Consider the following 143,019-nt stretch of genomic DNA (forward strand, 5'->3'; position numbering starts at 1 on the left):
ATGGGCTTTCTGGGTCACATTGTTTCTGCAGAGGGGGTTTCTGTGGATCCAGAGAAGATTCAGGCTATCAGAGATTGGCCTAGACCGCAGAATGCCACAGAGATCAGGAGTTTCCTTGGATTGGCAGGTTACTACAGGAGATTTGTGCAGGGGTTTGCAAGCAGAGCACGTCCTATGACTAAGTTGACAGGGAAGGATGTTCCTTTTGTCTGATCAGAAGAGTGTGAGGAAGGCTTTGCAAGCCTGAAGGAGATGTTGACTACTGCGCCAGTGTTGGCTTTGCTTGAGCAGGGAGAACTCTATGTGGTTTATACAGATGCATCTAGAGTTGGTTTGGGTTGTGTTCTGATGCAGCATGGGAAGGTGATTGCCTATGCTTCGCGGCAGTTGCGGGTGCATGAAGGCAACTATCCTACTCATGATTTGGAGATGGGTGTTGTAGTTTTTGCCCTGAAGATTTGGAGATCTTATCTTTATGGTGCAAAGGTACAGGTGTTTACAGATCATAAGAGCCTGAAGTATATATTCACTCAGCCTGAGCTGAATTTGAGACAGAGGCGGTGGATGGAACTTGTGGCGGATTATGATTTGGAGATAGCCTATCATCCTGGTAAGGCTAATATGGTTGCAGATGCTCTGAGTCGGAAGAGGGTGGCTTCGGCTCAGGAGCAGGAGATGGAGTCTCTGGTAGGGGAGATCAGTGCTTTGAGCTTATGTGATGTTTCAAAGGAACCGTTGGGTTTGGAAGCAGTAGATAGAGCAGATCTTCTGAGTAGGGTGCGGTTGGCTCAGGAGAAGGATTTGGGGCTGGTGAATGCCTCTAAGGATGTGGATTCAGAGTATCAGGTCTCAGATAATGGTACTATCTTGGTGCACGGTCGGGTTTGTGTGCCCAAGGATGAGGAGTTGAGGCAGGAGATTCTGAGAGAGGCTCATGCGAGCAAGTTATCCATTCATCCAGGAGCGACTAAGATGTACCGTGACCTCAAGAGGTACTATCATTGGGTCGGGATGAAGAAGGACGTGGCTAGTTGGGTTTCGAGGTGCGATGTGTGTCAGCTAGTGAAGGCTGAGCATCAGGTTCCTGGCGGGTTACTGAAGAGTCTACCCATTCCTGAGTGGAAGTGGGATATGATCATTATGGACTTTGTGGTAGGATTGCCAGTGTCACGGACTTTTGATGATATTTGGGTCATTGTGGACCGGTTGACTAAGTCAGCACATTTTCTAGCCATTAAGAAGACTGATAGAGCAGCGGTCTAGGCTAAGAAGTATGTGAGAGAGATAGTCAGATTGCATGGGGTGCCAGCGAGCATTGTGTCTAACAGAGATTCTAAGTTCACTTCGATGTTCTGGAAGGCATTTCAGGCAGAGATGGGCACTAAGGTGCATATGAGTACAGCTTATCATTCCCAGACAGATGGACAGTCTGAGAGGACGATCCAGACGCTGGAGGATTTGCCGAGGATGTGTGTGTTGGATTGGGGTGGCCATTGGGCAGATCACCTGAACCTGGTAGAGTTTGCTTACAATAACATTTATCAGGCGAGTATTAAGATGGCTCCTTATGAGGCTTTGTATGGGAGGCCATGTCGTACACCATTATGCTGGACTCAGGTGGGGGAGAGGAGCATGTTTGGTGCTAGTTTTGTTCAGGAGACCTCAGAGAAGATTCGGTTTCTCAAGCTAAACATGAAGGAGGCTTAGGATAGGCAGAGGAGTTATGCTGATAGGAGGAGGAGAGATCTTGAGTTTCAGGTGGGAGACAGAGTGTACCTCAAGATGGCCATGTTGCGGGGTCCAAACAGGTCATTGTCAGAGACTAAGTTGAGTCCGAGGTATATGGGTCCATTCAGAGTGATTGAGCGGGTTGGACCAGTAGCATATAGATTGGAGTTACCTGAGGTGATGCGTGCATTCCATAAGGTTTTCCATGTGTCTATGTTGCGGAAGTGTCTCCGTGAGGGTGAGCAGGTGTTGGCTAAGATTCCTGAGGATCTTCAGCCTAACATGACTTTGGAGGCGAGACCAGTGAGGGTTCTCGAGGGGAGGATCAAGGAACTTCGGAAGAAGAAGATTCCTTTGATGAGAGTCTTGTGGGACTGTGATGGTGTTGAGGAGCAGACTTGGGAGCCTGAGGCAAAAATGAAGGCAAGGTTCAAGAAGTGGTATGAGAAGCAAGCCGCGACTTGAGCTTGTTTAGCCGGGTCCCATCTGTAATCAGTGGCTGGAGCGGGAATGGAGTATTCCAGCCCATCTCTCTTGTTACTCGGTCGCTTGGGGTGGTTGGTTGTGCGACTCAGTAACAAGATGAGGTGGTGTTCGGGGTACAAAGTTTCCGTGAGGCGGGGTTTTGGAGGAAAGTTTCTTGAATTAAAAGTTTCCAAAAGTGGAAAGTGCTAAATATGGAAAGTTTTATGGGAGTTAGAATTTGTCCATTTTAGCTGTAGAGAGCCTTGGAGAGGGCTTGTGTGCGGCCTTAGTGGCGGACTTTTGAGTCAGTGTGCCGTGCGTGGCGGTCTTTTTCGACATTGTGTGGTCTTTGAGACGGGCTTTTTAGTTAGAGTGTCTTTGTGACGGTCCTCTTTAGGACATTTGTTTGGTCTTGGTGGCGGTCCTCTTTAGGACATTTGTTTGGCCTTGGTGGCGGTCCTCTTTAGGACATTTGTTTGGCCTTTGTGGCAGGCTGTTTAGCCAGAGTGTCTTTGTGACGGTCCTTCGGAACAGATGGTCTTTGTGACGGTTCTTCGGGACAGATGATCTTTGTGACGGTCCTTCGGGACAGATGGTCTTTGTGACGGGCTTTTTAGCCAGAGTGTCTTTGTGACGGTCCTCTTTAGGACATTTGTTTGGCCTTGGTGGCGGTCCTCTTTAGGACATTTGTTTGGCCTTGGTGGCGGTCCTCTTTAGGACATTTGTTTGGCCTTGTTGGCGGTCCTCTTTAGGACATTTGTTTGGCCTTTGTGGCGGCCCTTGTGGCATGTATATGATCCTTGTGTGGTCATGTGGTATTCCAATGAGGGGATATGTGGTTGGTAGGACATTGAGATGTTTTACGCGAGCCACGGGAAGGAAACCTGGATAGGGATAGGGCTCAGACGTGTTCAGAATCATTTGCTCGCGACTCTTGGAGGACTTAGTTTCTCCTAGTACTGCCATATTCAGAGACTTTGTGACTTGGGAATATGGTTGGTATATCGACTTCGGATGACGATCCGGGGGCGCGCTGTAGGGTGGCAACCCGAGAGACGAGTTGGATTTTCCTTATATATTATGGCATGCGGGTCTAGGTCCGATGAGGAGCCAACATTATGGCATGCAGACTTAGGTCTGATGAGGAGCCAATTAAAAAAATACTCAAGGTTTAGGCCTATGAGTAAAGGAAAGTCCAAAAGTCGAGAGCAAATGACGCTTGGAGCGTGAGTCTATCGCCTAGAGGTGACCTTCTGTAGATCGGTCAGAGGAGTGCGGGCCGTGGAGACGGCTGCACATGAGTCCTTGGCTGATGGTTGTTCGAGATTCGAGGACGAATCTAGATTGGTGGGGGAGAATTGTAACATCCGCGAACCAAAAATTGGTTTTGGGGATGGGTGTCGATGGACACCAAGGTGGTGTCCGTCGACACCACTTATTTCCGGTTCGACCAGATTGGATTTTTGATCGATTTGGTTCGGTTTGGTTTAAGGAAACCATTGGACCGAGGTTTAAAAGAAAGAAAACGACGTAGGGTCGTGTTTTTAGTTGTCTTGCGCCGTTTGAGAGAAAAAGAAAGGAAAAAAACAGTTCCTAAGGTTCTTGAGAGAGTTTGTGAGATTTCAAGGCGTTTTTGGTGAGATCTTGCTATGGGATTGAAGATCCAAGGCTAGGAACGTGTTGGAGGGTTGCTGGGAGTGTTGGATTTGTTTCTTTTGGTCTAAATCTTCCTTCAAAGAGGTGAGTGCATGACCATGGCTAATCTAAGCCTTTGATTCCCTTGTTCTTGCTTGTTGTTGCTTGTTTGTGTGTTTTCTTGCTGGGAATTGGTTGACACAGGTTCCTACGGAGGTATAAGGCTTGGGTTCTGAGTATTGGACGATTTGGAGGAGATTGGGAGCGAGATTCGACTCTCGACTTCGCTAGGATCGCAGTTGCAGAGGGAGTGTCGATCGACACCACTTGGTGTCGGTCGACACCACTTAGTGTCGGTCGATACCAGCAAGTCAGGCATCGATCGACACTGTGGGGTAGTGTCGGTTGACACCATTGAGCCAGTGTTGGTCGACACTAGGCTGGTGTCGGTCGACACCTCCCTTCCAGCGAGACGATGTTTGATTTCCTAGTTTGTGTGTTTGTTTGTTGCTTGTTTTGGAACTTTGGAATCATTGTTGCTTGTGTATAGCCCAGTAGATGGGATGATTGCCTCACTAATTATTTGTGATAATACTTACGCATCTCAATTGTTATTTGTGGTGTGCAGGTAAAGGCAAAGTGTGATCGTGGAATCAAAGGCAATGAAGAGGAGGATGTTCTAGGGTCTCGATTGGATGTTGTCTGGCATTGCTAGGTTGCTAGAGTTGAGTCATTAGAAACATTGTTAGGTTGCTGGTTCCTTGTTTTTTGTTGTTTGGTATTTGATTATTGTTTCTGCTATGATATTGGATTATTATTGGTTTATTATTGGATATTGGTTTTTGTTATTCCGCTGTGATTGTAAATGTGGTTAGGTGATTAGTGGGTATGGGACCACTAGTTTTAGTTTATTCATATATATATATTAATTATTATTTAAAAAAATAAAAAAATCGGTCGTTTCACATACAGTTCAATATGAGATGTCTTTTTTGTCAATAAAATATGCACTATTGTTTGTTCCTAACTTCCTATGTACATTGATCTCTTTTTGTGACAAAAAATTAACACCTAGAGTAGAGGTGTCAAGCGGGCTCCATGCCCGCGGGCCTAACCCAAATAGTACCTCTGCTGGGCGGGTATGGACACTAAATATTAGGCCCATTAAAAAGCGGGCGTTGCGGGCCTAGCCCAAACGGATTACGGGTTATAGTGGGTTATGTCCGCGGGTTGGCGGGTCGGCCCGCGGTTTTCAGTTATTAAATAAAAATAAATATTTAATATAGATATATAACTATTTTTATATTATTTTAAACATATATCTTTTAAAATTATGTGACAATACAACTAAATTTAATATAAAAAAATTAAAACATCTATAAATAATTAATATAAACATTAATTTTATTTAAAATTATTTTTAAAATTATAATTTATTAATTTTATTTTATTTTGATAATATATTATTTAGGCCCGCGGGCTGGCCCGTTAACTCGCTGGGTTTAGCGGGGCGGGCTTAAACATAACTTTTATGTCCGCGGGCTTAGCGGGCCGGCCCGTCGCGGTCCAAAAAATTGAAACTGCCCACCGCAGACGGCCCAGATGAACGCGGGCCAGCCCGTTTAACACCTCTAACCTAGAGTTACTAGTTACTACTAAATCAGATTTATGTTTTATTATTCATATAGCACACATGTCGATGTACCTCAACCAATAATTTTTAATTATTTGCAAGAGATTAGTGTGTCCCCAATTCCACCATATACCTTAACGTAGAAATTAAAAGGAACAAACAAAAAGGAAAAAAAAAATTCTAATCTTGACAAAAAAAAAAAAAAGAAAGAATGAATGAAAGGAGATCTCTGCCAAACTACTAGAAAAATCCAAATCCAAAATCAATATGAACGCCAAATTGATGTGATTAATACCAAATTACGTATTAATCTCAATCAAAAACAAAAGAACAAACTACAAAACTTTCCATTCATTATATGACTTTTATTTAGCATTTTGGAAGCTCTATTAAAGAGAAAATAACAAGATTCAATAATCTATATATCTGGTGTAAACAAGTATATACAAAAATTCACATTTGTTAAATTTGTCGTCAGACTGAACATGTAATAATTTTAAAAGTCAATTCTTTTGATTTTTTTTTTTGTTTGCTTTTTAAATGAAGGAGTAAAACTTATGTAAACATAAAGTTGGATAAAAGTCATTTGACTTTATTAATTTGTTGTTTCTGTATTAATGTTTCTATTGTGGAATTTCACTGGCTCCACCGATTCATTAGACAAATAAGATGGTGGTATATACTTTTTCCTCTCTAGCAAGTTCAGCCATTAATCTTCCCAATTCAGGTGAAATAAATTACCATTTAGAAATAACGTCATTTTTCAGTTATCGTAAAGAAAATATTATATCAGTTCCACTATAACAAAGTTACCACCTAATAACCATTCATGTTTTTCGCCTTATAGTAAACCAAAAATCTAAAATGAGAGTTATAGGCCTTGATTGTTACAAGACTTTTAAAACTTTTAAAAAAATTAAAGCCTTAATAGTCATTTATTTGTCAATCATACTTTTTTGACTTTTATTTTTTTTAAGTTTTGTAAGCAACTTTTTTATTTTCTTCTTTGTTTTGTCATATTTTTTAAAGCATCAAAACCAGGTTTTAAAATTAAACAAATATAAAATTTTATTTTTTTTCTCTCCCCATTATACTTAAAAGCTCTCCAAAAGTTTATATATAAATTTTACAGAAATTATTTTTACATATTAATTATTCTTATTTTTTTTCTCCTTCATTTAAAATTCATTTCAATAATAATTTTTTTTTTCATTATCATCATTTTAATATATTTTAATGATGAAAGTAACAGCTTCAGTTTTAAAAATGTTTGTTACCAATTAAATTTTAACAGTTAAAGTTTCTACAGTCAAAATATATACAGCCAAATTCTCTACAGCTAAAATTTTAAAATTAAAGTCTTTATAGCTATAAATAACGGTCGTTACCAATCGAGACCATAGCAGTTAAACTCATGAATTACACTGAGTTTAAGTTGATACTTTGATTTGGTAGTACGTTAGAGTAAAAATGTGGAAATACACAAGTTAAAGAGAGAAAAAATAGAAAATGTGAAAGTGGTACAAATATTTTCACTTCAGATGAAAAATGTATTCTATTTTTGTTCCAACATAATTACTTAATTAGGCTGAATTTTTTTTTTGTTTGATTCTGATTGATAAAAGAAATGTATAAAAAGTGTTAAAAGGATAAATGGGCAATGATCCAGTGTTTAGCACCTATAACACTTAATCAGAGTCTTCTATTTTACGTAGACATCTACAATTTACAACATAAAATATTATGTATATGATATTATAGTTAAAATTATATAAAATATATGTTAAAGAAGTAAAAAGTAATAATTCACAAACAAAAATTAGTCAAAATATTAATTTAACAATTTATATCAAACAACATATGAATGTTTTATAACTATATATATTTAAATTTACATAGTTGAAAATCAGAAATATATATTAAAACAAAACTTATGCTATTTTTAGATGATTGAAGTAGTTGTTTAGACATTGCTTGAGCGTCTAATGTCTAAACTACTACCTAAACTCTTTTTAAAAATACTAGTCTAATAATTTTTTTCAGCTAATTTTATTTTACTGAGCATGCATTTATTTGTTAACTCTATCAATGATTCTATTATTATTATTATTAGTTTGACATCCCTCTATCAGTTCATATATACCAGCAGACACCTTTTGGTAAAAAGAAGAAAGATTCCCAATATTTCTTAAACGTCATGTATGGTTTGATGACGTATACACAGTATTTTTATGCAAATATGTGTACACATTTTGATGATTCAAGGCGGACCAAAATTCAAACTTGCAGTTAGAAACAGAGGCAGGAATGTTGTAAAACCAATATGCTACCTCCTTGCTATATATGTATATATATATATATATTTATATACCAATGTTCACGTGACAAAGCTCATATTCAAAATAAAAAAATGACTGATCAGAACAAAAAATGGCCGGGAAAATTATAAATATTAACTGGACGACGACGATAATCTCGATTGAATCAATTTTTCTTTTAATATTTTCTTATATCGATACTTCATCGATATTGTGCACGACGACGATAACTCACTGTGCTAGTGTTAATTAATACTAATATAGGTGTAACCAATTAATTAAAAGTGATTGGTTATATATCACACATCACATTTCCATATATAGGTTTATTTTCTCAAAACTTCTTTTTTTATTCACATGCAAATGACAGTGGCGTGTGTCTCTTAGCGAGTTAATGTAAAAATTCTATATGAAAAATATATATATATATTGTAAGAACATACACGTGAACTTCTTGTAAGTTCTTTTAAGGAATAAATTGAACAAAAAGGTTTTAAAGATGATTTTAAGTTTTTTTTTTCTTTCTTATAATGCTTTTGGTTTAAATGTACTTTTTTGTTTGGGTGGTGGTGCCCATGTGCCCATCCTCATCTCTTACCCAAGTACTCCTCCTCCATTTCTTCCTTTCCTTTTCTTCTCATTTTATTAAAAACATTTTTTATTACTAATGGATAATTTAATTTATTTTATTTTATTTTATTTTAATAAACGTTACTTTTGTGATACCATCATTTTACTTAATAACCCTATTACCAATGGCGAACCTACATAGAAAATAGGTGGGTCAGTTGATCTGGATAAGTTATAGAAATAGGTATTTTTGTATGTAAATTGTTGAAGTATTTGCAGCCAAGTTGGTTTTTCCCTATAAGTGTGACCCTCTAAACCCGAGCTCGATTCCCCAACATTACACTAATCAGTTTTTTTTTCCATTTCATCTGTTTAAAAAAAATTATTGACCTCCTTAAAAAAAATTCCTGGATCGGCCACTGCCTACTACACTGTAGTATCATAAACATACCCTTTAGGCTTTTAATCTAATCGATTATTGGATACCAAAATCTTTAAAGTGTAGGGATAAAGTTTTTAATACAGAATTTGAGAGTATATTTATTTGAATATACAAAATATTACAATTTGATTCTAAAGTTTTTATGCAGATACAGATATTGGAGTCGGTGCATAAGATATAACTTATAAAATCTGACCTATAATTCAAATGTCAAGTTAAATAACAATTATCGATTTTAAATTTGAGTTTTACCAAAAAAATCAAATTAGGAAAAAATAAAATTACTTTGATTTTGGAGACGGTTTTGATTAAACTAGGATTTAATAGGAAATGGATTTCGTGGATCATGTGGTGTATTTCTTCACTGTTGTATCAAGTTCTTATGAATGGTCGGCCTCGGGGTTCTATTATACTACAGAGGGGCTTACGTTAGGGGGATCCTTTGTCCCCGTATTTATTCATACTTTACACAGAGATTTTGATAGTAAATATTAAAAAAGCCTAACGGGAGAAGAAATTAACGTGTATCACAACCGCTCGTGATAGTCCTACTGTTTCGCATTTTCTGTTCGCTGATGATAGTCTATTTTTTTGTAAAGCAGAGGCGACTGAATGTAGGAAGGTAATGGAAATAATAGGTACATATGGTAAAACCTCAGGGCAGGATGTTAATCTGGAGAAATCTTTTATCAAATTTGGTAGGAAGGTTCCTTATGATATAAGATCTCAGTTAAAATCAGTTATTGGTATATCTAAAGAGGGCGGTATGGGTTCTTATTTGGGTATTCCTGAATCAAGGTTCGAAAACTAAGGTTTTTAGCTATGTTAAGGATCAATTGGATGACCGAGTAAATTGTTGGTCTGCAAAGTATTTATCGAAAGGTAGCAAGGAAATTATGATTCAATCGGTGGCGTTGGCACTTCCTACCATTGTTATGTCATGTTATAAATTGCCGCAGGAATTGACGTCTAAACTAACGAGTGCTATGTCTACCTTTTGGTGGAAGTCTAATGATAAGGCTCGAGCCTCGAGGTATGCACTGGGTCACTTGGGATAAAATATACAAAGATAAATGTGAAGGGGGACTAGGCTTCCGAGCTCTGGAACAATTTAACGATGCCATGCTGGCTAAACATTTTTGGCGGTTAATTTATTATCCGACATCTTTGATGGCTCGGGTGATGAGAGGTCGATATTTTAGGAACAAACATCCTCATATGGCCAAAAAACCAAATGATCCTTCTCTTTACATGGAGGAGTATTTACTCAGCTAAGGAATTGGTGGAACATGGAGCACGGTGGGCAGTAGGCTGTGGCTGTTCTATTTTGGTTTGGCGAGACCCGTGGTTACCGGATATTCGGCCCAGACCAGCGAATGGTCGGGGGAGATTGTTGCTCCCGAGCTTGATGGTTAACCATTTAATTAATCCAATTATGAAGGACTGGTATTTGCCTATCCTTGTTTCTGGATCCGGTGGATATACCGCTTATTCGGAGTATGGCGTTCAGTAAAACTCATAAACCGGATCGATTATTATGGCATTTTACTAAGTCATGGAAGTATTCGGTAAAATTAGGATATCGGTTAGCCCGAGAATTAATTACGGAAGTTGGATACGGGCCGACGTGAATGACCCTTCGGGCTCAGTCGTGGAAATTTGAAGTTCCCCCGAAGGTTCAACACTTCTTCTGGCAGATTGTCTCGGGTATTCTCCTAGTGTTGGAACGGCTTGCGCATCGGGGTGTACGATGTGATACTCTGTGCAAACAGTTCAACACTTCTTCTGGCAGATTGTCTCGGGTATTCTCCTAGTGTTGGAACGGCTTGCGCATCGGGGTGTACGATGTGATACTCTGTGCAAACAGTGTGCTTCTACGACAAAGACTATAAATCGTGTTCTCTCTGAGTGTCCTCGTTAGCGAAGTATTTGGGAGATGTTTCCAGTATTGTTAGATCCTGAAGGCTTTCCATATGCCTCAATATATGCGAATTTAAATTTTATATTCTGGCGGGCGGCTTCCCAATCGGGGGTTTCTGATATAGCTTACCGTCTTCCCTGGATTCTATGGTCACTTTGGAAAGATATGAATAAAAAGATTTTGCAGGGAATAGAGGCAGAGCCAGTTGATATTTTAAATCAGGCGACTAATGATATTGTGGGAGGAGGCCAAATTTTTTTTGGGGAGATATCTGCATCGTTCGCCAATAATGGAGGACAAGGACTCTTTTCCCGTTGTTAGGTTAATGGTTCATGGAAAGGCTCGGACCCCTTTCAGGGTCTTGGTTGGTGGTGTTGTAATGGTGAAGATTCGACGCTTCTCCTGGGAGCACAGAGTCATAGACGCGGCCCTACACCCTTACACGCGGAGTTACAAGCTCTGATCTGAGCTATGGAGTCACGTTGGCGGCTGCAGTTGTTTGTCAAGCCTATGAGACGGATTGTGCAGAGTTAGTTGCAATGATGCAGATGCCTGATGATTGGTCCGCTTTTTCGAACATGCTGGAGGATTTTTCTTGGCTAAAAACATCTTTCCCTTCTTTCACCCTGACCAGGATCCCATGAGAGTCCAACGTAAGGGCAGATTTTCTTGTCCGTTCTTCAAGATCTTTAATTTCTGAAACTTTTTTTGTAAACTCTTACTCTCCTGTTTGGGCAACTAATCTTGGAGTTCTCTTTTAATTTATTTAATGTTGGTTAAAAAAAATTACTTGACTCCCTAATATACTTTAACATAATTTGTCATTCTCTTTGAATAAAATTCATTAAAAAAATTGATTAGCATCTAAGAGAATTTTTTTTTTTGGCTAATATTTAAATAAATGAGTACGGATAGAAAATTTTAGACCACAAATTTTTGTTTATAAAAAGAATGATCATCTTCGTTGATTAATTATATTATTTGGTTATCATTTAAAGTTACCGTGGTATACAAACCGAAGGTACATAATACCTATATCTTTTTATCATCCCAATTATGTTGAAATCATTAATGTGTTTATTTATAACAAAACCCATAAAGATGCAACCATAAAGTTATAAACTTTAATTTGACCTGAAAAGAAGAATCTTCCCTCACCCACTACCAAACAAGCATTCATGTTTGAGATCTTGAAGAATGAGTTGGTGGTTTAAGTTTTAGTCTGTCTACATCCCTTTTCCTTAATCATAAAAGACTGTCGTAATTTTTAATTATTACCTTTTATATATTCATTTAAAAAGTTCCAAAACTGCTGCGGTTTCGTAATTGACCTCTTATGAATCTTATAACGTATTTAAAAACATAATTAGATAACAAAACTGACGCAAAATAGCAAACTTACGATTTCAAAATTCAAAAACATGAACAAATGGTATATCTTTTACTCCTTTTTGGAGATTTTGGGCTCAAAACTTAAGTGGGTGCAAAATATTTCCAGAATGTTCAAGCCATTGAACCCCTTAACTCAAGTATTCGGTGAATGCATTATTAACAATTTTGCCACTATAAATTTCTATGAAATAACCCCTTAATCCCTAATCTTCAAAACTAAGATACAATTAATATATATATATATATATAATAACCAAGCAGAAAATATTTCCAAATAAACAAGTCACTTTTCCTATTTATTTTTTAAAATTAATAAACTTAACAGAAATTCTTCAAAATTTTGAAAAATGCTCTTAAACCAAACTAATATACTCCCTCCGTTTCATAATATAGGATGTTTGGAGAAGTTTTTTTGTTTCATAATATATGATGTTTTCAAGTTTCTATGTAACTTTTAGATTAGTTTAATACTTTATATTATGCTGTCTTGTTTGTGATTGATTAAACTTTTTAAAGTGGTCATTTCTTAATCTACGTGTTTTACTCAAAACATCTTATATTTTGAAACGGAGGAAGTATATGTTAGTTATATACTTATATACAATATCTATGTATATATTTATTTAAATTTAAGTTAATTATGAGATAAAGACTTATTTGAGTGGCATTTATAGATTGTCATTATCTTAAAATTATTTCAAATTTGCCATTTTCTTATATTTAAAAATAGAACGCCCCAACTGCCACATTTTAGTGGGTCTCCTGTCCAAGCCCAGTCCATGGGCTCACATTTTTCAATGGATCTCACGTCTTCTCATTAAACCTTTGAGCCATCTATATCTGACGGTCACTTTGCTACGTCCGGGAGGCTTTAAAGATTTGTTTATATTCCCTACAAATCACCACACGATATTTCTCTGTGTTTTGTCCTCACTCGCACAGTTTCGACAGTTATTTCCTAGAAGTTTACCCATTCTGAAACTATTCCAGCTCAAATACGCTTAACTCTGGAGTTCTCTCAGGACCATTGACCGAAAAGATAAGTGCACTTTAGTGACATAGGTGATAAAATTAATTCTTTTTAAACCTCTCAGCATGTTTCTGAAACCGGGATGTCACAAAAAACATATTTTTACACATTATGTTTGGGTTGATTGGGTACCATTTTTTTTTAGGGTATAGTTTTTGTTATTAATTAAGTATGTATTTTATGAAATAAAATTTCCAAATTTTAAGTTTTTAAGGTGAAAATAGTAAAAAAAAAATGGCAAATATAAAAGATTTTAAGAAAAATGACAAATTTAAAAAATGGTTAGGCAAAAATGGCATTTTAGACAATCGTCCCTTTAAATTTCCACATAATAGTGTACCTTTTTCTTATCAATTCATATTAAAGATATTTTTGAAATATACAATTGCCGTCAATTTTTGCATATGTTCTCTTGGACAGTCCAAGACTTGGACCATAATAACAGTTGTTACGTATCATAATGAAATTAGAAATATGCATCCAATCAGTTTGACCACATCTATTTATGTGTTAATAAGAAGAAAAAAAGTTGAAACGATTCTTTGCTATGTTAATATTTAATGTTCTTATGTAAGTGGCTATGAAAAAATTATCAGGTTAAAACATTAGAAAAATTATATAGTATATCCTGAAATTTTAATATACTAGTGTATATTTATTGTTGGGTTTTAGTGCATATATATGTGTATATGTATATATATATATAATTTTCATTACCGTAATTTATTTCATATTTCTTATTGTTTATAAGAAATCTGATTCTTATATTTAGACTTATTAATAATAGTTGGACACAAAATTAAAAGAAAGACACTAAGCTTAATTAACTTAAAAACAATTACTGAAGTTGACTATTTCAAAATAAAAACAATAATAAGTATTTGTAAATAAATTTATCATAATTAATAACATGATTATTATTTGAAAATTATTCATAAAGTTATACAACAAATAACTATATATAAAAAGTATAAGAACTCATTAGAGAACATGAGATGTCTACATGTGTTCTAACTTCTAACACAGTTAACATAAAATAGATTCAAATATGAATTATTTAAAATAAATTTAAATATGAATTATTTAAAATAAATTTATCTTTATATTAGTCAAAGATTTCAATGACCGTATACAGTACTGTTTTGAGAACAGCATAAGCAAATTATGGAAACTTATGAATCTAACAGAGTTGGTTAAAAATTAAAAACCCTTTTTCCTCTCTTTGACTCTTCCTATATAGTAAATAATCTGTCATCTCTCTCTCTCTCTCTCTCTCTCTCTCATAAGCATGTTTGCACCTTTAGGTTCCTATATAAACAATGTCACACACACCCATTTAGTCCCAAACCATAGACTCTTAACCATCTCTCTCTCTCTCTCTCTCTCTCTCTCTCTCTCTCTCTCTCTCTCTCTCTCTCTCTCTCTCTCTCTCTCTCTCTCTCTCTCTCTCTCTCTCTCTCCTTCTCTTTCTCTGTTTTGAAAACAGAGCACCAAAGAAAAAGAAAAACATAGGAAAATTAAAAAAAAATGGGCATGATGATGATGATTTTGGGTCTTCTTGTGATCATTGTTTGCATCTGTTCTGCTCTTCTCCGATGGAACCAGATGCGATATTCCAAGAAAGGTCTTCCTCCTGGTACCATGGGCTGGCCAATTTTTGGTGAAACCACTGAGTTTCTCAAACAAGGTCCAGATTTCATGAAAAACCAAAGACTAAGGTATAAAAAGTATCATTAATTTTTTAAACAAAATCAATCGAAGAGTTCTGAGCCGAGACCCGTAACATTTCTTTCAGATATGGTAGTTTCTTCAAATCTCACATTCTTGGTTGCCCAACAATAGTCTCAATGGACGCAGAGCTAAACAGATACATTCTAATGAATGAATCAAAAGGACTAGTCGCTGGTTATCCACAATCTATGCTCGATATCCTTGGGACATGCAACATAGCCGCGGTTCATGGCCCGAGCCACCGGCTCATGAGAGGGTCGTTGCTCTCTCTAATAAGCCCGGCTATGATGAAAGACCATCTCTTGCCTAAGATTGATGATTTCATGAGAAACTATCTTTGTGGTTGGGATGACCTCGAGGCAGTTGATATCCAAGAAAAGACCAAACATGTACGTTTTTTAAGCTTCTTCTCTCTCTCTTTCTTTCTTTCTTTGTTTTTTTTTAGACATTGAATCTGAATCTCGTGTCTATATCCTTTATTGGGGATTTAACGTTTTTAATATGTCAGAGCAATTTATTACTTTTGATAAAAGAACTTTAATTACTATCATTCTTTTGTTAGTAATCCCTTTAATAAATAATGTTGGTCTTAACATTTTCCTCACATATTAAAAGATAATATATATGTATATTTGAGTATTTTCATATGCCTCTATTTACTCATTTTTATTACATTTATGTGTAAGGTTAATTAGGTATGTATCATTCTTAAAGATACCCCTAATTGTTTATGTCTGACTCAAGTTTTTGTATTGTGCAGATGGCATTTTTATCATCGTTGTTACAAATAGCTGAGACTTTGAAAAAACCAGAGGTTGAAGAATATCGAACAGAGTTTTTCAAGCTTGCTGTAGGAACACTATCGGTACCGATTGATCTCCCGGGAACGAATTACCGCTGCGGAATCCAAGTAAGTACTCGAATACCGACATCAAGAAAACGAAAATGCACAAAAGTGAAAATAATCTGACATTTTTCTGGTTGCTTTTCAGGCAAGAAACAACATAGATAGGTTATTGACAGAGCTTATGCAAAAACGAAGAGAGTCTGGAGAGACTTTCACAGATATGTTGGGTTACTTGATGAAGAAGGAAGATAACCGATACTTGTTAACTGATAAGGAGATAAGAGATCAAGTGGTAACGATCTTGTATTCGGGTTATGAGACTGTCTCTACAACCTCCATGATGGCTCTTAAGTATCTCCATGATCATCCAAAAGCTCTTGATGAACTCAGGGTATGTTCTTAAGAAATAATCACTAAACCGGCTTCATTGATCTGGTCCGGTTATTGACCTTTTTGTTTGGTTATGGATTTTGCAGAGAGAACATTTGGCTATAAGAGAGAGAAAACGACCTGACGAACCGCTCACTCTCGACGATATTAAATCGATGAAATTCACACGAGCTGTGAGTATTTTCGTACACAAATTAAATTATTTATATTGATTTGTTTCTTGATTTTGACATTGTGTTTGGACCATTTTTGTTTAATAGGTCATCTTTGAGACATCAAGATTGGCAACGATTGTTAACGGTGTCTTGAGGAAAACTACTCATGACTTGGAACTCAACGGTAAGAAATTATTTTCATTTTGATTGTTATATTTGTAAGGAATTTTTGTTATTATTACTAGTTTTTGTTTAATATACTTCAAAAGAGAAAAATAAATTTGGCATGTGGACCTTACATTACATCAATTATTTACAAATTATACCAACCAATCCAGCGAAGCAATCATCTCCCCGTGACCCTCTATGGTTTTATTTCAATTATTTTTGACAGAGGAGAAGATCATTAACCCTTTTTAGTTTTAACTTTGCAATCATATAGAGACCAATCATTTATCTGTATTAAATAGTGGTTATGTTTTTATATAATTACAGGTTATTTAATCCCAAAAGGTTGGAGAATTTATGTATACACTAGAGAGATTAACTATGATACATCTCTGTATGAAGATCCAATGATCTTTAACCCATGGAGATGGATGGTTAGTGTTTTTTTTTTTTCTTTCTCTTTTTTATGTGCCAATGTGTTTTGTTGTTTGAAACCTTGTGGCTCACAAAGAGGGTTTCTTTATGCAGGAAAAGAGTTTAGAATCAAAGAGCTATTTTTTACTCTTTGGAGGTGGAGCAAGACTTTGCCCTGGCAAAGAACTTGGAATCTCTGAAGTGTCAAGCTTTCTTCACTACTTTGTTACAAAATACAGGTATGTTCTTTATTAGGCTTAGATCATATTTTGATATTGTTCTTGTGATTAATGTTTTTGAGGTCTCTAATGTTTTTTTTTTTGGATTTGTGAAGATGGGAGGAGAAAGGAGGAGAGAAACTAATGGTCTTTCCAAGAGTTTCTGCACCAAAAGGATACCATCTTAAGTGCTCGCCTTACTGACTAGTTTTGTCCTAATATTGAAATATGTGTATATAAATCAATTAAAGGTCTTTTTGTTAGGGTTAATTAACCTATTTGATCTTTTAATTCTCTCAAGATCTTAGAGGAGATATGGATAATGTACAAAGAGAGATGAAAATGGAATATAGAAAATATAAAATATTTGAAATCTTGAGCTCAGTCTCTTGTCTTGTAAATTTGTAAACCATAATTCTTGCATTTCATAATTATTGTCTTCGATCGTTTGTAGTTTAGAATAATGACCATCTTTGTTCCAAATACAACATACTAGGGAGGTACCCGCACTTAAAGCGCGGTAATAAGATTTTAATAACAACTGTTTTTTAACTTCATGATATGTTACTTTTCTAATTTAATATGTAATAATTGACATATTTAAATATATTGTTTTATCTTTTGAAAAAGTTTAAAATGTTTTATTGGATTGTCAAGAAATTTTTGTATTTGCATATATACCGAAAGATTTATCGTAAATTTTATCCTTTGCCAGTATGGTTTTTACAAATAAAGATATACAACAATTATTTGAGTTGTCTTATATGTATATTTTCTATTAAATATGTGTAACTGACCAAACTATATTAATTATGATCTTTAGATTTAATTGGACGTTTGGTGCTTGTTGAAAGCTCCGGATACCTTTCGGCTAACAACATGCACACTGATTTTTTTTTTTCGAAATTGAAAATGAAAAGTAAGTTTTCCTATTATGAAACTTTCTTACATATTTATCGTCTTAAATTTAACAAATTCCAAAAATTTGAAGATATACACGATTAATCCGTCATTCATTAATGTATAATTTATTAATCTATTATAGAATAAATTAGAACTTTATGAGAAACATTTATAAATAAATATTTTCATAAATCCAAGCTTTATTAAAAATAAAGATTCTATTATACAATAAGTCATAAATTAAATAATTCTATTGTTAATAAATTAAATAAGCTTTAATGTTACAAATAAAAAAATAGATTATATTAAAGAAACAAATATTATAGGAATATTGTAGGGTAAAAAAATTGTCTTCTCTTTGATCTTGGCTTCCACATCATGTCAAACGGATGAGTTTGAAATTTTAGCATAAGCGATTTCTTTGGCTTGAGGAGCTTGTGTATCTTATATAATAAGAGAAGGTTTCTTCTAAACTTTGTTTGAGGCGATGACATTTGGCGCTTTATATAGTTGACACTTGTCCATTGCTAATTAAATATTGCCACAACTGTCAACTTAATCCTTTGGTAATTAAAAAATTTGTCTTAACAAACAAACAAATAGGATCTGAATACGCAGCACCTGTGTTTCTCTTCCTCCCATACGGTATTTAAATTGAAGCTCGAATTTAGTTTTAGTTTTGCATTCTGCTTTTGAAAACGTAACGTCTTGCCATCAAAGTAAATTAAGTCATTTGATAATTGCTTTCTTATTTATTTCCAATTAAATATTAGTAATCTGTTTTCCATAAAATTATAATCTAATAGAATTCAATTTCTGATTACTTTTATTATTATTATAATCGCTCTCTCTCAATCTATTGGGAATCAACACCCCACCCCATACACTAATTACGCTTTTAAAAATGTTACAACCTAAAAATTTTTCTCTCTACTCTACTCTAGAATTACTCTCTAACGATGACCACCAGTAAAAATATGATTGTTTTTGGGAAGCTCCATACTTTAGAAGAAACAATCTCTTACTCAGCTTTAAATGTCTCTTTCTAGACGAAAATGTAAATAACCTACCTAATCCACAACACACCTATCTCACATACTGTATATTAAAAACTTCCTCTCTAACTACTTTTTTACTTGCTTTCAGACATGCAACTCGCCTATCTAAGTTCGAAGATTTGTTGATTCGGGGAAAGCAGTGTCTCTCTTTGGGAAAAACTTGCCATTGAAACACATGCCAAACTTCTTACACTCTGGGCAGACTATTTATATTTAAATGCAACATCGTCAACCCAATGTTTTTTGAACTCCAACAATTCCGCAAATGATATTATATTTCATATACATCTGATTAATTCTGTATTTGTGTTTTTTCCCATTCTCCAACATGTAATATATATTGCTTCCAATTAAATCAGTTTTTGTCTTACTTTTCACATCAGTTTTTCCCAATATTCGTACAATAATCTTTTTAAATGAACAACAATCTTATAGTCTTTAATATTTTTCCCAATAACTATTTCAAGGCAAGTCATGTCCCGTCAATTTTAGTTGCCAAAATTTATTAAGACCCAAAAGATTTGTACATGATTGAACAAATAGAGACTTACGTCAAATAACAAGGATGGAGGCCAGGTAATATGACCAATTTATATTTTATTTTTACTACTATTACTTAAAACATCGTCTTGATATTTTTAAGGAACATTTGTTTTTGGTGTTAAGCGAAAGTGGTTGAAGTTGTGTATTGCACAATAGGTGACACTACATTTCATGCACTAACTGTAATTTGAAAATGAAAAACTCTGGTTTGACCTTGACACGTTACACTTTCTCTCCATTCGAAGCTGTGGGAATACTCCGGTGTGTTGTTTTCAATGAGTCCGTAGTGTGGCAATCCGTTGTTTCATAGTTCTTTTCATATGTTTTTTTATTTTATTTTGTGTACTAACTATTTGAAGGTACTATTCAAACTAAAATTGCCAACCTAAGTCACTTTTTTATTCTTAGGCCAACTTAGATGAATTGGACGACGAGGTGGCTTACCTCATCAAAGACTTAATAGGGAAGACATTCTATTCCAATGTCAAAGAGTCTACATACAATTTCACGGCTCTATGTACCAGAGTTTCACTGTCAGTCTGTCACATCTATCAAAGATGATCAACACCACTTACCCTTAGAACTTGAGACACACATGTGGAAAAAATTTCAACAAGGAATCATAAACCATTTACGCTTGAATTTTAACATTTTCAATTTTACATTTTTCTCTTAGTTATTTTAATTTAACAGATAATTACTGATGATAGAAACCAAAGCTTAAAACCGAGGTTGAAGTTTCTCCAAGATTTTGCAAGGGATAAAGGCATTGATTGGGGTTTTAACATTACTGGTCTATTGTTGACAGAAAATACAATAACAAAAGTAAAACAACTTCGGATGTTGGGAGAAACCAGCAGGAAAAGGGAATAAAATCACTTGTCGTTTCATCTGCGAAGCAAAAACAAATACAAGCCACATAAAAAGAAGACAGTACAAATTTCAAATTTCACCGTATATATATTAAAAATTGGTAGCATCCCAAAACAACACATTCTAATTGTAAAACAGAGAGATATTTTAATCTTTTATACATTTTGTTATTTAATAAATTAAACGAAGACTAATAAATTAAATTATACATCAAGGTTTGTTTTTAGTAATGGAGTGTCGGTTAGGGTTGGGTATGGATAAATTATTATTTATGCTATAGATTGTTCAAATCTCCTTGTGATGATAATGTCAAATATCGACAATTAGCCGATCTTTTCATCACAATTGAATGATTTTAGGTTTTTAGAAATTGATATGTTGAATTTGTATTAGACATATCTCTTAAGGATAATATATGTACCAAGTGAAATTTACAAGAACAGGAGGTTTCTATTTTTCTCACTTAAGCTTGTGGGTAACTCTCTTTTGAAGAGAGAAAGAGTCTTTTTCAATAATTTAATATATGAGGTTTGATTGTAAAATAAAAGTAAAATTAAATCCGTGCGTGAAAGGACCGACCCTTTTTTTTTTTTAATAAATAATAATAATAATAATAAATAGAACTACAACTAGTGGTCCCATATCCACTAGCCACCTAACCACAATCACAAACATCAGCGGAAATAACAACACCAACATAATATCCAATAATGCTCCAATAACAACCAATAACCATAATCATCAACAATAATCAATCCAAACAACAAGAAACAAGGAACCAGCAACCTAGCAATGTTTCTAATGACCCAACTCTAGCAACCTAGCAATGCCAGACAACATCCAATCGAGTCCCTAGAACATCCTCCTCTTCATTGCCTTGATTCCACGATCACTTTGCCTTTACCTGCACCACAAACACAAATTGAGATGCATGAGTATTTGATAAACACTCAGTGAGGCAATCCTCCCATCTACTGGGCTATACACACAAGCAATAAGATCTCTACATGCCACAAACAACAACCAATAAAACAAACCAGGCAATATACAAAGCATGCGACGTCCATCGTAACTGAACAAGGGGTGTCGACCGACACCAGATGGTGTCGATCGATACTGAACATCTGGTGTCGACCGACACCAAACTGGTGTCGACCGACACCCTGCCCGACACTCCCGGAAACCATAGTTTGCATCGACCGACACCTCCACATGGCATCGTTCGACACTCGCTAAAGTCCCGAGCCGTCCTCGCGTTGGTGTCAACCGTCTCCACGGCCCGCACTCCTCCGACTGATCTACAGAAGGTCACCTCTAGGCGATAGACTCACGCTCCAGGCGTCATTTGCTCTTGACTTTTTGGACTTTCCTTTACTCATAGGCCTAGACCTTGAGTTCATCGGCTCATCATCAGACCTAAGTCTGCATGCCAATGTTGGCTCCTCATCAGGCCTAAGCCCGCATGCCATAATATATAAGGAAAAGCCCAACTCGTCTCTCGGGTTGCCACCCTACAGCGCGCCCCCGGATCGTCATCCGAAGTCGATATACCAACCATACTCCCGAGCCACAAAGTCTCTGAATATAGCAGTACTAGGAGAACCTAAGTCCCCCAAGAGTCGCGAGCAAACGATTCTGAACACGTCTGAGTCCTATCCATACCCAGGTTTCCTTCCCGTGGCTCGCGTAGAAACATCTCAATGTCCTACCAACCACATATCCCCTCACCGGGATACCTCATGACCACACAAGGATCATACACACGCCACAAGGGCCGCCACAAAGGCCATCAAAATGTCCTAACGAGGACCGCCACCAAGGCCAAAACAATGTCCTAAAGAGGACCGCCACCAAGGCCACTTGTCCCGAAGGACCGTCACAAAGACCATCTGTCCCGAAGGACCGTCACAAAGACCGTCTGTCCCGAAGGACCGTCACAAAGACCATCTGTCCCGAAGGACCGTCACAAAGACCAACTGTCCCGAAGGACCGTCACAAAGACCATCTGTCCCGAAGGACCGTCACAAAGACCATCTGTCCCGAAGGACCGTCACAAGGACACTCTGGCTAAACAGCCCGCCACAAAGGCCAACAATTGGCTAAAAGCCCGCCACAAAGGCCACACAATTGGCTAAAAGCCCGCCACTAAGGCCACACACACTGTCTAAAAAGACCGCCACACACATGCACCCTGACTCAAAAGTCCGCCACAAAGGCCACAAAGCCCCTCCGAGGCTTCCCACCGCTAAAATGGACAAATTCTAACTCCCGTAAAACTTTCCATATTTAGCACCTTCCACTTTTGGAAACTTCCCACTTTTGGAAACTTCTTTTTCAGGAAACTTAACTTCGCAACCCCGCCTCGCGGAAACTTTGTACCCCAACACCACCTCATCTTGTTACTGAGTCGCACAACCAACCACCCCAAGCGACCGAGTAACAAGAGAGATGGGCTGGAATACTCCATTCCCGCTCCAGCCACGGATTACAGATGGGACCAGGCAAAACAAGCTCAAGTCGCGGCTTGCTTCTCATACCACTTCTTGAACCTTGCCTTCATCCTTGCCTCAGGCTCCCAAGTCTGCTCCTCAACACCATCACAGTCCCACAGGACTCTCATCAAAGGAATCTTCTTCTTCCGAAGTTCCTTGATCCTCCTCTCGAGAACCCTCACTGGTCTCGCCTCCAAAGTCATGTTAGGCTGAAGATCCTCAGGGATCTTAGCCAACACCTCCTCTCCCTCACGGAGACACTTCCGCAACATAGACACATGGAAAACCTTATGGAATGCACGCATCACCTCAGGTAACTCCAATCTATATGCCACTGGTCCAACCCGCTCAATCACTCTGAATGGACCCATATACCTCGGACTCAACTTAGTCTCTGACAATGACCTGTTCGGACCCCGCAACAAGGCCATCTTGAGGTACACTCTGTCTCCTACCTGAAACTCAAGATCTCTCCTCCTCTTATCAGCATAACTCCTCTGCCTATCCTGAGCCTCCTTCATGTTCAGCTTGAGAACTCGAATCTTCTCTGAGGTCTCCTGAACAAAACTAGCACCAAACATGCTCCTCTCCCCCACCTGAGTCCAGCATAATGGTGTACGACATGGTCTCCCATACAAAGCCTCATAAGGAGCCATCTTAATACTCCCCTGATAACTGTTGTTGTAAGCAAACTCTACCAGGTTCAGGTGATCTGCCCAATGGCCACCCCAATCCAACACACACATTCTCAGCAAATCCTCCAGCGTCTGGATCGTCCTCTCAGACTGTCCATCTGTCTGGGGATGATAAGCTGTACTCATATGCACCTTAGTGCCCATCTCTGCCTGAAATGCCTTCCAGAACACCGAAGTGAACTTAGAATCCCTATCAGACACAATGCTCGCTGGCACCCCATGCAACCTGACAATCTCCCTCACATACTTCTTAGCCAAGACCGCTGCTCCATCAGTCTTCTTAATGGCCAGAAAATGTGCTGACTTAGTCAACCGGTCCACAATGACCCAAATAGCATCAAAGGTCCGTGACACTGGCAAACCCACCACAAAATCCATGGTGATCATATCCCACTTCCACTCAGGAATGGGTAAACTCTTCAGCAACCCGCCAGGAACCTGATGCTCAGCCTTCACTAGCTGACACAAATCACACCTCGAAACCCAACTAGCCACATCCTTCTTCATCCCGACCCAATGATAGTACCTCTTGAGATCACGGTACATCTTAGTCGCTCCTGGATGAATGGATAACTTGCTCGCATGAGCCTCTCTCAGAATCTCCTGTCTCAACTCCTCATCCTTGGGCACACACACACGACCGTGCACCAAGATAGTACCATTATCTGAGACCTGATACTCTGAATCCACATCCTTAGAGGCATTCACCAGCCCCAAATCCTTCTCCTGAGCCAACCGCACTCTACTCAGAAGATCTGCTCTATCTACTGCTTCCAAACCCAACGGTTCCTGTGAAACAGCACACAAGCTCAAAGCACTGATCTCCCCTACCAGTGACTCCATCTCCTGCTCCTGAGCCGAAGCTACCCTCTTCTGACTCAGAGCATCTGCAACCGTGTTAGCCTTACCAGGATGATAGGCTATCTCCAAATCATAATCCGCCACAAGCTCCATCCACCGCCTCTGCCTCAAATTCAACTCAGGCTGAGTGAATATATACTTCAGGCTCTTATGATCTGTGAACACCTGCACCTTTGCACCATAAAGATAAGATCTCCAAATCTTCAGGGCAAAAACTACAGCACCCATCTCCAAATCATGAGTAGGATAGTTGCCTTCATGCACCCGCAACTGCCGCGAAGCATAGGCAATCACCTTCCCATGCTGCATCAGAACACAACCCAACCCAACTCTAGATGCATCTGTATAAACCACATAGGGTTCTCCCTGCTCAGGCAAAGCCAACACTGGCGCAGTAGTCAACATCTCCTTCAGGCTTGCAAAGCCTTCCTCACACTCTTCTGACCAGACAAAAGGAACATCCTTCCCTGTCAACTTAGTCATAGGACGTGCTCTGCTTGCAAACCCCTGCACAAATCTCCTGTAATAACCTGCCAACCCAAGAAAACTTCTGATCTCTGTGGCATTCTGCGGTCTAGGCCAATCTCTGATAGCCTGAATCTTCTCTGGATCTACAGAAACCCCCTCTGCAGAAACAATGTGACCCAGAAAGCCCATCTCACGCTGCCAGAAACTACACTTGCTCAACTTGGCAAACAACTTCTGCTCCCGCAGCTTCTCCATAACCGCCCTCAAATGCACTGCATGCTCTTCAGGATTCTTAGAATAAACCAGGATATCGTCGATGAAAATGATGACAGATACATCCACAAACTCCTGAAACACACTGTTCATCAATCTCATAAACGCTGCTGGCGCGTTAGTCAATCCGAAGGGCATCACCACAAACTCATAGTGCCCATATCTCGTCCTGAAAGCAGTCTTCCTCACATCTGCCTCATCTATCGGTATCTGATGATAACCCGACGCCAGATCTACCTTGGAGAACCAAGTAGCACCCCTCAACTGATCCAACAACTCATCGATCCTAGGAAGAGGATACTTGTTCTTCACAGTGACCCGGTTCAAACCCCGATAATCAATACACAACCTGAAACTCCCATCCTTCTTCTTCACAAACAACACCGGCGCTCCCCACGGTGATACACTAGGACGGATGAATCCCTTACTCAACAAATCTTCTAGCTGCTTCTTCAGCTCTGCCATCTCTGCTGGAGCCATTCTGTAAGGGGCCTTGGATAACGGTGTCGTCCCCGGTTCCAGTTCAATGGTAAAAGGATCCGACCGAGATGGTGGTAATCCCTGCAAAGACTGAAACACATCCTCAAACTCTTCCACTACTGGAATACCGCTAACCGTAGACTTCCCCACTGACTCTGGCATAGATATAGTAACCAGATAAGCCTCACGGCCCTTCTCGATCATCTTCCCAGCCTGAATGGCTGAGATCACGAGACTCCCCGAAGTCGGTCTAATACCCTGAAAACCAACTTCCCTCCTGGACGCTCAAACTCCACTCTACCCCGATAGCAATCCAAATGCACCATATGCCGATGCATCCAATCCATCCCGAGAATAACATCATACAACTCCACTGGACTGATAAGCAAATCTGCTGGCCACGACTCTCCTGCGATCTGAATATCAATTCCTCTAGCTCGACCAATCACTCTCAGGAACTCGCCTCCCGCAACTCTGACAACTCCTGCACGCTCACCAGGATCCCCGCTGATCCCCGCGCACTCTGCACACTCTGGAGTAATGAAGCTATGCGAAGCTCCAGAATCAAACATAACGTGGGACTTAAACCCGCCCACCAACAAGGTCCCTACACAAACCTCATGTGTTGAGAACCTAACAATTTATCACAGGAACATAAAATCTGACCCTACAAAAATTCACAAAGATTAAGTACCAGAAATTATACCTGTGATCGCCCCGGCACTGGTTCCACCAGTCTCTACTGTCGAGTAAACACGTGGCGCCTGCTCAATCCGTGCCACCTGCTGACCTCCAGGCTGCACCTGCTGCAAAGCTGCCACTGCTGCCGGCTGTAGCTTGGGACAAAAAGGCCTAATGTGCCCTGTCTCCCTACAGTGATAACATACCCGAGGCCCCGCAGTCGGAACACTCCTCTTGGGACAACTAGCAACCCTGTGATCCTTGCTCCCACACCCGAAGCAACCCGCACCACTCGGCTTCTGCGTAGCCTCCCACTTCCTCTTGGTTCCCTGAGCATGCCTACCGCCCCTGCTAGAACCACCCTGCTGCTGAGCCTTACTAGGCTGAACTGGTGGAGCAACCGGCACTGACTGTGCCCGGATATCCTCCTCAATCTCTGCTGCAGTCTCCACCAACTCTGCACGCGTAGCATAATACCTCCCTCTACAGTGAACTCTCAACTCATCACGTAGAGCTCTCATAAACCTCCTAACCTGAGCCTCCTCAGGCTCCATAGCTCGACCCCCATAACACAGAAGTCGACTGAACTCCAAGTCCAGCTCCCACACTGACCGTGTCCCCTGAGACAACTGAAGGAACTGCACCTCCAACCGATCCAATGCCTCTCTCGGAAAATACTTGCGGTTGAACTCCAAAACGAAGTCAGCCCAAGTCATCTCCCGCTGCACTCTCCTAGCAGCCACAGATCTCCACCACAACTCAGCATCTCCAGTCAAAAAGTAGACCCCTATGTCCACCCAGAACTCCTCAGGACATCTCAAGGTATGGAAGTTGCGTTCCACCCTCGTCCTCCACGCATCCGCAGCAGTAGGATCCACACCTCCCGGAAACTGCTCGGTACGTAACTTACCCATCTCTGACAACATGCTGAGATAACGAGCATGAACTCCCTCATCCGCAGCCACTGGCTGCCGCTCCTCCGCCACCACTGGTGGCACTACCTGAGCCTGAGCCGGCACCACAGGTGGTAACCGCTCCAACAACTGTGCTAGCATAGCCACAACATCAGTACCAAGGACTCCACCCGCTGGGACTCCCACACCCGGGACCCTAGCATCACCGGCCACTGGAGCATCAGCACCGCCCCCTCCTGCCACACTCACGGAATCCCCTGGAACATCCTGTGACTCGCCAACACCCTCAGCTGTCACGCTCTGGTCTTCGGTCTCACTAACCACTGGGGCTCTGCCCCTACCACGACCACGTCCGCGACCACGTCCGCGTCCACGACCTCGACCAGTCACAGCATCCTCTCTAACCATCTGCACTACCATGAACAGAAGGCTAAGCAAACAATTTCTAATATAACACAGAAACATAAACTCACCGTGGAATCACACACTCGGCTCGAAGAGGATGTTCTAGGACTCCATGCCACACACAATTGACTAACTCACATAATCAATCAAGACATGCAATCCCAAACATCTACAACAGAAACCTAGTGAACCCAAACCTAGAACCGTAAGGGCTCTGATACCAAAATGAAACGACCGACCCTTTTTTTTTTTTTTAATAAATAATAATAATAATAATAAATAGAACTACAACTAGTGGTCCCATACCCACTAGCCACCTAACCACAATCACAAACATCAGCGGAAATAACAACACCAACATAATATCCAATAATGCTCCAATAACAACCAATAACCATAATCATCAACAATAATCAATCCAAACAACAAGAAACAAGGAACCAGCAACCTAGCAATGTTTCTAATGACCCAACTCTAGCAACCTAGCAATGCCAGACAACATCCAATCGAGTCCCTAGAACATCCTCCTCTTCATTGCCTTGATTCCACGATCACACTTTGCCTTTACCTGCACCACAAACACAAATTGAGATGCATGAGTATTTGATAAACACTCAGTGAGGCAATCCTCCCATCTACTGGGCTATACACACAAGCAATAAGATCTCTACATGCCACAAACAACAACCAATAAAACAAACCAGGCAATATACAAAGCATGCGACGTCCATCGTAACTGAACAAGGGGTGTCGACCGACACCAGATGGTGTCGATCGATACTGAACATCTGGTGTCGACCGACACCAAACTGGTGTCGACCGACACCCTGCCCGACACTCCCGGAAACCCTAGTTTGCATCGACCGACACCTCCACATGGCATCGTTCGACACTCGCTAAAGTCCCGAGCCGTCCTCGCGTTGGTGTCGACCGACACCCCAACTGGTGTCGACCGACACCGATGCCGAGCAGCGATTTCCCCTCGATCAGAAACTCCAAATCTAGCCTCCAAGCTTCTCCAATCCGCTCCTTGCACTCCTAGAAGCCAAACCCAGCCCAGACAGCAACGAAATATCATAGAGAACTCAAAGAAACAACCACATAAGCACCAACACATAGAATCTAGAGATCTTAGCTTAGATAAGCCATGGTCATGCACTCACCTCTTTGCAGGAAGTTTCTGACCAATAAGGACGAATTCCCTCACTCCTAGCAAGCTTTTAACACCTTCCCAGCCTTAGATCTCCCAAGAACAGCAAGAAAATCTCACAAAAACTCCCAGGAACTCAAGAACAAAGCTTTCCTCCTCTTTCTCTCTGTTTTTGACAAAAGCGGCCAAGAGAGGAGAAAAACTCGAGCTCCCTCCTTAAAAACCCGAGCTAGGGTTTTCCCTAAACCAACTCCGCAAACCGGACAATTAAAATTGAACCGACCAAACCGGCCACAACTGGTGTCGATCGATGCCTCACTAGAAGGTGTCGATCGACACCCTTACCAAAATACCAAAAATTGGTTTGCGGGTGTTACAGTGCGTAGCACGGAATAACCCTCTAGTTGAATATAATCCAATCTGAGAATTTAATTGTTGTAGTCGTTGAAGAAATCATAACATCATCCTCATGACCATCCTCATTCTAGTATTCTTTAGGTTTAACCTGTTCAATTTTTTTTTTTAAAAAAGTAATAATCAAAACATGGAATTATTATCAATTTTCATATAACATGATTATTTAAATAATCTAAATAAAATTTAAGCTAAAGATAAAAATTAAACAATTTCGTTTCTATATTCCCAAAAATATACATAGCTATTAACGATCATTGTTTTCCTGCAAATATGGCAATCCAAGTGTAATCAAATTATGAAAAATAAATTATAAGGATTAGAAATAATTTACACGTTAATCATTCTGATTATATAAAATAATACATGATATTAATTAGAAACAAATTTATTGATCGATTCATCTGGTCCTTGAAACCTATGTAAAATAGTTATCATCTATTACATTAACAGGAAAATAAAAGAATAATAAGATCCATATGCAATATATTTTTTTAAAAAGATGGAAGATAAATATAAGAATATATTATAAATAGGGGAATTTATAATAATAGATATGTGTAAATATATAACATATATATCTTTTCTATATATTAATTTACTGATTTAAACAATACTTACTTACATCCTAATCTATCGATTATATAAAATCTAAATAAAAACCTAACCAAAATATATGTATTTCCATCTTTTTTTTTTGTCAACCTCACATTAAATAATTAAAATAAAACTCCTCGATTGGTTGCCCAAACTGGAGGAAAAGTGTTTACAAAAGACGACTCTGAAACTAAATCTCTAGAAGAACGAGCTAAGCAATCAGCCTTCACATTGGACGTCCTTGGGATCTTGATAAGGGTGAAAAAGGCATTGAAGAACTAAGCACCTGAAACTCCTCCAGAAGCGTTGAGAAGCCGGCCACTCCTCCGGAACACCATTGCTAGTAACTCTGCAGAATCCGTCTCGAATCGCCGGCAATCAATCACTCTGGACCGGATACACTCCATCGCCCATAATAATGATTCTAACTATGAATGAAGTGGGGATGTACTACGACGCTGACATTTGGCACCCATTACCAAAGTCTGATTCTCACCATCACCACACCACCAGCCTAACCCTGAATGAGGCTCTGTGGCTTTCCACGAGTCATCCACCTGACAGTGAATTGACGACTCTAGCGTAATCAGCGAATCCGTCGGAACAGAATGTATTTCCATCTTTATCATTTCAAATTTGTAAATTGTATATGAATAGTAAATTTTATCCTTTGCCTGTATGATTTTTACAAATAAAGGTATACAACAATTATTTGAGTTGCCTTATATGTATATTTTCTATTAATATGTGTAACTGACCAAATGATATTAATTATGATCTTTAGATTTAATTGGACGTCTGGTGCTTGTTGAAAGCTCCGGATACCTTTCGGCTAACAACGTGCACACTGAACTTTTTTTCGAAATTTAAAACAAAGAGTAAACTTTCCTATTATAAAACTTACATATTTATCGTCTTAAATTTACCAAAATTCAAAACTTTGAAGATATACATGATTATTCCTTCATTCATTAATGTATAATTTATGAATCTATTATATAATAAATTAGAACTTTATCAGAATCCTTTATAAATAAATATTTTCACAAATCCAAGCTTTATTAAAAATAAAGATTCTATTATACAAAAGTCATAAATTAAATAATTCAATTGTTAATAAATTAAATAAGCTTTAACGTTACCATTAAAAAATTAGATTAAATTAAAGAAACACATATTATAGGAATATTGTAGGGTGAAAAAAAATTGTCTTCTCTTTGATCTTGGCTTCCACATCATGTCAAACAGATGGGTTTGAAATTTTAGCATAAGCGATTTCTTTGGCTTGAGGAGCTTGTGAATTGAATATAATCCAATCTGAAAATTTAGTTGTTGTAGTCGTTGAAGGAATCATAACATCATCCACATGACCATCCTCATTGTAGTATTCTTTAGGTTTAACCTGTTCAATTTTTTTTAAAGAAAGTAATAATTAAAACATGGAATTATTATCAACTCTCATATAACATGATTATTTAAATAATCTAAATGAAATTTAAGCTAAAGATAAAAATTAAACAATTTCGTTTCTATATTCCCGAAAATATACATGGCTATTAACGATCATAGTTTTCCTGCAAATATGGCAATCCGAGTGTAACCAAATTATGAAAAAGAAATTATAAGGATTAGAAATAATTTAACACGTTAATCATTCCGATTATATAAAATAATACCTGATATTAATTAGAAACAAATTTATTGATCGATTTATCTGGTCCTTAAACCTATGTAAAATAGTTATCATCTATTACATTAACAGGAAAATAAAAGAATAATAAGATCCATATGCAATATATTTCTTTAAAAAGATGGAAGATAAATATAAGAATATATTATAAATATTCGTTTGAAGAATTTTTTTTTTTTTTTGAATGTTATTATAATTTTGAGAAAATAATAAAAGAATTAAATTTATAACCTCATCAAAAGAGCATAATTATTATACACTTTTTGAAAGGTTAACCAACAACAACTAAAGCTTTATGATTTATGGATCTTGCTTTCCAAGAAACCACTATACGAACAGGAAAATAAAAAGAATCAGTCGATTAATCATAAAAACAGAAAATCAGAATACAAATAATTTGTTTTGAGAACATGATTAAATAATTAAACGTAAAACCTCAACCAAAAAAGCACAATATTATACCTATTTTTGTAAGGTGAACCAACAACAACCAAAGCTTTATGATTTATTGATCTTGCTTTCCAATGAAACCCTTATACGAACATGAAAATAAAAAGAATCAGTCGATTAATCATAAAAATAGAACATCGGAATACAAATAATTTTTTTTTGCGAACATGATTAAAGAATTAAACGTAAAACCTCAACCACAAAAGCATAATATTATACCTTTTTTGTAAGGTGAACGAACAACAACCAAAGCGTTATGATTTTTGGATCTTGCTTTCCAAGAAACCACTATATGAACAGGAAAATAAATATGATCAGTCGATAGTCATAAAAAATAGCAAGATCGGAATACAAATATAAATTTGAGAACATGATGAAAGAATTATTGAAATTGGTAAAATTATTAATTTAATAGAAGAGAGTTTTTTTGAGAAGATGATTAAAGAATTAAACGTAAAACCTCAACCAAAAAGGCACAATATTATACCTTTTTGTAAGGTGAACCAACAACAACCAAAGCGTTATGATTATTGGATCTTGCTTTCCAAGAAACCACTACATGAACAGGAAAATAAATAGGATCACTCGATGAATCATAAAAAACATCAAGATCGGAATACAAATATAAATTTGAGAACATGATGAAAGAATTATTGAAATTGATAAAACTATAAATTCAAGAGAAGATAGTTTTTTTCTTTTTTCTTTGTTGAGTTATGGTGAAAGCAAACTATAGCATTGTATTTATAGTTGTAAAAGACCTATTTTTTTAGGATTTCCAGTAAGGAGGTGTATTGTCGTCGGTTTTTTTTTTCATGTAGAAGCCCATTAATTTTTAGATTAACGTCGATCTATCTATAAACAATCTAAGCCCACTAATTATCTCAAATCTGTAGAATTTCTTACTTTAATAAACGTACAGTGTTAACGATACTAGTAGTATAAAGAGCATGTGTTAGCTCTCTCTTTCTTATCTATGAATAATTTGGGTTTGTAAACTTCTAAGAACTTGTTCCTCATCGTTGAGCTGGTTTCTCTTTTCGAGATTCTTGCTGGTGAGATGACGTTGCTGCATTTTCTATTAACGTTTTATCGTTTATCATTTCTATCTTTGATTTTCTTATTGTGTTATTGATTATCGTTATCATTGGTATCAGAGCTAAGTGAATCCTTGGATATGATGGCGGTGGAAACGAGATCTCAACTTACTCGTGCTGAAGAAGTGGTGGAAACGGTTGGTATGGTGGTGCCGGTGACGGAAACTACACTGGATTCTCTGGGTTCTCAGATTGCTCAGGTACTTGATCGAACTTCAGCTTTAGAAGTTGCGCTTGTTGAACAAAATAAAAAAATTGGCGCAAACATTGCGGATATGTTTGAAATGGCAAAGATGAAGCTTGGACAACAAGCTTCGTCCAGTGGAAAACAAATCTGTGATGGTGAAGCACCAGTAGTATCGGCGACACCGGAGCACTTGGTGGAGAGTTCTGATCGTAGCTGAGGAAATGGATCGGGATATCAAAGAAGAGGTGAGGGATCGGGGAGTCAAAACAGAGGAGATGGCTCGGGATATCAAAACAGATGTGACGGATTGGGTTATCAGAATCATTACTCGGGGTTAACTCGGGTTGGAAAGGTCGATTTCCCCAGATTCAATGGAGAACGCATGTCGGAGTGGTTTTTCAAGGTGGAGGACTTCTTCTCTCTTGATTTCACCCAAGTAGATTTCAAGGTTAAGATGGCGGCGATGCATTTTGACGGTCATGCGGCGGCTTGGCATCAGTCTATGGTTCAGACGCCGTTGGGAAGGAATGTTTTGCGTGATTGGCCATCTTATAAACTGTTATTGCAGGAGCGCTTTGAGGATGTGTTGGATGATCCTATTGCAAAGCTTAAACAGTTGCAGGAAACAAATGGTATTGTTGATTACCATCAACGTTTTTGGTTGATCAGGAACAGGTTGACACTCTCGGAGGAGTACTTGATGAGAGCTTATCTGGCAGGACTTAGGTTGGACACACAAATGCATATCCGCATGTTTCAACCCCTGAAAGGACCCAACCTTTTTTGTTTTAATAATAAATATTAATAAATATAAATATAATGATAATAAATAAACTACAACTAGTGGTCCCATACCCACTAGCCACCTAACCACAATCACATACAACAACGGAATAACAAATACCAATATCCAATAATAATCCAAATAATAATTCAACATTAATTCCAAATTATAACTAATGATCCAAGCAACATAAACCAGAGAACCATCAATCCTAAACAACATTCTAGGACTCAACTCTAGCAACCTAGCAGAAGCCAGACAACCAAGCGAACCACTATAACATCCTCCTCTTCATTGCCGTGATTTCGCGATCACACTTTGCCTTTACCTGCACCACAAACACAAATTGCAATGCATGAGTATTTTATAAACACTCAGTAAGGCAATCCTCCCATCTACTGGGCTATACACACAAGCAATAGAGTCATCTCTAACCATCAAACAACAATCAACAATCAGTAATAACAAACCAGGACTCTACATCAACCGACACCAACATGCATCGACCGACACCAACTGGGGATGCATCGACCGACACAGGATTGCATCGATTGATGCTCGATGCACTTGCATCGACCGACACTCGCACTGCATCGACCGACGCATGCTCGACATCACATGAAAACCCTAGAGTTTTACGCGCCGTCCTCGCACTTGCATCGACCGACGCAATATATGCATCGACCTATGCAATGTCGAGCATCGTGTTTTCCCCAAAGCTTCTCACCGGATCTTCGTTCTTACAACCACAAAACTCGATCCCAAGCCACAAGAAAGCTTTCTAACGTCCCAATTATCAACCTAACAAGTCTAAGAACACACAATAAGCAAATTAGAGAGTTCTCTAGCTTAGATAAGCCATGGTCCTGCACTTACCTTTGCCAAGACGAATCTAAACCCCAAACAAGCAAGAACACACTTCCAGGAAGCTCCTACAACGATCCCAGCTACAGATCTCTACAGAAACTGCGTCAAATCACCCAAAATCTCCAAGAACTCTCAAGAACTTTTTCTCTCTTCTGTTTTCTCTCAAAAACGGCCAAAGGTCGACTAATGAGACAGAAGAAACGATTAAGGATTTTTCCTTCTCCCTTTGCCCAAAACGCAGCGTTTAACTTAAGTCAAAACACAGAAAACTGAACCTGCATCGACCGATGCACCTTCTGCATCGACCGATGCAATCCCCAAACCGGGATTTCGGTTCACGGATGTTACAATTCTCCTCCACCAATCTAGATTTGTCCTCAAATCTCAAACAACCATCAGCCAATGACTCCCGTGCAACCGTCTCCACGGCCCACACTCCTCCGACCGATCTACATAAGGTCATCTCTAGGCGATAGACTCACGCTCCAGGCATCATTTGCTCTCGACTTTTGGACTTTCCTTTACTCATAGGCCTAAACCTTGAGTTTTTATTGGCTCTTCATTAGACCTAAGTCTGCATGCCAAAATGCTGGCTCCTCATCGGGCCTAAACCCGCATGACATAATATATAAGGAAAATCTAATACTCTTCTCTTGGGTTGCCACCCTACAGCGCACCCCCGGATCGTCATCCGAAGTCGATATACCAACCATACTCCCAAGCCACAAAGTCTCAGAATATGGCAGTACTAGGAGAACCTAAGTCCCGCTAGAGTCGCGAGCAAACAATTCTGAACACGTCTGAGTCCTATCCCTATCCAGGTTTCCTTCCCGTGGCTCGCGTAAAAACATCTCAATGTCCTACCAACCACATATCCCCTCACTGGAATACCTCATGACCACACAATGATCATATACATGCCACAAGGGCCAAACAATCCTAAACAGGACCGCCACCAAGGCCAAACAATTTGTCCAAAACAGGACCATCACAAAGACCAAATAATCTGTCCTAAATAGGACCGCCTAAACAGGCACTCTGGCTAAACAGCCCGCCACAAAGGCCATCTGTCCCGAAGGACCATCTGTCCCGAAGGACCATCTGTCCTGAGGGACCATTTTTCCCGAGGGACCATATGTCCCGAGGGACCATCTGTCCCGAGATGCATCATCTCCTTGAGCATGGAAAAATATCGTCCATGTGCTCCTGAATCCGCAGCAATTGGCTGCCGCTCCTTCGCCACCACTGGTGGCACTACCTGAGCTTGAGCCGGTACCACTGGTGGTAACCGCTCCAACAACTGTGCTAGCATAGCCGCAAAGTCTGCACCAGGGACTTCACCCGCTGGGACTCCCACACCTGAGACCCTAGCACCACCGGCCACTGGAGCATCAACACCGCCCCCTCCGGCCACACTCACTGAATCCCCCGGAACACCCTGCGACTCGCCAACACCCTCAACTGTCAAACTCTGGTCCTCGGTCTCACTAACCTCTGAGACTCTGCCCCTACCACGACCATGTCTGCGTCCACGACCACATCTGCGTCCACGACCACGACCAGCAACAGTACCATCTCTAGCCATATGCACTACCATGAACAGAAGACTAAGCAAACAATTAATATCAAACACAGAAATATAAACTCACCGTGGAATCACAAAGTAGGTCGAAGAAGATGTTCTATGACTCCATGCCACACACAATTGACTAACTCACATAATCAATCAAAGCATACAAATCCCAAACATCTACAACACAAAGCCTAGTGAACCCAAACCTAGAACCGTAAGGGCTCTGATACCAAACTGAAAGGACCCAACTTTTTTTTTTAATAATAAATATTAATAAATATAAATATAATGATAATAAATAAACTACAACTAGTGTTCCCATATCCACTAGCCACCTAACCACAATCACATACAACAGCGGAATAACAAATACCAATATCCAATAATAATTCAACATTAATTCCAAATCATAACTAATGATCCAAACAACATAAACTAGAGAACCAACAATCCTAAACAACATTCTAGGACTCAACTCTAGCAACCTAGCAGAAGCCAGACAACCAAGCAAACCACTAGAACATCCTCCTCTTCATTGCCCTGATTCAATGATCACATTTTGCCTTTACCTGCACCACAAACACAAATTGCAATGCATGAGTATTTTATAAACACTCAGTAAGGCAATCCTCCCATCTACTGGTCTATACACACAAGCAATAGAGTCATCTCTAACCATCAAACAACAATCAACAATCAATAATAACAAACCAGGACTCTGCATCGACCGACACCAACATGCATCGACCGACACCAACTGGGGATGCATCGACCAACACAGGGTTGCATCGATTGATGCTCGATGCACTTGCATCGACCGACACTCGCACTGCATCGACCGACGCATGCTCGACATCACACGAAAACCCTAAAGTTTTACGTGCCGTCTGGTGAGGTGGAAGAGGAACCTGGTGAGGAAGAACATTTCGAGAGTCTGGTTACTACTGAGGATGAAGTAAACACGCCAAGAGTCTCAATCAATGCTGTCTCAGGGATCACTGACTATCATACTCTAAAGGTGAGGGGTACTCATGGGAAGAAGGTAATGTTCATCCTCTTAGATACGGGATCAACACACAATTTTATGGATCCTCGTGCGGCTAAAGCACTTGGAGTTACAGTTCAACTGCAGGGTTTGCCAGAGTGACGGTAGCAGATGGCAGTAAGTTGGGTGTACATGGGAGAGTTTCGCAGTTTGAGTGGTTGTTCCAAGGTAATCTTTTCAAGGATGATTTTATGCTAATTCCACTAGGAGGCTGTGATATGGTTCTTGGAGTTCAGTGGTTAGCACCATTGGGAGACATGACTTGGAATCTGCAGAAACTAGAAATGGGATTCTGGTGGAAGCGACAAAGAATTTTGCTTCATGGGATAAAACAAGGAGCTGTTAGGACAATGAAGGCTACCAAGTTTAATAAAGCTCAAGAGGAAGGAGCTCAAATTTCTATGATATGCGCTCAGGAAGTAGTCGAGCAAACTGATATGATGTTGTTTGTAATAGAGACAAGTCAAAACGAAAACGCCACTAATGAATTGATCGAGAAGTTAAAGCAGAATTACTCTGACATTTTTGAGGAACCAACAGCTCTCCCTCCTTTCAGAGAGAATCATAACCACAAGATTGTGTTGAAAGAAGGTTCTGACCCTGTTAATCAGAGACCTTGTCGTTATGTAGTCTATCAAAAGGACGAAATTGACAGGATTTTTCAAGATTTGTTGAAAGATGGTACCATTCAAATCAGTTCAAGTCCTTTCTCCTCTCCGGTAGTGTTGGTAAAGAAGAAGGATGGAACTTGGCGGTTGTGTGTGGATTACAGGGATTTAAATGGTTTGACAATCAAGAACAGATTTCCCATTCCCTTGATTGAGGATTTATTGGTTGAATTGGGAGGTTCTGCAGTCTTTTCTAAAATTGATTTGAGGGCAGGCTATCATCAGGTTCGTATGGAACCCGAGGACATTCACAAGACGGCATTCAAAACACACAGTGGACATTCTGAATATCTAGTGATGCCATTTGACTTAACTAATGCCCCTGCAACATTTCAAGCGTTGATGAATTCAGTGTTCAAGGAGTTCCTGCGCAAATTTGTCCTTGTCTTTTTTGATGACATTTTGGTCTATAGTTCGACTATGGAGGATCACATCATACATTTACAACAAGTGTTTCATACTATGAGAGGGAATCAGTTGTATGCCAAGGAGAGTAAGTGCGCGTTTGCAACAACTAAAGTTGAGTATTTGGGGCATTTTATTGGTGCTGGTGGTGTGTCTACGGACCCTGCCAAGGTCAACGCTGTTGCAGAGTGGCCAATACCAGTTAATTTGAAGCAGTTACGAGGGTTCTTGGGTTTAGCAGGGTACTACCGTCGTTTTGTCAAGAATTTTGGCACCATTGCTAGACCCCTAACTCTGCTGACAAAAAAAGATGCGTTTGTGTGGACTGCGGATGCTACAGAGGCTTTTACAAGGTTGAAAACGGCGTTAAGCCAAGCTCCTGTCTTAGCTTTACCAGTATTCGATAAGCCTTTTTTGGTGGAAACTGATGCAAGTACAAGGGGAATTAGAGCAGTACTTATGCAAGAAGGACACCCTTTGGCTTTTATTAGTCGTCACTTGAAGGGGAAACAACTGGACTTATCTATTTATGAGAAGGAGCTTTTAGTTGTGGTGTTTGCTGTGCAGAAGTGGCGTCATTACCTCCTTCCTAACCACTTTGTTATTAAAACGGACCAACGGAGCCTCAAGTATCTTCTGTAGCAACGTTTGAACACGCCAATTCAACAGCAATGGCTTCCCAAGTTGTTGGAGTTCGATTATGAGATACAATACAGGCAAGGAAAGGAAAATGTGGTTGCTGATGCGTTATCTCGAGTCGATAGAGCTGAGGTACTTCATATGGCTATGTCTGTGTTGGAATGTGACTTGCTGAAGGACATTCAAGCTCACTATGAAACATACATAGAGTTAAAGCAGCTCATTGAGGAGCTCGCTTCAAATCCAAATGCGAGGAAGCGTTACTCATGGGTACAATCGTTTTTGAGAAGGAATAGTAAGATTGTAGTGCCTAATGATCCTCAATTACGCAACACCATTTTACAGTGGATGCACTGCTCTGGTACGGGAGGTCACTCTGGTCGTGATGCAACATATCAGAAAGTTAAGGGTTTGTTTTATTGGTGAGGCATGTCCGTGGATATTCAAACTTATATTCGCAGTTGCACTGTTTGTCAGCAATGCAAATATGATACTGCGGCTTATCCAGGGTTATTACAACCACTTGACATCCCTGAAGCAGTTTGGACTGATTTATCTATGGATTTCATCGATGGTCTTCCGGAATCTGCAGGCAAAACGGTTATATTTGTGGTTGTGGACAGACTCACGAAAGCGGCACATTTTATGGCTTTGGCTTATCCATACACTACAGTGTCTGTTGCTCAAGCATTTCTGGATACTGTCTATAGGCTTCATGGTTGCCCTCGCTCTATTGTCAGTGATCGTGACACTGTGTTTCTTAGCACATTTTGGCGTGAATTGTTTACCCTACAAGGTGTTGATCTGCATTTTTCCAGTGCTTATCATCCTCAAAGTGATGGTCAGACAGAGGTCGTGAACAGGTGTTTGGAGACTTATCTCCGCTGTATGTGCAGTGACCGTCCTCAAATGTGGAGCCAATGGTTTTCGTTAGCTGAATTTTGGTATAATACTAATTTTCATACTGCAACACAGATTAGTCCGTTTGAAGCTATTTACGGACAAGCCCCTCCTCTACACCTTCCTTATTTACCTGGTGAATCTAAGGTGGCAGTGGTGGCAAGAAGTTTACAGGAAAGGGAACAAATGCTTTTGATTCTGAAGTTTCACCTCTTAAGAGATCAGCATCGCATGAAGCAGTTCGCTGATTCTCATCGCACGGAGAGGGAGTTTATTGTGGGAGATACGGTTTTTGTCAAATTGCAGCCTTATCGTCAAGGTTCTGTGGTCGTTCGTGCTAATCAGAAGCTGTCGCCAAAGTACTTTGGTCCTTATAAGGTAGTTGATCGCTGTGGTAAGGTCGCATACAAGCTATCGCTTCCGGAGGGTTCGCTTATACATCCGATGTTCCATGTGTCCCAATTAAAGGCGGTAGTAGGTAATGTGCTCACTTCGACTCAAATACCGTATGTGGTTGTTGATGTTCTTCTCAAGGAACCTGTGGTTATCTTGGATCGGAAGATGGTAAAGTGGCAAGGACGAGCTGCAACAATGCTATTGGTACAGTGGACGAATGAGACTGAAGCGGAGGCAACGTGGGAATATCTCTTTGACTTGCAGAAGAAGTTTCCAGCTTTTGAACCTTGTGGTCAAGGTTCTTCGAACATGGGAGCTTTGATATAGCATTTGGGAGCTGGCATTTGGCACGTGTGAAGAGGATAAGAAGAGATTGAAGTCACGTGCGAGTAATGGTGAGCTGTACTGTTGAGCTGTGGAGTTGAGAATGTCGGTTGCAGAAACGTCAACGTCACGGCGGTTAATAAACGTTAACTGTGTTAACGATACTAGTAGTATGAAGAGCATGTGTTAGCTCTCTCTTTCTTATCTATGAATAATTTGGGTTTGTAAACTTTTAAGAACTTGTTCCTCATCGTTTAGCTGGTTTCTCTCTTCGAGATTCTTGCTGGTGAGATGCGTTGCTGCGTTTTCTATGAACGTTGTATCGTTTATCATTTCTATCTTTGATTTTCTTCTTGTGTTATTGATTATCATTATCACAGCTTCACTATCTAAACTTTCCAGCATCAGCATAGTTCGGGGATCCTTCCATCTAGTCCTATCTTTTTCAGTTCTTCTTCGTTTAGCTTCTCTTTTCTAACCTTTTGCTCCCTTCCCCAAATTTCTTTGAAATCTCCAAATATGGGTAGCTGTTCAATCAATGGTTGGAGTTGTTTTCTGGCGAACCTCACCACCCTCTATAAGTACCCAACCCCCATGACCGCAGATCGAAAGTGCACTCAACTTTTCATACCTCAATTCGGAAGTCTGGTTTCACCTGAAATCTTCAACTTGGCTTCGGTGATGGGAGGAGATCTTCTCCTTGTACCATCAGCTGCGCCTTGTCAGGGGAAGATGTCGATGGCGCACGTTGAGGGTTTTTTCAGGGCCACGGTCTTCAATATTTTTTGGACCTCCGCTTCAGCCAAACATCATCGCCAGAGCTTGGCAGGGCCGAACCTGTTTCTTCCGGAGATGTATCATTCAATGCAAATCTCGTCAATCTCTCCTTTCAGCCGCAAAACTTTCAACTTCAAAGGGTCACCAATTGAAAACCGTAGTTTTCCTTTGTTGTGCCTAAAATTTGACAATGGCCCATTAACATATGTTCAACCTCAGCCCATCTTGCTAAACATCAAGTCCAATTCCTTTTCTCCTTTGCCAAGCCTTAGCATGTATCTAGATATAGTTCGTGGTTATACTCTCCTAGGCAGAAGACTCCTCTCGAGATTTAAACCAACTAGATCGCTAGGTTTGTGCACTCATTCTATTAGAACCCTGGTATATGCTCTTCATGTGGCAATCATTTCTGCTGTTATCTCCTTAAAGTCTCTTGGCGTTTTAGCCCTGAATTCATATTGCCAACAGTTTGATTATGGCTTTGGAAGACCCTAAGTCAACAATCACTCCTTGCCAATACTAGCTAGCGACTTTAGCCAGCATTAAGAGACCATCACTTCTATATGCAGTGTTGAAACGATCCGACATTTTTTTTTAATATAATAATTCTCTAGTGATCCCCTACTCACTAACACCCCAACCACATTCAAACCAACAGCAGAAATAACCAAACATTAAACCAATGAATTAAATAACCAATAACGAATAAATCAAATAACATCTATCCAACAATGCCCATAACATAAACCAAGTCATATAACAATAAACCAGCAACCTAAAAAACCGTTCTACACCACATTCCACTATAGCAACCGATCAGCAACATTGAACAAAACAACCGAGCCTATAGAACATCATCCTCTTCATCGGCTTGATTCCACAATCACACTTTTCCTTTACATGCACCACAACACAAATGAGATGCGTGAGTATTATCATAAATACTCTGTGAGGCGATCCTCCCATCTACTGGGCTATACACACTTGCGAAAAGACAAGCACAAACAATACACAAAGGAAGACAATTAAACCAGACAACTCTGAACACGTGCGTCGACTCTGCACACTTGCGTCGACCGACGTACACCTTGCGTTGACCGATGCACTCCTTGAATCAACCGATGCAATTACTCCAAGTCCCTAGATGCATCGACCGTTGCACTCCGATGCAACTCCTCGTGTTGCCGTCAAATTCTTAACTGCGTCGACCAATTCAACTCCTTTCATCAATCGATGTAGTCGCGCAACGCATCACCACTCACGATCTGCCCCGTCTCCTCTTGACTCCATGATGCCGAAAATGACTCTAAAGGCCACAAAAGCTCACAACAAACACTCACAAACGAGCGCATAAGGAAACAACACCCTAAAACACACAATCAAACATCTAATCGGTTAGATCAGCCATGGTCACATACTCACCTTTGAGAATGACAAAAACTGATTCTAAAATCACGAAAATAACTTCTTAGCAAGCTCCTCTCATGTTCTCCGCTTTAGATCTCAACTCCCACAGATAGATCTCTCAGAAACAGGCAAGGAACTTTTTCCGAAACTTACAGGAAAAATTCTCTGGAACTTTTAAAGCTATAGATACGAAAAGTGTCTGAAATCCTACAAGGACGTCGAGTTTACACTTAAACACCCAAGCATTAAGGTTTCCAAAACCCAAAACGCGTCAACCCGTGCATTTCACTTAAGTCATCCCGCAAAAACAGACCTTGCATCGACCGATGCACAAGCTGCATCGATCGATGCACATCCCAAACCAGGATTTTGGTTCACGGGCATTACAAGTGTCGTATTCCTGACAATCGCCAATTAACCTGAAGATCATGTATGTCTCTACTCTGCCCATGTCACGCCAACTACGAAATTTGTGTGAAAGTCTTAATCTCCATGGCCATGACTTTTATGTGAGAGAGGCTTCACCTGTTATGTTACGACTGGATACTTATTTTTAGCGTACCTTTTTAGTAGCTTTAGTGGAAAATTCTCTTACTCACAAGCATCTGAAGTCTTTTAACATGTCCCCTGCACTACTTCAAGTAGCACTTCTCGCTTTCTCGCGCCGGCGAGACACATAGCCATGATCACCTTTTCAACGTCATGTAGTCCTTGCTTGACATTGACCAATCTATCTTCTATTGATTTACTCATGGAAGACTCTTCGGCAACCACTGATCTCTCATGTGTAACATTGCTTTTAGCTGTTAGCCTCAAAGCTCTCTTTGAATCCTTGTTGATGTTTGTTATCTATCTTTGTTTCGCATTGGGGAATGCCTCCTTGTGCTTTTGCTTTAGACTTTGCATCTTTGAATCCTCCCTTTTGTAGTTGACTTAATGAGAATAAAATCAAGTGTTTGACAAAAAAAAAGATGATTCTATATTTTTAAAAAGCCCTCGTCAAAATTTTTTTGAATTTTACGTTTTACCTTTTTTAAAAAAAAACTTTTTGATAGCACAAGAAATATGCCTCCATACTAAGATATCGATAGACCTGAACGCACAATTAGAAAAGTTCAAAGACAACAACAACTCATGGTTGATCAAAGGAACCAAATAATATGCTTGGGCGTTTGGGTATTCGTTCGGTTAGAATCGGGTATTTTGGATTTTTGGGTTTTTGAATTTAGAGGTGTAAGACCCAATCACTACAAGAAAACAGCCAGTTTTCGAGTGAGAGAATCGTCGGTAGACCGTCGGAAACAGCCTTTTCTGACGAATTACCGAGAAAGAAAAGTCCTTAGAAACCGCTTGTCAGAAATTAGAAATCGTCTGAAATCCGTCGGAAATTTCCGACGAATTTCTAAGGGTGTACAATTTCCAATGGATTTCCAAGGATTCCAAATTACCGAGGAATTTTCAAGGGGACTTGTTTTCCAACGGAATTCCAAGGACAAAACTTTCCGACGTATTTCCAAGAGTCCTGATTTGCGACGGTTTTCCAAGGACAAACGCCTTTCGAGAGATTTCCAAGGGCGTCAAGTTTCCGAGGAATTTCCAAGAGACATGTTTTCCAAGGGATTTCCGAGGGTCACGTTTCCGAGGAATTTCGGACAATGACGGAGTTGCCGAGGACTTTCTTAGGGCTCTTATATATAAACGAAAATAAAAATAAAAACAAAAATATAAAATAAAAATAGAAATTCTTTAATAATAAATAAAGTATTATATATATCAAAAAGCTGAAAATAAATACATAAATGTCCTAATACAAAATATATACATACCAAACACATAATTATCCAACTAAATAACATTTTTCATAAATTTAAAATAGTTTAGAAAAAAAAAATTAGCTAGAATTAGGAAGAGGGAATTGTCCAGGAAATTGGGAGGAAATAAAACTTTGAAGTTGGGAAGTCTGGATAAATTGTTCCTTAATCTGGAGGTTTTCTTGCTTTAGTTCTTCAACCGTCGCGTCTTTTTCTTTTACGAGCCGGTTAAGATCTTGAACTTGTTAAACAAGTTCATTGTCCCGAGGAAAAACCGAAGAGACATTCCCACCTCCAGACGCAAGATTTCCTAAACCGGTTCTCCGTCCCTTGGTTAAAGGAATTTCCTAAATAAAAATAATAATTAATTAATGATTGGAAATAAATAAAAAGACAAAACAATATATTCAAATATACCTCAAGACACATTTGGTTGACTTCTGGACGAGGTATATCAACTATGGGTGAGCTATCTTCAGAGAGTTGTGTAAGCCGTTCCATCTTCCGGAGCTTAATCTTCTGAATCCGTTCTGCGATAACCATATCTTGAATTTGTCCAGTTTTCTTGCTTGTGTGGGTGGCTTCCATAACTTCTAACCAATCAGGTGCAATCCCTCCAGCCTCTATTGTCTACATTTAAAGAAAAACATAACATATTAAATCTAAACAACTTATAACTTCTTGAAAAGTAAAAGTGATTATATTAGAAAACTTACCATTTTTCTCTCATGTTTTTTAAAGGTTATAGAACCTCCATTGTGGGTAGCTGGTCCCTTTCCACCACGTCTGCTCCTACGGTTAATCGACTTTTGTGTTGAATTAGCTTGCGTCTCATCCATATTCCAATATCTGATAAACCCATTCCAAACATCATGTTTTAGACAGTTAGGTATTTTTTTGCCTTGCTTCCACTTTTGCTTCCATGAATACAAGTGATTTCCATAAGACTTTTCGCACTTTATGACAATGACCGCTTTCCCAATTATAATCTTGCCACAAACAGTGAAAAAATAAAAATTAAAATAAATCTAAACATTAAATATTAAAACTTATGAAAAAAAGAAATAACTGTTAACTTACAGCAAATGTCTTGAACCAAATCTTGTTGGTTTCTTTGTCCACATGTTCGTAAGTTTCCCATGGTTTATCCAACTGTGTCTTGAAAATATTAAGTATAGATTTTGTTATTCCATTATCTAAACCAAACCTGAAAACCATGTTTTTAATACTAATTAGTTAAGGACCAATTAATCAATTTCAAATAATTACATAAAGTGAAGTTAATTACCATGTAGCTCCGTTTTCTTCTTCCGGGTGGAGTCTCTGCATATGTTGTCGGTCTGGTTGACTAACAAACTCTTCAATGCTCATAACCGATGGAGGAGCTGAGTTCCTTGTCTCAGGGACACTAGAAGGACTTTGAGATGGTGAGCCACTTTGTGATTGCCGGATCGGGAAACGGTTAGATGACGAAGCATTAAATTCTCCATAAGACCTACACAATTTTATAAAGTAGTAATCAACAAATAAATAAACAGAATTTTTTATAAAACTATTCTAAATCCCAAAATATATAGTAATCAACAAATAAATTCTTTCTAAAATTCTTTCTAAAATTAATTCTAAATTAGTAATCAACAAATAAATAAATTGCTTTCAAAAGCCCAATTCTAAATTAAATTCTTTCTACACAAATAAATTCTTTCTAAAATTAAAATCTAAATCAATATCAAACCCCTAATTCATCAACAAATCCAATCAAGATCTAATTAAATGTATTCAAAAACCTAATTCTAACAAACAAAACTAAGAATCACAAATCAAAATCATAATAAAATATGAAATTTACATGATTTCAGATGTTTGTAGATGGTGACCGGTTGAAGGATACCACCGGCGGAGGGAAGCAGATGACCGGCGGCGGAAAAGAAGCAGATAGCCACCGGCGGAGGGGAGAAGAAGACCACCAGCGGAGGGAAGGAGAAGACCGCAGAGGGAAGAGATGGCCACCGGCGGAGGGGAGAAGAAGACCACCAGCGGAGGGAAGGAGAAGACCCCAGAAGGAAGAGATGGCCACGGTGGAGGGACCAGCGGAGGGAAGGAAAGACCAGCGGCAAGGAAACGAGCGGCGGGGAGGAGAAGACCACCGGCGGAGGGTCAACGAACGGTTTCAACAGTGGAGATGCGATTGGGGACAAAATTAAGAGGCTATGTATATATAAAAACCTTTCAGAGTGACACGAACCGTTGGAAAGCCCTATAAAACAATTAGGGTTTGCCGCGTGAATGAAATAATAGGCGGGTATTATATTTTCGCTTCACAAAACCATCGGAAATTCACTGTCCATCGGAAATTCGTCTGAAAAAATAGCTTCCCTCGGAAATCCGTCGCATAATAATTGCATGTATATTTATTGGCCAGTCAACCATTAACTAAACCAAAGAAAACACATCCGTCGGAACTTCCTCGGAAAGTCAAATCCCTTGGTAATCCATCGGTAATTGCCGAGAAGTTTCTGAGGGATATTATATTTATAACAATTTTACAAAAAATAATTAATCTTAAGAGTTGTTTAAAACTAGACTAAGACATATTGTCAACACAATTACATTTAGGATCATAATAGATAAAAAATCAAATAATTTTTATAAATACAAATAACTTTCCACTAAGTTTCAACCATATCTCTAATATCATCTTATAAACACTTAAGTGTAGATAATGTAATCTTTCAAATGTTATATTTTTTTGTGGTACAATGTATTATAATCTAATTTATTGTCAAATATGGCTTATTATAATATTAGACAACACATTAGATGTATCAAAACTATAAAATTCTTCAAATAAATGAAAATCTCTTGGAAAATCGTCAAAATTTTCCGACAGATTTCAGAGGACGCGGTTTAAGCCTCGGTAATTCATCGGAAATTTCCGAGGGTTTTCCTAGGAAACGAGTTTTTTTTCTTAATATGACTGCATTCGTCTTCCCTTGGGCATCCCTCTGAATTTTCTTACAGATTTCTGAGGACTTATCCGACGGATTTGCGAGGCCGTATTAGTTTTGTTGGTTATCCGTCTGTAATACCGAGACTGATATATATTTTATATATAAATATACAAATACATACCAAATTATATATATAAATTGCTAATTTAAATTTATGAAAATATTATATGAAAACTTCAAGATCTAAAATTTATTTCCATGTTTTGATAAATACATACATATAATTATGAAAATAGAAAATACAAAATTAATACAATTCCTCATCATCGTCATCCGATGAATATTCAGAATTGTCCGAATCAGAAGCATCCTCAAATTCTCCACTCTCTTCCTCAGAATCATCGTAAATCTCGTCATCTACAAAGTTGGTGAAATCAACGACAAGATCAATTTCTAGAGAATGCTCAACCGCTCCTATGGTACCCAATGAGTTTTTCTGCATAGGTTCATGTTCACTATCATCGGAAATCCCAACAATCCTTCCTCTAGGATTTACTGACATCACTGTGGTCCAAGGGTCATTTGCTGCAGTTGCCCGTGGATATCTAATGTAGCATATTTGATAGGCTTGTGAAGCGAGGATGAATGGATCATATTCTTGGAGTCTCTTTCTCAAATGTATTGTTGTGACACCAAATTCGTCATGTTTCACACCAGATCCAACAATTGGATTGTACCACTCACATGAGAAAACAATGCACCGTAAATTGATCATCCCCGGATAACGAACTTCTAAGATTTCGCGAAGGACACCATAGTATACAAGATAACCAGATTGTGCCGACACACCATAATCACAAGTTGGCCTAGTCTTTTTGGGTCTAAGAATCTTGAATGCGTAACCACGAGTACAATACATGGGATAAGCTTCCGCAACATATAAAGGCCCATTAGCAAACTCCAATAACCATGTAGGAAATGATTGCCCTCTAGAAGACATTGTTGTTACCTATAAAAAATATTTTTAGAAAATATTCAAACAGTAAAATAATTTTACTTTGAAATATATATACTAATAAATTTTAAATAAGAAAAACTTACGTAGAATATTATCCAACGACTAAATTCAGCCTGCTTGAGTTTTTGAACTTCATCCTCGCTCATGTCTGGATATGTAAAGCGTACTTGGTCCAAGTAAATCCTATAAATTAATTAACATGAGGATAAATATATTTGCAATTTCAAATATAATAAAAATAAATTAGCATTTCAATTGTAAATTTTTTACCTCTCATACTCCATAAGCTCTTCACAATTTGTGATTATGTACATGTGCAAGTGTTGTACCTCTTCCTCTGTTAGCCTTCGTTTCTTTGCTTTTCCACTTAATCGACCAATTTGGGAAAATATATTTGGGACTTGGACAGGGTAAAAAGGTGTCTCCCCACCGTCATCGTGTCGAGCAGGTTTTTGCATCTTTGTTTGGACGTGTTTCGGAAAATAATATTCTGAGAAGTGTGCGGTTTCTTCGTTGATGCTTTCTGCTATGATAGAACCTTCGACTCTTGCCAAGTTTTTTACTTTCTTCTTAAGAGTGCCCATGTAGCACTCAAAAGGATACATCCATCGATACTGAACAGGACCGCCAAGTGCTAACTCTCGTGGGAGATGAATTGGAAGATGTTCCATAACATCAAAAAAAGACGGTGGAAAAATCTTCTCAAGGTTACATAAGATCACCGGTATATTTTGCTCCAAGCTATGTATCCCTTCTACTGTAAGCGTCCTTGTGCATAAATCTCGAAAGAACACACTTATAGCTGCATATATTATAACATGAAATGTTAAGATATTAATAAACACTGATAATTAGGCATAAAAGTTAAATAATCTGTATGAGAAAATACCTGCAATTTCTTTGTGTACACCATGTGGTAGAAGATGCTGAAAGGCAAATGGAAGGAGGCGCGGCATAATGACATGACAATCATGGTTTTTCATTCCTTGAAACTTCCCTTCTCCCATATTCACGCAGTTACGAAGATTAGATGCATACCCATCAGGAAATTTGACATGCATCATAATCCACTCTAAAAATGCTTTCTTGGAAGATGCATCTAATCGGAATCGAGGGATTGGTGCTTTCCCATTTGGCATGACATGAAGTTTTCTTTGAGAACATATATCAGGCAAGTCCAATCTAGACTTCAAATTTTCTTTTGTCTTTCCTTGAACATTTAGTACGGTGTTCCTGAGATTATCAAAAACGTTATTTTCTGTATGCATGACATCAAGATTGTGCTTCAACAAAAGATCCTTCCAATATGGTAATTCGAAGAAGATACTAAACTTGTGCCAGTTGTGATGATCGCCATATCCATCAACGATATCATGCCCATTACCATCTCAAACCGCTGTCTTCTCAGCACCAAAATCTCTTAACTGATTCAAAATTTCTTCGCCAGAATACTCAGGAGGTGGACTATCAACGACTTGTTTGTTCTTTTTAAATAATGTGGTGCTCCAATGATAAGGATGATCTTCAGGGAGCCATCGTCTGTGACAATCAAACCAACTCGTTTTACGTCCGTGTTTCAGCTGAAATGCATCGGTGTTATCTTGACAATACGGACAAGCTAACCGTCCATGCGTTGTCCATCCAGATAACATACCATAGGCTGGAAAATCGCTTTCACACCATGTTCCCATAACATTTGTAACTCATATATCAATGGCTGCAAAAAAACATCAAGTGATTTCTTCGGATGATCTGGACCTGGATCAAGAATGGTGAGAAAAAGAAACTCCCGTTTCATACACAAAGATGGCGGCAAATTATAAGGTGTCACGATAACTGGCCACAATGAATATTGCCTCCCATGTTTCCCAAAAGGATTAAAACCATCTGTAGACAAACCAAGATAAACGTTCCTTGGCTCATACGCGAAGCCAGGATAGACTGACTGAAAATGTTTCTGTGCTTCTGCATCCGATGGGTGCGCAATTACACCGTCTGATGTATGTTCTGCATGCCATCTCATTGCTCCTACTGTACGCTCTGACTGATACAATCTTTTCAACCTCTCTGCCAACGGTAAATACCACATCCTTTTATATGGTATGGGAACTCTTCCACTTGTGTCCTGATACCGAGGTTTACGACAAAAACGACATGAAGTGCGGCCTTCGTCTTCTCTCCAATAAATCATACAATTATCACTGCACACATCTATCACCTGATATGGCAAACCAAGTCCAGCTACGAGTTTGTGCACCTCATAGTACGAAGCTGGTGAAAGATTATTCTCTGGCAAAATTTCTTTCACAAAATCAGTAATCACATCCACACAACCCTCTGATAAATTCCAATCCGTCTTTGTGCCCATCAACCTAGTTGCAGCTGATAATGGTGAATGACCCTTCTTACAACCATCATACAATGACATATTTGCTGCATCTAACATATCAAAGAACCTCCGGGCTTATAAATTTGGCTGTTCTACTCTATCTCCATCCTGAATTAATGAGGGCGCATTTTCCCTAAACGCATTGTTCACCATCTGAAATGTACCTACGTCTACTTCTATCGGTGGTTCTTCTACACTATCCGGAATATAATGTTGACTAGTACTACCATAATCTACCATTGATTCACTTTCTCCATGCGAAAACCATATCTTATAACCCGGCATAAATCCATCCCTAAACAAATGCTTCTTTACTAATGATACCTCCAGATTTTTGTAATTCCGACATTTTGGACAAGGACAAGACATAGTACCTGTTTCTCGCGTTATGCTCTGGTTTGACGCGAATAACATGAATTGTCTAAGACCTTCCTTGAACTCTTCTGTAAGTTTGCCCATCTCTTCATTGTATCTAGGTTTATCCATCCATGAAAGAAAATAAGCATAAGGATCTGAAGAAGACATTATTGTTGGTATTGTGTATATTTTCGTTTACCAAACAAGTGAATCATAACTTGAATATATATACACAAACTTTCCAAGAGATTTCCAACGGATTTCAGAGGGATTTTTAAATAGCACAACGGATATAATTGCAACGGCTATATCACAACGGATATAATCGTAACGGATATAATTACAACGGATATAATGACAAAGTTCTTAGTAATCCGTCGGAAATTTCTTAGATTATACCAACGGTCTTTGACCTCCTGGAAAACCGTCGGAATTTTTGAAAAATTTTCGAGGATTTTCGGATGACCTTATTTTCGTCAGAAATTTCCAAGCAATTTCCGACGGATTGACAAATTTCCGAGAGTTTTCCGAGAGATGTGTTTTCCTCAGAATTTCCACAGAAATTTGTCGAAAACCTCTTGGAAAACTGTCAAAAACTGTCTGAAATCAACGTGTTTTCTTGTAGTGAATGCGTTAGGTTATTTCTAGATTTCGGATTCAGATCAGGTATTACGAATTCGGATTACCCGAAGTTCTCAAAACTCAAAATTTATTATCCAAATCTATCGAAATTGTTTGAAAATACCCATACTGTCTAAAAACTTAGAGTATTTTTACCCAAAGTTACTAAAAAAATAGTTTAAATACTCAAAATATCCAAAATATTTAAAAATCTGAATATATTGGGAATTTACATTATTATAAATATAACTAACTAATATATTACTATTATATATTAATATTGTGGATATAGTTGGGTACCCGTTTGGATTCGGGTTCAGATCGGATTTGGATTTTCAGATTTAGAGATACGGAACCCGTTCGAGTATTTAAAAATTTTGGATACGGGTTTGAGTCGGGTTTTTTAGATCGTGTTCGGATCGAATCTTCGGATTCGGGTATTTTTCCTAGGTTTAGGAACCAAGACCGCAGTCTCCTTAACCTCGACCATCAACAACAAGCTCTAACCTTCGATGAGCATGGAGAACTGATTCAAGATAAAGTTGGTAACACCATCTATGCACATACCGATGAACAATTCAACCCTCTGGCTGGTCATGATCAACAAGCTCTTACCTCATGTTGCTGCTAGAAAATCTACTTACGTGCATCCTTTAAGACATGTCATGCCATACCGTACGATAGCTGATTTTGATGCTCTAAATCAATACCTTCGAGACCGAGCTGCCATACGAGTCCCTCGTCCACAAAGACGTGATAATGAAATTAAACCTCAAATCAGTCCCTTAGTGAAGAAAACTCAATTTCATGGTCTCACCACTGAACAAATGATGGATCACAACAGTCCCTTTGAAAAAATCTGTACTACAATAAAAACAAATGGAGTACCCGAAAACTATCTTAAGTGTAAAATTTTATCTTTCTCTGGCCGATAAGGCTCATAGATGGTTAAAGTCTTTATCCCCCATGATTGATTACTAATTGGGAATGGGGATTAGTAAAACCATCAAGAATCGATTGCCATGGTCTCCTAATAAGAATATGTCTAGCTTCCATCGGTAACATATCACATAAGATCTATAACATTCCAAGCCCAATTTTGGGTGGGTTTCGATCGACACCATCAAAATTGAGGTTATGCGGTTTGTTTTGAAATCGTCTGGTTTAGCTTGTTTTAAATGGCACGAGCAGCCTCTCTTTTGTGGGTATTATGTTTTGTCGCTTTTAGAGAAAGATAAAAGAGGGAGAGTTGGCTTGTGTGCTTGATTCAGAGGCTTAAAGAGGGGATTTTAAAGATTTAAGAGGATCATAAGAGGCTTGTTTTGGTGTTGTCAAGGGAAGGGGAAGCAGATCAGCAACTGTTCAAGCGTGAGAATGTCATTGTGGTGGTTGTGTGGGCTGTTCTTGTTTTAATTCTTTCTAAATCAAGGTGAGTGCGGGACCATAAATTATCTAAGCATTAAGATTGAGTGTTTATGTGTTTTTGGTGATGTGTTGTTGATTGCTTTGCTTTATGTGTGTTTGGATGTGTCTTTTGATGGCCTTGTATGGCTGTTATTGCAGGTGAGTCGTGGGAGGAATGACTGGATTAGGGTTTCGTCGAGGAGAGATCAACAAAGGCGTGTTCGTGGTTTGGTGTCGACCGATACCAGTGTCTAGCGGATACGGATTGTGTTTTCTTCATTGTTTGTTTTGCTTGTTGTGATATGGTTGCTGGTTATGTTTGTCTTAATCATTTGTCTGTATAGCTAGTAGATGGGAGGATCACTTCACTGAGTACTTCTGGTAATACTCATGCATCACATTGTGTTTGTTGTGCAGGTAAAGTGAAACGTGGAATCATGGCGATAAGGAGAAGGATGATCTAGGGTATCGATTACTTTGTTGTGGTTATGTTTTATATGTTTTTGGAACCTTGTTTAGGATTATGTATAGGTTGAGAATTTATATTGGTTATAATTGGTATGGTATTCTAATATATTGGTGTTGGTTTGATATGTCTTCCGCTGCGTATGATGGATAATTGGTGGTTTGTTGGTTGGTTATAATTAATTATTATAGACTATTTAATTACATTATATTAAAAAACAAAAAACGGGTCTGGTCGTTTCAAAATCTCATCCTCATATTTGTCCATCATAGTATTAGTGGACAAACCACTTGATTTTTAACTTTAATCTCACTACTGTCATCAAGCCACTCAAGATCATACAGATTCAGATGCTTATTTACTTTCGAACCAAGCTTCTTGACCATAGTGTGACTTGTCACATTGGTAAATCTTCCTCTATTAGTGATAAGGCTGCAAAATTTTCCTTGTAAATAACATTGCGTGTGAAAAAAGTTTTTTTCTTTGATCTTGCTCCTTGGTTTATAATTTTGGTGCGCTTGGTGCACAACGAGGACGATCAGATCAGTTACTGGGGTGACACTACAAAAAAACCTATACTAATAGCATATGAAAATTGCTCGGTTTTCTCATTTGCTATTAAAGATAAGTTTATAATTTTAGTCGTGATATGATAGCATTCAATAAACGCTAAGCCGAAAAATCTCTAAGCGGGAATCTAAAATTGCATTATCCGTCAACACTTAACCAAATAATTCACTAAAACGCCTTTTCCCTACTCAATTCTCCTAAAACTTTTTTCTCGCTCTCTCCTTCAAACCCTAATCCCCTTTCTCCATCTCCAAAGATGCAAACCCATATCTTCCTCTTGTCTTCGTCGATGACCAGCCCAGATTTTGAAGCTCAACCTCTTCTCATCGTTTCCTCTTTCTCCTTTGTCTTTCGCCGTTTGTTCCTCTCATCTTCTCTTTCTCTTCTTTTTCTTCTCGGCTCATACTTCTTATTACCATCACCATTAAACCCTAGATTTACTTTTCCTTCACTTGTACTCGGAAATTTCTCCGATTTGGTATAATTTAAGCTCAAATCGAATGATTTTATGTTTGAATTTCGATTTGGGATCATGATGATTTTACGAGGAACTATAAAAAGTTTGGTTTTCTATTTTTTTTTTCAAAATCAATGAGCAGAGTTAATTTTTCCGAAACAGGGTTTGTGGGTACCATAGTCAGAGATTGGAAGGTGAATTGATTCCATGCCCTATTGATCCATCTCAGTAAGTCAAAGCTTTTTTTTCCAAAGGTTTTAGTTTTCTATGTCTCTTGTTGTTGTAGCAAACTGTTTGATTCGAATTTTGTAGCTCTGTGTTGCAGGAGAATCTCGAAGGGCATATCAAAAGATGTCCTTTACTCAAACAAACCATACAATTGTCTGGTCAAAGGTTATATCAGAAGGGTATTAATGCTGGAAACAAAGAAGAAGAAGATAAGATGGGAGCTTGTTTTGTTGTAACTTCAGAGATGAAGAGGAATCTGCTATATAGTATGAGTGTTTCTAAGTTTCATCAGCTAATTAAGATAATTGATGATGTTCATAGCGGTATTTGTAAAGATATTGGATTCATATCTGTCACCTGAAGCTTGTAACATATGGTTCAATAAGGAGATAGATAGCTAAATTGTTAGAAAAATTTGGAGCTTTTGTTGTTGTTGGGGTTTAGTTAGTGAGATGAGAAGTTTCTGTTTTACTAATAGTTTCTGTGATTGATTTGGTTGCAGAAAATTACTGTTTGAAGAAATAAAAGTTTTGCAGCAAGGTTCGATTCTTGATAACTCTCTAATTTACATGTTTTAGACACCCTTTTTATCCATGTTTTGCATTATAAATACCCTAACCTTAGCATTTTTAGGTCTTTAACCTTAGGAATTTTGCATTTAGGCCGTTTAGGATGTTGCATTGTTGCATTTGTGCATTTTGGATGAAAACAGGTGCTTTGGAGCCCAAAAAGGGGCAAGAATGAGGTAAAACCCGAACATGTACCCGATGGAGCGATCGTGCGAGAAGAACAGTCCAAATCTTGATCCGACCAAAGAAGATCCGAGCGCTGGAAGAACAACCCGAAATCCTACCCGAGCACCCACACGACTAAAACCTCATGCATAGCTTCGAGCAGACCTTCAGGCAGAACTGAGCAGCTAGGTCAAAAGGGTTTTCATATATAAACCCCCTTCCTTTTTTTCGCCCTAGCAAGCCGCAGACACTCACGACCCCAGAGAGCGAGAGCTACTGAGAGAGAGAGAGAGAGAGAGAGCGATTTACATTTTCATACTTTTAGCGATTTACATTTTCATACTTTGTTAGGATTTGATTTTTACTTCTTTCAACTACTCTTTTAATTTCGATTCTGTATTCTATTACTTTAATATTTTTTCAATACAATGCAATTCTCATTTGTTTGTGTTTTTATGTTGTTTATCATGAGATCTGAGTAGTGAACCAAAGTTTCTGGGGATGGGTTAGGTTAGAGAGTGTTCTTAATCGATTATAATCTTTTAGGATTGATTGTTCTTGTTTAATATTCCCTTCTAGATAAGCGTTCTTAATGCTAGTTTCAGACCGAGAGGTTGAGGCCAAATCTAGGGTATTTTGCCATCGAGAGATGTTTGTTGAAGTGTCTGAATCAACTTATGCTAGAGATTTACTCACTTCGCCTAAGAGATTAGATGAGTAAGGAGTTTATTGACAAAAGTGAATTGGATTTTAATGCTTACTTGATTATGTTTCTTGATATCTTGTGTTTCTGTTGGGTTTTAAGCCTTGTTTTTGCATAGTTTTGTTGCATAATCTTGTATTTCTAGGTTGTTTTAGGAGCATATGCATCTAGTGTGCTATCTCTCAGGTTCTTGGAGTAATCTCATCACATTTGGACTTGTTTTGGTGCAAAGAAGCAAAGAAGAGTGGAGTTGGAGAAGTGACAAGAGATCAGGAGCAATAAGCGGTCAAGCCCAATCGGCCAAGCGATGGCCAATGGAGCCACGTGGATTCACCAATCGGCCAAGTGATAACCGATGCCACTCCTTGACGTCAAGATCAGGAAGCATACGCGGCCACGGCAATCGGCCAAACGGTGGCCGGTTGAAGCAATCGGTCATGGTCCAATTGGTCAATCGATGGCCGATGGAGCTCAGTTAGATGAAGATAAGGAGGTGCAATCGGCCAGTCCAATCGGCCAAGCGATGGCCGATGGAGCCACCAGACCTCATCAATCGGCCAAGACGACCCGTAGCCGCCAGACTCTACACTTGTTTTAGTTTTGATCCCGGTTTGACCCGGTTTGTTTCGGGTTGACTCTGGTTCCCTTCTACTTTCCTACAAATACTTTAACCCTATTAAGGGGAGACTTATCTTTTGCTTAGCAGCTTTTTAGAGTTCTTAAGCTTTCTTACTCTTGGTTTGTTGAAAGATTTTGAGTACTTCTAAGTTTTTAATAGCAATTTCTTTCTAAAATCTCCTAATCTACAATCTCTTTTTATGATTTAACAAAGATCAAAACCTTTCCATTGTGTGATCATGATGATGAGTGTGTAGATCCTTAGAACTTTGGGCTAGGTAGAGTAGGGAGATAGATGATTAATCCATGATGTCTAGAGCTTTATTTATGTGTTTACTATCTTGTTTAGTGTTAATATTGCTAGATAGCCTTGATCAAGCTTAAATCTAGACATTAGGATTTCTATGCCCAGAAGGTGTTTGATGAAATTCCTGAACCAAACTATTCAAAAGCTTTGCATTCCTAGCCAATGGAAATTGATGATTAGGGTGCTTAGTGGTATTTAGACTTGTTTTTAATGCATGCTTATCTTGAGATTGCCTTTGGAATTTGTTGATTATCACTTGATTAGCATAGGATCTCTATCATGGAAATGGATTGATTTGCATAAGTGTTCTTAGCCATAGGATTGTTCTTGATTGTTATTTAGACATATAAGATTGATTAGCTATCTCCTAAGTCACTTACCTTGCCCAAGGTTCACTTGTTTAATCTTGATTTAAAATCTGTTTTTAGTTGTGTCCTTGTTGCTTTGAGTTTGCATTACTTTTGAATGGTCTTGTTTTCTTTCTTTGAGTCAATTTGTTAGTTAAGATCCCTGTTTTAAAAATCCCTGCCTAGCACCGATTACACCCCGCAAAATCGCTTGGCCCATCCTCTCCGCCACGATATCCCCGCCTAGCATCGATATCCAATTTTATCTGTCTAATTTGACTATAAACCGTCTAATCCGATTACTTTCTGCTTAATTTTGTATATAATGATTATATTTAGAGTCAAATAAAAATCAAATATGTATTTTTTTGTTATTTAGACATTTAAATTAAGAGTTTATGATGTTTTACAATAACTAATGTACAATTTTTTAATGAAAATCATAAATTTTCTTTTAAAATTACGTTTTTATGTGTTTATCGTAATTTTAAAGACAATACTATAGTTTTATATTTTATTCGATTTTTTTATTTTAAAATAAACAGAACTATACATATATTTAATACTATCTATTTTTAGTTTATTACTAATTTAGTGAAATAACCCTAAAACTAGTCCCCGATTAATCCACGTTTAATATCCGATTTTCTCGCTAGGGGCTAAGCCCACTCCGACCGCCCGACTAGCGCCTAGTGATTTCTAAAACAGGGGTTAAGATTGTTACAAAAGAACCTATTCATGTTTAATTTTAGATTAAGCATCTTTGTACATTCTTAGTGAGTTGATTAATGCAAATTGTGGATTGATAATTTAATTGAATAAAAGTACTACATCAATTTGGCGCCGTTGCCCATTTGCATTCTATTTGACCATTAGGATTTCAACTTTTCTTGAGCCTATTCATTTACTTTACATTGTTACTTACTTGGTTTGCTTGAGTGTTTTGAGTTCTCTTTTGCCAGGTGTATGAACTTGAGAAGTCAAGGCCAAGCAGACCTGATTGACCGTGTAGACGACATCTACCGTTTTGAGCGAGAGAATCGTCGGTTAGCAAGACAAGCTATGGACAACAACCCTCCTCCTGCTGCTGGTCATAATGGAAATGACCAACACAATGATGATAGAGTTCCAAACCATGTACCAAGACAAGCCCCTCTCATTGGAGCTTATGATGCACCAAATGTCAATGGACACCGCACTGGTATTAGAGCTCCACCAGTTGAGAACAATCACTTTGAGATCAAAGACAGTCTTATCAACATGGTGCAGGGATCAAAATTTCATGGTTTGGAAATGGAAGATCCACTTGATCACTTGGCTCAATGTGATATGTTTTGTGGTACTGTTAAGATCAATGGTATCCTGAAGATGCCTTCAAGCTACGCCTCTTCCCATTCTCTCTTGGTGACAAAGCTCACATTTGGGAAATGATCTGCCTCACAACACCATTACCTCTTGCGATCAATGTTAGAAGACTTTTCTATCCAAATTCTTCTCTACTACAAGAACAGCAAGACTAAGGAATGAAATATCAAGTTTTGCTCAAAAGGGAAATGAGAGTTTTTGTGAAGCATGGGAAAGATTCAACGGGCATCTATCTCAATGTCCACATCATGGTTTCTCCAAAGAGTCAAAGTTGAGTACACTCTATAGAGGAGTCTTGCCTAAGTATATAATGCTTCTTGACACAGCAAGCCATGGAAACTTCTTGGGTCAAAATGCAGAACAAGGAATGTTGTTGGTTGAGAATCTTGCTCAAAGTGATGAGAACTATGGAGAGGATTATGATAGAACTCCAAGGGACTATACTGATATGAATGAGCAGCACCGCAAGGAGATCAAAGCTTTGAATGACAAGATGGATAAGATGATTAGTGCAAATCAAAAGCAAGTTCACTTTGTCAATGAATGTGAACTTTATCAAGAAGGTATGGAAGGTTGTGTTGAAGGTCAAGAATAGGTCAATTATGTAGGTGGCCAAGGGTATAACAAGTTTAATCCTAATTATCGCAACCACCCTAACCTCTCTTACCGCAGCACCAATGTCGAGAACCCACAAGATCAGACTTATTCACCACAAAAACCTCCTGGTTTTCCTTCCCAACCCAACTATCAGACTAAACCTCAAGGGAGCTACCAAGCCAAGCCTCAAACCTATTCCCAACCTCAGAAACAACTGAATGCACCACACCCTCAAGGTCAAGTAGATGACATAAATGCTCTACTAAAACAACGCCTAGAAGGACAAGGGAGAGGTGCCATTGAACTTGCCACACAAATGAAAGCAATGCACAACAAAGTTGAGAATGTATATGGTGAGTTAAATTCTAAGATTGAGAGGTTTCAAACACAGGTCCAGGGACAAGCTTCTTCCTCTTCAACAAGACAAATGGGTTCATTACCAGGAAAACCTGAACCAAACCCAAAGGAGTACATCAATGCCATCATGCTGAGAAGTGGTAAGCAACTATCTACTAATGAGCTCAATAGGGACATTGATCCTAAAGGAGGGGAGGTAGTGGTTGAGATTGAAGATGAGGATGAGTTGATAGTGAAAGATATGGGTAAAGACAAAGAAGCTGAAGAAGTTGTGGTTGACAAAGGGAAGAGTAAAGTGGTTGAGGCACCAAAGCAAGATAAGACACAAATATAGTTTCTTTGGCAACACCTTTACTTTGCTAAAAGATTGCCATTTCCTGGTAGGTTTAAGAAGCAACAAGTGGACAAGTATAGAGCTATGTTTGATGCACAAATGAAGGATGTTGCTATTACAATGCCTACCATTGATGCATTCTTGCTGAACCCATCATACAACAAGTTCCTCAAGGATGCAATTATGGAGAAGAAGAAAGCTCTACAAGGAATGGTCATCTTAACCCATGAGTGTAGTGCTATCATTCAAAACAAGGTAGTAGCAAAGAAGCTTGAAGATCCTGGTAGCTTCACTCTTCCTTGCACATTGGGACCTTAATCTTTTAGCCACTGTTTGTGTGATATGAGGTCTAGTGTGAGCTTGATGCCTCTCTCAGTTGCCAAAAAACAAGGTTTCACCCACTACAAGAAGTGTATGATCACCCTTGTTCTTGCAGATAGGTCAGTTAGAACACCAGTAGGAGCGCTTGAAGACCTACCAGTGATGATTGACCATTTTGAGATCCCAACCGACTTTGTTGTGCTGGAAATGGATGAATAACCAAAGGATCCACTCATTTTGGGGCGCCCATTTTTAAGAACTGCAAGAACAATGATTGATGTGAAGAGTGGGAAGATTCAATTGAATTTGGGAAAAGAAGCTTTGACCTTTAACATCAACAAGGTGATGAGAAAGCCTACAATCGATGGTCAAGTTTTCTACCTTGAGAAGATGGAAGCTTTAGCTGATGAGCTTTTGGAGGAATTGGCCATAGAAGATGAGCTCCAAAGCACATTGACAGTGAAACAAGGAGAGTTTGGTTTACTAAAGGAAGATAGTGAAGGGTATGAAAAGATTCTTGACTCTCACAAGCCTATTAATGATGATAGAGACTTCCTTGAGTTAAAAGAGCAAGTGGTGTGTTCAGTTGAAGTAAACTCAAATGAAGATTGGAGTGAGCTTGAAGCACCCAAGATTGAACATAAACCACTCCCTAAGGGGCTAAGGTATGCTTTTCTTGGTACAAACTCTACTTATCCTGTCATTATCAATGAAGAACTTAGTGAACAAGAAACTGATTATCTTCTCGGTGAATTAAAAAAGTATAAGAGAGCTATTGGTTATTCACTTGATGATATTAAAGGAACTTCTGAAACTCCTTGCATGCATAGGATTCATTTAGATGATGAATCAATGACTTCCATTGAACCGCAAAGAAGGTTAAATCCTTACCTAAGAGATGTGGTGAGGAAAGAGATTCTTAAGCTCCTTGATGCTGGTATCATCTATCCTATATCATATAGTACATGGGTTTCAACTGTGCATGTGGTGCCAAAGAAAGGAGGAGTTACTATTGTTAAGAATGATAAAGATGAGCTAATTCCTACTAGAACTATCACTGGACATCGCATGTGTATTGATTATAGGAGACTTAATGCTGCATCTAGAAAAAATCACTTTCCTTTACCATTTATTGATCAAATGTTAGAGAGGTTAGCTAACCATAGTCATTATTGCTTCTTGATGGATATTCTGGGTTCTTTCAAATTCCAATTCACTCCAATGACCAAGAGAAACCCACATTTACATGTCCTTATGGTACCTTCGCTTATCAGAGAATGCCGTTTGGATTATGTAATGCACCCGCAACTTTTCAGTGGTGTATGATGTCCATTTTCTCAGACCTTAATGAAAATGTTGTTGAGGTTTTCATGGATGACTTCTCTGTATATGGAGATTCTTTTTCTTCTTGTCTCTCTAACCTTTTCAGGGTCTTAAAAAGGTGTGAGGAAACAAATTTGGTCTTAAATTGGGAGAAGTGTCACTTCATGGTGAAAGAAGGAATTGTGTTGGGGCATAAGATTTCAGAGAAAGGCATTGAAGTTGATAGAGCTAAGATTGATGTGATGACCAATTTAGCACCACCAAATTCAGCCAAGGGGATAAGAAGCTTCTTAGGCCATGCTGGGTTCTATAGAAGGTTCATTAAAGACTTCTCAAAGATTGCTAGACCTCTTACAAGATTATTGTGTAAGGAAGTTGAATTTGAGTTTGATGAGGAGTGTTTTCAACCTTTCAAGAAGATAAAGGAAGAGTTAGTTAGTGCTCCAATAGTTCAAGCTCCAGAATGGAATTTGCCATTTGAAATCATGTGTGATGCTAGTGACTATGCAGTTGGAGCAGTGCTTGGTCAAAGAAAAGATAAGAAACCTCATGTTATATACTATGCAAGTAGGACCTTGGATGAAGCTCAAGTCAAGTATGCTACAACAGAGAAGGAGCTCCTTGCTATTGTTTTTGCATTTGAAAAGTTTAGGTCATACTTGGTCGGTTCAAAAGTTATTGTTCATACTGATCATGCAGCATTGAGACATCTTTTAGCAAAGAAATATGCTAAAACAAGACTTTTGAGATGGATATTGCTACTTCAAGAGTTTGATTTGGAGATTAAAGATAAGAAAGGTATTGAAAATGGAGTAGCAGATCATTTATCAAGAATGAGGATTGACAATGAGATTCCAATCAATGATGCACTTCCTGAAGAGCAACTAATGGCAATTCAACTTCTTGATAAGAGCCATGAGACTTGGAAAAAGCTTGGAGAAGTCATGAGGTTGGAAGAGAATGGTCTTTGGTATGTTGATTATGTTAACTATCTTGCTTGTGGTCTAGAGCCAGCAAATCTGGTTAGTTATGCTAGAAAAAAGTTATTCAAGGACATCAACAACTACTATTGGGATGCACCTTACCTCTACACTTTTTGTAAGGACAAGATTTATAGAAGATGTGTTGCCAAAGGTTTAGTAGAGCTTTGTCATGGAGCAGCCTATGGAGGTCATTTTGCTACATTCAAGACAGTCACAAATATTTTTCAAGCTGGTTTGTGGTGGCCAACTATGTTCAAGGATACTCAAGAGATTATTTCCAAGTGTGATTTATGTCAAAGAAAAGGAAACATCAGCAGGAGGAATGAAATGCTACAAACTCCTATTCTTGAGGCTGAAGTGTTTGATGTATGGGGTATAGACTTCATGGGACCATTTTCTTCTTCATATGGTAATAACTACAGACTTGTAGTTGTTGATTATGTCTCTAAATGGGTGGGAGCCATAGCTAGTCCTACTAATGATGCAAAGGTGGTGTTGAAGTTGTTTAAAACAATCATCTTTTCAAGGTTTGGTATCCCAAGAGTGGTCATAAGTGATGGAGGAAAACACATTATCAACAAGGTCTTTGAGAGTCTTCTTTAGAAGTATGGAGTGAAGCATAAGGTTGCTACACCTTTCCATCCCCAAACTAGTGGTCAGGTTGAGGTCTCAAACAGGGAAATCAAGTATATTCTTGAGAAAACAGTTGGTATCACAAGGAAGGATTGGGCAAAGAAGCTGGATGATGCTCTATGGGCATATAGAACTGCCAATAAGACACTAATTGGAACCAGTCCATTCAACCTTCTCTATGGGAAATCTTGTCATTTGCTAGTTAAGCTAGAATATAAGGCAATGTGGGCAGTCAAGCTTCTTAAATTTGATATGAAGAATGCTGTTGCGAAACGCTTGGTGCAATTGAATGAACTGGAAGAGATCCGCCTTGAAGCTTATGAGAGTTTAAAGATCTACAAGGAGAGGACAAAGGCATTTCATGTCAAAAGAATTCATCCAAGGGTTTTCAAGGAATGAGATTTGGTGTTGCTGTTCAATTCCCGGTTGAGACTATTCCCGAGAAAGCTCAAGTCTCGTTGGTTAGGACCATTTAAGATCAAGGGATTCGACCTTATGGAGCCTTGGTATTGCTGAACAAGGCTGGAAAATAGTTTGTGGTTAATGGTTAGAGATTGAAGCACTACTTGGCCAATGACTTCATTGAGGAGGGAACAATTGTTTCTCTCTCGAAACCTCAAGACGCCTAATCGGCGCGGTAACATCAAGCTTAGAGACGTAAAACAAGTGCACTTGGGAGGCATTCCCATGGTATCCTTATGTAAATATCTTCCAAAATTTCTTTTGTATGTTTGTTTGAAGTTTTGTGTTTTTGAGTATTGAGCATTGGAAAGTTTGGAGACTTGTGTGGTTTTGTTCTTAAACAGATGAAGTAAACAGTGTGGTGAATCGGTCAGGTGGTGCCCGCGTGATGCCATCGGCTCAAGCCTTTGGCCAAACTGTGGCCGTGTGAGGCAATGCGTTTTTGATCAGGAGATATCCGCGGTTCTGATCATCAGCCAGGTGAGAGCCGAGTGAGTTCATCGGCCTCACCAATCGCCCAAAGGATAGCCGATTGAAGTTCATACGTGCACAAGGGATTTTTGGTCAGGGACTAAAAACAGCCAAGACAATCGGCCGAATGGTGGCCAAGGGAGTACCATCGGGCGGGGACTACGGCCAAACTAGCACTGTTTGAAGGTTCATGGGAGTAACCAGATTCTTGATCAGGGACGTTGATCACTCACGAGCATCAGCCAAAATGTGGCCGAGTGAAGCCATCGGTGTGGTCAATCGGCCAATGGGTGGCCGATTGAAAATCCAAAAGCAAAAGAATTTTTCGATCAAGAGCTATGAGCGGGACGAGCCTACGGCCAAACCATGGCCGTGTGCAGCCATCAGGCACAACCATCAGCCAAAAGCCGACCGATGGAGCTCATCCGGGTAAGTCTTCCTCTCCCATTCGGTTTAATTTGGTCCAATCTTAGTAAACCAGCTTGATTTTTCAACTTTTCAAATTAATTTTGGCCGGTTTACTACATCTCTCAACCCCTAAAACCCGAAACTCTCTTCTTTCTTCTCTCTTTGTCGATTTCAAGCTCCCTAAAACCTTAGAACTTTAAAATCTTTGTATCTCTTTCATCTCTCAATCGTTTTCAAACTTTTTTGGTGTGTTGGTTACGGTTTTGCAAGCTCTTTTAATTACTTATAGCCCCATCTGCTAGTTCTGCATTACTCCTCGTCAAAAACAAGGTAAGAAATTTCACTACTGTTTCTCTCTTGTATAAGTTTGAACCCATTATGTGCTAGATTCGACTTGCCAGTTATTTATACATTGATTTTAGGTTGTTTAGCTTGATATTGATGTTAGCTGGTTCCAATTTCGTTAGAATTGCTGGGCTTGATGTTCAATTTCGAAATTTTTGATTTATGAACACTTAGGGTTCTTGAGAAATTTAAAATCAAAAATTTTGGGGAAATTTAAGTTTTATTGTTTCTTTACCTTGTCTATTGTTCAATGAAACAGTCTGGAAGAGACTAGCAGATTTGGAGACCAATTGATCATGTTTGGTGGTTTATTGAGTTCTTAAATTTTTAAGAAGAAGTAATTTTGAGTTTAATTGTGAAGTTTGTATTTAAGTTGGTTCACATTGCTCCTTGGTTTAATTTGGTTGATTTATCTCTTAGGTACTTAGCACTTGGTATTTGTGGATTCAAGTTGTAGCTCTTAGTGAGCACTACTAATAATTTTCAAGTGTGTTTGTATTCTTGATATGAACAATGGTGAAACGTCCCGACTCGTTTTTTTTAAAAAATAATAAATAATAATAATATTAATAAATACTCTACAACTAGTGGTCCCATACCCAATAGCCACCTAACCACAATCACACAACAACGTATAACGGGTCAAATAAATATCCAATAATAAATATCCAATAAATATCCAATAAATATCCAATAATAAATAACCAATATTAAAACATAGCAAATATCCAATAACCAAACAACATGAAGCATAGAACCAGCAACCTAGCAATGTTCTAATGATCCAACTCTAGCAACCTAGCAATGCCAGACAACATCCAATTGAGTCCCTAGAACATCCTCCTCTTCATTGCCTTGATTCCACGATCACACTTTCCTTAACCTACACCACAAACACAAATTTAGATGCATGAGTATTTTATAAACATTCAGTGAGGCAATCCTCCCATCTACTGGGCTATACACACCAGCAATAAGATCTCTATATTCCACAAACGACAATCAATAAAACAAACCAGACAATAAACAAAGCATTGCATCATCCGTCCTATCTGAGGAAGGGTGTCGACCGACACCATGCTCGACATTCCCGAAAATCCTAGTTTTTCTGTCGACCGACACCTCCACATGGTGTCGATCGACACTCGCCAAGTTCTCGAGCCGTCCTCGCGTTGGTGTCGACCGACACCCCAACTGGTGTCGATCGACACCGATGCCGAGCATCGAGTTCCTTCGATCAGAAACTCCGAATCTTGCCTCCAACTCCTCCAATCTGCTCCATGCATCCCCATAAGCCAAAACCCAGCCATAGCAGCCACAAATATTCATAGAGAACTCAAAGAAACAACCACATAAGCACTAAATCATAGAAAAACTAGAGATCTTAGCTTAGATAAGCCATGGTCATGCACTCACCTCTTTGAAGGAAGTTTCTGACCTACAATGACGAATCCCTCACTCCCAACAAGCTCCTAACACCTTCATAGCTTCAGATCCCTCTAGAACAGCCAAGAATCTCTCCAATCTCCTCCAAAAACTCAAGAACGCTTCTTTTCTCTCTATTCTCTCAAAAATCTATAAACAGCGACAGAAAACACATTCCAAAACCCTTCTGTCGACAATACACTTAAATAATTCGGTTCAATAGTTTTCCTTAAACCAAACCGACCCAAATCAATAATTAAATAGAACTGGTCGAACCAGAAAATAATGGTGTCGATCGACACCCATCCCAAAAATACAAATTTTGGTTCGCGGATGTTACAAATGGCAAGAACCAACCTTAGACCTGGTGAAAAACAAACTAAGACAAAGGAGGTTGTAGAAAGGGTTGTTGAGAAGAAGAATAAGAGGGCAACTCAGTCTAAGTCTTCACAAGAGAAGCAAAATGCTCCAGCAAGCAAGAGGAAGAATAAGGAGCTTGTGATTGAGGATTATGATTCAGAGGAGAGGGTTATGAGTGAGAGTGAGCCTGAATCTCCACCACCTCCAGTTGCCAAGGAAAAGCAGATTAAGCCACTCAAGAAGAAGCCTACCTACTCCCAACTGATGCAGCGCCTTAAGAAGATCAAGTTTGCTCCAACTAGATACCCAGATCATGAATTCATTCACAATGCTGGACTCCTTAAATAAATGCAAACCATCTTCACAACTTTGGGGTTAGGACAGTTCTTCAATATGGCTTTTCCCACCTATGTTGAGCCAAAAAGAGAGTTCCTTGCATCCTTTACAGTGACTTATTGTGAAGATGAGATGGTGGAGGAGACTAATGATCTTGGGCATTTTGAGTTTAAAGTTCAAGGGAAACACTACAAGATGACCTTTGGAGAGTTAGGAGCTATCTATGGTTTTCAACCAGGAACAAGGCTAGAATACAACACTAACCCAAATGAGTATGATTCTTTTTGGCAATCCATTGGTGTGGGAAATTACACAGCTAGTCAAGTGAAGAACACAAGCATCATGCATCCTACAATGAGATATGCTCACAATGTTCTCTCTCACAATCTCTTTACGCGAAGAGAGGCTGGAGCGGTTCAAGCCAATGAACTTGGTTGTCTTCTAGCAGGGCTGCAATCTTTCATAAGAACCTACAAAGAAAGGAATCCGCTACTGTCCAACGTTGAAGATACTTGTGTTGCTGCAGTCTTCCTTCACCAAATGCTTCACTACCAAAGTTGGGTATGGACAATAGCAGATAAGACTCATGTTCTCAATATGGGTGGGCTTGTCACTCCCATTTTACAAGCAAAGGGAGTTGAGCTTGGTGATTTTGACCATGGAATTGCAAGGCTTGATCCAGTCACGTCAAGAAGACTACTTATTTGGATGGCCAAACTGAGAAGGGTTTCTATGCCTACTATGGTTATATTTTCCGCAGCATGCAGAAGAAGAGGCTCCTACTCCCTCAAAAGGATATCACATCCCTTTATCTCAGGTTTGGAATAAGCTTCCACATTAAAGATGACTACCTCTACTCCTTTAAGGATGATGGACCAGTGAATCCAATAACAACTTCAAAGAAGGGGAGAAGTCAAGATGAGGACACTTCACAAGCAACTCCTCCTAGTCCAGTCTATGGTAGTGCTAGGTATGATTTCCAAACATTTGAAGAAGCCACTTCGAACAAGTCTCTTAGAGAAGCACACACCCACATCCACCTTCTCCAGCGCTTGGTTAAATGGCATGGGAATAACATCAAGAAGCTATTAAAGGGAGTGAAGCATGTGGAAGCAAAACTTGACATTGCAAGTACATCAAACCCAAATCCTGAAGTTGTTGTAGAATCAAGAGAGAACAAGCAGATGTGGTTGAGGATGAGTTGGAGAGACACTCATTCCATGGTGAAGCTAGCACTGCCATTGGTTTTTATGACCCACCAAGAGCTTCAGCCTATGAGAGAAGACAAAGGAGGAAGAGAAGAGCAGAGAGGTCTCCAACACCATGCACTAGTAACTCCTCCTACTCTCTTGACTCCTCCATGAACTATAGGTACACTCCAAGTCCTTGTACATAGAGTCTTTTCTTAATTTCATCTTTATTTTTCTTGTTAGTCTTTTTCCCGGCTTTTCTCACACCGAGACGGTGTGAATTAAGTTTGTGGGAGGGACTAACCATCTAACATTGTGTTTTGTTTTGATTTTCATTTTTAGTGTCATGTATTTGTTAATAGCTATGTTTAGAGAAAAATAAAAAAAAATTGAAAAATTTTAAAACTAAAAAAATGCATGTAGCTTTGCATATTCATTATTGTGTTTAGGATTGAGTCTAGAAGCATTTAGTATGCATTTTCATTTGGGGATAATGATGAGTTTGCCTTGTAGAAGTAGAGTCTTTTGATTGAACCCACAGCCCACATTTATAGTTCATTGGTGCTTGTTTAATCTCTGGGAATAATGAAGAGTCTAAGTTTAAAGCATTGTATCACTTGAAAGCATTTTCTTCTAGTGTAAAGCTTGCATGATTATTGCTGCATCTCTATATTATTTAGACTTTAATTTTATCTTTAAATTATCTTGCATATGGACTATGAATGCTAGCTTATAGAACTTTCATTTGGGTTAACAATCTCTATTTGCCACTCTATTTTGATTAACCCAGTCTCTTGCCATGTCTTGAACCCCAACCTTTTCTTTCAAGCCTTGTGTTGATTTGTTGAGTGAGGCCTCTTTGTTTGTGAAATCTTGCAAATGGAAAATAAACCAAGCTCAATTGGTTTAAGGGCAAGGCTTTTTTAAAAAGGTGGTTAGCAAAGGTATTTTTGGGTGGTTCACTCTCAAACAAAAAAGGAATACTAGACAGTTGTGAAACCAATCTATAGCTTGTGAAATCTTGAGAGTATTGAGAATGACAAAGAACTGGCTCTTGTTTTAGCTAGGTTTGGAATATTTAGAGCTAGCTAATAGGACTAGTTTTAAAAGAAATAGGTGGTTAGAATGCTGATTTGGGTTAAGGTTTGAGAACAAGAGGGAATAAGGGGGAAAAAGAAAGAATTACTTGGTCAAAAGAAAAGGTTTGTCTCTAAGGTTAAGTTTAGTTAAAATCTCTAAGTCTCTAAAAAAAAAGAGAAAAGAAAAGTCTAGCTGATGTTCTTAGAAAAGTTTCATAAAAAAAAGAAAAGAAAAAGAGATTGATAAAGCATAGTTTACTCAGAATGGGAGTTCATCAAAAGAAGTTCAAAGAAGTAAGAAGAAAAAAGAGAGAGCGTGAGATTAAAGTGAAGCTTTAGAGATATTTCAAAAGTTTAAGACCATAAGTAAAGAAGAGAAGGGGTTTAAGTTGAATCAAGTTGAGTTTTTGGGTTAGAAAGAAAGAAAAGAAGGATGAGAAAAAGGGTGGAAATGCTTCTAGGTGGGTAGAACATCAAGAGCTAAGCTTTGTATGCCCAAATTATTCTCTGTCTTAAGATTGGTTTCACAACTGTCTAGTATTCTTTTTTTGTTTGAGAGTGAACCACCCAAAAATACCTTTGCTAACCACCTTTTTAAAAAAGCCTTGCCCTTAAACCAATTGAGCTTGGTTTATTTTCCATTTGCAAGATCACACCAAACACTTTAATGAATGTGAAAGAGATGATCAATAGGATTGCAAGTCTTTACCAATAGATAGAAGGTGAACTAGAGTGGGGCATCATGAGAAGCTTAGAAAAATATTTGTAAGCACTTTGATTAATCTTAGCACCATTGATTTACATTTAAGGATTGTGGTTTGAATCCTTTGTTATTACTTTTTTGTTCTGAATCCCTTTTTCAAACCTCTCTCTCTCACTTTTTGTTTGGTTCTTGTTTGAGGACTAGCAAGAGATAAGCTTTGGGGAGTTGATATCTTGTGTTTTTGTTAGGCCTTGTTTTTGCATAGTTTTGTTGCATAATCTTGTCTTTCTAGGTTGTTTTAGGAGCATATGAATCTAATGTGTTATCTCTCAGGTTTTTGGAGTAATCTCATCACATTTGGAGCATTTGGACTTGTTTTGGTGCAAAGAAGCAAAGAAGAGTGGAGTTGGAGAAATGACAAGAGATCAGGAGCCATAAGCGGTCAAGCCCAATCGGCCAAGTGATAACCGATGCCACTCCTTGACGTCAAGATCAGGAAGATATGCGGCCACGGCGATCGGCCAAATGGTGGCCAGTTGAAGCAATCGGTCATGGTCCAATCAGTCAAGCAATGGCCAGTTGAGCTCAGTTAGATGAAGATCAGGAGGTGCAATCGGCCAGCCCAATGGGCCAAGCGATGGCCGATGGAGCCACGCGACCTCACCAATCGGCCAAGACGACCCCGTAGCCGCCGGAATCCACACTTGTATTAGTTTTGATCCGGGTTTGACCCGGTTTGTTTCGGGTTGACCCGGGTTCCCTTCTACTTTCCTATAAATACTTTAACCCTATTAAGGAGAGACTTATCTTTTGTTTAGCAGCTTTTTAGGGTTCTTAAATCTCCTAATCTACAATCTCTTATTATGATTTTACAAAGATCAAACCCTTTCCTTTGTGTGATCATGATGATGAGTGAGTAGATCCTTAGAACTTTGGGCTAGGTAGATTAGGGAGATAGATGATTTATCAATGATGTCTAGGGCTTTATTTATGTGTATCATATCTTGTTTAGTGTTAATATTACTAGATAGCCTTGATCAAGCTTAAATCTAGCCATTAGGGTTTCTATGCCCAGAAGGTGTTTGATGAAATTCCTGAACCAAACTATTCAAGAGCTTTGCATTCCTAGCCAATGGAAATTGATGATTAGGGTACTTAGTGGTATTTAGACTTGTTTTTAATGCATGCTTATCTTGAGATTGCCTTTGGAATTTGTTGATTATCACTTGATTAGCATAGGATCTCTATCATGGAAATGGATTGATTTGCATAAGTGTTCTTAGCCATAGGATTGTTCTTGATTGTTTCTTAGACATCTAGGATTGATTAGCTATCTCCCAAGTCACTTACCTTGCCCAAGGTTCACTTGTTTAATCTTGATTTAAAATCTGTTTTTAGTTGTGTCCTTGTTGCTTTGAGTTTGCATTGCTTTGAATTGTCTTGTTTTCTTTCTTTGAGTCAGTTTGTTAGTTAAGATTGTTACAAAAGAACCTACTCCTGTTTAAGTTTAGATTAAGCATCTTTGTGCATTCTTAGTGAGTTGATTAATGCAAATTATGGATTGATAATTTAATTGAGTAAACGTGCTATATCATTTCTCCAACGAGAGTTGGGTAAGGAAGTAGTTAAGTCTGATTGTTTCTACCACAAGAGTGGATTAGCAAGGATTAGAAATTCATTGTCTAGGGAATAGATTGCTTGAGGCTTGTAAAATGCTCTAAATCGATTAGGAATATTTATAAACCGATTACCCCATCCTTAGGAGCTTTCGTATTTGATTGTTTAGGTTTTTATCCATAACTCAACCTGTTACCCGAACTGATACTCGATCACCAGCCTCGTGTATATCTTTGAGTTGTTCATCTTTGTGTTCTTGATTTTTTTCTGTTATCCAACTACCCACTCGATCCTTTACTCGAATGTTTGCATCGTGTGCTTAGGTTGTGTGGCTCTTGTTTCATCTCCTTTTTATTTACTTTAGGTTGATTGTCAAAAGAAACACCCATACTATTGCTTGACTTGACTTGCATTGTTCTGATCATATTTTATCTACTAACATCACAACCATTTGGATTGATAACCATTTGTACTACAACTGCATAGGAAATTATTATCCTGGGTGAAAATCATGTTATCAATTTGGCGCTGTTGCCGTTTGGTTGAAAATTTTTTATTACATTTAGGATTTCAGCACTTGCTAGATCAAGTTCTTTTTATCTCAGAAGATTCGGTACTAACTTGTTTACTTTCGTGTTTGTTTTTTTGCATTTCACGTACAACCCGAGACCCCACCCGACCCGTCACTCGATCACCTGGATCGAGTAGGCCTTCGTGTACTCACTCCTTCACTCGGATAACTGATTGTGCATGTAAACATGATCCAAAGGTAGCCAACACTTGAGTCCTTTCATCGACAACATCGACAGACTAAGGTTACCCTGTCAGCAACAAGTACAGCAACCGCAACCAACAACAATTGAGGAGGTCACGAAAAATCAGAATGGTCCACAAGCTCCTCAAGAGAGGACCAACATAGGAGCTGGAGATGCTCCATCTACTCATACTCAAAGGCATGGGATTGTGCCACCCTGCTGTTCAAAACAACAATTTTGTGATCAAAAGTAGTCTCATCCAGATGATTCAGAGCAACAAGTTTCATGGACTGCCAATGGAGGACCCATTGGATTATTTGGATGAGTTTGATAGGCTCTGTAGCCTCACAAAAATCAATGGAGTTAGCGAAGATGGATTCAAGCTCCGGCTTTTCCCATTTTCTTTGCGTGATAAAGCACACGTTTGGGAGAAATCCCTTCCCAAGGAGTCTATCACCACGTGGGAAGCATGCAAAAAGGCGTTCCTCGCTAAATTCTTCTCCAACTCCAGAACTGCAAGGCTGCAGAATGACATCTCCAGCTTTGTTCAGAAGCAACGAGACGTTCAGTGAAGCCTGGGAACGTTTCAAGGGATACACCAGCCGATGCCCGCATATTCAGCAATGCTTCATTGCTTAGTTCACTTAACCGTGGCGTAGTCCCTAAGATTCGGATGTTGCTAGACACCGCCAACAATGGAAATTTTCTCAACAAGGATGTTGATGAAGGTTGGGACCTGGTGGAGAATTTAGCCCAATCTGGTGGACACTACAGTGAGGAGTATGATCGCACGATACGATCATCCGGAGAGGACGATTCAAAGTATAAGGGCGATATGAAAGCCCTCAATGAAAAATTGGGCAAACTCCTCAACCAGCCACAGCATGTCCATTCAATCTCAGAGGAAGACCAATTTCAGCAACAATTTGGGGAGAATACTCAGCTCGAGGATGTGAACTACATGAACAATCAAGGGGGTTACAATAAAGGGTATAACAACTACAAACCAAACCCGAACCTCTCCTACATAACCCTGATGTTGCTAATCCTCAAGGATCAAATCTACCCATCCGCAGTCCAAGGGAACCAAGGACAACCAAAGCCTTTTGTCCAATACAATCAAGGCTATGCTCCTAAGCAGCAGTACTCCAGCGGTTACCACCAACCAATGGCACCACCTAGATTTCCACAGCAGCAGGGATCACAAAGTCAGCATCAGGAGGCTGACCTACATGGCTTGATTCAGCAAATCATCCAAGGCCAAGCATCGAAAATGATGGACAATGCCAAACGGTTTGCCGAGATGAGCACCAAAATCGAATCTGGGTACAATGACCTCAATGCTAAGTACGACTCTCTAAATACTAAGTTGAGATACCTACAGGGTCAACCCATCATACAACCGCCTCCAAAGCATGGCCAGCTACCCGGTAAATCTGTTCAGAACCCAAAGGATTATGCTACTGCCCAAGCAATCTTTGTTGAAGATGTAGATGATTACCTCACTGAGTACAGTGACGATCAAGATGGGGAGGATATGGATCACAGTGGGATCTATGAGCACCAATACTACTTATCCGAGTATCAACCCGATCCTGCACTCGATCAGACCGATCGAGTTTGCAATCGAGCACCAGCTCGAGAATCGCTAACCGATGCATCACTCGAGGATAAAACCGATGCTTTACCCGATGATAGTGATCGGATGAGCCATCGGGCAGACGTCCAGATGACAGATTGATCTCAACTTCCTGCAGCAGGGGAAGGAGAATTGTAGGAAAGATTCAGAGCAGCTCTTGACATCCAATTAGAGGCGCTTGTAGAGCGTATGTCTAACCGGAAAGCCCCCCTCCTAAGTTTTTGTCACCACACGCTCTTAGAGAGGAAATCATCAAAGAGACGGCTCAGCGGGAGATAGAAGTGAAGGAAGCTGTTAAAGAAATTGGGAATGCAATCCTAATGAGTGGAGTATGTTTAGATCCAAAACTGAGGATCGATGAGAAACTAGGGGACCCCGGCTCTTACACTCTGCCATGTTCAATAGGCCTTCGGATCTTCACCAATTGCCAATGCGATTTAGGAGCTTCAGTTAGTATTATGGCACTTTCAGTTGCCAACAAGATGAGTTTCAGCAGTTTTAAGCCAAGTAGCCTATATTTGGTCCTAGCTGATAGGACTATTAGGCATCCGCATGGTGTCCTGGAAAACTTGCCTCTCAGGATCGGAAGAGTGGAGATTCCCACCAATTTCATGATCCTTGACATGGATAAGGAACCGGAAGATCCACTAATCCTCGGAAGACCATTCTTGGCAACAGTAGGTGCGGTGATAGATGTGAAAAAGGGACAGATCAGCATTGAGCATGGAGAGCACATCAAAATGAAATTTGACATTAATAATGGAATAAAAAGGCCATTCATCGATGGTCAGGTTTTCTCCATTCAAATGATGTCAAGGATAATCAAGCATTGCCAAGAAGTTCACACTGCCTTTTCTGTAGAGCCAGGACAAGAACCGGAGAGTCCGTTGAGTAATTCTTCTACAATGGAGAGGATTCTAAAACCTCTCCATCCCAAAAACAATGCTTGAAAAGCATGAGAAGTCAAGTTTAGTGACTTTAAACAAGCTCAGTTGGGAGGAAGTCCCAAAGGTATCCTTTAATCTCTTCTCATTTAATTTTAAGATAGTTTTACCATTTTATTTTTTGTTTCATTTGGATTTTACAATAGTTTTATATTTTCTTTAATTTTTCTTAAAAAAAAAAAGAAAAGAAAAAAAAAAGAAGAGCAAATAATAAATGGAAGTTTTGGGGAACCCGAGACTGTACCCGAATCCGTACCTGACGCGCCTGATCGAGTTCCTATTCGGGTGGCGAGTGAAGTCCGAATTCCCCAAAACCCTAACCCACTCTCGGTGGAGCCCTCGCAAATGCCTCTTCTATTTAAAGGGGCCAAAACTCCCTTCCCCCAAAATTCCAAACCGATAAGTTATCCCTCAACCCTAAAAACTCTTTAGCTTCCATCTTTCTATTTTCTCTCCAAAAGTCGAGTGTTATTAGATTTTTAGGAACTAACCGTATTTATCTCGAGTTTAGCTTTTTCTTCTTTTCAAGGATTCACCCATGGCTTCAAAGATAAGAACCTACAAAAAGAAAGGAACCACTTGTACCTCCGCCGCTGCCAGAACCAGAGAAGGAAGCGACCTTGCTCATGATCCCCAGGGACGAGATGAAGTTTTGCATACCCAAATGACGAGTGGACGTTTCCAATCCCCAACCCGATCCGCCACCCAAGGAGATACTCAAGCACCTGATAATGTGGACACCCGTGTTTGCTCACCGATCCCGTGGCGAGTGCCATCCGCATATCTCCACGATGTAGGGACCTGTCTATGTCGGAGAGAACAGTAACCGACCCAATGGAGGTTGACTCTGACACCAAAGGAGGAAGATGGGAGGAAAGCCGAACCGTCCATTCAAAGAACAGAGCTGCGGTTGCGAGGGGAAAGAGACCGGCTTCAGAAAAGGCCGAGAACGTGGCTGAAAGAGCAGCGAAGGAAGAGGAGGAGAACACCGATGGTGAGAGCCCTGACAACGAAGAAGAGAAGCGAGAATGCACCCGGATGGCATCGAGGAGGCTGAAGCAGAGGGAAGTACAGAGACCGGCGAGGCTGTTCAAGGTTCTCCGCAAGATGAGCTTTGTTGGAACTCGCTATCCTTACCGCGAGACGATGAAACAGTTGGGGATCATGAGAGATGTCGATTTCCTCTTCGACATGTGCCACCTGGGCCAGATGATGCGGGCCAACCTAGAAGCATACGAGGAGGAGACGGTTCACTTCCTAGCCACACTACAGTTACAATAATTTGAAGACCACCCGAAGCTGCTACCCGGTTGGGGGATCGGGTTCATCACCTTCTCAGTGCGCAACAAGGAATATCAGCTTACTTTTCATGAGATGGAGGAGCTGTATGATTTCAAGGCTGGTCATGGGAAAACTATGGAAGTAGACAAGGAGGAGATGAGGTCCGTATAGCTGAGTATAGGGGACAAACATCCTTACGAATCTGCTAAAATTAGGTGCCCTGTACTAAGGTATTTCCACAAGTCTTTAGCCTGCACTCTATTTGCTAGGAAAGAAAAAGGGAATGTAATTGACCATGAGCTTCAGCTTCTAGACATAGCCTTCTGTGGAATCTTGGATAATGCTAGGGATGGTAGACAGCTAGTAGGGGATGTAGCAAACACTAGCATGGTCTTTTTCTTGCTCGATCAGTTCCTGTATTTGAAGTCCTAGGCCATGAAAACTGAGAGGCGAGAAGGATCTGGAGAAATCTCCATAGGAGGGCTGGTTACGCCAATACTAGTGGCTTGCGACGTGCCTCTGAAGGGAGTGGTACACAAGCCGAGATGGCTGGATGTTGTATATCTCACATTGGCGAGATTCTTGGCTTATGAGATGCCAAATAAAAGGTTGCTCTTCAAGTTCGGTCACCCAGCAGCTGGAGCTACTCAGATGATCTTACCCAACGTCGCGACCACAAAAATTCGGCTAGGAGCGAATATAGACTTCATTCCTCCACTAGAGGTGCTGTACAACCCTGAGGGGGATTCTGGAGCTGAAGAGAGAGAGCCAAGAAGGCAAGGATAGGAAGAAGATTCAGAGGATTACGACTTTGAGGAATATGTTTGTTCCCAAAAGCAGCCAGTAGGAGTGAGAGAGGCACACAAGAGGATCGGGTGGTTAAAGAGGATGAACAAGTTCCTAGCCAGGAAAGTAAAAGATTTTACCGGCACAGTCAAGGTAATGGGAGGTCAGATCAGGGAGCTACAAGACAAGGCAAGTTGTGCCTCAGCTCCCACTCCAGCATACGCACCCACATGGATGGGGAGGAGCGGACCACTAGGAGGGATCCGAGGTTTAGCGCCTGCAGAACCTCATAGGGCGTCGTCGTACGAGACACGATCAGAGGAGGATGGCATCAGACTTGATAGGTCACAGAGAAGCCACTCAGATGCATATCCGACACCTCACCCGACGGGTTACACGATTCCCTATCCGATGCCACCATCGAGCACCCATTCGGGTGACCACTCGGGCACCTTCCCTCAGCCTTACCAGATGCCGTATCCAATGCCTTACCCGATCAACCCCTCAGATGCTGGTCCAAGCAGGTCGTCCGTACACATTACCGAGCTCTCTGATGAGCTAACCCCGACACCTGCTGAAGCCGGCGACGACCCTGGGTACACTTTGGCGAGCATGGAGGCTGCCACAACCTCCTTCTTCACCAACCCATGGGGTACTACCTTCATCTGCACCATTGTTTATACCATTGCATTTTGTTTTATTTTCTCTGTATGATTCTCACATTTCTTTTTCAGACTTTTATTTAGACAAGGGACTGTGTAATTTAAGTTTCTTATTTTAAATTTTTGCAATATAGTTTTATTCATTTGAGTCTGCATCTATTTGCATAAAAAATCCAAAAATTTTTGAAATTAAAAAAAAAAAAAAAGTGTTCATGTAGTTGCATTTGCATATTAGGATTGAGTCTAGACTGCTTCATATAGGATTGTTGCATAGGCATTTTAGGGGACAATGATTTAAACCATCTTGTTTAAAGTCCAACCTTAGGATTGAAGTTATAGCCCTTAATCACAGTTCATTGTTGCTTGATCAATCTCTGGAAAAAAATGAAGAATCTTTGTTTAAAACCTTGTGTCTTTTGAAATTTTCTTCCACTTGTGTGAAACTTGCTTGAACATTGTATCATCTCTATATTATTGGACTTAACCTGAACTTAAATTATCTTGCATATGGAATTTGAATGCTTGCTCATGGTAACTCTAAATTTCGGGTTAACACTCCATTTTTGCCAATCTTTTTGCTTAACCCAAAATTATTTTCCTCTATCCTTGAATCCAAACCTTTTCTTTCAAGCCTTGTTGTGAATTGTTGAGTGAGGCCTTTTCAGCTCTGATAGTGCTATAGGTTGTGAAACCTTTAGAGTATTGAGAACGACAAAGAACTGGCTCTTGTTTTAGCTAAGTTTAGAACCATTTGGACTAGCTAATAGACTCGGTTTTGAGAGATGGTGGTTCGCATGCTTATTTGGGGTTGGGTTAAGGATCAAAAGAGAAATAAAAGAAGAGAGTCCCTAAGCTTCAGTTTAATTAGCTCTACGTTTCTAAGTAAAAAAAAAAATAGAAAGAAAAGTCTTGCTACATCCTCCTAAAAAAAAAGAGAAAAAAAAAACGAGAAAACGAAAAAATAGGAGTATAGCAAAAAAAAAAAAAAAGAAAGAGTTGAGAGCTAACTGTTCAAAGTTAAAACCTTAGGGATTGTAAAGAAAAAAAGGGAAGTTAAAAATCAAGGTTGTAGGCGGTTTTGTTCTAGGGTGTTAGATAAAAAGAAAGTGAATGAGAAAAGGGTAGATCATCAAGAGCTAAGCTTTGTATGCCTCAATCGTTCTCAATCTTAGATATTTTTCACAACTGTCTAGCCTTCCTTCTTTTGAGAGTAAGCCACCTAAAGATATTGTATGGAACCTACCTACCAAAAAGCCTTACCCTTAAAACCGAGGGAGCTTGATTCACTTTCCATTTGCAAGAATTCGCAAAACACTTTAATGAACGTGAAAGAGATGTTATTTGGGATTGCAAGTCTTTACTGTTAGTTGGAAGATAAACTAGATCGATACATGGTGATAAGCATAGAAAAGTATTTATAAGTATGTTGATTGATCCTAGCACCATTAAACTATCTTTAAGGACTATAGCTTGAATCCTTCGCTTAGTACTTTGAGGGTATGAGTCCCCACTTTCAAACCTCATCCTCTTACTTCCTTGCTAAAGGACTCGCAAGAGATAAGTTTGGGGGTGTTGATAACTCTAATTTACATGTTTTAGAAGCCCTTTTTCATCCATGTTTTGCATTATAAATACCCTAACCTTAGCAATTTTAGGTCCTTAACCTTAGGAATTTGCATTTAGGCCGTTTAGGGTGCTGCATCGTTGCATTTGTCCATTTTGGATGAAAACATGTGCTTTGGAGCCCAAAAAGGGGCAAGAATGAGGTAAAACCCAAAAATGTACCCGATGGAGCGATTGTGCGAGAAGAATAGTCCAAATCTTGATCCGACCGAAGAAGATCCGAACACAGGAAGAACAATCCGAAACCCTACCCGAGCACCCACACGACTCGAACCTCGTTCATAGTCTCGAGCAGACCTTCGGGCAGAACTGAGCAGCTAAGTAAAAAGGGTTTCCATATATAAACCACCTTCCTTTTTCTCGCCCTAGCAAGCCGACCCCAGAGAGCGAGAGCTACTGAGAGAGAGAGAGAGCGATTTACATTTTCATACTTTGTTAGGAATTGATTCTTACTTCTTTCAACTACCCTTTCAATTTCGATTATGTATTCTATTAGTTTAATCTTTTTTCAATACAATGCAATTCTCATTTGTTTGTATTTTTATGTTGTTTATCATGAAATCTGAGTAGTGAACAAAGTTTCTATGGATAGGTTAGGTTAGTGAGTGTTCTTAATCGATTAGAATGTTTTAGGATTGATTGTTCTTGTTTAAAATTTCCTTCTAGATAAGTGTTCTTAATGCTAGTTTCAGACCAAAAGGTTGAGGCCAGATCGAGGGTATTTTGCCATCGAGAGATGTTTGTTGAAGTGCCTGAATCAACTTATGGTAGAGATTTACTCACATAGCCTAAGAGATTAGATGAGTAAGGAGTTTATTGACAAAAGTGAATTTGATTTTAATGCCTACTTGATTATGTTTCTCCAACGAGAGTTGGGTAAGGAAGTAGTTAAGTCTGATTGTTTCTACCACGAGAGTGGATTAGCAAGGATTATAAATTCATTGTCTAGGGAATAGATTGCTTGAGGCTTGTAAAATGCTCTAAATCGATTAAGAATATCGATTACCCAATCCTTAGGAGCTTTGGTATTTGATTGTTTAAGCTTTTATCCATAACTCGACCCGTTACCCGAACTAGTACTCGATCACCAGCCTCGTGTATATCTTCGAGTTGTTCATCTTTGTGTTCTTGATTTTTTCCTGTTATCCGACTACCCACTCGATCTTGTACTCGAATGCTTGCATCGTGTGCTTAGGCCGTGTGGCTCATGTTTCATCTCCTATTTATTTACTTTAGGTTGATAGTCAAAAGAAACACCCTTACTATTGCTTGGCTTGACTTGCATTGTTCTGATCATATCTTATCTACTAACATCACAACCATTTGGATTGATAACCCTTTGTACTACAACTTCATAGGGAATTGATAGGCTGAGTGAAAATCCTGTTCTCAAAAAGTTTGGTGCATTGAAGAGGTGCATCAAAAACGTGGAATGTTGCTAAACTGATGTCGAAGAAAAAAGGATAATAGTGTGTCTGCGGTTGTTGAATTTGGCGCTGGGAGAGGATACTTAACACAGATGCTAGCAGTTTGCTATGGAATCAATAAGGTGTATCTAGTCGAGAGGAAATCTTATAAGCTTAAGGTTTGTTAAGCTTGCTTTGTTTGTGTTCATTCCTTTCTTTTGAGTAATTTAGCTTATTTCTCAGTCCTCATTTATTTACCAATTCTAGGCTGATCGAATCATTGAGGCAAAAGGAGAACTTATTATTAGAGCATATGAGAATCGATAGTAAGGCTCCCTTAATCCTTGTAAGTTTCTTGTTTACTTGTCCTCGGTTATGTAGTATTGATTAAAAAATAAAATCTTGTGTGTTTATGTTTCAGGTGTTTATACCAAATCGATTTGAGACCTCTTTTTAGGACAAAAATCAATTTGGGATCTCTTTGCAGGACATATTTATGTTTAAATTTTGTTGTTGATAATCACCCATTTGTTATCTTACTGTATCAGTAACTTCAGTGCAGAAGTTTGATGTTTTCATCTATCTTGCTTTTACGTTAGGTCTTGTTGGGTCAGTGCTTGCTAAATAATATCTATGTATCCAATTTTCTTTTAAGGTAATAATATCTATGTCGCACTGCTTATCATCATCTTTCACCCACCATCTAATTTCAAAAAGTGTTCTCTTTTTCCTCTTTACGACGAAATACTGTGTGTAGAGCTTGGTGGCTTCTTGTGTGTATGATGATGTTCTTTGGAATAATAGATTAATGGTTTATACCTCTTGATAGATGGTATTTAGGCAACTGAAACAAGAATTACTTGTCTTATCTATATTTTTCTTGTAGGTTAACAGTCTTAGGTGTGAATTGCGGTTGTTGGGTTCAGGTCCTCTAGAATTTTTATGTTGAAAGTTTTGTATCCCTCTCTGCTATAATCTGCTAGTACTAATAACCCACAGCTCGAGAATCTTGTAAGTCTTCTTGCCATTTTCTGATGGTTCATGTAATCTTGCAGATGCTTATGCCTCTATTAGAACTGGGGATTGTACCATAGATAGAATAGAACATTTAGTGACTTTGTCATTTGCTTTAATCAATTTTGCAGACTTTCACCCAATTGAGTATGTATGTAAGTTTACACTAAACTGAAATCTGGACTCTTTTTATTTTGTCAACCTTGTGTTATTCTTTTGCTTTCCAAATTATGCAAAGCTACTTCAGGTTTTGTGATTGTCTTACCTATTGCTGTCTTGATGCAATTATCTTGTTAATTATTCTAGGTTTCTTTGTTTTTTTTTCTTTTTTTGGCATGTTTTTTTCTTTCTAGTTGTTGGTTTTATATTGATTTATATAGAAAGAAATCAATTCATGGTTTCAAAATTTATTAGTAAAGTTTCTGTTGCAGAATGACCAATGTTTATTTTAGTGATAGATTTTGTACATACAAGCATAAACTCTAGTATGATACTTGTAAAATTTTCAGATAAATGGGCAAAAACTTTCTTTTGGAATGATCTCAAATACTCGGAGGCTACCAAAGCAGAGGAGATTGGTTCAAGAATGTGATCACAGTATGGTGCCACAAGAGAAAGTATAGACGATGTATCAAAGGCTAAGTCTGCTAAGGATAGTATTCTTCTTTTGTATGTTCTAGAATTTTGTTTCTATTTATTGTGATGTTAGTTTTATTTTATTTAAGACTTTATGGCACTTGATGTTATGTAACACTTGATATTATGTAAGACTTCTTTTGGTTAATGTAATATTAATGTTATATATGTAGATGATTTTATGATATATATATCTAAATCTAATTAAATAAATTCTACAAAACAGGATTCAAATATACAAATTACAATATTTCTATAGTTAAAATAACATTAATTTTCTGTTACAAAAAAATGTATTATAGCATTTGATTAGTGTTATATTATAATAATGCTATCGTATGTGGGGATCTATCAAAACATGTCAAAAACGCTATCGTATGTGGGATATCTACTATAGCTGCGGATGTCACAACATTTACGATAACGCTTGTATGATAGCATTTTTTCCTCGCTAACAACATACATGTTTCTTGTAGTGTGAATTGTAACACCCTTATTGTAGAGATTTGTAGATGATGTTCATATATTTTACCTTGTTTTCCCTTAGTTTATTCACATATTTTGCATCTTTTGCTATCCATTTTGACCATTATTGCATAGCTTTAGGACCAATCATGCATTAGAGTTTAGTTGCATTGCATTTGCATATTTTCATGCATAAACAGGTGATTTTGGAGCTTAAGGAGCATGGAAGCAATGCTGAGGAGAAGTGAAGCAATCATGAGGAGAAAGCAAAGGAGTTAAGGCTGAAACAACAAGGTCCGGAGTCCAACTCAACCGCACACTCGACCAGACACTCGACCGTGTGCTGAGGAGGACTCGACCGAGTGGAGAATGCACGAGAGAAGCCAGCTCGACCTGCCACTCGACCGAGCACAGGTCGAGTTGACCGAGCCGTTGACTATTTTGTCTTTTAGTGTTTTTAGGGCTTCCACCTCCTTCCTATATAAAGCCTTGTACCTGCAGCCACCAGGGTGTGCAGCCTTTTTAGAGAGTCAGAAACCTAGTTTTTACTTTTTAAGAAATTATTCCCTTTGTCTTTTTATTTTCTTAGATTTTGTACCCTTTTTAAGAAAACTCTTAGATTCTTCAATATTGTTGGTTCCATAACTTTCAATATATTTAAAATTTGGGTTTGATTCCTTTTGCAACATTGTAGATCTTGTTCTTATCTTTCATTTGATGCAAGTTTAGAGATTTTCTGGGTTTATGACTTTGATGTTCATCATGTGTTCATGTGAGTAGTTCTTTAGGATCTTGAGAATGGGTTAGGCTGGATTGATCTTGTGGTTTGTGTGATTTGGTCAAGCTTGATTGTTGTAGATCTCTTCTAGGCTAGATGTTCTTAATGCTGATCCTGAACTGAGAGGTTAGGGTTTGATTTCAAGCATCTTAGCATCACACCAATGTTTAAGAAGCATAGATAAGGCTAGATCTAGAGCTTACCATTAGGCTTGCTAAGAGATTAGATGTCTTGTTTGGTTTGAGATGTATTGCTTAATGCCTGCTTGTGTAGATTCTTTACTGTGTGAGAACAAGTCTAGAATTGCATAGGTTTGATTGTTTCTTGCCATGAGAGTGGAAGAAACTTGTCTTAGATTTATATGTCTAGAGATTAGCTCAAAGTTTGCTTGAGATTTGTTGACCAAGTTAGATAACCACAATGATTAGTTGAGCCCATGAATCCCTCCTCAAGGCCTTCTTTGTTTATTGATTTTAAAGTCTTAATCTTGTTGCTTGCTTGTTGTTTAATTCGTTCTTGCATTGCTCTGTTTTTATTGTGTTGCTCTGTTTCCCGGATTAATCCAGCTCGACCTTGTACTCGACCTACACTCGGTCGAGTGGTTGCTCGAGTTCATCCCCAGAACTCTTGTTTATGATTTGTGATTGTCCTGTTTCATTCCTATTTGCATTTCTGTTTCATTTACTCATTGTCTTGTTCATTATTGTCTTGCATTAGGTCATCATAGTAGTTTCTATTTCTGTTCTAGCTTCATTACTGTTACAATCATTCGGTTTCATTTGCATTTAGTTCTTAGTTCTTGTAGTTTACTTTCTGCATCTTTATATTTTCATCTTAGGATTGTTAATGACAAGCAATCTTTACATTTGTCTTAACTTAGATTCATATGCACATCTTAATTGTTCACAAACACTCATTTAGGATTGATACCTCTTATACTGCAACAGCATAAGGGGAATTGAAACACCCATCCATCCATCCATTCATATCTCACCATTGCATACATTCATCATCATTCATTCATCACCCACATACAAACCTTGTTTCAATTTGGCGCCGTTGCCCATTTGAGTGTGTTTTTGTGACATTTAGGATCCATATTAGTCTAAGATTAAGTTCGTTTATACACTTGAATCTTCTGTTGCTGGGTTGAAGTTCCATTTCATGTACCACTCGACCAGTCACTCGACCACCACTCGACCGAGCAGTGATCGAGCACTTGATCGAGTCAGAAGCCGTGTACATTTGGACACCACTTCCCAGTCGACTTGACAGCCTAGACGAGCCTGAGCTTAATTGTGAACCTGTTCGAGTCTGTACTCGCATTTGTTGATGCACACAAGGTCTAAGGGGAAAGACAATCTTCAAAGGCCTATTGACAACATCCATAGGAAGCAAAAGGGTTTGGGCAATCAGAGAAGAAGGGTAGTTCAAGTTCAGCAAGAGGATCAAGTGATCATGGAGCAACCAGCTAACCATGAGCAGAGACCTAGGCACATTGGTGCTGGAGATGCACCCAACACCCACAACCAAAGGGCTGGTATTGTGCCTCCAACAGTGCCAAACAACAACTTTGAGATCAAGAGTGGATTGATCTCCATGATTCAAGCTAACAAGTTCCATGGGTTGCCAATGGAGGATCCACTAGATCACCTTGATGAGTTTGACAGAATCTGTGGTCTTACAAAGATCAATGGAGTGAGTGAAGATGGATTCAAGCTGAGGCTCTTCCCATTCTCACTTGGAGACAAGACACACCTTTGGGAGAAGACTCTTCCTACTGGAGCAATAACCACATGGGATGCTTGCAAGAAGGCTTTCTTAGCCAAATTCTTCTCCAATGCAAGGACTGCTAGATTGAGGAATGAAATTTCTGGGTTTGCTCAAAGAAACAATGAAAGCTTTTGTGAAGCATGGGAGAGGTTCAAAGGATTTCATACTCAATGTCCTCATCATGGCTTCAGCAATGAGTCACTCTTGAGTACATTGTATAGAAGAGTGCTTCCCAAGATAAGGATGCTTCTTGACACAGCTTCTAATGGAAACTTCCTCAACAAGAATGTGGAAGAAGGCTGGGAATTAGTTGAGAATCTTGCTCAGTCAGATGGCAACTATAATGAGGACTATGACAGAACCATAAGGTCATCATCAACTGATCAAGAGGACAAGTACAAGAAGGACTTGAAGATGGTCAATGAGAAGCTTGACAAGATCCTTCTTAGCCAACAAAAGTCTATTCACTTCATTGGTGAAGAAGAGATTCCAGTTCAAGAAGGGGAGACTGAATTTGCTGAGTTGTGCTACATGCAAAACCAGGGAGGATTCAAAGGCTACAACCAAGGAGGTTTCAAGAACAACAATCTCTCTTATAGGAGTACCAATGTGGCTAATCCACAAGACCAAGTCTATCCACCTCAACAGCCTCAACAGCAACAACACTATGTCCCCAAACAACAACATCCAGTGTTCCAGCCTCAGTTGTGTCCCCAACCAGGGTTTCAGACTAGCCAAGGCCAAGAACAAGACTTAAGATCAATGATGCAACAATTGTTGATTGGGCAAACACAAGGAAAGATTGAGGAAGCCAAACAGTTTGCTGAGGTGAATCAAAGGCTCACATCCCAGTATAATGATCTTAACATGAAGTTTGAAGGTCTCAGCTCTAGGGTGAAGTATATGGAGAGCAACATTGCCTCTACTTCAGCTCCTAAACCCAACCAACTCCCTCGAAAAGCTGTTCAAAATCCAAGGGAGTTCACTACAAAAGCCATCCATATCTCTGATGAGGAAGTCACTGAGGACAGTGAAGTTCAAGGTGGGGAGGATTGGTCAGTTATTGAAGCTTTGAGTGAAGTTTGTGCAGAGAAATCTGAATCCGCCATTGCACTCGACCAGGTACTCGAGCCAGCACTCGACCGAGTGCCTGATCGAGTGGTCGATCGAGCTGGAGGATCAGGAGCTGTTAAACCTGCTAAGTACATTCCTCCTGCTTACAAACCACCTCTACCATTCCCTGGGCGTTTCAAAGCACAGAAGATTAAGGAACTAAGGGAGATCATTGAGAAAAAAAGAAATGTTGGCTAAGCAACAAGAGGAAGAAAGGGTTTTGAAGGAAGAAGCTTTGGTTGAGAAAAAGGAAAAAGTGTTAGCCATACAAGAGGTCATCATAGCTTACCAAGAAGAGGAGAGAGGACCTGCCTTGGAACAGTATGAACCATATCCTCTCTATAGAGATTTTTTGCTTGATTTGTCAAAGAAGAAGGCTCAAGCTCAAGATGAGAAGGATCTTGAGAACCTTGGAGGAGTGATCATCCCACTTAAGCTTAAGGATCCAGGGCCATTCTATCTGCCTTGTACCATCAGTTACCTTCACTACAACCAATGCCTTTGTGATTTGGGAGCTTCAACAAGTGTGATGCCATACTCCATAGCTCAAAAGCTTGGGAGAACTGATTTCAAATCAACTAACTTCCATGTATGCCTAGCTGATGGGTCAAATAGAGAGGTAGTTGGAAGGTTGGAGAATGTCCCACTCAAGATAGGGAAGGCAAGGGTTCATACAGATTTTGTGGTATTGGAAATGGATAAGGAGCCTGAAGATCCAATTATCCTTGGGAGGCCATTCTTAGCCACTGTTGCAGCAGTTATTGATGTCAAGGAAGGTCTTGTGACCTTGAACATTGCTGAAGATGTAGTTATGAAGTTCAACATCTATAATCCAACCAACCTTCCTACCATTGATGACCAGCCTTTTACTATCAAGGACAAAGGTGGTCAAGGAGGCTTAAGTGATAAGGTAACTCCAAAGGCTGAGCTCCCACTTCAAGAGGATTCTGTGGAAAAGCTTAAGAGGTCATTTCAAGAGTTGACTTGTATGGTTGAGGATCTCCAAGTTAAGCTGAACAAGAGGTCTTTGAGGAAAGCAAGACCAAGGCTCAAAATCAAGAAAAAATATGGTTTGAGTGTTAAGGGTGAGGTTATCAAGGATCAACTTCACAGTGACCAAGAGGTTCCAGGGAGAATTTCATCACCTCCTTGGTATCTAGACCAAGTCTAAGAAAGGAACCAAAGTCAAGCTTAGTGACTTTAAACAAGCTCACTAGGGAGGAAGTCCCTAAGGTATCTTTTGTAAATATGCTTTAATTTCTTAGTAGTTTTGATGTGTTTTCTTTTATGTTTTTGTTGGACAGGCCTTTTCTTGAAAATGTAGATGGGTAAGGAGAGATTTGGACTTAGGCAAGGAGATTCGCAGGCCCACTCGACCATCCCACAAGAGGTACTCGACCGAGCTGGAGAAGGAGTGAGGCTCATTCAATTCCCATTCTTCTAGAATGATCGCGTGGAGGGAGAAAAGGAAGAAAAAATTTGAATTTTCAAATTTGGGTCAAGGAGCTCGACCACGTGCTGGTCGAGTGTGGGGTCGAGTGGCAGCCAAAAGTAGGTCAAAGATTCCCAATTCAAATTTGAATGGTATGGACTCTCCACCCTTGTCTCCTTGTCCCCTTAGCTTCTTTATATAGTCTTTGCACGAGATTATACTTCTCACATTCTCTCATTTGCTCAAAACAATTAAATTCAAGCTTTAAAATCTCTCTCAAAGTTCATCTCTTGCTCAAGCTTTGTTCTTTCAAGTTTTTGGGTCACTAACCTATTAACTTTGAGCTTTAAGTCTATTCCTTCCAGTTCCTTTTGAAAATGTCTTCTAAGATCACTAGGAAGTCTCAACAAACCGCTGCAAGCTGCATGGAATGTCGTGATGCTAACCTTGAATCAAAAGGTGAAGCTGGGAGAGCCACTCGACGCACCACTCAATCGACCACTTGACCGAGTGGCGGTTCGAGCAGCCGGTCGAGCCAGATGCCGTGTCCAAGGAGAGAGCCAGTTGAGGAAGATCCTGAGAGGACTGAAAGTGAGGAGGAAAGGGAGCCTACTCTCAACGAGTTTATGAGGAGACACAAGGCAAAAGGCAAGAGGCCAGCTGTTGAAGTTGAACAAGAGGAGAATGATGAGAATGAGGAAGAAAGTGAAGAAGAAGAGTTGATGGATGATGGAGAGGCTGAGTCTTGTGGGCTGTCAAAGAAGCAGCTTTATGATGCTTTCATGAGGATGGAGTTCTTGGGAACTAGGTATCCACACAAGGAGACCATGGAGAAGCTTGCCATTGATGAGGATGTGAAATATCTCTTTGAGAAGAGCAATCTCACCAAGTTTATGGGGCTTTGCATGGAGGGCTACAAAGAGGAGAGTTGTGAGTTCCTTGCCACTGTCAAGCTGACCACATATGCAAGGATAGATGCTGAATTGGGAGCTGGTCATATTGCCTTCACAATGTGTTTGGTTTTGAGGTTGGGAGCAATAGGAGTTTGATGGTTCCAAGAGAAGAGTTGTATGTTGTGTGGGAAACCATTGGGGACAACAAGCTCTACTCATCCTCCAACTCCAAGAGCTCAAGGATAAGGAGCCCAGTCCTAAGGTACTACCACAAAGCTCTTGCCAACACCTTCTTTGCAAGGAAGGAAACTGGGAACATCAATGAGGGAGAGCTAAAGATGATTGACTTGGCTCTTAATGGAGTAATCTTTCAAGCAAGGAATGGTACCATCATTCTTAGCAGCACAGTGGAGACTGACCTAGGAATGGTGCTCATTGACCACAAAATTCAATTGAGAAGTTGGGTAGGAAAGTTGGAAAACAAAGGGTCAAGAGGAGCACTTACCATTGGAGGCATCATTACTCCAATCCTTCAAGCTGCTAAGGTTCCACTTAGAGGAGAAAGGGTCTCACCAAGATGGATTGACTCAAGCTACCTCACCTCTACCCTCATCTTAGTCAAGGAGATGCATCAAGGAAATCATATTTTCAATTTTGAACTTCCAACACTTGGGAAGAAGCAACTCATCTTGCCTAACCAAGAGCTCACCACCATTCAAGAAGGAGCCAACATTGACTTTTTGCCAGCTGAGGAGCATTGGTTTGATGGGATAGTTCAACCTAGAGTTGAAGAAGCTAGGAATGCACAAATGGCTGATGGGGAGGAGCAATTCTACTTTGAAGATTATGAGCCCAACCCAAGAGATAGTAGAGGAGTGAGGGAGAATAGCAAGAGGTTGACACTTTTGCAAAGATGGGGCAAGTGGAATGGGAAGAGGTTTGATAAACTTAAGAAGAAGGTGGGCAACATGGCTAAGTCCATCAAGGGCTTAAAGAAGGAAATTGCTGAGCTAAAGAGTGGAAACTCATCTCCAAGCCATTCAAGCCCTTTAAGAAGAAGTAGCTCAACTAGAGCACTTTCAAGAGTTGCAAACCCTTTGGAACCAGCTAGGGCTTCGATGTATGAGCCAAATCAGAGGAAGAGGAGCTCAAATACCCGCGAACAACAGTTTTCGAGGCACTCGACCGGGTCACTCGAGCGCCCACTCGACCGAGCACACCCGACGTACTCGACCGAGCACCTTCCAAGATCACCCTATGGCTTCTCACCTCCAGCTGCTTATCCAGGTTATCCATTTTACCCTCCCATGCCACTTCAATACTACATGGATCCAGCTCTCTACCAGCAGTTTTGCCAGCAGCAAGGTCAACATCTTGACACTCGCGGTCCAGCTCGACCCCCCCACTCGAACACGCACTCGACCGAGTCGCGGTTGATGGCCATCGTCGAGCTGCCCCAAAGTCCTTCTCCAAGTCACCAACAAGACCCCAACTACTCTTATGACAGCATGCAGATGGATGTGGACAACTTTTTCCACAACCCCTAAGGTACCACTATCACCTTCACTTGTAAATATCATTGCATTTCATATTGTGTTTTGTAATTTTTGATCTTGAATCCTCAATCCAATTTCTTTCACACAGAGGACTGTGTGATTTAAGTTTGGGGGAGGGTTTGAGATAGCATTTGACATTGTGTTTTGTGTTCTTATTTCAAATTTTTATCATCATCATGTTAGCACTTGCATAAGCATCTAAGGCATAGAAAAACCATAAAAATTTAAAAAATTTTGAAAAAAAATCTTTATAAAAAAAAAGAGTGTTCATGTAGTTTGCATTGCATATTAGGATCTTGTTTAGCATGTTTCATGTAGGATTGTGTAATATTTGCATTAGGGATCCATGATGAGTTTGCCTTGTTAGCTTGTTTATTCAATGCCCAAGTTAATAGTACTTTGATGCTAGTTGAGTAGTTAGAAGCATAAGATTGAACCAAGCCTTGAATTCTTGCATTGCATTTGGTCTAAATTGAAGCATGTTGTGATTTGATGCCATTTCCTACTTATAAGAACCTTGTTTATTGACTTTTAATTATCAACTTGTGCATTGCTTTAAACTCATGGATACCATATACATATTTGGATCATCTTTCTCCTTTCTACCACTCTTGTTGATCCAAGTAGCTGATTAAACCATTAAAATCAGTTTCCCTACTCCTAAACCAAACCTTCTTTCAAGCCTTGTTTATTCTTGAGTGTGTGAGGCCTATTTTAAGGATTGAGCTTGGTAGAAAGTGTTAGGTTTGAACTGACAAGAGTAAGGCCTTGTGTAGTTCTAGTTTGCATTTTTCAAACTAGATAGGACTAGGTGGTTCACTTGTTGGGTTTGGGACTTGGCTGTTATGAAAAAAAAGAAAGAAAAGAGAAAGAAAAAGGGTAGAGTCTTTAAGAGGAGATTGTGTTTAAGTAAAAGTCTAGTGAAAGGATGGGAAGTATGAGATTGTTGAAGTTGGTTCTAGTTAAAGAAAAGAAAGAAAAAAAAAAAAGAAAAAAAAAAGAGTATAGCAAAATGCTTTTATGTCTTAAGCGTAAGAAGAAAAGAGAACCATAGCAAATAAGTAAGAATCCCCCATCCCACTAGAAAGATCAAATAAGAACCATCTCCTAAGACTTGAAAACCAAAAGAGAAAAGGGTGAAAGAGAAAAGAAGAAGCAAATGGTAGCACTAGGATCATTTGGGTTTAGATTGCTAGGATAAACACTTTGGGTGCATTTGGGTAGACAAGGTTTTGTTCTTGTATGTGTCTAAAGCTCAATCCATTTTCATGAGAGAAACTTGATATTGATAAGCCCTACTCTAAAAAGAGACCATCATTGTCTCAAAACCTTTATCTCCAAGCCAAATGATTTTAAGCATTGCATAGAATTGATTCATGTTCTTGATTAATGAATGTTAAAGGAAATGGTTGATTTGTATGCTTGTGGATGTCTTAGGCTCAAATCAATAAAGGTTGTGATTTGCATGTCTAAAGTCTTTAATTCCAGCTCATTCAACTTGCATCTTAGTATAAATAACTTGGACATTGATTCTAGATAGTCTATTTGCAAGCTTTAGGAGCTGAGATCCCACTTTCAAACCTCACTTACCTTCTCATGTCTTGCTTATTTGCTTGAGGGCAAGCAAAGACTAAGTTTGGGGGTGTTGATGTTCATATATTTTACCTTGTTTTCCCTTAGTTTATTCACATCTTTTGTATCTTTTGCTATCCATTTTGACCATTATTGCATAGCTTTAGGACCAATCATGCATTAGAGTTTAGTTGAACTGCATTTGCATCTTTTCATGCATAAACAGGTGATTTTGGAGCTTAAGGAGCATGGAAGCAATGCTGAGGAGAAGTGAAGCAATCATGAGGAGAAAGCAAAGGAGTTAAGGCTGAAACAACAAGGTCCGGAGTCCAACTCGACCGCACACTCGACCAGACACTCGACCGTGTGCTGAGGAGGACTCGACCGAGTGGAGAATGCACGAGAGAAGCCAGCTCGACCTGCCACTCGACCGAGCACAGGTCGAGTTGACCGCGCCGTTGACTATTTTTTCTTTTAGTGTTTTTAGGGCTTCCACCTCCTCTCCTATATAAAGCCTTGTACCTGCAGCCACTAGGGTGAGCAGCCTTTTTAGAGAGTCAGAAACCTAGTTTTTACTTTTTAAGGAATTATTCCCTTTGTCTTTTTATTTTCTTAGATTTTGTACCCTTTTTAAGAAAACTCTTAGATTCTTCAATATTGTTGGTTCCATAACTTTCAATATATTAAGAATTTGGGTTTGATTCCTTTTGCAACATTGTAGATCTTGTTCTTATCTTTCATTTGATGGAAGTTTAGAGATTTTCTGGGTTTATGACTTTGATGTTCATCATGTATTCATGTGAGTAGTTCTTTAGGATCTTGAGGATGGGTTAGGCTGGATTGATCTTGTGGTTTGTGTGATTTGGTCAAGCTTGATTGTTGTAGATCTCTTCTAGGCTAGATGTTCTTAATGATGATCCTGAACTGAGAGGTTAGGGTTTGATTTCAAGTATCTTAGCATCACACCAATGTTTAAGAAGCATAGATAAGGCTAGATCTAGAGCTTACCATTAGGCTTGCTAAGAGATTAGAGGTCTTGTTTGGTTTGAGATGTATTGCTTAATGCCTGCTTGTGTAGATTCTTTACTGTGTGAGAACAAGTCTAGAATTGCATAGGTTTGATTGTTTCTTGCCATGAGAGTGGAAGAAACTTGTCTTAGATTTATATGTCTAGAGATTAGCTCAAAGTTTGCTTGAGATTTGTTGACCAAGTTAGATAACCACAATGATTAGTTCAGCCCATGAATCCCTCCTCAAGGCCTTCTTTGTTTATTGATTTTAAAGTCTTAATCCTGTTGCTTGCTTGTTATTTAATTCGTTCTTGCATTGCTCTGTTTTTATTGTGTTGCTCTGTTTCCCGGATTAATCCAGCTTGACCTTGTACTCGACCTACACTCGGTCGAGTGCTTGCTCGAGTTCATCCCTAGAACTCTTGTTTATGATTTGTGATTGTCCTGTTTCATTCCTATTTGCATTTCTGTTTCATTTACTCATTGTCCTGTTCATTATTGTCTTGCATTAGGTCATCATAGTAGTTTCTATTTCTGTTCTAGCTTCATTACTGTTACAGTCATTCACTTTTATTTGCATTTAGTTCTTAGTTCTTGTAGTTTACTTTCTGCATCTTTACATTTTCATCTTAGGATTGTTAGTGACAAGCAATCTTTACATTTGTCTTAACTTAGATTCATATGCACATCTTAATTGTTCACAAACACTCATTTAGGATTGATACCTCTTATACTGCAACAGCATAAGGGGAATTGAAACACCCATCCATCCATCCATTCATATCTCACCATTGCATACATTCATCATCATTCATTCATCACCCACATACAAACCTTGTTTCAGTAGAGAGGTTTAAAATAATTTATTTGGTCACAAATATCACCAAAGTGCATTTATCTTTTTTGTCAAAAGTCTCGAGAGAATTCCATAGTAAAACGTGCTTATGTTGGAGTTGTTTCATGATAGGTGAAATTCTGGGAAGTGATTGTTGGAACTGTGTAACTAAAGACAAAACACAGGAAAAAATCGTGTGGTGATTTTATAGAATCGGTAAACAAATATTTAAAGCCTTCTGAATATAACAAACCGACCGTCGGATGTAGGTGGATTCATAAGAAGTGGACATGGAACCTATTGAAAAAATGATAGTCAGAGAGTTACACTTATATACACTGCATTAACTCAGTCATACCTTTTGTATTATCAAGTAGTCCAAATCTCTTTTATTTTCCAATGGTTTAATAACCTTAAGTTAAGACAAACACATACATAGGAAAGAAAACCAGTGGTTCATTTAGGAGCGACATATTATTTTCCAATACTTGTTGAAAATATTGTTGTCCATAGGATTTTAATCTCTCTAGCCCCTTTTGGTTCAAATCTAATTTGAAAAACCCTCACTTATTCTTACTACCCCCTATCATTTTTAATATTACTAAACTCCCACTTTACCCTTCTTGTATTATATTATAAATTTATATATTAAAAAAACAAATAATCAACATTCTCTCTCCTCTCTAAACTAGCTATAACAAAATTGGATGTAGAACCATATCAATTTCGGGTATCCATATCAATTTTGGATCTTAATCCCTAAATCCTTTGATCTAAAGGAAAAAACTCGAATTGCTTTGTTATTTTTTCTTTTCTTCTCGTCTTCTTCTTCTCCGACTCGAGTCGACGGACACAGAGGAGGATCAATTTTGTTTCTTATTTTTCTTCTTCTTCTTCTTCTCTCTTCGATTGATACTATTTCCTCTTCTTCTTCTCTTTTCGGTCGTCCGTCCGTCCGTCCGTCACGGAGAAATCCGCCGTGAGAAATCGAAATTCGCCGTCCATTTCTTCTCAGTTGTCGGTCATTGTAAGTCATTCTCTTTGTTTCTTTGTTTTGATCCCTCATTTTAATTTATTGTTGGGTTTATTTTTCTGAATTGTGTGAAAAAGATTTGAATTTTGTGAGTTCTAAGTTTGGGATAGTGATATGATTTCGTAAAAAACACATTTTATATCTTATAATTATGTAGATTGATAATAAGATTATGTGAGATTGTGTGAGTTTCAGTTTGTGTTTATATTTGGATTGTGTGAGTTTGTATTTGTGGTTGGATTGTGTGAGTTTATCTCTTTGCTTTAGATAATGAGATTGCTTTTGTTGTTTGATATTGAATTTGTTGTTGCAGGTACCAATCCCAATGGTTAAAAGCAGCGGAAGAGGATCTAATGCATGATGAAGTGAAAGCTCACCCTCTATTCCAAAGAAGGAGAATATGTGGTTGTGTAACATCCGTGTTCCGGGATTAGAGTTTGGGATGTGTTGAGTAAACCAAAGAGGTAGATTTTAATTGATTTTGGTTTAATTAAATCCTGGTTAAATCTAATTAAACCAAAAATCCCTAATTTCTCTCATGAAGTCACGCCTCCCCTCTTCTTTTGTGTTTTTGGTTATTGGGTGTAAAGGAGAAAGAGAAGGAGATTAAGCTTTTCCCTTAGAGTAAATAGAGAAACAGAATTGTCAGGGTTTGGGAGAAGGATGATCCGACTAGTCAAATCGTTTCGAAAGGTATTGATTTATGGTAGGATTGTGGCTAAGAGATTTTCGTACACTCTCCTTTTTACAGAAGTGAATTTAAGTTAATATTCTAGGAGATATTGGCAGTTTCGTGGGGCGTTTCTTCTCATTCGCGGATTGAGACCAGTGGGTGTTTCGGGAACGATTGCGGTTTCATATGAGATCTGATCGTGCTGAAATTTTTGTGGGAAGCTTCAGGAAGTATAGACCTTGCTTTTCGCCGGAGGGATTAGAAAGTTAATGGTTCGGTTTGATTTTGTGGTTTTACTTGTGAGGTTGTTCTTTTCTGTTTTTTTTTGCTGGCAGTTTGTTTTCAATGTTTCTTTGTTGTTGTTATTGGTTGTAGGAACGAGTTTGGTTGTTCTTGGATATTGGAGAGCCTCTCATTTGGTTGTAGTTATTTTCGTGAATCACTTGTTAAGGTGAGTACGTGACCATGAGCTTATCTAAGCGATTGGGTTGTATGACTTGTTTTGTGTTATGATGTGTAGGTGTGGTGAAAGTGATAATGGTTGTTCTGTTTGATGTTTGGTTCGTTATATTTTATTTGTAGTTGTACTCTTGATTTGCTTGTGTTTATAGCTCGTAGATGGGAGGATCGCCTCACTGGGTATTTCTGGTAATACTCACGCATCTGATTGTGTTTGTGGTGCAGGTAGAGGCAAAGTGTGACCGTGGGATCATGGAAATGAAGAGGAGGATGTTCTAGGGACTTAGTTGTTATGTTTTGATTTATGCTAGGTTGCTAGAATTGGAATGTTGGTGCTAGAACCATGGTTTAAGTTGCTAGATTTTGGTCTATGATTCTGGTTAATTATTGGTTTATTATTATTGGTATTTTCTGCTGCTTATTTGGTGATTTGAGTTCTGCATGTTTAAATAAATATTTTTTTGAGTTATTTATTTGTTTATTATTATTTGTTATTATTATTTATTATTATTTATTATTAGTTGTGATTTGTTATTTATTATTAAAAAAAAATGGGTCCGGTCGTTTCAGTTTGGTATCAAAGCCCTTACAGTTCTAGGTTTGGGTTCACTAAGCTTTGTGCTGTAGATGTTTGGGATTTGCTTGCTTTGATTGATTATGTGAGTTAGTCAATTGTGTGTGGCATGGAGTCCTAGAACATCTTCTTCGAGCCTACAGTGTGATTCCACGGTGAGTTTGTGTTTTTGTGTTATGTTAAGATTGCTTGTTAGCCTCTGTTCTTGGAAGTGCAGTGGTTAAAGGTGTTTGAGTTGCTGGTCATGGACGTGGACGTGGTCGTAGTCATGATTGGGCGGGTCCCGAGGCCAGCGAGTGTGTGGTCCAGAGTTCCACGAGGAGGTACGTCAGAGGGTCCCCAAGCGTATCAGGAGGGACCAGAGAGGGTTAGCTGGTGAGAATGCCGGGGGTGCTGGGAACCTAGGTATGGGGTTGCAGCAGGTGGAGCCCAGGGTCGAGATGATCGCTTGGCGGATCTGTTGGCGTGCTGTTGGAGCGGTTACCGTGAGGGGTACGAGTGCAGGCTCCAGTTGTACTGCATGTGGCGGGGTGCAGCCGAGGGCTGCGGATGTTGAGGAGTTTCCATCTTATGTTAAGAGGATGAGCAGTTGTAGATGACCGGTATGAGATTATTCTCAAGAGATATCGAGCCTAGAGAGGCGGATACGTGGATATATGCAGTTGGAGCAGATATTTTTGCCGCTTGGTGGTTAATCCAGTTGGATATTAGAAGTTGAGTGGGCAGGTGTAACATTGCAATGTTATACTCGGACCACAAGAGGTACTTTTTTGTCGAGAGATGTTTATAATCGTTAAGGATTGTTGCTCCTGAGGGGATGGTGATTCCCCTGAATACTGTTAGCTCGAGGGGCTGAGGGCTCCGAGAGTGGCAGAGGGGATGATGTTTTCCTGAGGGGATGAGTAGTTCCGCTGGTCTGAGAGTGATATCGGTATGGCTCGAAGGTTGCGACCTAAGGGTGGAAGAGTTGGGAGCAAGCAATGCCTAGGACGTGAGTATAAACATAATGACGGGATGTTGACTTCGAGAATTGATGGTGGTTTAATCATGAATTTTAGTTGTGTTGGCCGGTGGGCCAGGATTTTATGACCGATGCTGATGTGACCCGCGGACGCGGCTACGGATCGATGGAGGAGTGAGTCTTCGGTCAAGTTGGAATCGGAGGGACTTTCCTCAGCCAAGCTTCAAGGGTTCGAATCCAGAGAGGATTCAAACGACAGAAACGAGAGTTGAGAAGGTTCCAACGAACGGTTTGAGAAAACGGTCGTGAAGCCTTCTCGGAACGTACGGACACGGTTGAGCAGATACAGCTAATGGCAAGACTCGGTGAGAAACGGAGGCGGAAGCGTTGCGAGAAGGGACTAGGGAGTCTCGAGGAGTGATGGTAAAGAACTCGAGGCTGGCGAAGTGGAATCGATGATAGACTCGAGAGCTGGTGGAAGAGAACTCGAGGTTGGGACGGTGGGATGAAAGAGTTGGACGGTGGAATAGAGGTGGTTTGATGGGACGACACAAGAGGGCTGGCTCTCCTCTTGATACGGTCAGCTAAGAGATTACGAACCCGGTTCGAGAATCTCTTAGGGTTTCTCAAAGCCAAGTCCCGGACTTGGGCTAAGGAGAGAGGTGAGACAAGAACAAAGAATCTCTCTTTGTGAAAATTTCTATTTCTTTCAAGTCTACCTTCTACATTGAGGTTTGATGCCTTTATATAGTGAGGCTTACATAAGGAGACTCTAAAACCCTAGAGACGTGGCCATGATTTAAACCATACACATGGCCAAAAAGCAAAAGCAAAGATAAAGCAAAGCAAAGACCAATCTAACGGTCATAGAGGGATCTAGAAGAAATTCAAAAGAAAAGAAGGGAAGGGGATAGGGTGGCCACGTCATTGGCTGAACGTGGATAGGATCTTCACTTCCTTGGCTCCTAAGCATGTCAATAAGTGTTTCCAGGTCATGAGCCAAGTGGGATCGAAGTGGAGATGCACTAGAGTTTGCTGCCTCGTTAAAACCTTTTTGGTAAACCCATTGGGACAAACCCAAAGTAGGAAAAAGAGTACAACTCCTTCTAATGGCTTAGGGATGTCTTCACACTGGCGTGATGGTGAAGACAGTCAAATCAAGCTTCCCAAAGCTGGTCGCGGCTCATTGTGCCTAAGTGGCGATGCTAAACTTGGGTCCTTTCTGTGTAGGTTGAAGCTCGGCCTTAAAATACTCAAGAGGTGACTTTGTCTTGTTCCTCCAACTTGATTCTTCTTCGGTCGCCTTGCTGGAGCTCCCTTGATCGCGTTGAGGCCCTTGGGAGGGTCGCCGGTGCCTTGGCCGCGTTCGAGATAGGCGTTCTGTCCATGTCCGATGCTTCTCGGTCATGCGTCTCGGAGCCGTCCGGGACGTCTCGGGCGTCTTGGTCAGGGGTCGAACCCATGATCACATCAGGTGCGGTCATGAATGTGTGGCTGATGCGCCAGGCTCGTGTGGTCGGTGGTTCTGGAGTCCCGGGAAGGGGAGCGGCCGTAGGTATGAGCCGACAAGGGCATGGTTGCCAGGTACATAAGATTTACGAGAAGCCTATATGGCAGGATAAACTAATCGTTGCGACGAGGGTGGATGGAGTTTATTGGAGATGGATAAGGGTACGAGATTAAAGGTTTTGGTAAGATTGCTGGGGGAAAACAAGTCAAGTGGGTTGAGTCGGCGGCTTGCAAAGCATCTGACGCGGAGAATCAGAATATGCGAACGTATGGTACTTGTTTGTTTTATTACGCTTGTATTGATGATTCTCTGTGGAGGATTGCCAAGTGGAAAAGTCATTCCTGGAATAACCTATCTTGTGGAAGTTTCCCTAAGAGGCAAGTTACAAGATATTCTTGTACGAACAAGAAGGTTGATTTTCAGGTGGTGGTGAGTTGTTGTCGGCATACTTGATTATTTGCTTAATAGAGCTGAAGACGCAGCTAGAGGATTTGTTGAGCAGGGGACTCTTTTGTCTTATCACTTCACTGTGGGGAGCATCAGTGTTCGTCAAGAAGAAGGATGAGGTATGGGTTTATGAGTTTGTGGCAATGTCGTTCGGGTTGACCAACACGCCAGCAGCGTTTAAGAGGTTGATGAACATCGTGTTTCAGGAGTTTCTGGACGTGTATGTCATCATTTTCATCGTCAATATCCTGGTATTTTCTAAGAGTCCGGAGGAGCATGCAGTGCATTTGAGGGCAGTTTTGGAGAAGTTGCGGGAGCAGCAGTTGTTTGCCAAGTTAAGCAAGTGCAGTTTTTGGCAGCGTGAGATGAGTTTTCTGGGCCACATTGTTTCTGCAGAGGGAGTTTCTGTAGATCCAGAGGAGATTCAGGATATCAGGGATTGGCCTAGACCGCAGAATGCTACTGAGATCAGGAGTTTCCTTGGGTTGACAGGTTACTACAGGAGGTTTGTACAGGGTCTTGCCAGTAGAGCACGCCCTATGACTAAGTTGACAGGGAAGGATGTCCCTTTTGTGTGGTCACATGAGTGTGAGGAGGGCTTTGAAAGCCTTAAGGAGATGCTGACTACTACGCCAGCCTGAGCAGGAGATGAAGTCTCTGATAGGAGAAATCAATGCGTTGAGCTTGTGTGCGGTTTCTCAAGAACCGTTGGGTTTGGAGGCGGTTGATAGAACAGATCTTCTGAGTAGGGTGCGGTTGGCTCAGGAGAAGGATTTGGGGGCTGATGAATGCCTCAAAGGATGTGGATTCAGAGTATCAGGTCTCAGGTAATGGTACTATCTTGGTGCACAGTCGGGTTTGTGTGCCCAAGGAGGAGGAGTTGAGACAGGAGATCCTGAGAGAGGCTCATACCAGAAAGTTTTCTATTCATCCAGGAGAGACTAAGATGTACCGTGATCTCAAGAGGTAATATCACTGGGTCAGGATGAAGAAGGATGTAGCTATTTGGGTCGCGCATCTACTAAAAATTTAACTTTCAAATTAAATTTAACATGAAAGCTGCTTGATATGCTTATGTTTATAAATACTTGAAAAGGAACATCCAATAGACAATTTTTGAAAATATACTTTTTTAATGCGTTTTTTCTTAAACTGTTTTTAGTTGTTAATCTTCAAAAATAGCTTTCATTTTAATATGAAAAAGTTATAAATATATTTAAAAGTTTAGGATTAATCGATCCAACTATATTTAAAAGTTTACAAGGTATTTATAAGGTTTTTATTTACAATATATTTTAATGGTTTTACAAGGTATTTATAAAGTATTGTAAGGCATTTTATACATATTTGGATGAATCTCCAATTTTCAAATTTTTTTTGATAATTTTTATGAAATAGTTATTTTTGAAATTACTTAGTATAGATAAAGAGCATTTTTTTTATTCCTGGTAGTTTAAACCAGAAAAAACCAGATCCGGTTTTTGAATGTTGGGTTCCGATGAGTTCGGGAGACGGAAAGAGGGTCTCTCATGTTCTCCGGTGGGTAAGAGGTATCGGGGTCAGATCGGAAGTCTGATTCTGATTATCAAAGAGGATTTTCCTTTGGTTTTGGTTCATAGTCCTTTAAGAGGTGATTCAATGCAATCGGTTCCTAAAGATATCGTCTGGCAGGATCTGATGATTCGAGTTTGGGGTATTGGTTGGATCGCGATTGAGGATTTGATTTTGGCTCCAGATTGGGAATCGATGGTATTAATGTTGGAGATATCGATTCGTTTTCGGGGTAATAGATGGAACGAGTTTGGGAGTTTGATTTTGGATCCTGATTGGGATTCGATGGTATTTATGTTGGGATTTTGGATTTTGGAGATATCGATTGTGTGTTTTCAGGCAACTGACTCATTGGTTATTTTGCAAAAGAAGATATTGTTTCCATATTCGTTTGATTCAGGGAGACGGATTTGATCTCCTAACAATCTTCGGGTGTAGTTTTAGAAGTTTGTTGATTGGTATATCTCATCATTTGTGTCGAGACAGCAGGAGGGAAGTATGGGTATTTATTTGGCGTCGGGTACTAACTTGTTCTAACTGTGCTCTATTCTCTCATAGTTTCCTTTGTCTTGTCATTTGTTATTGGCGGTGTGTTGTGGTAAGAAGAGGTTGGATATTGAGGCTTGTGATTCCCTTAATGGCTCAATCAGCGCTTATCAAGGGTAAGGCTCCTCTGGTGCGTACAGAGGTTGTGAGAATTTCAAACTCGGTGGTGGCTCAGAGGATTCAGCAGTTTTCTCTCACCCTTATAGGGAGACTGATGAATCCATCGGTTCCGCGGTTTGAGTCTTTGGTGTCCACTTTGCCTAAGATTTGGAAGCTTGAAGACAAAGTGGTTTGAGCTGATTTGGGTCAAGGTAACTTTCAAGTGGTGGTGACTCTCGAGTATGAGAAACTAAAAGGTTATTGTGATAATTGTTTTCGACTTACTCATGATGAGAGAGGTTGTCTGGAACTCAACAAGGCAGTTGGGAGTCAGGCTTTTGAGAATCAATTGGACAAACGAGGAGTTCAGCAGCGACATTAAGGGAATGGGAAACAAGGGGTTTTTCACAATGATGGTGGTTGGAGAAGCCCATGAAGTTTGCTAAGAGAGCCTTGGACTTCCAAACGCATACTTCTGCTGATGGGGGGGGGGGACAGCTCCGGTTCTTATCAACAGGAACGCCACTTTGGTTCAGTATAAGATCGGAAACGACTGTATGGTGCGGTTGCGAGGGATTCAGTTGATAAGCGTGAGACTCAGAGGGTCCAAGGGGGGGTACATGGGGCAGGTTCATTCCCTTCCTCTTAATCGTAAGGGGACATGGGAAGTTTGGCTAAAGCCGTTATACAGGGCAAAGAGTGGTCATAAAGACAAGCAGATGCAAGAGGTCCTTGGTATTGGTTCTGTCGTCGATGAACAGAATGTCTCTCAACAGGATACTGAGATGGAGAGTTCTCCTCCTCATGGGTCTGGTAAGGACTCGGTTGGCTTGGATTTTGTTGAAGCCAATGATGATTTATTAGAGGAGAGTGAAGCTTCGCAAGATAACCTTCAGGAAGAGGGTGAGGTTGCGATTGGGCAGGGGAATGCGGTGTTGATAGGTATGGGGTCGGACAGTTTTGCTTCCACTGAGGATGATCTAAAAGGTATGCCTTCATCATCCCTACTGATTGGATTGGAAGTGAATGTAATACGTTCTGCTTTGCAAGAGGTCACTTTAGGTCGAAAAATGGTTGGGGTCTTAGGGAGGACCTGGTTTGATTTTAGCATCTCCCGGCAAACGTCTGCTTGCTAAAGCTTTTTCTAAACCTGCAGGTGAAGGAAACAAGCAGAAAGGGACGGGGAAACAAGGGACTAAGGCCGTGGATGGTAAACCTCCTGGAGGTGGAATGAGACCAGTTAAGAAGGGGATGGTGGCTCTCCCGAAACCACTGGCTCAAACATGAAAAACATGAAAATCATGAGTTGGAACTGTCAGGGCATTGGGGCAGATCTGACAGAGAATTACTTTGGAGATTTATGGAGGAAGCATCGTCCAGATATTTTATTTTTATCAGAACCAAAAAAGTGTTGTTCTTATTTACAAAAGTTTCAGAATAAATTTGGTTATGATAAGTTGTATTCGGTTGACCCCTGCGGATCTCGTGGTGGATTGGCTGTTTTTTATAAGGATGATATAAAACTTTCTATTTTATATGAGAGCAATCGTTTAATTGATGCTCAAGCTTATGTTGGACAGCAATTGGTTTTCTTATTCTTTGTTTATGGGGATCCGGTCCCTCAACTTAGACATAAAGTGTGGGATAAGTTAGTTGATATTGGTGCATACCAAATCGATCCATGGTTTATGATCGGTGACTTTAAAGAACTTGTTGGAAATCACGAAAAATCAGGAGGGGCTTTGAGACCAGCCTCTTCCTTTGTACCCTTTGCTTCCATGATCCGCCACTGTGGTATGCTAGAATTTCTATGCTATGGTGAGCAACTCTCGTGGCGAGGTAATAGACGGAATAATCAGGTTGTTTGATGTCATCTAGATCGGGCCTTAGGCAATGAGGACTGGCACTACTTATTTCCACATTCAAAGGTCGATTTTTTAGAGATGATTGGGTCTGACCATTTTCCTATTTTGGCAACTTGTTTTAAATCTAATTTGAGGAGGCAACGACAGTTCCGTTTTGATAAGCGCTGGCTAGAAAAGACATTATGTCTGGAGCGGTTGAGTCAGGGTTGAATCGCACAAAGAATTTCCGAATACCGGGTTTTGTGGATAAACTAAAAAATTGCCGAAATTTGATTTCTTGGTGGCGGAAGAATAGTGTGGTTACTGGGCCTTTGGTTATCTCCTCCTTGAAGATGGCCTTACAGGATGCTAAGATGGACGATTCAATTTCGCAGGAGGAAATCTGCAGTATTGAAAGGAAACTGAAGGAGGCTTAATGGGATGAGGAGGTATATTGGCAGCAGAAAAGTAGGAAGTTTTGGTTACGGGTGGGCGACGGAAATACAAAATTTTTCCACGCTTCCACGAAGCAGCGGAGGGTAAGAAATCAGATTATTGGTCTATACGGGCCCGATGATACCTGGACGGAATCGGATTCGGGCATGGAGGACATTGCATCTAAGTATTTTGCGGATCTTTTTAAACGGTCTGATGTGAGGGGTGTCTCACAGATGTTACAGGAAGTTCCTCAGTTCATAACAGAGGGTATGAATAGGTCTCTAGTCAGGGAGATCACGGAATCAGAGATTCGCAAAGCTCTATTTGCTATGCATCCTGAGAAGACCCCAGGACCTGATGGGATGACGGCATTGTTTTTTCAGAGGTTCTGGTCCTCTCTCAAAGGAGATTTGGTGGCTCTGGTAAAATAATTTTTCTCGTACTGACCGATTTGATCCTCGGTTAAATGAGATGAATATTTGTCTCATTCCTAAGACGGAAAGGCCTGAACGGATGACGGAATTTAGGCCGATTAGCCTTTGTAATGTGTGTTATAAGATCATATCTAAAGTTCTATGTTTCTGGCTTAAGCGGTTTCTCCCATCTTTGGTTTCGGAAACCCAATCATCTTTTGTTTCTGGTCATCTAATTACCGATAATATTCTGGTGGCTCAGGAAATGTTCCACGGCTTAAATACCATTCCTGATGTAAATTGGAGTTTTTGGCTTTTAAGACGAATATGAGTAAGGCATATGACCGTGTTGAGTGAGATTTTCTGGAGGCGGTTATGGTCAAGATGGGGTTTGATAAAAAATGGATTACCTGGATTATGTGGTGTGCAACATCAGTCTTGTATCAGGTTCTTATAAATGGCCAGCCTAGGGGATTTATTAAGCCACATAGAGGGCTTCGTCAGAGGGATCTTTTATCTCCTTACTTGTTCATTTTATGCACGGAGGTCTTAATCGCCAACATTAAAAAGGCAGAAAGAGAACAGAGGATCACGGGTATTAAGTTAGCTCGAGATTGCCCCACTATCTCTTATTTGTTGTTTGCTGATGATAGTTTGTTTTTCTGTAGGAAGAAGCAGCTGAATGTACTGCAGTTATGGAAATGATAGGTGATTACGGGAAAGCGTCGGGATAGGAGGTTAATTTGGAGAAGTCTTCCATTGTGTTTGGTAAAAAAGTTCCCCCTGAAATAAGGACTCAGTTACACTCTGTAATGGGTATTACCAAAGAAGGTGGTATGGGATCGTATTTGGGTATCCCTGAAAATCTTCAGGGTTCAAAAACCAAGGTTTTTCGCTACGTGAAGGAGCGTTTTGATGATCGTGTGAATGGTTGGTCTGCTAAGTATTTATCGAAAGGGGGTAAGGAAGTTATGATTAAATCAATACCTTTGGCTCTCCCAACCCATTTTATGTCTTGTTACAAATTGCCAGTGGAATTAACATCTAATTTAAAGAGTGCCATCTCAAAATTTTGGTGGAAGTCAAACGATAAGGCATGTGACTTACACTGGGTAGCTTGTGATAAATTGTGTAAGGATAAAAGTGACGGCGGTATAGGTTTTCGCGCTCTGTAACAATTCAAAGACGCAATGTTAGCCAAAATTTTTTGCCGGTTAATTCATTATCCAACATCTCTGATGGCTCGGATTATGCGAGGTAGATATTTCCGGAATAAGCACCCTCTACAGGCTAAGAAGCCTTATTCTCCTTTGTTTGCTTGGTGGAGTATTTTCTCCACTAAAGGCTTGGTGGAACATGGATCAAAATGGGCAATAGGTTCAGGATGTAATGTTTCGGTGTGGCAAGATCTGTGGATTCCGCATACTCAGCCTAGACCAGCAAATGGTTGTGGTAGGTTTTTACATCCCAATCTAATGGTCAACCATTTGATTAACCCAAATACGAAGGAGTGGCATATGCCAATTCTGGAAGATTTCATGGATCCGGCGGATATCTCAATCATTTAACGATGAAGATTAGTAGAACCTTCAATCCATATCAATTGATTTGGCACTATTCTAGATCAGGGAGGTATTCGGTCAAATCTGGCTATCGGCTAGCTCATGAATTAATTAAAGAGGTCGAATTTGGACCGACGTGTACGGCTCTTAGGGCACAGGCTTGGAATCTTGAAGTTCTCTCGAAGATACAGCATTTTTCTGGCAAATAGCCTCTGGTTCCCTTCCGGTGATGGAACATCTAGCTTATCGGGGAGTCCGGTGTGATCCTCTTTGCCAGAGATGTGGTATGGTGGTGGCGACTATTAATCATGCACTTTTTGAGTGCCCCTGCTCGCGTCGAATTTGGGAATTATTCTCACTGGATTTATGTCAGGATGGTTTCCCTTATAATTTTGTTTTCACAAATTTAGATTTTCCTTTTAAGCCAATCTTGTATGCTGTTGTCAAAAAAAAAAGAATTTAGATTTCCTTTATTGGAGGGTGCCGTCCCAGTCGGTCGCCTCGGGTTTAAATTTTACCTTACCGTGGCTTGTCTGGTCAATCTGAAAAAACAGGAATAAGAAAGTTTATCAGGGTATTGAGGCAGAGCCAGTTGATGTTATTAATCAGGCGACGGCTGATAAGGTATAATGGGAGGGGGTAAAATCCTTCAATTCGGCTTCTCTAGAACCTTCATCTTTGGAGGTTTGGGATCCTGTCCCCCGGTGTCAGGTTGATGGTTCTTGGAAATCTACAGAGCCACTGGAAGGATTAGGCTGGTGGCTTTGTGATAGTGAGGATACAACGTTGTTACTAGGAGCACGAAGCCAGCGTCGCGGTCCTTAACCCTTACACTCGGAGCTTCAGGCGTTGATTTGGGCGATGGATTCCATTTTGGAGACAAGGATAGACTGCTAGACTTTTGAGACAGATTGTGCAGAATTAGTGGCGATGGTGCAATCTCCTTAGGAATGGCCTGCATTCTCCATTTTGTTGGATGAGTTCAGCCTGCTATGTTCATCCTTCCCTTCATTCAAGATATCGAGGATTCTACGCCCAGACAATGTACGGGCAGATTGCCTTGCCCGTTCTTCGAGATCTTTACTTTCTGCTAATTCTTTTGTAAACTCTCTTCCACCGGTTTAGGCTACCAACCTTGGAATTCTCTTTTAATTTAATGTTTGGTTGACAAAAAAAAACACTTTAACAACAAAAACTTCTAATTGTTATATATTAACTTGGTAACTAAACAATATATATCTTTATATTAAGAATGTATTCTTTTTTATATATTATTTTAGTACAGTTTTCAAGTTTTATCTTGAAAATAATAGTTAACTGGTTAAAAGTTAAAACTAAAAAAAGAAGTAGATCGTTTTATCTTGGTTGAATCGGTTTAACCAATTCAAGAAAACCCTAGCATTGCCATAAATGCTGATACGTACAACCGAAAGGCCACATGCACACAAGGTGAGTCATCGATACTTTTATTGAATGGAAAGCATTTTCTTATTTTTCTATTGCCCCATTTAGAATACACTTCATTAGGCCCATTATTTCGAGCATAATTATATTTTTATATTTATAAACTAATCACGAATTACTCTTAAAGCATGCCTCTTTCTCATTATTTTATTACACAGATGTTGAGATTCTACTGGCTCATAAGTTCTTTTCAATAAAATAAAGACAACCCACTAGTAAATTAAAACTATATATTTTTAATTTTTTTTCCCAAGAACTGAATCCAGAACAAAGTTATGCCTCTGATGATGTCTATAAGAAACTTTTGAAGTGTCCGAAGACAAAACATTGTTGTTCAAGAATATATGTTTAGTGATGACGAATATATTTATTGTACGGATCTATGTATGGATTTAGTAATGGGGTACTTGTAAATTCGTAATTGGGTAAGAAAATAATGAGCTGGTTCTCATTATGGCGTCGACACTTGTTCGAAGAATAGTGGCTTCTCAAGATTGTTTCCGTGATTGAGGAACTTAAGTAAAAAAATTTATAATTTGTGAGGCTAATGATAATGCATATGCTACATAGTTAATCTAGAGTCTTTAGCTAAAGTAAATGAAATAAAATATATACAATCAAACACCTTCAAAAAGTAAGAAGTGACTGTTGTCAAGCATATATAGATTAATAGACACACATACTATTTTTATACACACACACATGTTCAAACATAGAAACATAGAAGAGCAGATTAATCACAGTCTACCACACAGACAAAACTTGTAGTATTGGTTTGTGTGTGCTAAGAGTTTGTGAGAATTGAACAGGTATGCTTGATTGGGGAGTTCAAGGCCATCATCAAAAGCATGATCATGATCCTTATCAACAACAACAGAAACAACAAGGATGTAGAAAGGGACCATGGACACTTGAAGAAGACAAGCTTCTCGCAGAGTATGTTACTACGCATGGTGAAGGAAGATGGAGCACTGTTGCTAAGTGTGCAGGTAACTATTTTGATTCAATCATAGCTTTTATATGTACATATCTGTTACGTATCGAATCTTCATCGTTGCTAGATCATAATATCGTACACATATTACTAAGGCAATCTATACTGAATGTCTAAATCATCAACAGATAGCCATCCCTCTTCCTATTTCTAACTCTTCCTAATTGTATTTTTCTATTTCTTTTCTTATTTTATATATCAATATTGTAAGTTAGATTCAAATTATGATCATCATATAATATTAATCAACACATGCTTTTATGACGATTAATAAAGATAAGTGTGAGATCATATATACTGTATAAGGGGTAGTTAACCCGATTAAGCTCTTGATTATATATTTCACTCTTGATTCTTTCATTTAAAAAAAAAAAAGAAATCTATAAGACACTTTTCACATAAAGAAAGAGGAAAATGTCATGGTGGAGAGCTTTTTAGGGTTATTTTTTTCGAAAATGAAAAGATGATCTTATGATTCCCTGTGTTAACGTTTCTGAAGTTGACTTTGATCAGTTTGGGAACATTTTACATAGATTAGACCTTTTTTTTTATTCCAGCATTTTGGTCGAGAAATGTTAAAATAGGAAAGATTCACACCATATTATATAGATAAGGATCATCAAGTTCCATTAATTTTTACATATTCATGTAATCATGTTATACGTCAAACCCATTTATAATGCCCATTTTTTTCATGGAACTGAAAAATAGGGTTGAATAGAAGTGGTAAGAGCTGTAGACTAAGGTGGGTGAACTACTTGAGGCCAGGACTTAAGAGAGGACAAATCACTCCTCAAGAAGAAGGAATCATTCTTGAACTTCATTCCCTTTGGGGTAACAAGTAAGCTCCCCTTATTTATTTATTTATTTAATTCTGAACAACATGCAAGTCTACATACTAGATTGATATTCTATAATAAAAACGCTTTTCTATAATCATAAAGAATCACAATTACCCCAAAGTTTTTACTAAAATATCGTAGTCCCTACTATTGTTCATGAGTTCATGATTTCTTTTAAGGTTTATCATCATACGTTTGCATTAGTACACGTACGTTAAGTTCTTTTGTACGTATTCAATATACTTCATGGGAATTTACATATCGTTTTCACAAAATATATGTAGGTGGTCTACAATCGCAAGATATTTACCAGGACGAACAGATAATGAGATTAAAAACTATTGGAGAACACATTACAAGAAAAAGGAAAAATCATCTTCGAAGCAAGAAAAAGTTAAAAGATCTCAATCCCGGAAAAAAGAAGTAGAACTGAAACCGCAACCACAAGCACAACCTCAAAGTCACCCCTTTCAGCTAGTGTCCCGAGACCACATGAAACTCGACAACGAACAAAACATAGCTTCCTCTTTGTATTACCCGACTAGTGTCTTCAATGACCAATTCTCTATGCCACAAAGTGTTGCAGCAACCTCATCCGACCACTCTATGATCGATGAAAGTCACCTGTGGGGCAACTTGTGGAATCTAAACGACGATGATCTGCACGGCTTCGGTGATGGCTCAGGACAGGGGATACCTGCAGATTTATCTGAGAAGTTTCCCGATGGTGGAACCGAGGCCCCGTCGTGTGGATCAAGGGATTATAGTTATACTGGCTTTTACATGGGTGGTTATATTTTTTAATTAGTCTGATCGAAGATATCAAGAAGTTGTGTCTTCGTATGATTAATAGAAATATTAAAAGACCTCATTGTGTATTTTCTGACTTTAGTAGTGATATCTCTTATTATATAGATCAGAGTGAGGCTAATAAAATGGTCTGGAATGTATGTCTCGAAAATTATACCATTGTTTGTATAAGTTTATGGAATAAATAGTCTTAACAATTTCTTTCCATTTATTGATTCAATAAACCTTAATCGGATGACTGAGCTTAAACACAGTCAAGCTAATGACTGTAAACAAGCGCTTAGTGGGAGGCAATTTACTCATAAGTTTTTCTTTTCCTCTTGAGTTTCTTCTTGCTTTGAGTCAATTTGTCTTTTGTCTTTGTTTTGGAATTTGTATGGATTTATGAAATATTTTATATCTTGTTGCATTTTATCTTTGTTTGAGTGTTTCTTAGCAGTGCTAACATCCAGAAATCGATATAGAACACAATTATTTGCAGCCAACACTCGGATTTTTGAGCTTCATGTCTGCAGATGCAGAGGGTGTCGACCGACACTACAAATGGTGTCGCTCGACACTGATCATCAAAAAAGGTGGTAGTCCGATTTTGTTCAATTTCCACACTTTTTCAATTTCTTTTTACTTTTCTTCGCTAATCCCTTACTTGATAACACTTTGCACGGTGTTGTTTATGTCTAGGGGACGCAGTTACTAACTACGTTTTTGTTTTTGAGAGTCACTCGAGAAAATAAATTATTTTATTGAGTCAAAATTTTTGTTGGGAACTATGATTTTTCTTTTTAGTGTAGTGTCTTGGTTGATTAATGCTGCAGATTGAGTCTAGAATCCGACTAATGAAAAATCCAAAGGCTGACCAGTGAACCAGAGACATCCAAATTTCCAACAGAATCCACAAAAGCCTGAGCTAATTTATATGGTCTTCATTTTACCTCATCAAGGAGACTAATGATCATTGGGCTTGACTCCTCGTTCATACCTGACAAGTAAGATTTGAAAAAAAAAAATGATATTCCTCTCCCTTATTCAAGTTTGAAAGATTATTCCTGAGAGTTTTGCTTGTGTTAAAAAAAAAGAGAATAAAAGATGAGATGATTTTGATCAGTTTAGAGGGATAGGTAAATTACCTATGACCCCATTATTCTACTATTGAGTCAAATGATCACACAAAGCTTGGAAGCGAGGGGTAGGTAAATTACCGATGACCCCACTGCCTACACCTTTGCTTAAGAAAAAAAAAAGGGATAATAAAAAATAAAGCAAAGCTCAAAGGAAGATAAGGATAGAATAAGTCTGGGGGAGAGAAAGAGTACCACATGTTGTAAATATATTGTCTTGCTTGTTATGGTATTGTAAAGGAATGAGTCTAGAAGGTTCTTGACATTGATCAAATTGATGAGTCCCAGCGATGAAGGCTAAAAGGAGGATGTTGTGAAATCTGGTTTGAATTTGGGAAGCTACAAATGTCAACGAAGAAGTACATGGTGGTTAGATTTGGATTTATCTGCAAAAGCATATGGATTATGTGGTTTGAATGATCATGACATTACTGTAAAATGAAAAATAGCTTTTCCGCGTTTTCAAACCTTTTCTTGATTTGCTTGAGGGCAAGCAAAACCTAAGTCTGGGGGAATTGATATATCATGGTTTTTGTGGTTTTTAACCATGATATAAGGAGTCTTTTTTAGAGTCTTTTGATGTGTTTCTAGGTTATTTGTGAGTCATTACATGTTTTCTAGGATTTTGGCATGGATAGAGCAGTTTGGATCATTTTGGAGTATTTTACCAAAGAAATCAATTTGGAATTAATTATGAGTGTTGGTGTCGATCGAAACCACCCTTGGTGTCGGTCGACACCCCGGTAATCCGACAGGAGAAGGCCTAAGTTTGAAGTTTTACAAATTTCCCCAAACTTTTTCATATTTGCATAATTAGTCCCTAGACGTGTTTTAGGAATATAAATAGGATTTCTAGGTCATTGTTTAGGCCTAAGCTTTATTTTCCCTGCAAGTTTTATTTTTGCAAAACCGTGAGAGATTTTTAGAGAGCTTTTAGAGAGAAGAATCAAGACTCCTTTAGAGAAGATTCAAAACTCCTTTACTTCTTCTTTTGATTTTTTAATGCAATTTATTCAGTCTATGATGTGTTCTTCATTGATTATGTCTGAGTAGATCTGCTTGTTAGGTTTAGGGTTTCTCATTAGGGATTTCATGGATTGGATTGTTAGATTGATTGATTGTTTGGATTCATTATCTTTCTTGTTCTTCATTGTAGGTTGTTCTCCTTGCTTTAAAAATCAGCCTCCGCAGCCGATTCATCGCCGGAAAAGCGCTTTCAGTGTATTCGGCTAAGAAATCGGATCTGTAAAAAACTCACTTTTTGTTAAAATTAAGTTATGAGTAGATCTTTAGGTTTTGGGTATAAATATACTGGAAATCAAACAAAAACTGAGTAAAAAAACGAAAAAAAAAATTAAACTGGCTCATGTTAAGATAAAATACCTATTCTACCCTCAGTTAAAGATGAATGATTAAAAAAACGTTGTTGTGCTTCGAACCTGAGACCTATAACTTGATTTCAATGAAATAAACGACTGCACCACTGAATTTATCTACAATTTAACTCCAAATATAAAATATACATCACTAAAATTAGATATAGTCCCTAAAACTAGTCCCCGATTAATTCCCGTATAATTTCCGATTAATAGATTAATCGCTAGGCCCACCTCCACCGCCCGACTAGCGCCTAACAATTTTTAAACATGGGTTGTTCTTAATGCTTGATCTTTGATTAGTCATTTGGATTTAGATCTTAGGATTATTGATTAATATGAGAATATTATTGATTTTTCTGACAAAAACATTTGGTGAGCAAAATTACTTTTTGCAAAGAGATTTGAATTAGTGATTTTGTGAATTTATCTGATTTTATTGCTGGTTTTTAACATGAATTTTGCAATGAGATTTGGATTTTCGGATTTAAAACTTAGATAATATTTGCAGTGAGGACTGATATATTTTACAATTGTGTTTAGAGTTCAAAAATGATGTTTAATTGTTGAATCCTGTTTGCTTAATTAATTGGTATGGTTTTCCATGATTTCCTGAGAATTTCTCTAGACCTAGCGTTTATTCCTATTGATTTACAACTCTTTTATTTTCTGTTTATTTTGCAATTTAATTAAAATATTTCTGTTTAGCATAATTAAAAGATTATTAAATCTATTGTGTGAGTCTAGAGTTCTTGTGGATTCGATCCCTAAATACTACAGTGATCTCTTAATTTGAGAGAGTAACTCTAGGATAAATTTGAGCATATCAAATTTTGGCGCCGTTGCCGGGGACTCTTAGATTTACCATTAGATTAAAGTCTTTGATTTTGTCTAAGTTTTTTATTTATTATTTTACTAACACACTTTTTGTTTCTTTTCTCTTGTGTGTTTCAGGTACATGCAAGCCTAACACAAGGAACAACAAAACTGGTCCAGTTGTGAAGCTTACAAACCAAGAGTTGGGAAAACTAGAGCGTGAGAACAGAAAAGCAGTCAAATCTTTGAAGATGGTTAATCCAATCATTCTGAGACCGGATGAGACTGGTGTTTTGAGGGATCAAGAGGGCCACTTGCGCAATGAGCAGGGCCAAAAGATTGATGTAGAAGGCAACATGATTGCTGAAATCGTTGTCGGAGATGAGTAGGTCGATGGTGTCGACTGACACCACCTGGGTGTCGATCGACACCCACCTCAAGCAGACGGACGTGGAGCTGCCAACCACGTTAACAACCTGGTTCGACGACAGGACCAAAACCAGGATTTGATCAGGATCATTGCAGACTACAACAGGTCTGATCTAATGTTAGAGAACCGGTCTGCTATTTTTCCTCCTCCATTGCAGAGGAATGATTTTGAGCTGAAGCCTGCTTACTTCCAACTAGTTGGACAGAAAACTTTCTCAAACCTGCCCAATGAGAAGCCTCTGGACCACATTGAGCACTTTGAGGAACTGGGGACCAGTATCAAGGCCAACGGTGTTACTGAAGACTACAACTACTGCAAGCTCTTCTCATACTCACTTGTAGGAGAAGCATCTCAATGGTTGAAGCAATTGCAACCCGGATCTTTGACATCTTGGCAACAAATTAAGGTGGCTTTCCTTAATTATTTTTGTGATGATGCTATGTTTGATGAGTTGAGACTCAAAATCTCTTCATTCAAGAAAAGACAAGATGAAGCTTTCAAGGCAGCTTGGGTGAGATTTAAGGCTTATCAGAGGATTGTCCACACCATGGTTTTTCAAGGGTACAACTGCTGAGTATCTTCTTCAGAGGATGTGAATGGGAGTATCAGTTATTCTTGGATGCTGCTAGTGATGGCAACTTCAAGACAAGATTTCCAGAAGAGTCTGAAAGTTTGATTGAAAATCTAGCTTCTAGCAATAGCACTAAGAGGGCCGATGGTGAGAGGAAGAGATTACATGGAGATTATGATTCAAATCAGCTAGCTTCAGTTAATGCTAAGCTGGATTCAGTGCACAACCTTCTTGTGGGTAAGAAGTCAGTCCAATTTGCTAATGAATACCTCCTGCACCTAAAGCTTATACACCACCTTGGATGATGAGACATTCCTCTCAGAGGCATTCATTGCCACGTTCTGATCCACCGGATGCCTGAGCTTAAACACAGTCAAGCTAATGACTGAAAACAAGCGCTTAGTGGGAGGCAACCCACTCATAGGATTTTCTTTTCCTTTTGAGTTTCTTCTTGCTTTGAGTCAGTTTATCTTTTGTCTTTGTTTTGGAATTTGTATGGATTTATGAATTATTTTCTATCTTGTTGCGTTTAATCTGTGTTTGAGTGTTTCTTAGCAGTGCTAACATCCGGAAATCGATATAGAACACAATTAATTGCAGCCAACACTCAGATTTTTGAGCTTCATGTCTGCAGATGCAGAGGGTGTTGATATATCATGGTTTTTGTGGTTTTTAACCATGATATAAGGAGTCTTTTAGAGTCTTTTGATGTGTTTTCTAGGATGTTTTTGAGTCTTTTCAGGTTTTCTAGGATTTTGGCATGAAAAGAGCAAAATGGAGCAATTTGGATCATTTTGGAGCATCAATTCAGAAGAAACGAACTTGGAGTCAGAACAGAGAGGGAGTGTCGATCGACACTACCTTAGCATCGATCGACACCATGTTCAGCCGATGAAGAATCACAAAGTTGGAAGTTTTACAAATTTGCCCGAAGTTTTCCATATTTGCAAGATTAGTTCCTGATGTGTTTTAGGACATATAAATAGTATTTTTAGGTTTTGAAAACCCTTAAGTTTTATTCTAGCAAGTTTTATTTTTCTGCAATACTGTGAGATTTTGAGAGCTTTGGAGAGAGAGAGGGATCTGCTTTGTAGAGAAGAATTCCTAAACTTCAACCACTTCTATGATGATGCAATGTCAGATGAGCTGAGAGTCAAGATCTCTTCATTCAAGCAAGGACATGATGAACCTTTCAAGGCAGCTTGGGTGAGATTCAAAGCTTATCAGAGGGACTGTCCACACCATGGTTTTTCAAGGGTACAACTGTTGAGTATCTTCTTTAGAGGGTGTGACTAGAAGTATCAGTTAGCTTTGGATGCTGGAAGTCATGGGAACTTCAAGACAAGATTTCCAGAAGATGCTGAAGTTTTGATTGAGAATTTGGCTTCTAGCAATAGCACTAAAAGAGCTGATGCTGAAAGAAAGAGACTGCATGGAGAGTTTGATTCAAACCAGCTAGCTTCTGTTAATGCTAAGCTGGATTCAGTACACAATCTTCTTATGGGTAAGAAGTCAGTCCAGTTTGCTGCTGAAGTTGAGACATTTGAGCCAGAGCCAGAGAATACAGAGGAGAATGTCAACTATGTGTATGGAACTGGGTATCAGGGACAGAGATTCGGTAATCAGCAAGGCAACAGACCTTACAATGGTGACCAGAAGCAGCAACAGAACAATGGCATACAAGAACCTATGGGAATTCATCTTATCAGTCTCCACCTCCAAAGACTTCTTCAGAGAGTAGAATGGAAGCAATGCTTGAGCAGCTTTTGCAAGGACAAGAGCAATTGACAGTGACATTCAATGGAAAGATTGACAATGTCTACACTGCGCTGAATGGGAAGATAGAAGCATTGAACATTCCTGTAAAGAAGCTAGAGAATCAAGTTATTCAGACTGCTGGGTCTGTTAAACGACAAGAGGGGTATCTTCCTGCGAGAACTGAGTCAACCCCAAGCATGCTTGCAATGCCATATATGTGGGAGATGAAGATGCTGTTGAAAATGTTTCTGCAAAACAAGGAGAAAAATCGGCCAATCTCTCGGTTTCAGATGATGGTGTCGATCGACACCACCTAGGTGTCGGTCGACACACATCCCAGACAGAACCCGAAACTGCAAAATCTTAGGTTCCAGCAGTTGAGAGGGTTTACAAACCTAAGGTTCCTTTTCCTAAGCCTAGGAGGTCTAAGCAGGAGCTTTAGGAAGCTAGATGCAAGGCTATGATGGACAAGGTGATGATTGAGATGCCTTTGATTGATGCATTAAAGCTTTCACCATCCCTTAGGCGCTATGTCAAGAGAATGGTATCAAATGGTTTGAGCCCTGAGGAAGGAGCACTGCTTACTAAGGATGTCAGTGCGATTCTGTTAAACCAGCCTCCACAGAGGAAGAAGGAAAAGAAGCAAGAGGTGGTTGTCTCTAAGGAAGTGAGTGCAATCATTCAATGTTGGACTGTAGAGAAGTTACCATATCTTGGAAGCTTTGTACTTGATTGCTCTATCTCTACAGGAAGATTTGCTCACTCACTTTGTGATCTTGGCTCTAGCATCAACGTGATGCCACATTCTGTTGTTGTAAGACTTGGGATGACAGAATTCAAGCCAACTCAGATTTCTCTTATCTTGGCTGATCGTTCCCGAAGAATTCCTGAAGGTGTTTTAGAGGATATTCCAATTAAGGTTGGAAACTTCATGATTCCCACTGATTTTGTGGTGCTGAAGTATCTTCGAGTAAGAGACTAAGCAGGCTTCGCTCCTTCGTTTCGTACATGTGCTGAAAGAAGAGCCTAAAGATCCTCTCATCTTAGGAAGATCTTTCTTGGCTACAGCTGGTGCCATCATTGATGTGCGGAAGGGACAGATAGCATTGAATGTGGATGGATTAAGTATGAATTTTGAGATAGATAAGCTGAGGAGAGCTCCTACCATTGATGGACAAACTTCTTTTGTTGAGGAAGTTGCTGCAACACGAGCATCAGAAGCAGTGTCGATCGACAAAACATTAGTGTCGGTCGACACCCTTCCACGACCGACACAGAACAGCTCCAAGTCAGAAACCTGTTCCCAAACAGAAAATCTCCCACTCCACACTCTAGAGTCCTCAGGTAAGGCAAAGGTACACCTCTTCTGCACCTAATCCTCCTCAAATCACTAACAAGAAATTCAAAGGTACAAAAACTGTTTTACAGTTAACCAAGCCACGAGATTATTGTAGAGCGCTTGTTGATGATTTTGCATGACATAAAAGAAGCCACTGAAATGGTGTCGGTCGACAGCCCGTGGTAACCCGAGAACAGTTCATCTTTTCATTACAATTTTTAATATATTTTTGTTTCTTTTTGCTTTCTTCTTACTTGATAGCACTGGGGACAGTGTTGTTTAAGTCTGGGGGAGGTTATTTACTAACTATGTTTTTGTTTTTGAGTTTCAGTTGTGTCAGTCAAAACCATAAAGTTTGAGTCAAATTTTTCAAAATTGTTCTTTTTGTCTTTGGGAATTATGATCTTGATTAATGACTTATCTTATTTGGCTAACACTCTAATGATTATTTATTTATGCTTGATCTCAGAACTGAAGCTTAGAAAGACTATGAGCCTTATCAACAATCCTGAAAGCCCTTATTCAATGGAAATCTGATTGATCTAACGTTGTCTCAACTTTTTTCAGGATTTTAACCGGACTTAATCTCTTACTTTGGAGTTGGAAATCAGTGGACTAGACTTCTTCTTCGGGCCATACAAGACAGTGCAATTTTTCAAAGTATGTCTCCCCTCTCTCTTCCCTTCAGTGCTTTAGAAAAAAAAAAAAGAATAAAAGATGAGATGATTTTGCACAGTTTAGAGAGGTAGGTAAATTACCTGTGACCTCATTATTCTACTCTTGAGTCAAATGATCACACAAAACTTGGAAACGAGGGGTAGGTAAATTATCAATGACCCTGGTATTCACTTACACTTTTGATTATAAAAAAAATACAATTTGGGAGTAATCAGCCCTTTGGAAGTGAGAAAAGGGAGAGGAAAGGAGATGTAAGAAGAATGTCTTGGCCTGAAGAGAGTCCATATGCCACTGATCAATATATGCAAGGTAAGAATTCACCTTATTTGTGCTTTAATATTGACTAATGAGATGACAATGGAGATTTCAGAGATTCCAAAGGATTGTGGGATTTGAGTAAGGAATGATGATGCTTATCATGGTTAAGTATAAGAAGTAAGTTCTTGAGTCGGGTAAATGAAGAGTGTGAATAAGAATCATCATGCAGTTGAGTGAGTTCCCTGTTTTCAAACCTCTTTCACAGGTCTAAGTTTATGTTTTGCTTGAGGGCAACCAAAGGCTAAGTCTAGGGGAGTTGATATATCATGGTTTTTGTGGTTTTTAATTATGATATAAGGAGTCTTTTAGAGTCTTTTGATGTGTTTTCTAGGATGTTTTTGAGTCTTTTCAGGTTTTCTAGGATTTTGGCATGAAAGGAGCAAAATAGAGCAATTTGGATCATTTTGGAGCATCAACTCATAAGAAACAAACTTGGAGTCAGAACAGAGAGGGAGTGTCGATCGACACTGCCTTACCATCGATCGACACCATGTTCAGCCGATGAAGAATCACAAATTTGGCAGTTTTATAAATTTGCCCAAAGTTTTCCATATTTGCAATATTAGTCCCTGACATGTTTTAGGACATATAAATAGTATTTTTAGGTTTTGAAAACCCTTAAGTTTTATTCTAGCAAGTTTTATTTTTTTGCAACGCTGTGAGATTTTGAGAGCTTTGGAGAGAGAGAGATCTGCTTTGTAGAGAAGAATTCCTAAACTCCTTCTTACTCTTTTAATATCTATTGCTTATTATTCAGAATTATGTTTTGTTCTTCATTGAATATGTCTGAGTAGTTTGCTTGTTAGGTTCAGGGTTTTTCATAGGGTTTTTATGAATTATTAGATCTGTTTATTTATGATTCATTATCTATCTAGATCTTCATCTTAGGTTGTTCTTCATATTAATTCTTGATTGATCACCTAGAATTAATACTTTAGGAAAATAAATTGATATGAGAATATAATTGTTTTCCTGACAAAAACCTTTTGATGAGCAAAATTATTTCTTGCAAATAGATTTGATTTAATATTTTTGTGACAATCTAAACCTGATTTTATTGCTGATTTTTAACCTAGAATTTTACAAAGAGATTTGGATTTTCTGGTTTAAAATTTAGTAATTATTTGCAATGAGAACTGAATTAATTTACAAAAGTGTTTAGAGTTCTAGATCTGTTCTTAATTGCATGAATCCTAGTTTATTGATTGATTTAATATTTCATAATTTTCTGAGAAATTCCCTAGACCTAGCTTTTTAATTCTCTGAATTTACAACAGTTTTATTTAATATTTTGCATTGCTTTTATTTTAATTCAAATTAATTTGTTTAGCTTAATTATAAAACTCTATAATTTATTGTGTAGTCTTGAGTCCTTGTGGAATTCGACCCCTAGGTACTGCAGTGATCTCTTAATTTGAGAGAGTAGCTCTAGGGTTAATTTGAGCATATCAGGTGTCGACCGACACTACCAACAGTGTCGCTCGACACTGATCATCAGAAAAGGTGGTAGTCCGATTTTGTTTTATTTCCATACTCTTTCAATTTCTTTTTATTTTCCTTCGCCAATCCCTTACTTGATCACACTGTGGACATTGTTGTTTAAGTATGGGGAAGGCATTTTACTAACAACGTTTTTGTTTTTCGAGTCACTCGAGAAAAAACAATTGTTTTATTGAGTCAAAAATTTTGTTGGGAACTATGAATTTATTTTTAGTGTACTGCCTTGGTTGATTAATGCTGGATATTGAGTCTAGAATCCGACTAATGAAAAATCCAAAGGCTGACCAGTGAACCAGAGACATCCAAATTTTCAACAAAATCTACAAAAGCCTGAGCTAATTTTTATGGTCTTCATTTTACCTCATCAAGGAGACTGATGATCATAGGGCTTGACTCATTAATACCTGACAAGTAAGATTTCAAAAAAAAAAATGGTATTCCTCTCCCTTATTCAAGTTTGAAAGACTATTCATGAGAGTTTTGCTTGTGTTAAAAAAAAATAAAAAGAGAATAAAAGATTCGATGATTTTGATCAGTTTCGAGGGATAGGTAAATGACCTATGGCCCCATTATTCTAATCTTGAGTCAAATGATCACACAAAGCTTGGAAACGAGGGTAGGTAAATTACCGATGACCCCACTATTCGCCTACACCTTTGTTTAAGAAAAAAAAGAAGAGATAATAACAAATAAAGCAAAGCTCAAAGGAAGATAAGGATAGAATAAGTCTGGGAGAGAGAAAGAGTACCACAGGTTGTAAAGATATTGTCTTGCTTGTTATGGTATTGTACGGAAATGAGTCTAGAAGGTTCTTGACATTGATCAAATTGATGAGTCCCAGCGATGAAGGCTAAAAGGAGAATGTTGTGAAATCTGGTTTGAATTTGGGAAGCAATGAATGTCTACGAAGAAGTACATGGTGGTTATATTTTGATTTATCTGCTAAAGCATATGAATTATGGTTTGAATGATAATGGCATTACCTTAAAAAAGGAGTTCCCGCGTTTTCAAACCTTTTCCACAAATTAAGTTCTTGATTTGCTTGAGGGCAAGCAAAAGCTAAGTCTGGGGGAATTGATATATCATGACTTTTGTGGTTTTTAACCATGATATAAGGAGTCTTTTTTAGAGTCTTTTGATGTGTTTCTAGGTTCTTTGTGAGTCCCTAAAAATTTGAAATAAGAAAACAGAACACAACATCAAATGTCATCTCAAACCCTCCCCCAAACTTAAATCACACAGTCCCTTGTGTAAGAGAAATTTGAAAGAGGATTTAAGAATCAAGAAACAACACAAAACAAGAAATGCAATGGTATAAACAAAGATATAGTTGGAGTATTACTTGGGATGGGCTGAGGGTGGGATTCATTTGTTGGAATATCACCAAGTGCCTAATGGACCTTCATGCTACCCGATCAACCATAAAACAAAAGAAAACAAGATCAAAATAACAAGAAACTTAAACCAATATGTACATGGATACCTTTGGGACTTCCTCCCAAGTGAGCTTGTTTAAAGTCTCTAAGCTTGACTTTGCATACTTCTTATGCTTTGGAAGGTTCATATAGAGGTGATGAAGTTCCCTCAGTTCTTAAAGATTGCATTTCTCCTCTTATTCCTGGGTCAATGCTAAAAGAGCTATGTCTGCTAATAATATTTAGACCTTCCCTTGCTTTCTTTGGAGAGGAACTTTTGACTTTACCATGGAGCTGCTTGATTTGCCCACTTATCTCCTCATCCTTAGTTGTGAATTCCCTCACTGAATCATGTAGAATGTTGATAGTTTGAAGCTCAGACAAACCATCAGAGGAGGGATTTCTTGGCTCTTGTTGTTGGTGAAGCTTGGGGATGAAGTCTAGACATTCTAGGTGACTTGGTACCACTCGGTCGAGTGACTTAAGGTGCTCGGTCGTGTGGTAGGTCGAGCAGTAGGTCGAGTGACCTAAAATCTCTGTTTCTACCCCATTCACACCCTCAAAGATTTCAGACTCAGTGTCGTGACCTTTCTCTTCAATCATGAAGATATGCCCATCAATAGTTTTCTTCTTCTGCTCAAGCTCTTTAAATTGTGCCTTATCCTTCATTTCAACATCTTCTAACAAAGGTTCATGACTCAAGACCATCATTGCTTGCTGATCAATAGAAGCCTTGTACTTTTTCAGCATTTGCTCTTTAAACCATCCTGGAAATGGCAAAGGTGGCTGATAGGGAGGAGGAATGAACCGAACCGGCTTGTTAAAATTTTGAGCAATGACTCGATCAAGCACTCGACCAGGCACTCGACCGTGTGCATGGTCGAGTGTATGGTCGAGTGGTGCCCCGCACTCAGTTTTCTTCTCATTCTGCACCTCTGGTTGGAGAAAATCCTCCCCATCTTGGTTGTCACTGTCCTCAGGGAACTTTAAAGATATTTCTTTGAGAGAGATCGCTTGGGCAGTGGCAAACTCCTTTAGATTGTTAATTGCTGTCCCATGGAGTTGTTGTCTAGAAGAAGAAGATCCACTCTTGCTCTATAGGAGAAGCATTCTGCAAGTTAAAGCTTCAATCTTGATATTAAGGTCACTGTATGTGCAGTCCACCTTGTTATTCATCTCTGTGAGCTTCTTACTTGTTTCCATGGCTCCATTAGCTTGACTTTGTAGGAGTTGCTGAAGCATATTCTTCATCTCATGATCTTGAGCAGGAGCCTTACGGGGTTGTTGTGAAGGATAAACTGGGACCATAGACTGCTCATCTTCACAAACAACATGTACCTTCTTTTGCTGGGCGTCCTCTGTTTTGTGTAGAAAGAGCTTATCTAGCTTCTCAAGCTTTTCATTCAAGGCTTGTAGTTTCTTTCTATGCCAATCCTCAGAATCAACACCTCCCCTTCAGCTTCTATCATACTCCTTACTATGATTTCCATTGCACTGAGCAAGATTCTCTACTAATTCCAAACCTCCAGCTACATCTCTATTCATAAAGCTTCCATTGGAGGCTGTGTCTAGGAGCATCCTGATCTTGGGAAGAACACCTCTATACAAAGTACACAACAAATATTCACTGCTGAATCCATGATGTGGGTATTATGTTTGATAGCCTTTGAACCTCTCCCACGCCTCACAAAAGGTCTCATTGTTCTTTTGTAGAAATCCTGAAATTTCATTCCTCAAATGTGCAGTCCTTGAGCTAGTGAAGAACTTTGCAAGGAAGACCTTCTTACATTCAACCCAAAAGGTGATTCTTCCAGGAGGTAGAGTCTTCTCCAACTGATGGGTTTTATCTCCTAGACAAAAAAAGAAACAATCTCAGCTTCAATGCATCCTCACTAACTCCATTTATATTGGTGAGGCTACAGAGCCTATCAAACTCATCAAGGTGTGCAAGTGGGTCTTCAGTAGGCAGGCCATGAAATCTGCTGCTCTTAACCATTGACATCAGACTAGTCTTGATTGTGAAGGTTGTGTTGTGGATAGGAGGAGGCACTATCCCATATCTTTGAGTATGAGTAGTGGGAGTATCACTATCACCAATCTTCCTTCTCCTTTGAGGTTCAGTCTGATCATGTGGGAGTTCCATTGCCACGTCTTCTTCTGTGTTTCTGAGACTCTGAACAGGTGCTCGACCAGGTGCTCGAACAAGCACTAGACCGTTTGCTTTGAGGTACTCGGCCGAGTGCCTGGCCGAGTGATACCTAAGAATCAAAACAGAACACCAAAACAACAAAGAGGTGAGTAATAGAATAAAAAGTAACATAGCTTAATCTTGAAACAATGAAATCTCGACTGGAACATATAAACACCCTATTGGCAACGGCGCCAATTGAAACAATTACTTTTTCAAGGTCTCTACTTATGCAATTAATGTATGAGAATATGCAAACAGAGACATAATCAGAGATGATGATGAATGGGATGCAAGGTGTTTCAATACCCTTATGATGTTGTAGCGTAAAGGATGTCAATCCATAAAGAGTGTGATATGTAAGCAGTCAAGATGTGATCAATGCATTCAAGTCAAGCCAAATATCAAGTTGATTTGTTTCTAACAACCTAATGAAAGAAATGTAAATGCAGAAGATTAAAGCAACTTAAGACAGTACTAATGCTTAATTAAACAGTAGAACAAGTGCAATAAACTATGCTAAGCAATAGAAAACTACTAACAAATGCAACTAAGAGCAAACTGAAATGAAACAAAACAATGCATAAACAAGTAAGTAAACAGGAGCTCGACCTAGCACTCGGTCGAGTGCATGGTCGAGTAGGGGGTCGAGCACTTGGCCGAGTGATGCATAAGAGAAGAACAAAAGCAAAATAAAGAGCAGAGATGCGAAATAAAGGATGAAAAACGATTAAACAGAGAAAGCAGTAATAAACAATGAGCAAATAGGTCCTAGAGATGGGGTTAATTGGTTGGTAACAAGCTAAGCTTACCCAGATTGTTTAACAAACTTCATAAAAGCTATCCTTAGACAATGATCTTCTAATACTTGCTAATCCATTCTCATGACAATAGCAATCAAGTTTAGTAACATCCTAACCATACTAAACAGGCAATAAACTCATATCATTAATGTCAAAAATCATATTAAACATCTAATCTCTTAGCATGCTTCATGATAATCTCTAATATTAGCCTTATCGAACAACTTAGACATTGGTGTGATGCTAAGAAGCTTAAGATCTCTCCTTACCCTCTCAGTATAAGAACAACATAGAGCACATCTAATCTAGAAGAGATCTATAAACAATCAAGCTTAAAAAATCTAGATAAACATAACTCTTTACCAACCTATCCCATCTCTAAGATCCTAAGCCACTCATCAAATCTAAAAATCATCATGAAGAACACAAACCCAGAAAATGATGATATAGACATGGATGGATAGATAATGATGAGATGAACAATTTAATACAAAGAAGTGAAAGAAAGTACTCAATAGATTCAAAGTTATGAAGGTTACAAATCTATGAAAATCTAGAGAAAAGATAAGAGATGATGCAATAATGTAAAAATAGCTAAAAATGGCAAAAACTAGGTTATCAGGTGTCTACAGGGTCTCCCTTTTTCAGCCACAAGTGCCAGCACATATATATAGTAAAGAGGGGGAAACCCTAGTTAGCTAGAGGACAAAACAGAGAGTTGGCTGCAAGTGCTCGACCATGCTCGGTCGAGTGCATGGTCGAGTGGTTGGTCCGTCAAGTAACTCCAGTCTTCGATCTGGAATGATATCGGTTCAGTAAAACAGTAATAACGCTTGAATGACAGCTTCAATTGACCTGCGACCACCAGCATTGGAAAGATAGATCGATTTCCGACAACTCTCAAGAAGAAGGCTGAAGCTGAATCGCAACGGAAGATCTTCATTCGAATGGATCTTTGAGAAGCTCATTATGAATCCGACCATGTACTTGACCGTATGCCTGCTCGAGTGGTATGGTCGAATACCTTCTTTTACCTTGCTGATACTTCCAATCCTCTTGTTTAGCTCTAGAAATAACACCAAGTCCTTCCTTACCCTTTTAGAGCTCCATAACACCTAATAATACTCTAAATGCACAAATGTATACAATGCATGCTTCTAAACATCCTAAGTTCATATTTCGACATAAATGGCTATAAAACCTAAGGAATCACTTCTATATGATGCAAAACATTAACTAAACAAGGCCTTAAATATAGTAAAATATAGTGACATCATGAGTCTTTACATGTTTTCTAGGATTTTGGCATGGATAGAGCAATTTAGATCATTTTGGAGTATTTAACCGAAGAAATTGACTTGGAATCAATTCTGAGTGATGGTGTCGATCGACACCACCCTTGGTGTTGGTCGACACCCTAGTAAGCCGACAGGAGAAGGGCCAAGTTTGTAGTTTTACAAATTGACCCCAAAGTTTTCTGATAACATCATTACTTTACTCATATTAGCTATAGATTTCATATGTATTTAGGTCTATTATCAAGTAGTTCAGATGTTAACAAGGTTCTACAGGTTTTATAGCAAATTGGACCAAAAGACAAGGAAAACATGTTTCAGGACAGATTCAGAGCTTTACAGTACATGCCACTTTTGAAGTAATTCCCGAACTCAAATTTTATGTGTTTGGTGTCTATGGAAAGCTGAGAGAGTCATATTTCTCCTCGAAGTGTAATCAAGTCAATCCGTCAAGCCATTTGGAAGATATGCCCAATTTACTAAGACGTGTTATAAACCAACGTAAGGAGAACCATCCAGCCGATGGGCTTTTAATGAAGGCCTGACCAGCGACCATCATGGCGGCCCAGTCCAAGCCTCCACCACGGTCCATAAGCCTCTTTCTCCATCCCTTGTCCTGCACATAAGAAGAAAATACGCTTTTACCCTCAGAAACCCTAATCCAAGACAAAACCATATAAATACTCTTTAAGACCTAGGGTTTCAAGGTGTGATTTCAAGTGCATTATCAACAGCTTTTGGAGCAGCCCTAGCCACGAGCAGAGAAGCAGCCGCAAACTCTCATCCCTCTCGAAGCCTTTGAAGATCCACCAATCTCTCTCTCTACTCTTTCTAGTTCTTTCATACTTTCATTGCTTTTGGGATCAAGTTACTTTTGTGACAACTAGAGAAGTTTCCTTTGAACCCCTTTTGTTTATTGATTCATTTTTGATGCTATTCTTTATAATATCAATGTCGTTTCTTTGCATCATGAGCGAGTAGTTTACTTTGTTGAGTTTTATGGGGTAATTCAATGGGAATTCATGGTTCGCTTCAATTAGGTTGTTTGATCTTATTTTCGGTTCTATATTAGAGTTCTTTTGGGACATCTTTATCTTAATGCATGTGCTTGGATTGATCACCAAGTGCTGATCTAGAGAAGGGGAGCATTAACCATGTTATCCTACTTCTCCAAACTAGTGTTATACCAAAACCTCGCGTCGTAACTTGTGTAAGTTGAGTTGCGGAGTTTATCGAACTTGTTTTACTAACTGGTTGACATGCGTCGTTGCCTGCGAAAGTTAAGTAATGGAGTATGAAGACTTTAAACTTTCATTCTATAAAAATAGCTTGTTAGTTCATTAGTGTTTCGTAGTTGAGAACCTAGACCGAAATTAGTATTTACTTGTTAGATTTTACACTTAATATTGCTTAGAACCATGAAAACCCTGAGATGACTCCCAAAACAGCCAACGCCTTAGTCTTATAGTTTTTAAACCGCTTTTATTTACGATTTCTTTATTTGCAATAGATATTAGGAAAACCAAAAACCCAATCTCTTATTTAGTTTTAGCCATAGTTCTTTCTCTTATAATTCAATATTTGTTAGCTATTACTCTCTGTGGGATTGATCCTAAAATACTACATTGATTAACTGTGCACTTTCAGTCGTCGTGTAGTCTTTTCAGGTTAAAGATTTGGAGTGAAATTCTACACACATCAAAGCTTTTTGGCACCGTTGCCGGGGAGTAACTAGCTGCCCATTCAATTTGATAAGAACTTTCGTCGAAGATATTTTGAAATTTTCTTTTGAATTTTTCAATTTAAATTTTTATTTTCTTGTTTTTCGATAACCCCTTTTTTCCCTTTTAGTTTCTGTTTTTGGATTTTGTTGTGCATGACTAGGAGTCAACCCTCCGGAACCATATCTCCAATTCAAGACATTGATCGACTAGAACGTGAAATCAGGAAATTTCGAAGACAACAAATCATGGCCAAAGAACCAGGACCAAGGTCCCCTTAACCTCGACCAACCGCTGATACCTCCTGCCCCCAACGAGCAAGGATAACTGATTCATGAACAAGGTGGCAACCCCATCCTTGCACCCGCTGATCCGCAACTCAACCTTTTGGTTGGCCGAGACCATCAAGAAGCTCCTCGTGATGCTAATCCTCTAGGCGTGGGAGACAACCTCGACGTTCCTCCTCTTTTCATTAATCCACCACTACCTCAAGTTAGCGGAAGACAACCTGCTTATGTGCACCCTCTAAGACATGCCGCTCCTAACTGTACCATAGCCAACTATGATGCTCCAAATCAATATCCTCAAGACCGCGCTGCTATCCGTATCACTCATCCCCCATAACGTGATTACGAGATTAAACCTCAAATTATTGGTTTGGTGAAGCAAAATCAGTTCCATGGTCTTACTACTGAACACCCGATGGACCACATTGATCTTTTTGAAGAATTCTTCTCTACAACAAGAACCAATGGAATTCCCGAAGATTACTTGAAGTGTAAGCTTTTTCCTTTCTCTCTTGCCGACATGGCTCATAGATGGTTAAAGTCTCTACCTCCTAGATCAATCACTACTTGGGAAGGATGCAAGTCAGTCTTCTCAGCCACTTCTACACTAAGTCAAGATCCAATTCTCTTCGCCACAAGCTGCAAAGTTTTCAACGTGGACCGGTCGAATCTTTTTATGAAGCATGGGAACATTTCAAGAACTATGAACGTGACTTCCCCTCATGGTTTTGCTCAAGGTAACCTCTTAAGTACCTTCTATAGAGGACTACACCCTAAGTATCAACTTTCACTCGACACGGCCAGCAATGGAGATTTTACTACGAAGACTGTAACGCTTCCGAACCGTACTATGACCACCAAGGCCATCGGACAGCCCCAAGACGCTACTTGGGAAACGTTCACCAACGATCCGGCCGTGTGCAAGAACGGATCAGGACCCATTGGCCAGTCCATCGGTGAGGTTCCCGACCACACAACACATCCTTCAGGCTTTGCAACCTTACGGATACGCCGTGCATTGAGCCAACTCGGACAAAGTCTATACCAGTATGACTCGCTCGAATAAAGGAAACCCGAATACTTTGATTTAACAAAAAAGTGTTATTACAAAAGAGTTTTTGAACAAGGCTTAGTGCCGAGTTTGTTTAAAACATACTTGTATTTTACAATAGACACAAAATAAAACTAATCCGGGTTCCTATCGTTCACCACGCCATCTAGTTCCCTCTAGGGTCACCTGCAGCGCAAAATATTATCATAAGTAATCTAAGATTACTTAGTGAGCTCAGGGTTCCTGCACAATATTAATCTCCCCAACCCCAAACATCAACAACAACAACATCCAAGCAAGCATCACAACTTCAAGCAGTCAAACAACAATCAGAGATAGCATGCGGAAGATAATGAGCAAAGCAAATTAATCTTGCAAGCAATAACATCAACATGCAATAACATGCAACAACACGCAACAACATAAACTTGAAATAAAACAAGAGTTTTAAACAAGTTCTAATTCATGGGCCCGGTATGCTTCCTCTCCCTAACCCCTCCTGAACAACCGTATCACAGCCACAAAGGCTTGCAATCGGACTTCACTCAAAGCTACAGTGTCGTGTAGACAGCCTCGGCCAGGGTAGCGAGCCCCGTAACCTCCGAGCTCTTCGTAACCAACCCTACAACACACGAACATGGGTTGCATGTCGCGGCCGCATGTGGTACGGATGGGAAGGACAACAATATCAAGTAAAATGCAACTAAATGCTCATGCAAACTGTGCACAAGATGGATGTCTTTGTTCCCCATCTAGTCCGGCAAAAATATGTGCCTGAACTCACAGAAAACCGGCGATCTCGGTAAGAGTGATCGGACTTTCTTCATGGTAACACCTTAAATCCTTCCTTGTTGAAATCGAGTTCCTTCTCGATTCAACACTTAACTGCGGTCGTGCGATAGTCTTGTCTTGCTTCCTCTTCTCTTCTCTTCTTCTTCCTTGCGGCAATACTTCTTTTTTTTTTTCTCCTCTTTCTCTCTTTCTCTCCTCTCTTTCTTTCTCTCTTCTTTACTTAAGCAATTTTTGCGAAAATAAGAGAAGATAGAGCTCCTTATATAGAGAAAGAGGTGAGCGACTTGGCCCAATGCATGTGTGTCGTGTGCCTCTCCTCTAAGCCACACAATCTTGTGGTTGTACACTTGTTAAGTGTAGACAACACTTGTCACATGGAATCTTGCATGCCTTCTCAATTCACACTTGCATGAAATATGATTCGTTGCATGGGAATCATGATGTCTTCCACTCCAAATTTTTGTTGTAGAGACTCCTTGGAATATCCTCTTGATTCCTCTCTTATCTTGCATGAATTCCCATTGGTCAAATTGTGAGAAGACAAATTCCACAAATTCCGGAAATTTGTCGGCTCGACCGGTCGTCAATCAACTGTCGACGTCACCCGGTACCTCTCGACCATTCTCTCGGCAATTCTCGGTCGACATCGGTAGCTCTCGGTCCTTCTTATCGGACGCTATCGGCAACTCTCGATTCCCTTCTCGGACTGTGTCGACAATCGTCGACACTATCGGACATCCTCGGCAACTCTCGGCTCTATCGGATATCCTTGGTAAACCTTCATATAATTTCCCTCGACTTACTCGGCAACTTCTCTCGGCCTTTACGGTACATCACGGACGACTCGGGCGGTACGTCTCGGACGACACGGACATCTCTCAATCCGTTAAAAATTCCTCGGACTTTTCTTCAGCAATCTTTTTGTTCTCCTTGCTGGCTCCCTTTCTTGACCTTTTTGCCTTGGGTTTTCATTTTGATATTTACCCCTTGGCGAGGGTCACTACATTCTCCCTTCTTAATAGAATTCGTCCCGAATTCCATAGGGTTCTGAGGGTCCTGCCTCATCTTCTTCGACAAACAACTGAGGATATTTGGCTCGAATCCTATCCTCATCTTCCCATGTGGTGACTTTACGGTTCTACTTTCCCCAGAATACTTGGATTTGAGGAATACTCCTATTCTTCAACTTCCGCGTCCTCCTTTGCCCAATTCCAAACGGTCCTTCGGGGTATGTCAGATTTGACTCTAACTCCTCGATAGGTTCGGGCACAATCATGTTAGGATCTGGCACATGCTTCCGTAGTTGTGAAACATGGAAGACTTTATGTAGCCCCATCATCTCTGGCATAGCTAGTCGGTAGGCTACTTCTCCAACTCTCTGCTCAATTGGATATGGTCCAATGAACCTTACCTCGAGCTTTCCCACTTTACCAAATCGATCCTTTCCTTCTTGCGGTGCGACCTTCAGGTACACCATATCTCCGACTTTAAACTCCACTTCCCGCCTTTTACGATATGCATACTTCTTCTGGCAGTCTTGTGCCTTCTTCATACTCTCCCGTATGAACTTGATCTTCTCCGTTGTCTCATCAATCAGCTTGTGATTGAAACTCGTTCTTTCCCCAAGTTCAGTCCAACACAAAGGCGTTCGACACGGCCTTCCGTACATCGCCTCAAATGGTGACATGCCGATGCTTGAGTGATAACTATTGTTATACGCAAACTCGACCAAAGGCAAATTCTTCTCCCAATCTGATGACCATTCCAAAGCACATAGTCGGATCATGTCCTCTATGGTTCGGATAGTCCTCTCTGTTTGTCCATCTATCTCTGGGTGGAATGAGGTGCTCATGTGAACATCTGTTCCCAACGCCCTGTGCACATCTCGCCAAAATATCGACGCAAATTTCGGATCGCGATCAGAGACAATGTTTGCTGGCACACCATGCAACTTCAAAATCTCGTCTATATACTTCTGTGCCAAGACTGGCGCTTGATCCGTGCTTCTCACTAGAACCAAACGGGCTACTTTGGTTAAACGATCAACCACTACCCATACTGCATCATTGATTCTCCCCTTCCTTATTGGTAGACCAGTAATAAAATCCATCGAGATAGAGTACCATTTCCACGTTGGTATGGGCAGGTTGCGTAGCAATCCTGCTGGCACTTGATGTTCTACCTTGATTCTTTGACATGAGTCACATTGGCTTACCCACTGTGCTACTGCCCTCTTCAATCCACGCCAATGATAATATCTGCGCACGTTCTTATACATCTTGGTGCTTCCAGGGTGTATACTTAACGCTGAACTGTGGGCTGCTCTCAATATTTCCTCTCGTAGTCCACTCCGGTCTGGTATAGTGATTCTCCCATTAAGAAGTAGGGTGTCATCATCTGCCAAATGATAACCACTAGCATTCGGTCCTTCTGAACTTTTCAACTCTTCGATAATCTTCTTCAGATTCTCGTCCTTGGGTTGCTCATCACGAGTTCGACGTAGTAGGCTCGCTTGAGTTACATCTTGTAAACCCAACGGCTCACTAGATTCTCCTTCTAAGGCTAAAAGCCTTACTTTCTTCAATTCCTCGGCTAAAGACTCCACATCTTTCTCGGCACTCACTTGTGCTTTCCTTCGACTTAAAGCATCTGCCGCTACATTCGCTTTGCCTGGGTGGTATTGGATCTTCAAATCGTAATCGGCAATGAATTCCATCCACCTTCTCTGGCGCAAATTTAGATCTGGTTGCGTGAACAAGTATTTAAGGCTTTGATGGTCGGTAAATACCTCAACCGCTTCCCCATACAAATAGGATCTCCATATCCTTAACGCAAACACCACGGCTGCCATCTATAGGTCACACTAGAAAAAACCTGACATATAGTTATAAACTATTGCTAAAGAATAAGTAATAACAAATTATATATACAAAAAGCTACGCATTAGTGACAAAATATTAGTTAATCGATTTTGTTGCAAATCAGTTACTATTCGTAGCAATTTTTTTACAAAAAGCTACAGAAAATATTTATAGCAAATTTACTACAAAAAAAGGGACAAATTATTTTGTAGCCATGGATATTCTATAGTTAAATATGAATAAAAAAATTAAGATTATTTTTCTACAATTTAGTTGTAACAAAACCCACGACGTGTGACGACGAGTTGGTCGTAGCAAAATATATATACAACCCACTTGTTTGATTTTAATTATATACACTACCATTTTTCTCCTTCTTTGTTTACATCGACAAAATCAGAAAACAAAACCTAAAGCCCTTTCTGCCTCTGTTGAAGCAGCTGTCACCGATCTCCGATCGATCTCTTCACAAACTGTATTGAGTCTCTCCGGCCACCGTCGATCACGATCCTCCGAGTCAGGTCCAGCAGGTAACTGACGGTGTCTAATTACTAGTTCTGTTTTCTTCTTCTTAGTAATCAATTCTTCTTTTTCTTCCCTTCCCTAATTACTTGTTCTGTCTCTCTTTGTCTCCATGCTCAATTCTATTTTTCTCTAAGGTTTTTTAGATCTTTTGTTTTTGTTTATGTTTAGGGTTTTATAGAATTTGATTTGTTCATATTGTTAATGTTTTGATTTGAGGACGTTTTCAACTTGATGATGTTTAGATATGTTTGATTTTGAATTTTAAACAAGAGTAAGTGTTCGATTTTGATTTTTTTTTTTAATTCTTGTTTGCTGCTCTATTTATGATGTTTATATATTGTATATAAGTGGTCGATATGATTGTTTTTTTGTTTGTTGATGTTTATAGATTGTTTATATCTTCCGACACTTAGCTTAGTTTATATTGTTTTAGTTGGCTGAGTAAGTGTTCGATTTTTCTGGTTTTTTTTTCTTGTTTGCTGCTCTATTTATGGTGTTTAGATATTGTTCTTTTGCTGGTTTATGTCTTCCGACACTTATGATTTGCTTTAAGTGTTGTCATTTGCTTGTTATGTGTTGCTATTTGCTACTGTTAAGAACATGTTTTTGATGGTTAGGATTTGTAGATGTGGACTCTAAACTTGGCTTTGTTCTATGTTTAAACTTAACTAAATTTTTGTGGATTTGTTTACTTGACTTGTTTATTTTTGTTTGTGTTCCGAAGATGGATGCCACCAAGTACCATACCGCCAGGCTCCATACCTCCAGGAGCCACACGTTGTACAAGCGCTTTATTTTTGCACGCAAATAACTACAGCCAGCAAACTCTCGATGCATTGCTGAGTGCTCCTGAAAGAGAATCTCAGCCACACCTCCACCCGAGAAAACTCAATGGAGCTTTATGGGACCATGGAGGAACTGATAAGACGTTCCTGATGAGAGGACAGATATTTGGTGGCAAACTTTTGTGGTAATTAATGTTTCTATACCCTAAGTCAACAATATTATCCAACTAACTTACAAACTACTAATTTCTCTTCTCCCTTTTTTTGCTGCTCCTACTCCTGCAGTAAGTGATTTTCTCTAGCTACTCGATTGCTTGTAAGTGATTGGTAACTCTGCAGTAACTTTAAATGTTGTTCACAAATGCTCTCCTTTCAACTGGTGTTCTTATCTGCAGTAAGTTATATAATTTACTGGTGTTGTTATCTGCGGTAAGTGAATATGAAGTCTGCTTAACACTTATTAAGTTGTTTCTGTTAGAAAATATTGTCGATGAGGTATAACTTTTATGAGATTTCATATTTAACTTAAACGATATTATGTAGGTGGTACCATCTCACAGTGGGAGGACAAAACTACATACGTGAGCGAGGGGAGAGCTCAGCTGGTGCAGTGCAAAGAATCTCTCTTGAACGCCAAATGACTTCTGTACAAGAGCAGCTGGCCACTGTGGTTGAGTTTATGAGGCAATATATGCCTGAAGGTAACGCAAACACTTTCCCCTCTGCTCAGCCAACTTCTGCAACGGGTGCGTCGGTCACTGGCCCAACTCAAGGCAACATCAGGGAGAACGGTGAAGAAAATCCCGAACCTGCGACTGAACCTCCAGAAATGGCTGATGTCCATCGAAGTCATCCCACTAATGTCCCTGATGAGTCTCATGAGCAAGAAGAAGATGAAGATGTTGTTCTCCCACCTTTCTTTACTCAATCTACCTATTTAGAACTCTTTCTTTTCTCTACCGGCTTAAAACACTGTTTTATTTTCTTCATGTTTAAAACTCTGTTTTATTTTCTGTAATTGGAGCTTTTGAAATTTTGTTTTGCAATGATATTTGCAGGTTAATTGTGATTTCAGTAGCTTTTTATAAATTTTGATTTTCGTATCTACGTCGTAAATAATTGTCACAAATACTAACACGGTGAACAAGTTTGTCACAAAACGATGTGTAGCTAAATGTCACCTTTATCCTACACCCATTTTGTTTCTTTTTGAAGCTAATTTTTACTGATTTTTCAGACTATATCTGTAACAAATAACTAAAGCAAATTGTCACAAACCGTAGCAATTTGCTACTTTTCCGTTAGTCACAAATTTGTAGCAAATTGTTACAATTATCTACGATGGAATATTTTGCTACTAGCAAATAATTACTAACTATTTTTGTAACAAATCAGTAACAAAAAAATGTTTGCTACACAAACAAAGTTATACCTACAAATAATTCCGTAACTATATAGAACTTTTTTACTAGTGTCATGTTTGTGGTAGTTTTCCTCATGCTTCCTTAATTGTCGGGAGGCATAGGCAATAACTCTCTCTCCTTGCATCAGAACACATCCCAAGCCAACTCTTGATGCATCGGTATATACAGAGTACGGCTGGTTTGGCTCGGGTAGAGCTAAAATTGGTGCTGATGTTAACGCTTCCTTCAGCTTCCTATAAGCTTCTTCCACTTCTTCGCTCCAAATAAATGGTACCCCTTTACCGGTGAGTAGTGTTAAAGGTTTTGCAATGGATGAAAACCCCTTTACGAACTTCCGATAATAGTCCGCAAGGCCTAAGAAACTCCTGACTTCTGTCACTGAGGTTGGCTTTGGCCAATCCTAAACTGCGGCAATCTTTTCTGGATCAGCGGACACGCCTTGCTCCGAAACTCGGTGTCCTAAAAATCCAATCTCTCTTTGCCAGAACTTACACTTGCTGAACTTTGCGAACAGCTTCATTTCCCTTAATCTCTCCAATACTTTCTTCAAATGCTCCGCGTGCTCCTCCGCACTCCGCGAGTATATAAGGATGTCATAGATGAATATTATCACGAATTGATCCAAATAATCATGGAAGACTTCATTCATTAACCGCATGAATGTTGCTGGCGCGTTGGTAAGTCCAAACGGCATCACCACGAACTCGTACTGGCCATATCTTGTTTGAAAGGCAGTCTTCATCACATCTTGTTCCGCAATTGAGATTTGATGATAGCCAGAGGCTAAATCAATCTTCGAAAACCAACTTGCTCCTCTGAGTTGATCTAACAGCTCATCAATCCGTGGCAACGGATACTTGTCTTTGATGGTTATGTTATTGATTCCTCGGTAATCAATACACAAACGCATGCTTCCGTCCTTCTTCTTGACAAATAGCACTGGGGCTCCCCATGGCGATGAACTCGGTCGTATAAAACCCTTCTCCAACAAATCCTCTAACTGAGTCTTGAGTTCAGCCAACTCGGATGGTGCCATGCGATACGGTGCCTTAGCAATAGGGACAGCTCCAGGCTCAAGATTTATAGTGAAAGGATGGCTTCTTGGTGGAGGCAATCCTTCCAATGGCTTAAACACGTCCTCATAGTTCTTAACTATGGCAATGTCCTCAACTCCCAAACCTTCTTTGTCATCTCCTCCCATGGCGGTAGGAGTGACTAAGTACACACTTTCTTCATCAAACGAACTTCCGATCCTCACTGCTGATGCGAAGTACGCCGTCTTACTCGGGCTAATTCCATTGAAAATTAGAGGTGTCCTACCTCCATTTTCAAATATAACTCTGCTCCTACTGCAGTCTATATGGGCTTGGTGCTCCGACAACCAATCCATTCCCGAAATAGCATCAAACCTCTCCAACGGCATCACTAGAGGATTCACCGGGAGGTTTGTATCCTGCAAGACTATCGACACTTCCTTAAGCCATCTTCTCGTCTTCAAAGGTGGTTGATTACCAGCGGTGTAGACGTTGATGTTCACTTCTTCTTCCTCACACAAGTCTCCAAACTTGTCAACCACTTCGGGAGTCACAAAAATATTGGACGCTCCCGAATCGAACAGTACATGTGTGGGGTTACCACCAACAAGTAATGTTCCTAAATGCAAAGCAAATATAAAAATGCAATGCAAAAATTAAACACACAATCACACAACATTCACAAGCGAGTTAGAACCCAAACAAACCTGTTATAGGGCCCTTCGCGGCCTTTGGGGTTTTGGGTGGCTCTACTCCTAAAGCAAAAACATTTGCTGGGATCGCTTGCTTCTTTGCTGGGGGTTCCTTCACTTGCTACGCTGGCTGGGCACGGTTTACAGTTTGGACGTTCTGTTTGGTCGGCTTTGACGGACATAAGGTCGCATAGTGTCCCATCTCGCCACAGTTGAAACATGTGACAGACGAAAGACTCGTATTCTTAGTTTCCACAACGGTCGGGCAAGCTCGAGCAAAATGCCCAACTTGACCACACACATAGCATCCCCTGGGATCCATGTTATTCACTGCACGTCCTCCTTGGTTAACAGTCATGTTAACTTTACCACGACCTACACCCCAATTTCGTCCTAATTGATTCACCTTCCAGGAATTCATAACTTTAGTCTGCTGCACGGGTTCTTTCTTTTTCTCTTGGGCCATAATTTCTTTCTCCGACTCAATGGCCTCCTCAACACTTACTGCTCTCTCTTCCACTTCTGCGACACTTCGGTATGTCACAGCGTGCAACCTTCCCTTTATATCTGGCCTGAGTCCATTAAAGAACCTCCGAGCCATGGCTAGCTCATCGTCATTACCCTGGTACAAATACCTCCGTAGTCGGGTGATGACTCTCCCATATGCTCGAACACTCATCTCACCTTGTTCCAAACGCAAGAGCTGATTTTCCAGTCGATCACGCGACTCTGGTGGAAAATACTTCTGCTCAAACTCCCTCTTGAATATATCCCATGATATAGTCTGAAATCGATAGCGGGAAACCACGCTATCCCACCATGCACGAGCGTCTTCTTGTAGAAATTTGACCGTGACTGGTCTCCTAAACTCCTCCGGACATTTAGACATTTCAAAATTAGTCTCCAATTCTTTTATCCACGCGTCTGCTAAGACCATGTTTAGATCTCCCTTGAACTTGGGAAGTCCTAGGTTTCTCATCATCATTACCCATTTTAGGAATTGGTCTGATGAATCTTCTGATGACTGATTTGCTTGATTCTGCTGCTGCTGGATCATGTGATTCAAAAGGTCTTGAATCATCTTAAGAGTCTGCTGGGTCTCTGGTACATTCGGCTCACTCGGGCCTTCTCCACGAACTTGGTCTCCTCTTGGCATATCCCGATTTGGGTTAGCAGCGAACTGACCCCTCGGTGGAAATCCTGGCGGATACATATCCTCAGGTGTACTGAAATAGGTTGAGCTAGTTGGTGTGTATCTCGGCGTCGCGCCAGGTACATCCCATTCCGGCATAAACATGTTTGGTTCAAATATGTTTGGGAACGACTCTTCCCCTTGCGCATCATCAAAATACGAACCCCATTCCTCCGAACCAAACTATTGACTTGAACCCCTCTCTGTGCCCGGCGAATAGCGCATGGATCTAGACCTGTCGGATCCTTGACCAGACATCTGCATCCACCATCAACAAAGGGTTTACTTAATCCCATCTAACCCTAAGTGATGAACGAACCGGATTATCCTAAGTGTCTACTGCGACCATTTTGACTCGATAAAACGTTTGAAAACGCGAGTCATATATAGCATCATAACCATGCTCTGATACAACCGTTGTAACGCCCCCGAACCGTACTATGACCACCAAGGCCATCGGACAGCCCCAAGACGCTACTTGGGAAACGTTCACCAACGATCCGGCCGGGTGCAAGAACGGATCAGGACCCATTGGCCAGTCCATCGGTGAGGTTCCCGACCACACAACACATCCTTCAGGCTTTGCAACCCTACGGATACGCCGTGCGTTGAGCCGACTCGGACAAAGTCTATACCAGTATGACTCGCTCGAATAAAGGAAACCCGAATACTTTGATTTAACAAAAAAGTGTTATTACAAAAGAGTTTTTGAACAAGGCTTAGTGCCGAGTTTGTTTAAAACATACTTGTATTTTACAATAGACACAAAATAAAACTAATCCGGGTTCCTATCGTTCACCACGCCCTCTAGTTCCCTCTAGGGTCACCTGTAGTGCAAAATATTATCATAAGTAATCTAAGATTACTTAGTGAGCTCAGGGTTCCTGCACAATATTAATCCCTCCAACCCCAAACATCAACAACAACAACATGCAAGCAAGCATCACAACTTCAAGCAGTCAAACAACAATCAGAGATAGCATGCGGAAGATAATGAGCAAAGCAAAATAATCTTGCAAGCAATAACATCAACATGCAATAACATGCAACAACACGCAACAACATAAACTTGAAATAAAACAAGAGTTTAAAATAAGTTCTAATTCATGGGCCCGGTATGATTCCTCTCCCTAATCCCTCCTGAATAACTGTAACACAGCCACAAAGGCTTGCAATCGGACTTCACTCAAAGCTACACTGCCGTGTAGACAGCCTCGGCCAGGGTAGCGAGCCCAGTAACCTCCAAGCTCTTCGTAACCAACCCTACAACACACGAACATGGGTTGCATGTCACGGCCGCATGTGGTACGGATGGGAAGGACAGCGATACCAAGTCTTACTATGCTTAGCCGGAATTTCTCGCGGACTAAAACGCCTTAAGACCTCACCAAAGTTGATACTTGAGTTTTTATGGTTTTTAAACTCATAATTTTACAAGTATCTTAACATGTTATCACCCTTGTTACTAGAACATTTCAAACTAGTAACTGGTATAACCTCACCGCGCATGCATTTAAACAAGAAAATCACAAAGAAATTCAAGTAAAATGCAACTAAATGCTCATGCAAACTGTGCACAAGATGGATGTCTTTGTTCCCCATCTAGTCCGGCAAAAATATGTGCCTGAACTCACAGAAAACCGGCGATCTCGGTAAGAGTGATCGGACTTTCTTCACGGTAACACCTTAAATCCTTCCTTGTTGAAATCGAGTTCCTTCTCGATTCAACACTTAACTGCGGTCGTGCGATAGTCTTGTCTTGCTTCCTCTTCTCTTCTCTTCTTCTCCCTTGCGGCAATACTTCTTTTCTTTCTCTCCTCTTTCTCTCTTTCTCTCCTCTCTTTCTTTCTCTCTTCTTTACTTAAGCAATTTTTGTGAAAATAAGAGAAGATAGAGCTCCTTATATAGAGAAAGAGGTGAGCGACTTGGCCCAATGCATGTCTGTCGTGTGCCTCTCCTCTAAGCCACACAATCTTGTGGTTGTACACTTGTTCAGTGTAGACAACACTTGTCACATGGAATCTTGCATGCCTTCTCAATTCACACTTGCATGAAATATGATTGGTTGCATGGGAATCATGATGTCTTCCACTCCCAATTTTTGTTGTAGAGATTCCTTGGAATATCCTCTTGATTCCTCTCTTATCTTGCATGAATTCCCATTGGTCAAATTGTGAGAAGACAAATTCCAAAAATTCCGGAAATTTGTCGGCTCGACCGGTCGTCGATCAACCGTCGACGTCACCCGGTACCTCTCGACCATTCTCTCGGCAATTCTCGGTCGACATCGGTAACTCTCGGTCCTTCTTCTCGGACGCTATCGGCAACTCTCGATTCCCTTCTCGGACTGTGTCGATAATCCTCGACACTATCGGACATCCTCGGCAACTCTCGGCTCTATCGGATATCCTCGGTAAACGTTCGGACAATTTCCCTCGACTTACTCGGCAACTTCTCTCGGCCTTTACGGTACGTCACGGACGACTCGGGCGGTATGTCTCGGACGACACAGACATCTCTCAATCCGTTAAAAATTCCTTGGACTTTTCTTCAGCAATCTTTTTGTTCTCCTTGCTGGCTCCCTTTCTTGACCTTTTTGCCTTGGGTTTTCATTTTGATATTTAACCCTTGGCGAGGGTCACTACAAAGACCGTTCAAGAAGGACGATCTATCATCGACAACCTTGCTGCAAGTAGTAACAACACTTGCACCGATTTAGATAGAACCATTCATTCTAGCAATTCCAACGCTAAGGAGATTGCCGATCTTAAGAACAGGATGAACCAAATTTTAAGGAACCAACAACATGGAGTAAACGCTTGTGAGACTATTAACAATGGAAAGATGGAGCCTTTCCAAGAAGATTCTTATGACCAAGAAGAAGAAGTCAACTATGTTGGTGCTCAAGGATACTACCAAAATCGTGGGTACAACAAAAAATTCAACAACAAATTTAGAAACACTGATAACCTTTCTTAGCAAGCTAACCACTTTCAAAGCAACAACTTATGTGGAAACAACAACAACTGTCAGCCGTGAGGTCAATTCACCAAAACAAGCCGCCTTTCCAATCTGGACCAGCCCAAGCATCTACATCTCAAGCTGATGCCAACGTCGATTTAAGGATGCAAGAACTCCTTGCTGCATTTCAAAAGCAGTCAACAGACATCAACTCAAGGATGTACAACATCTATACTGAACTGAATGGGAAGTTTGAAAGCATTTCTATCCATGTTAAGAAGCTTGAAACTCAAGTCGCTCAAACCACTAATGCCGTTCCACGCCAAGTTGGTGTACTTCCGAGAAAACCCGAAGATAATCCTAAAGGATATTGCAATGCTATCTCAGCCGTACCAGCCCTCACCTACTGTGAAGCCAAGCCTATGGTACCACTCTTTGACTCTTATGAAGATGTTATTCGCATGACATGTCCATCTGATGAAGAAACTGTGAGCCACTACCCCTTAAGGAGACTACCTAAAGCTGAAGATCCAGGACGCTTTGTTTGCTCATGCTCCATAACAGGCATTGAATTCTCTAACTCTCTTTGTGATTCTGGTGCTAATGTTAATGTTATGTCAATAAGTTTAGCTGAAAAGCTATGATTGCGAGACATATCACCATCCAACCTCAGTTTAGTCTTTGGAGACTCATCTCAAAAGGTTCTCGACGGATTAGTTTTAGACCTACAACTTGTAGTAGGAAATTGCATAGTCCCTACCGTTTTTCACATCTTAGAGATGGAAGAAAAGACCGAGAGACCTTTGATTTTAGGAAGACCATTCCTAGCTACTGTTGGAGCCATCATCGATCACAAGTCAAAGAGAATAATCTTTGATAACATCAACAAGAAGAAGTCGTATTCGACTATCTCCAAGCCAAAGCCATGGCTGACCAGCCCATTACATGAAGAACCGATGAATCCTAACATCGACAAGTTGAAGCAAATCAAGCAAGGTGTATCCACAATTACCAACAACCTGCCACCCAAGCTACCAAAACTTGTTATTGAAGCTGGAGCAGACTATCAAGATATCAAAGGAGCCGAAGGAGCATTGATTCCCGAAGCTAACTCTTCTCAAGCCTAACTTGGCCGCTAACGTCGAGCCAACGGCGTTAAACAAGCTTGCTTCTTGGGAGGCAACCCATGTCTAGTAAGTTTTTATTTTAGGATTTATTTTCTTTTTACTTTTAATATTTTTACATTTTAGTTTCAGATTTTCATTATAAAAAAAAAACAAAATAAAAAAAATAGAAAAGCCAAAAAAAGAAGGAAGAAGAAGTCCCCATGGAT

At 39.5% G+C, this 143,019-nt stretch overlaps 3 protein-coding genes, 1 long non-coding RNA gene, 5 other non-coding genes and 3 pseudogenes across 10 annotated transcripts; 5 read left to right on the forward strand and 7 right to left on the reverse strand.

The window, feature by feature from the left end:
* The first annotated feature begins 14,222 nt into the window (after window positions 1–14,222).
* LOC104710811 (cytochrome P450 85A2) lies at window positions 14,223–17,441 on the forward strand. Its single transcript, XM_010427466.3, has 9 exons — window positions 14,223–14,852; window positions 14,930–15,254; window positions 15,626–15,775; window positions 15,858–16,103; window positions 16,189–16,275; window positions 16,363–16,441; window positions 16,753–16,859; window positions 16,954–17,078; window positions 17,174–17,441. Exons 1-9 carry the CDS (start codon window positions 14,662–14,664, stop codon window positions 17,259–17,261), a joined length of 1,398 nt encoding a protein of 465 aa, XP_010425768.1. The 5' UTR covers window positions 14,223–14,661; the 3' UTR covers window positions 17,262–17,441.
* Window positions 17,442–44,964: 27,523 nt separating this feature from the next.
* On the reverse strand, window positions 44,965–48,999 carry LOC147938010 (uncharacterized; annotated as a pseudogene).
* Window positions 49,000–49,119: 120 nt separating this feature from the next.
* Window positions 49,120–50,121, reverse strand: LOC147938011 (uncharacterized). Its single transcript, XM_087467677.1, has 2 exons — window positions 49,743–50,121; window positions 49,120–49,655 (listed from the first exon to the last, which is right to left on the reverse strand). The coding sequence occupies exons 1-2, from the start codon at window positions 50,119–50,121 to the stop codon at window positions 49,120–49,122; spliced, it is 915 nt and encodes a 304-aa protein (XP_087323803.1).
* A 2,668-nt stretch (window positions 50,122–52,789) lies between these two features.
* Window positions 52,790–96,980, forward strand: LOC104772580 (uncharacterized; annotated as a pseudogene).
* Window positions 59,568–59,674, reverse strand: LOC147938012 (small nucleolar RNA R71). The gene has a single exon (XR_015567517.1). It is a non-coding gene; the product is annotated as a small nucleolar RNA R71 (small nucleolar RNA).
* Window positions 73,637–73,747, reverse strand: LOC147938013 (small nucleolar RNA R71). Its single transcript, XR_015567623.1, has one exon. It is a non-coding gene; the product is annotated as a small nucleolar RNA R71 (small nucleolar RNA).
* LOC147938014 (small nucleolar RNA R71) lies at window positions 86,207–86,313 on the reverse strand. The gene has a single exon (XR_015567493.1). It is a non-coding gene; the product is annotated as a small nucleolar RNA R71 (small nucleolar RNA).
* Window positions 96,981–108,799: 11,819 nt separating the features above from the next.
* LOC104710812 (uncharacterized) lies at window positions 108,800–110,953 on the forward strand. The gene is made up of 3 exons (XM_010427467.2): window positions 108,800–109,099; window positions 109,816–109,945; window positions 110,231–110,953. Exons 1-3 carry the CDS (start codon window positions 108,922–108,924, stop codon window positions 110,748–110,750), a joined length of 828 nt encoding a protein of 275 aa, XP_010425769.1. The 5' UTR covers window positions 108,800–108,921; the 3' UTR covers window positions 110,751–110,953.
* Window positions 110,954–114,950: 3,997 nt separating this feature from the next.
* Window positions 114,951–115,050, reverse strand: LOC147938015 (small nucleolar RNA R71; annotated as a pseudogene).
* Window positions 115,051–116,210: 1,160 nt separating this feature from the next.
* On the reverse strand, window positions 116,211–116,317 carry LOC147938016 (small nucleolar RNA R71). Its single transcript, XR_015567648.1, has one exon. It is a non-coding gene; the product is annotated as a small nucleolar RNA R71 (small nucleolar RNA).
* Window positions 116,318–123,708: 7,391 nt separating this feature from the next.
* Window positions 123,709–123,814, forward strand: LOC147938017 (small nucleolar RNA R71). Its single transcript, XR_015567606.1, has one exon. It is a non-coding gene; the product is annotated as a small nucleolar RNA R71 (small nucleolar RNA).
* A 9,534-nt stretch (window positions 123,815–133,348) lies between these two features.
* Window positions 133,349–135,452, forward strand: LOC104710813 (uncharacterized). 2 transcript variants are annotated; one of them, XR_015567315.1, is made up of 4 exons: window positions 133,349–133,603; window positions 134,323–134,568; window positions 134,669–134,812; window positions 134,927–135,452. It is a non-coding gene; the product is annotated as an uncharacterized LOC104710813 (long non-coding RNA). The 2 variants fall into 2 exon arrangements; XR_015567316.1 differs by having other exon boundaries at window positions 134,669–134,699.
* Window positions 135,453–143,019: the final 7,567 nt, after the last annotated feature.

The sequence above is a fragment of the Camelina sativa genome, chromosome 9 (genome assembly GCF_030686135.1).
Source record: "Camelina sativa cultivar CO46 ecotype springtype chromosome 9, ASM3068613v1".
Lineage (NCBI taxonomy): Eukaryota > Viridiplantae > Streptophyta > Magnoliopsida > Brassicales > Brassicaceae > Camelina > Camelina sativa.

What these genes read in the sequence shown, in the direction of transcription:
- LOC104710811 (XM_010427466.3), top strand. Translation starts at nt 14,662, where the DNA reads ATGGGCATGATGATGATGATTTTGGGTCTTCTTGTGATCATTGTTTGC. An exon ending in ATTACCGCTGCGGAATCCAA is followed by an intron (nt 15,776 to 15,857) that starts GTAAGTACTCGA and finishes GTTGCTTTTCAG; the next exon opens with GCAAGAAACAACATAGATAG. An exon ending in TCATGACTTGGAACTCAACG is followed by an intron (nt 16,442 to 16,752) that starts GTAAGAAATTAT and finishes ATATAATTACAG; the next exon opens with GTTATTTAATCCCAAAAGGT.
- LOC147938011 (XM_087467677.1), bottom strand. Translation starts at nt 50,121, where the DNA reads ATGCATACAGAAAATAACGTTTTTGATAATCTCAGGAACACCGTACTA. An exon ending in TGTACACAAAGAAATTGCAG is followed by an intron (nt 49,656 to 49,742) that starts GTATTTTCTCAT and finishes TAATATATGCAG; the next exon opens with CTATAAGTGTGTTCTTTCGA.
- LOC104710812 (XM_010427467.2), top strand. Translation starts at nt 108,922, where the DNA reads ATGCTTGATTGGGGAGTTCAAGGCCATCATCAAAAGCATGATCATGAT. An exon ending in CACTGTTGCTAAGTGTGCAG is followed by an intron (nt 109,100 to 109,815) that starts GTAACTATTTTG and finishes ACTGAAAAATAG; the next exon opens with GGTTGAATAGAAGTGGTAAG. An exon ending in CATTCCCTTTGGGGTAACAA is followed by an intron (nt 109,946 to 110,230) that starts GTAAGCTCCCCT and finishes AAATATATGTAG; the next exon opens with GTGGTCTACAATCGCAAGAT.